Source organism: Primulina tabacum, chromosome 8 (genome assembly GCF_025594145.1).
Source record: "Primulina tabacum isolate GXHZ01 chromosome 8, ASM2559414v2, whole genome shotgun sequence".
In the NCBI taxonomy this organism is placed as follows: Eukaryota; Viridiplantae; Streptophyta; class Magnoliopsida; order Lamiales; family Gesneriaceae; genus Primulina; species Primulina tabacum.
In genome coordinates, this window is record NC_134557.1 from 6,001,044 (window position 1) to 6,107,595 (window position 106,552).

The 106,552-nt window shown below is 34.2% G+C and overlaps 16 protein-coding genes, 1 long non-coding RNA gene and 1 pseudogene across 32 annotated transcripts in view; 6 read left to right on the plus strand and 12 right to left on the minus strand.

Moving 5' to 3' along the window:
* LOC142553338 (putative glucan endo-1,3-beta-glucosidase A6) overlaps window positions 1-2,302 on the minus strand; it is a 2,486-nt gene extending 184 nt beyond the window's left edge. Inside the window, exons 1-2 of the mRNA XM_075663520.1 lie at window positions 1,866-2,302; window positions 487-1,776 (exon numbers count right to left, since the gene is read on the minus strand). Of these exons, the coding sequence (XP_075519635.1) occupies window positions 487-1,776; window positions 1,866-1,926 (1,351 nt within the window). The 5' untranslated portion in view covers window positions 1,927-2,302. The remainder of the gene's footprint in view (window positions 1-486; window positions 1,777-1,865) is intronic.
* A 3,926-nt stretch (window positions 2,303-6,228) lies between these two features.
* Window positions 6,229-10,005, plus strand: LOC142553339 (peptidyl-prolyl cis-trans isomerase FKBP62-like). Of its 2 annotated transcripts, none has more exons than XM_075663523.1 (13): window positions 6,229-6,555; window positions 6,637-6,723; window positions 7,412-7,672; window positions 7,755-7,829; window positions 7,941-8,021; window positions 8,108-8,302; window positions 8,391-8,486; window positions 8,570-8,745; window positions 8,836-8,958; window positions 9,038-9,184; window positions 9,272-9,399; window positions 9,505-9,628; window positions 9,736-10,005. In XM_075663523.1, exons 1-13 carry the CDS (start codon window positions 6,375-6,377, stop codon window positions 9,787-9,789), a joined length of 1,728 nt encoding a protein of 575 aa, XP_075519638.1. In that variant the 5' UTR covers window positions 6,229-6,374; the 3' UTR covers window positions 9,790-10,005. The 2 variants fall into 2 exon arrangements, with proteins under 2 accessions (XP_075519638.1, XP_075519637.1); XM_075663522.1 differs by having other exon boundaries at window positions 6,232-6,555; window positions 9,739-10,005.
* Window positions 10,006-10,289: 284 nt separating this feature from the next.
* On the minus strand, window positions 10,290-12,530 carry LOC142553341 (pentatricopeptide repeat-containing protein At3g25210, mitochondrial-like). Of its 2 annotated transcripts, none has more exons than XM_075663525.1 (2): window positions 10,933-12,530; window positions 10,290-10,784 (listed from the first exon to the last, which is right to left on the minus strand). In XM_075663525.1, the coding sequence occupies exon 1, from the start codon at window positions 12,365-12,367 to the stop codon at window positions 11,402-11,404; it is 966 nt and encodes a 321-aa protein (XP_075519640.1). In that variant the 5' UTR covers window positions 12,368-12,530; the 3' UTR covers window positions 10,290-10,784; window positions 10,933-11,401. The 2 variants fall into 2 exon arrangements, with proteins under 2 accessions (XP_075519640.1, XP_075519639.1); XM_075663524.1 differs by having other exon boundaries at window positions 10,291-10,784; window positions 10,898-12,530.
* A 3,212-nt stretch (window positions 12,531-15,742) lies between these two features.
* On the minus strand, window positions 15,743-18,012 carry LOC142553340 (transcription factor bHLH62-like; annotated as a pseudogene).
* A 10,506-nt stretch (window positions 18,013-28,518) lies between these two features.
* Window positions 28,519-30,075, minus strand: LOC142553343 (uncharacterized). The gene has a single exon (XM_075663529.1). The coding sequence runs from the start codon at window positions 29,638-29,640 to the stop codon at window positions 28,732-28,734; it is 909 nt and encodes a 302-aa protein (XP_075519644.1). The 5' UTR covers window positions 29,641-30,075; the 3' UTR covers window positions 28,519-28,731.
* Window positions 30,076-33,911: 3,836 nt separating this feature from the next.
* Window positions 33,912-36,056, plus strand: LOC142553342 (U-box domain-containing protein 9-like). Of its 2 annotated transcripts, XM_075663527.1 has the most exons (3): window positions 34,301-34,439; window positions 34,664-34,727; window positions 34,814-36,056. In XM_075663527.1, exon 3 carries the CDS (start codon window positions 34,928-34,930, stop codon window positions 35,897-35,899), a length of 972 nt encoding a protein of 323 aa, XP_075519642.1. In that variant the 5' UTR covers window positions 34,301-34,439; window positions 34,664-34,727; window positions 34,814-34,927; the 3' UTR covers window positions 35,900-36,056. The 2 variants fall into 2 exon arrangements, with proteins under 2 accessions (XP_075519641.1, XP_075519642.1); XM_075663526.1 differs by lacking the exon at window positions 34,664-34,727 and having other exon boundaries at window positions 33,912-34,439.
* A 1,485-nt stretch (window positions 36,057-37,541) lies between these two features.
* Window positions 37,542-44,117, minus strand: LOC142553344 (E3 ubiquitin-protein ligase CHIP). 2 transcript variants are annotated; one of them, XM_075663531.1, is made up of 9 exons: window positions 43,891-44,117; window positions 43,642-43,757; window positions 43,470-43,537; window positions 43,280-43,343; window positions 42,490-42,561; window positions 38,372-38,505; window positions 38,092-38,245; window positions 37,912-38,022; window positions 37,542-37,825 (listed from the first exon to the last, which is right to left on the minus strand). In XM_075663531.1, the coding sequence occupies exons 2-9, from the start codon at window positions 43,741-43,743 to the stop codon at window positions 37,700-37,702; spliced, it is 831 nt and encodes a 276-aa protein (XP_075519646.1). In that variant the 5' UTR covers window positions 43,744-43,757; window positions 43,891-44,117; the 3' UTR covers window positions 37,542-37,699. The 2 variants fall into 2 exon arrangements, with proteins under 2 accessions (XP_075519646.1, XP_075519645.1); XM_075663530.1 differs by having other exon boundaries at window positions 43,642-44,114.
* Window positions 44,118-49,736: 5,619 nt separating this feature from the next.
* On the plus strand, window positions 49,737-51,260 carry LOC142553345 (serine/threonine-protein kinase OXI1-like). The gene is made up of 2 exons (XM_075663532.1): window positions 49,737-50,273; window positions 50,349-51,260. Exons 1-2 carry the CDS (start codon window positions 49,867-49,869, stop codon window positions 51,196-51,198), a joined length of 1,257 nt encoding a protein of 418 aa, XP_075519647.1. The 5' UTR covers window positions 49,737-49,866; the 3' UTR covers window positions 51,199-51,260.
* Window positions 51,261-53,620: 2,360 nt separating this feature from the next.
* On the minus strand, window positions 53,621-55,389 carry LOC142553346 (large ribosomal subunit protein eL32z-like). Of its 3 annotated transcripts, none has more exons than XM_075663533.1 (4): window positions 55,342-55,389; window positions 54,753-54,847; window positions 54,027-54,208; window positions 53,621-53,918 (listed from the first exon to the last, which is right to left on the minus strand). In XM_075663533.1, the coding sequence occupies exons 2-4, from the start codon at window positions 54,840-54,842 to the stop codon at window positions 53,789-53,791; spliced, it is 402 nt and encodes a 133-aa protein (XP_075519648.1). In that variant the 5' UTR covers window positions 54,843-54,847; window positions 55,342-55,389; the 3' UTR covers window positions 53,621-53,788. The 3 variants fall into 3 exon arrangements, with proteins under 3 accessions (XP_075519648.1, XP_075519649.1, XP_075519650.1); XM_075663534.1 differs by having other exon boundaries at window positions 54,753-54,844; window positions 55,342-55,378; XM_075663535.1 differs by lacking the exon at window positions 55,342-55,389 and adding an exon at window positions 55,311-55,331.
* An 812-nt stretch (window positions 55,390-56,201) lies between these two features.
* LOC142554341 (secreted RxLR effector protein 161-like) lies at window positions 56,202-56,642 on the minus strand. Its single transcript, XM_075665016.1, has 2 exons — window positions 56,639-56,642; window positions 56,202-56,518 (listed from the first exon to the last, which is right to left on the minus strand). The coding sequence occupies exons 1-2, from the start codon at window positions 56,640-56,642 to the stop codon at window positions 56,202-56,204; spliced, it is 321 nt and encodes a 106-aa protein (XP_075521131.1).
* Window positions 56,643-60,250: 3,608 nt separating this feature from the next.
* On the minus strand, window positions 60,251-62,576 carry LOC142553347 (cytochrome b561 and DOMON domain-containing protein At3g25290-like). The gene is made up of 3 exons (XM_075663536.1): window positions 61,851-62,576; window positions 61,237-61,491; window positions 60,251-60,742 (listed from the first exon to the last, which is right to left on the minus strand). Exons 1-3 carry the CDS (start codon window positions 62,466-62,468, stop codon window positions 60,428-60,430), a joined length of 1,188 nt encoding a protein of 395 aa, XP_075519651.1. The 5' UTR covers window positions 62,469-62,576; the 3' UTR covers window positions 60,251-60,427.
* A 4,040-nt stretch (window positions 62,577-66,616) lies between these two features.
* On the plus strand, window positions 66,617-68,356 carry LOC142554468 (uncharacterized). Its single transcript, XR_012822195.1, has 3 exons — window positions 66,617-66,673; window positions 67,010-67,220; window positions 67,826-68,356. It is a non-coding gene; the product is annotated as an uncharacterized LOC142554468 (long non-coding RNA).
* Window positions 68,357-71,092: 2,736 nt separating this feature from the next.
* On the plus strand, window positions 71,093-75,656 carry LOC142553348 (FRIGIDA-like protein 3). 6 transcript variants are annotated; one of them, XM_075663540.1, is made up of 5 exons: window positions 71,117-71,333; window positions 72,029-72,057; window positions 72,445-73,507; window positions 74,355-74,524; window positions 75,029-75,656. In XM_075663540.1, the coding sequence occupies exons 3-5, from the start codon at window positions 72,457-72,459 to the stop codon at window positions 75,449-75,451; spliced, it is 1,644 nt and encodes a 547-aa protein (XP_075519655.1). In that variant the 5' UTR covers window positions 71,117-71,333; window positions 72,029-72,057; window positions 72,445-72,456; the 3' UTR covers window positions 75,452-75,656. The 6 variants fall into 6 exon arrangements, with proteins under 6 accessions (XP_075519653.1, XP_075519655.1, XP_075519656.1 ...); XM_075663539.1 differs by having other exon boundaries at window positions 71,118-71,308; XM_075663542.1 differs by lacking the exon at window positions 71,117-71,333 and adding an exon at window positions 71,382-71,506.
* A 1,257-nt stretch (window positions 75,657-76,913) lies between these two features.
* LOC142553350 (uncharacterized) lies at window positions 76,914-80,244 on the minus strand. Of its 4 annotated transcripts, none has more exons than XM_075663550.1 (12): window positions 80,088-80,244; window positions 79,809-79,949; window positions 79,399-79,455; window positions 79,152-79,242; window positions 78,961-79,041; window positions 78,756-78,874; window positions 78,413-78,514; window positions 78,110-78,226; window positions 77,871-77,937; window positions 77,682-77,738; window positions 77,511-77,600; window positions 76,914-77,187 (listed from the first exon to the last, which is right to left on the minus strand). In XM_075663550.1, the coding sequence occupies exons 4-12, from the start codon at window positions 79,182-79,184 to the stop codon at window positions 77,089-77,091; spliced, it is 765 nt and encodes a 254-aa protein (XP_075519665.1). In that variant the 5' UTR covers window positions 79,185-79,242; window positions 79,399-79,455; window positions 79,809-79,949; window positions 80,088-80,244; the 3' UTR covers window positions 76,914-77,088. The 4 variants fall into 4 exon arrangements, with proteins under 4 accessions (XP_075519665.1, XP_075519661.1, XP_075519663.1 ...); XM_075663546.1 differs by having other exon boundaries at window positions 79,152-79,253; XM_075663548.1 differs by having other exon boundaries at window positions 79,152-79,253; window positions 80,081-80,244.
* A 96-nt stretch (window positions 80,245-80,340) lies between these two features.
* Window positions 80,341-83,528, plus strand: LOC142553349 (uncharacterized). Of its 2 annotated transcripts, none has more exons than XM_075663545.1 (2): window positions 80,341-81,677; window positions 82,850-83,528. In XM_075663545.1, the coding sequence occupies exons 1-2, from the start codon at window positions 80,466-80,468 to the stop codon at window positions 82,877-82,879; spliced, it is 1,242 nt and encodes a 413-aa protein (XP_075519660.1). In that variant the 5' UTR covers window positions 80,341-80,465; the 3' UTR covers window positions 82,880-83,528. The 2 variants fall into 2 exon arrangements, with proteins under 2 accessions (XP_075519660.1, XP_075519659.1); XM_075663544.1 differs by having other exon boundaries at window positions 80,343-81,677; window positions 83,077-83,528.
* Window positions 83,529-85,752: 2,224 nt separating this feature from the next.
* Window positions 85,753-86,664, minus strand: LOC142554469 (uncharacterized). Its single transcript, XM_075665137.1, has one exon. It carries the CDS (start codon window positions 86,541-86,543, stop codon window positions 86,247-86,249), a length of 297 nt encoding a protein of 98 aa, XP_075521252.1. The 5' UTR covers window positions 86,544-86,664; the 3' UTR covers window positions 85,753-86,246.
* A 2,460-nt stretch (window positions 86,665-89,124) lies between these two features.
* LOC142553352 (cysteine-rich repeat secretory protein 55-like) lies at window positions 89,125-90,165 on the minus strand. The gene has a single exon (XM_075663552.1). The coding sequence runs from the start codon at window positions 90,067-90,069 to the stop codon at window positions 89,275-89,277; it is 795 nt and encodes a 264-aa protein (XP_075519667.1). The 5' UTR covers window positions 90,070-90,165; the 3' UTR covers window positions 89,125-89,274.
* Window positions 90,166-92,973: 2,808 nt separating this feature from the next.
* Window positions 92,974-96,299, minus strand: LOC142553351 (4-hydroxy-tetrahydrodipicolinate synthase, chloroplastic-like). Its single transcript, XM_075663551.1, has 3 exons — window positions 95,915-96,299; window positions 94,702-94,786; window positions 92,974-94,138 (listed from the first exon to the last, which is right to left on the minus strand). Exons 1-3 carry the CDS (start codon window positions 95,958-95,960, stop codon window positions 93,211-93,213), a joined length of 1,059 nt encoding a protein of 352 aa, XP_075519666.1. The 5' UTR covers window positions 95,961-96,299; the 3' UTR covers window positions 92,974-93,210.
* Between the last annotated feature and the right edge of the window lie 10,253 nt (window positions 96,300-106,552).

The window sequence follows — 106,552 nt, forward strand, 5'->3', positions numbered from 1 at the left end:
TTAGAGGAAGAAATTATATAAAATTCAATTATTAAATAATACAAGACATGCTGGTTATCAAATTAATTGACAACATTCCCCCACCCTTTTCCTAAATTAAATTAAATTATGGGAACGTAAAAAATTTCAAGCGAAAATGAATTAAAAGGTCATAGAAAAGAAGATATGGAGCAGCACACGTCATCATACTTGCATAAATGCTGCCATTTTTTTGGTCAATTGTTGGCATATATTAATGGTTGCACCCAAAATTTTCAATATTGCTACTCGTACTCTATTAATTAACATATTCTTTGGTTGAATTTTTTAAAAGAAGATGGCTTATACTCTTAAAAGATGTTAGTAGTTAATGTTTTTTTTCAAAAAATTAAATTTATTCAAAATATAGTTATTTGTATAATTGATTTGTAAAAAAAGATTTTTTTAATTATTATTTTTAGGTCGATCAATCCCCCAAACAAAAAAAAAAAAAAAAAAATATCTTACTTGGATCTTTGGAGGTGAGCGCTGCTAATCCGTTGAAAGAACAAGTAGCCCCGGCCGACCTCAGTTGAGTCCAGTAAGAGGTAAATGCATAATTGGCATGATTGACCAATGAATTCGGGTTGTAGCATTTCCCACCGGGTTGGATCGGGTCGCAGGTCCCATTACCCTGACTGCAAGCGAATGCCACGGCATCGGCCAACTCCGTCTTATTAGCCGTCACATCCGCCACCACACACCACAGTCTCCCGTTGCTCTCGGGTTTCGGCAGAACCGGGTAGTCGGACAACGGGGTCTTGCCTGATAAATCTATGCGGTACACGTGTGACCCGTTCGGGTACAACAGCCCGAAATTCCGCTCCGTACCCGGACCCGGCTTCATGTTCTCGTTGTACAGTGCGAAGATCATGGTTGGGATCACCTCGCCGGGGCGAGCAGGTGTCCCGACCGGTGGCTTGGCCATGAATTTCTTGACCACGTTGCGGTTGTAAGTGGCGGCGTTGTAGATATTAGCTCCGAGCTGATCCGGGTCTCCTCCACTGGGCCAACCCGTTTCTGCGAGGAATAGCCGAAGATTCGGGTACCCCAGTCGCTTCATAGCGAATATAGTCGCATCCAACATTTGGTCCAACAAATTGGTGTAGACCAAACCCGAAACGGGATCGGTGTAGGTTAGATTCGTGGACTCGAGCAAAGCGTATTCAAGGTTAATCTGGAGTGGTTGGTCTATCCACGCGAAATACGTGTACACATCAACGAAGAAGAAAGATTTGGTCCTATCCAAGAAACGAAGCAATGGTTTAATCACTTTCTCCCTGACATCGGACCTGAAAGTGCCGTTAGAGGGCGGGAATGAAGATTCCAGGGCATCCATAGCTAATGGAGTTCCGACCTTGACTTTTTTCAGCCCAAACTTTTTCACAGAATGTCTGATTTTTCGTATGGCTGGGACGAGTCTAAACCAGGTGGTGTTCGGTGGGTTGCTTAAGATTTCGTTCCCAACGAGAAGGTAGCGGATCTTAGATTTGGGATAGAAAGGAACAACATTTGATTGCACCCATTCATCCGCGAGCGTTTGGTTAGTGGAAATGTCGGGAATGAGGTTGTTCGGTACCATGATTGAGATTTGAATGTCGGTGCTTTGAATGGATTTGAGAATTTTTGGGTTAGTGCCGTAGATTTTGATGCGTTTGGCGTGGAGTTTCTGGATGAGTTTAATGGATTTCCAAGGGGCGGGGAGATTATTGCCCAGTTCCCCGTAGCACACCCCCATTTTCGGCTGCATTACACCACCTGAAATCAAACAACAACAAAACAGTCAAACGTGCGTAGATATACATTTCTCAGTGAGCGCGAACTGGGCACAGTTTCAAGAAACTTACTGGATAAAGAAGCTGAAAAACATAGAACGCAGAAGATAAGTGAAACAGCAATTAAACCCATTGGCGGCGTTGTGTCGATGTATAGATGTGGTTTTAATTGAACCGGAAATGGTGAATATAATCTGAGGATGATAGGCGAGAAAACGTATGGAACACTGAGATGTGGAGGGAGGTTTTGGAAGATATCTACGTAATATGGGACTTGAGTAATTTTCTGGCTTAGAGTTTTAAATATGTTATTATTATTTCTTCGTAGCTACCAATATAAAAGTCTGCACCAGATCCGGCCGAAGGCGACCCATTCAATTCACCCACTACTATTCCCTTTGCCCTCGGTTATTATTATTATAAAAACTTGTAATAAAAATATTCATGATTATAAGATTAAAATCTCCTTAATTCATTCCAAACAAAAAAATTGGGTGATAAATAGCAAAAGATGTTAGTGAATGTGCAACGTCGTTTGCTGAATATGGTGTAAAGTTGTTGCACATATGTTACAGCATACGTAGCTAAGACCCTCTTGACCTTGTAACTATTTTGTTGATGTGAGTGTTACGATGTTCAGATTTTTATTATAAGCTACATTCACGTAAAGTCTCAACTCATGAACATATGGTGTCATCTACGTTTTCGGTGAGTTCTATGAGCTGTATTGATATTTAAAGAAAAACGTGACGTTTTAAAATAAACAATGTGTTGGGTTTTCATGGGAGACTATGTAGTATTTGACTCTGTGTACGACGATTTTGCCACATGATGCAAATCTTGCAAAACATTTAAAAATGTGCTAGGAAACATATAATTTAACATCGATGCTTTTATGAAATTATAAAATTTAAGGATACAAGTATTTAATCATTTATTTGCATCTATGAGTGTTATTGAACTAGGTTGCATCTTATGATTACCATTTTAAGACTTATTAAATGTGAATTTATAATATATATATATATATATATATATATATATCAGTTATAATTTTATATTGCTTTGGTTTTGGCTACTTTATTATTTCACAAATTCAAAACCCAACTATAAATCATCAATTTAATCTTCAACTTTTGTAATTAAAATACTATATTTAAATTAAATACATGAGTCATGGGACCCAATATTTACAGATTTTAGCTACCAATTCCAAGTAGCCGTTGTAGATTGGTCAACTGGCTCTAGTGATTTGATCTCTAACGGCTGAATCCTGCTTGCATCATTTTGTCATTATATTGTTTGGCTTACGAACAAATCAAAGACGATTTTTTTTAGAAATTATTTTAAAAAATTCTACAGAAAAACTATTTTGGTGAAAAATAGGCCACCACCACGATTTTAATTATCTATAATTATTAAAAGAATATATCCCTTGTAAGACAGTTTCAGACGTTTATATACATAAGACGGATGGACTCGTCACATACATATCACGAAAAGTATACATTTGTTATAAAATGTAATAACTTTATCATTAGTCGGATTATACAGGAGATCCATGTGACAAAATTGATTCGTTAGACGGTCTCATAATAGTTTGTATCTTATTTAACTAGCTGTTAAACCTAATGATATGTCTTAAAACTCGGAACAAAGATTTAATGATATAATTGAATTTACTAATTACTATCTTCATGTGCATTTAAAGAAGGAACTTCACATGAAATTTTGCATGGGAAAATAATAGCCTTGATTATATTCTCATTGACTTTACTCTCTTTATTCCCCTCCCACCAAATAACCTTTTTACTGCCTTAATTTCTATCTTTTCAGAACCATGCACATTGCCTTTTCAAGTCCATCGACTTTTATCCACTTTTCACTACTTTTAAGTTTTAACACCACATTCATAGCATTCGTTGCTTGGAAAAATTTGAAAATCAATTGATTTTTTTTGGCCTCTTTTTTAGATCAAGATGGAAGCACATTCTAATATATTTGAAGTTTATTTTTCAATAATATATATTTAACTTACATTATGTTGTTATGTATAAAAGTTAGCTTATAATTTGGAGACTTTATTATTTCACATCAGTTTACACTTCCTATAATGTGGGTTTGGTCAAGGATTTTTTGCCCTATTGGGATGAGACCCCAAAATCATAAGATTTTGAGTACAAATCTTTTCGACTTCGTGAGATGTTTAGATAGTTAAATTATGTTTAGATAAATTACAAAACGACCATGATATATATGTTATTATGTGTCTCAAAGCTTGGTCCTACTAGATGGAAGGGATTTTCTTCTTTGAGTTTGTGGGGCAACGATACACAAATGGACCGGAAGAAAGTTGGCTTGATCTGTTTGTGAAACGTATGAATATGTGAAGGATACAAGGGCCACATAATATGATCTAAGAAACACACCATAAAACAAGAAAGGAAGAAAACAAGATACAACAGAAAAGGCACGAGAACTCTCTGGAGAATCAAGGAACAAAGCCTGACAAAAGAGTTTTTATTTTCTGATTAATTATTCGCTTGTATTGAACTCTCTCTTTCTTGGATATTGAATATACAAGGTGACGATTTTTCTCCGTGGACGTAGGCTGTGAAACGGCCGAACCACGTTATCTTCTTGAGCACTTACAATACAAGAACTGAGAAATCGAAGTAATACCAAAACACCATTGAATCACAAAACTAACAATATATATATATATGTTGAAAACAATTTGATTGAACAAGTTATTTGAAATGTTATCACTATTTGTATGATAAATTGATTTTGTTTTAACTTTTCACACGCGATTATGCTATTTATGTTATAGTGCACATTCTTTAAAAATTTAAGGATATAAAATATGACAACTTAATCGAACAACGTACCCGTTACCAGATTAATTTGCTCGTTAAGAAATCTCGGACCATCACAAATTATTTAGCATGTAATTTTTCTTTTAAACAACGATTCCTTATAGGATTTGAATGTAAATACACAGTCAAACTAAAAATATTAACTTCGACAAATTATAATTTAATTTAATTCTATAAATGGTTGTCGTATTGTCATCATACTAAATCCAAGTCGAGTGCTTGAGTTGGGTTCGATTGAGAAAGAGACTGGATCATAAAGATCCGTCGAGTAGCTTGGATAGAGGCTTACAATAATTTTTAATTAAACTACATGGTATGAGATGGAGCGACATAGATTTTGAGAATTCAAGAGAATGTGACATCGTGACAAGATAACGTAAAATCAATACAAAAACTTATATTTACGCCGCCTCCCACTAATGAGGTTAAATTCAACAAGAAACTCATAAGCTAATTGCTTTGAAATCGCATCACGATGTGCGAAATTTAAAAGCTATAAATCCTACTAAATTCAAACGGACTCTAAATATAACACAAGATTTAGTAAAATGATTTATTTTTTACAAAGCATACTTTACAAAATAAATATATAGTTTTTTTTTTTTTGAAGCTAATAAATATATAATTTATTACAGCTAAATGTGTGAAAGGAAAATTTTGAAATTAAGAAAAAAAAAAGTAAACAAAGGTTGTTACACTTCAATCCTCTTGTTTTATTAATAGTATATATAATTATAATATGTAAATGTATAATATCGCAAATGATTTCTCAAAAGAAAAATAAGTCCAATTTTTAATACATGAAGACAATTTGCATAATAACGACGAAGTTGATTGAATTTTCAACAATTATAATATTTAATTATAAATAAATAAATAAATAAATATATATATATATATATATATATATATATATATATATATATATATATAACACACACTCAGCCCAAATTCTAGCCCATCCCGGGCGTCATATATATATATAAACACACACACTCAGCCCAATTCTAGCCCATCCCAACTGGACGCCCAAACCAGAAGCTGACTTTCAGACGAGAAAATGCAGCAGCCTCCAGCCAATGTCCACCTCGACCGGAGGAAATATACCGCATTCGTACATGCTATTGTTTGCACCAAAACAAAAATAGTCCGATATTTGGAAATCTCGAACTCAATAAGAAATTTGTGACAGTTCCGAATTATTTTGAATTGTAAGAAGCCGGCAAACAGTTTGAAATGAAGTCATGCTTGAAGACCGTTAATCGTGAGAATCATGGAAAAACCGTCTAGTAATCTAAAAAAAAAAATATTCACCGAAAACAGTTTTTCTAAACATAGAATATTATAATAATTTCAGTATTAGTTGGAGAAAATTTTTAAATTTGACGGGGGAAGTGAATTATATAATGAGATCATGTAAACTGAAGTTATAAAATGATAACCTATTAATCTTCTAAATTAAATCGATGGAATATTTAGTTACAAATTGTACGAGGATTAAATTAAATCGGATTAGTTTCTCGAATAATCCTGACCATTCATCACAGTCGGGCCACGAAACCCTAAGGCAGAGAACTCTCTAGAACTCCCAGCCTTCTTAAATGCTTTCTTCCATCCAACGATTCCGAAACTAGCTACACTCTACCAAGTTATCCAATCAAATTTTTGCCGTATCGTTCTTTGCCTGCCTGTACGACTGGAAATGGAGGACGATTTCGATATGCAGCCGCCTGAAGGGATGGATGAGGACATGGATCTGCCGGAGGAGAGCTCCTACATGAAAGTCGGTGACGAGAAGGAGATCGGGAATCAAGGTTTGAAAAAGAAGCTTGTTAAAGAGGGTCAAGATTGGGAGACTCCGGACAATGGCGATGAAGTTGAAGGTAATTGGTTTCTCCTAATTCTGTCGAGGGGATGTTTTTCTTTACTGATTGATTGTTGACAGTTTATTGCGATTTATACAGTTCATTATACTGGAACGCTGTTGGATGGAACCAAATTTGATTCGAGTCGCGATAGGGGAGATCCTTTCAGGTTCACTCTTGGTCAAGGTTAGTAAATCAGCATCGATACTTCTGATTTAAGCTTTTCATACTATTCGCTGTCTAATCCCATGCGTCTGAGGATTATTTTTGTTGATTATTGATAACCAGTTTCGTCAATGCATTCGTACTTTTGTAGATGTGCGGGTACATGTCGTCAAATCACATTGATGGTGACTTACGCATGTTCTATTCCCGTCGGACGTTAGGGTAACTTCGGTTGCATATGTGCCTATTATGTTACTATACGTGGTAATGCTTTGATAGAAGGCAATCAATTGGTGCTAAGTGCAAACCGCACTTCTTTGTAGTTGGGGCTGCCGTGAACAATTTGAGTACTGATCGAAAAAGCACAACAATCTTTGTATTATGTTGTAATTTATAAGGATAGAGTGTGTTGAACTGGGAGTGTAAGTTTTTTGAGATATCACTAAATTAGAGAAATCTTCTGCTTATCTGTCGTGATGATGCATTATTATCAGAACATGCGCACGCCAATATAAAGTCACAAGATGGACAACAACCTATTTTACGATTCTGCAACCTTAATTTGTATTCTGCCCTGCGCTTGCTTTCAGGATTTGTAGAAATGATTTTCGTCTTTCATTTTTGTCAGTGCGCTCTTGATATTTTCGTGTTCATTTTCCTGGCACTACCAATTTTTAAAAAGAAAGTAACTGGCTCCATTTTGCGACAGGACAAGTTATAAAGGGATGGGACCTAGGTATTAAAACAATGAAGAAGGGCGAAAATGCTGTTTTCACAATACCACCTGAATTGGCTTATGGTGAATCTGGCTCACCTCCAACTATTCCACCTAACGCGACTTTGCAATTCGATGTTGAATTGCTTTCCTGGGTTAGTGTCAAGGATATCTGCAAAGATGGCGGGCTTTTTAAAAAAATCATCAGCCAAGGAGAGAAATGGGAAAATCCCAAGGATCTAGATGAAGTGCTTGGTATGGGAACAATAATCCAGATCTCTCATCTTAGTTGATAAAAGATCAATTAAGTCCTGACATACTGATTTCTTTAATCTAGTTAAATACGAAGCCAAGCTGGAGAATGGAACTGTTATTGCAAAGTCAGATGGAGTTGAGTTCACTGTCGAAGAAGGTACTCTCTTTTGAGGAATCATGCAGTTTACAATCTTCCATGAGAGAGCTCTTTGGTCTTTTTTTATTTATTAATAACTTACATAATAAAGATGGGTAACTCCGTCATTAGGCCATTTTTGCCCTGCTCTTTCCAAGGCCGTGAAGACAATGAAGAAAGCAGAAAAGGCCATCCTAACAGTCAAACCTCAATGTAAGATGATATGGTTGCAAGTTATCAAGGCACTGCAAATTGGTTGATTCCAACAGCATAAACATCCTTGTATATATTTAATGCAGATGGGTTTGGCGAAAAGGGCAAACCAGCTTCTGGTGACGAGGGAGCTGTTCCTCCCAATGCCATATTGAACATTGCTTTGGAACTAGTGTCATGGAAGACAGTTTCCAATATAACGGATGACAAGAAGGTTGTCAAGAAAATAATAAAAGAAGGGGAAGGATACGAGCGTCCAAATGAAGGGTCCGTCGTTAAATGTAAGAACATGAAATTCCCTCGGTGGTTTTTGTTCCTGTCAATTATTGAACTTGTGAATTTGACTGTCTCATTTGTTTATTGGTCCAGTGAAATTGATAGGAATGCTACCGGATGGTATTGTTTTTATGAAGAAAGGTCACGGGGAAAGTGAGGATGATCTTTTTGAATTTAAAACAGATGAAGGTATCTGTCTGTATGTCATTTCTCTTTGCTGTATGTGTGTGATAAATGAGTTGGTTCTTACCATTCCTTCTTTTAATTTACAGAGCAAGTAATTGATGGGTTGGATAGGGCTGTGATCACAATGAAGAAGGGTGAGGTAGCACATTTGGAAATTGCCCCTGAGTATGCATTTGGTTCATTAGAGTCGCAGCAAGAGCTTTATACAGTTCCTCCAAACTCAACTGTGTACTATGATGTGGAGCTCGTCTCTTTTGTCAAGGTTAAATATTAATGCTGGGTTCTTTTTTAGTGTGTGAGTGCATTGGTCCTAGTGACAAATTGGAGGCTTTATATGTAACCTGGTGTTCAGGAGAAGGAATCTTGGGACCTGAAGACGGAAGAAAAAATCGAGGCAGCTGGCAAGAAGAAGGAAGAAGGAAATGCACTTTTTAAGGCGGGCAAATATGAGAGAGCCTCCAAGAGATACGAGAAGGTGAAACAGCTGTGTTTTGATTTTGGAAGACTAGTGTCTACATTTTGTCATGTTGACTCGTGTAAAAATTCATGACCAGGCTGCAAAGTATATTGAATACGACACATCTTTTAGTGAGGAGGAAAAGAAGCAGTCCAAAGCATTGAAGGTTTCTTGCAACTTGAACAACGCTGCTTGCATGTTAAAACTGAAAGATTATAAGCAGACAGAAAAGCTTTGTACCAAGGTTTGATTTTGTTTTTTCAGCTGTTCCATGTGTTTCCCTTTTCTAATACCGTGATCTAGAAGGGCTAATAATGAGCACCATGTGAAGGTGTTGGAACTCGAGAGTACGAACGTGAAGGCTCTGTATAGGAGAGCTCAAGCTTACACGAATGTAGGAGATCTCGATTTGGCTGAACGTGATATTAAGAAAGCTCTTGAAATTGATCCTGACAACAGGTAATTTTGTCGTTCTGGCCCAACAATCACAAAGCGATTCTGTTTCATTCCGAAGATTATATGCATATATATGTTTTTAATTTTTTTTTGTGCTGATGGAAACAGGGAGGTGAAGCTTGGGTACAAAGCTCTTAAAGAGAAGGCAAAGGAATACAACAAGAAGGATGCCAAGTTTTATGGCAATATGTTTGCCAAATTACATAAGATGCAGCCTGTTGAAGCTAATATCGTGAGTTGCATCATTCTAGTTTGAAATCCTTCGTTTTCTTCTGACAAAAAATAATTGAACCAAACCAGCTCGTTTGTTTGACTGTGATTTCTTTCTTAATATTGAAGCAGAACGCAGCTCCTAAGGAGGCAGAGGCAACGAGCATTGACAGTAAGGCATAATTCAGCGGGGCTCTGATTTTCGTTTTGTTTTAGAAACCTACTTAGTTGGTTACTGGCGAAGGAACCCGTCTGTTCGGTTATTTGGTTTTGATGCATATTCGAGTTCGTGAACTTGAATTGTATCTGCATAATCTGATCCGAGATGTTGTCTTTTTCGAATTTAGAGGGAAACGATAGTTTCTTCCATTATTGCCGAAATATTATGGTTTTGTTTCATCTTTGAGACGTTAATTCCTTCTATCATAAAAGCTCAGTAAGTAACATAAACATAGTTGGTAAGGCTTTCGGGTGTACGGTTTAATGTACGAATTTTACTGACAGGTATACGAAAGCAAACAAGAAAAGGAAAATTCTTCAAATACCTAGCTCCGGTAGAGTTCATTTAGTTCATAGTTTCTCATCTAGGTCTCAAAGACTTTCCATAATCTTATTTTTCTACGTAATTACAAATTTAAATACACCAGTCGCAAAAAATCCACAAAATCTATTAAAAAATTTTATCACTTCAAAAGTACGAAAAATGTTCTTGATGAAATACATTTCCATTAGATTGTTACATAGTCGGTAGCTTGAATTGTTCTTATTCTCTCGGTTCCTCCCTTCACACGTAAATTCCACCTGTATTCATATCGCGGATCTTTTTCTTTTTGTTCAAAACCTCACATGTCGTATCATAATTTGTTCAAGTTCGCAAAGAAAGAACTTACAACAAACAAGCAGCCGTTGCCTTAACTCACAGCTAATTGATTTTGCTCTCGTATCATAATTCGCAAGGTTATGCTTGAAACCAACCTTTGGATTTGCTTCACTTCATAAATAGTATTAGTAACTGGAAGCGCCAGGTAAAACGCAAGTCCGTATGTTAGATGGACACTTCACAGCTCGAGAATCCTCTCAAGGACGGGAGATGAGCCACACCATGTTAGTCACCTTTGGTAGAGCTGTAATGAGGATGAGAACTTCATGGACGACTTTGACGTCGGCCATTTGCATGTCTTGCAGAAAGGGGAAAAATTAATGTACAAGATTAGATAACTCAATTACACCATATTTAGCATCACACCACCATAAAATATGAACATTTGTTAAACGGGATACAAAGGCATACCCGATATCTGATGTTTAAACATGTGAACTGCCTACCACACGCACATCATTATCAATGACTAGCAGGAGACTGCCATCTTGTTGCATTGCCTGAACCAGAGGATCTTGCTTTACATTGCTCTCATAAACAAGATGATATACGGTTATAGGTATGGGCTTCATCAAAGGGCTTCAGTCCCATAATCTCAAAGTCGTGAATCATGCTAGTGTTGATTGTCTAACTAGGAGACTTCAAAATTCTTGCATAGATGAAATAATAAAATTTTGTATAGACTGCTTGCTTGGTCACCGTAAGGGGCAACGATTAGCATACCATTCTGCTTTTCCCGATTTCAGCTCTGCGCCAGCATTATTTTCATTTAATATTTGGCAACTTCCTAAACACAAAGTCGTGTATTTAACCTGACCACGCCAGAATTAGTGTCTCAAAGATCTCGAGTCAGATTGTAAGTTCCAAACCTGCTGGTGTTTAGAAGACCGATTGGAGAAAGCAAAGCATCGACATTTAACGGCTTAGGTAGTGCAATCCGTTCAACAAAGTACAGTAGATCTTCTCATTCATAAAACCGTCCCTCTTACGAAATTTTTCAACAAGTTCAAAAGCATCATTTACCCTGCCATCCCTACACATTTCGTCCAACAAGGTCTTATAGGTTAGCAAATCAGGTGACATAGAATTACCCAACATATCGAACAAAGCCTCGGTCGAATCCTCAAACCTCCTTTTCAAGGCCAGACTACAAATCAAGATCAAGTAAGTACTCCCCTTGGGAACCAACCCTTTTTCTCTCATCTCCTTGTAGAACCCCAATCCTTGATTCACCCTCCCCTTCTCACATAACCCTTTGGCTATATAACTATATGTATAAGCATTTGGCTCGCAACCATACAACCCCATCTCTCGAAAAACACGAATCGCCTCGTCCATTTCAAGACACTTTGAGTACGCCTTGATAATCATGTTCAGCACAAATGAGTCTGGTATGACCCCATAGGCCTTCATTTGCTTAGCTAACGACCTAACAGCATGCAGATACACATAACATACATTCAACCGATCGAATTTCTTCAAAAGAGAGTTCAGTAGCAAAGTGTACGTTTCCAAATTAGGCTTAGCATCCTCGGATTTGGTCATTTTCTTATATATATCGAAAGCGCGATTAAACAAGTGTTTACGCCCGCAGCAGAACTTAATCATGGCATTAAACAAGGGGAGATTTGAGGGGCAAGCACCGGCGATAACTTCTTCAATCAAAGTCTCCGCCAACCCATAACGTTTACCTGAAACTGCAATCCCAATCATCGTGAGATACGTGAGATCGTCGTGCTTGTAGTATCGCTGCTGAGCCGTCCACCGGAAAATATCGAGTGCCATATCCGGGTCAGGTTGGGATCGTAGGACTAGATCCACGTCGGATTGAGTGAACCCAGGTTTGAGGTTCTGGATCCCTGTCTCGAATTGTTTCACCATTGGTGTTCGGGTGCGCGGATTTACAGAACGGTAGTGGTCTATACCGGCGGAGTTTGTGGTGGAGAAGCGGCGGATAGCAACGCGGGACGAGGATTGTTGAACGGGAAAGGAACCTCATCGGTAGTGGTGGGTGCGGTACTAGGCAGCCGCTGCTATCTGTAAAGCTTCTAATAATCTGGCGAAGACTTGGGCCTGGGCTGGATCGGGTCAACTATTTGGGCCTTTAGACCCATGCATCGAAATTACATGTTTTAAATTTCTGAAAATAATATCGTAATATCAATTACCTTTGTAGTTTTCTAAAATTTTCTTTCATTTCTTCTCTTTTTTGAAAATAATTGCTTATACCTAACAATTCCTCTTCAAATAATTCGTCCAACTGACAGTTTACCATCAAAGACATGGTTTTGGTTATGTTGCCAATTATATAATCGAAGAACCGATCAATAACAGTACAAATCAAATATTTTAATACGATTGAAAAAATATTTGTATGATTCTCTTTCCAACATCTAACTAAAGATAAAAAGAAGATTTTCTGATATCAAACTTGAAAATAATTTGATTGTTTGCATTTCATTTCAATCTTGTCTTCACGCAATTTACGAATGAGTATATCTTTTGTGAGACGGTCTCACGATCGAAATTCACAATAAAAAGTAATACTTTTAGCATAAAAATTAATACTTCTTCATGAATGACCCAAATAAAATATATGTCTCACAAAATACGACCCATGAGACTGTCTTACACAAATTTTTGCTTTTACGAATATTCCTATTAATAAAGTTGAATGAATGTTTTCGAAATAGATACATTTTATTTAAACAATGGTTAAAAAAATGTACAAGCATACCACACGTGTACATGAACGCAGTACATATAAAAAAATAGAGATATTTAAAAATATAACCTCCATTCGATTCTCACTTAGATATATGACCTTAATTTTTTAATTAGATGATTGTTATTTCTTTACCCTTTCCACATAAATCCAATAAAAGATATATGACTTTATTTTTTTAATTAAATTATTGTTACTTCTTTACCATTTTCACATAAATGTAATAAGAAAATCATTTTGACATAAATCTAATAAGAAACGAATGCTTCTGTTTAAAATTTGAAAAAGATTACAAATGTCAGTAATATTTCTTGAAAATAAACGGACTAGAAATTAAAAATGTTCAGGAAGTTATTTGGAAATTCTGAAGCAATAAGATATCAAAAGTTGACTTTCTTAGTTTTTTTTTTCTTCCTCTTTTTGTCTTATTCTTAAATCAATAGAATATTAAAATTCAAGAACCTTCATCACTATAAAATCACTACTTTTCTTATTCTTTAAAAAAATAAATAAATGTAAAAGCAATTCACATTCTTCTACTATTTTTTTTCGCTTTTTCACATAGTTTGCAGACAAATGAACAGAAATAACATAAATGATCAAAAGTAAACAAATAACAGAAATTATACATATAATCGTTACCTGGGATAAGCAAATGATATCGGACTAGTTTTTTTTTCTTTATGAAAGATATGTAGAAGAAAGCATAAGAAAGAAAATAATCTAGAATATGAGAAAAGAGATAATGATAGAGAATAGGAGGAAAGGTGCCTAAAAAAAGATATGTAGAGGAGGGAAAATCAATATTTTAGATTAGAGTAAATGAGTAATTAGGTTAGAATAATTATGCTTGAGCATCTAAAGGTAATTTTGACCAAATTCATATAAAAATTTTAAATGAAGGTTAGTTTACAAATTAAAATGGTTAGAAGGTCAAAAATCTAAAAAATTATCCCTAAAAAAATATATCTTCACTTATCTAAAATTTTAATCATTATCTATAAGTATTGGCAAATTATAGTTTCGCAAGGTTTAAAAATTCAATATTGAATTATTTCCTAGAAAAATCACACCTAAAGATAGTCTATGCTTTCTTAAATTTTCCATCAATGCACATTTTATTTATCACAAAAACTTTTACGAGACATGTGTCAATTCTGTGGGACATATCTTCAATCCAACCCAATTAATAAAAAATATTAGTTTTATATCAAATATATATATATTTTTTTATAAATATGAATCGAATGAACTCATCTTACGAATATAAATCAATCAGGCCATAAACCAGACTGAGTGACTTTCTATCAATTTGCTTTATTAGGTTGCTTAGACGGTAAGGGAAGTCCAGGGACAAATTTGCCATCACAAACAAACTAATTGAAAAAGCTACAAACTAAATCCAACTTGCGACGTACATTTTTATAGCAAGATTATAGTTTTTCTTTAATATTTTGTATATTGTTTAAACTTTACACGCCAAAAAAAATCATTTTCAGAGAATCTTTCAGATTGTAACGGCAATTTAATATTGATACTAATAATTGCATACCTAATTAAAATAACTAAAAGGCTGAAAATTGCAGAAATCTTTTGTTAATCCCCAGAAAGTTTGTATTTTTATTAACCATTTTGTCGTCAAAAGATTAATATATAGATAGCTAAGGGCATCTTTTCATACCCCCATTGAACCCCACTACTTAACATTTTTCTTGTTATTATCGATAGACAAAATCTTATGTGAGATGATTTTACGAGTTGTATTTTGTGAGTTATTTGGGTCATCCATGAAAAAATATTACTTTTTATGCTAAGAGTATTACTTTTTATTGTGAATATCGGTAGGGTTAACCCGTCTAACAGATAAAGATTCGTGAGCACCGTCTCACGAGAAACTTACTCTGTGAATAATTTTAAAAATATATATTGGCAATTCATATATTTTTCTTCTCAGAATCTTATCATTGCCAACATGAGATTCTTCGTATTTCCATTTTTCAAATTATGGGTCGCTTTGTAAATTTGTCGTCCAATCAAATACAATTTCTTAGAAAAATAAATTTAAAATACTCCCGAATTGCAATTACTATTATTTTTTTTAGGAACAAATATCACTATTATGACCTCTCACCTCAGAAAAAGTTTGCCTCAAATAGAAATGGAAAGAGGACAGACGCTTCTGTTTAGAAATAATCAGTGAAAATCACACAGTCTCCCCTTAATATGTGCCATAGATTGTGATATATCCTTGTCATTTGTTTGAAGACTTGAAATGATAATGATGTCGCACTCATACAGCATAAGTAGCCGCTGTGTAATTGACCTAACCATATTCAAAAATCTTGAAAAAGATACCAATTAAACTTGTAGAATTCGTACACCAAGAACAATAAAGTCACCAACTCACCGCCACAATCTTGTTTAGTTTATTTCGAGTTGAATTTTGATATATATCTCGTAAAATTGACTCATCAGACGATCACACAGGGATTTTTGTGTTATTTCGTATTTGAACTAGTTAAAATACTATCTTACATTACAATGGTCTTGAATATTCTAATATTACAATGGGTACTCAAAAAACATCCCAAAAGAGTAGGAAATACGAAATCAATTAAAGTACAATGAATAATACAGGAAGAATATATATATTAGCAACTTCTTCTGGCCAGATGAACCATAATTCTCAAATCTTTACACCATATAGCTTTTTTTACTTGTTTCCGGGGAGCTCTGAATCTTCCATTAAAGAGTAGTTTTCACCGCTCAACTTTCACATCACTCGCTTGATCCATCTGGAAAATGCTAAGCAGACCACCTTCCCCGAATTCCGGGAACTGAACGATACCGAGGAAAACGACTTATTAACGATGTTCTTCGACATTTTAAGGTCATATATGAAACAGGAAGGAAATATTTCAAATTTAACTTACACCAAATCCGAGTGGGCTTAAATTTTGACTCGGTTGCGTGTTTGGAGTCGGATTATGCTGGTGATGTACATTCAAGAAAGCTGGTGGAGAGGAATCCAAAGGGTACATTGGTTTTGGTCCGTTTTCCATGCTACAATCCAGCCCTGGATTTACCGAGGCTAGTTTCATCGATAGGTACTGTAAAAACAACAAAAAATCACTGTAAGATCTGTAATATCAGCCAAGAAAGTCAAGACATCGATTGATTTATCATGAATTTACCTCGACCTGACGTTGCAATGATTGTACATAATTTATGATTTCGTCAAGCATCAGTGCTTTTCCAGTCACCTGAGTCAGAAGAAATGCACAATATCAAGTTTCTTGATGGATATTTTTCTTAAAGAAATTCAAGAAAAGTTGAGCGAACCTAAGTTTTTGTATACCTTGTTACAACCTGGTACAAGATCCTGCAAAAGTTTCATTCTGTCGCTGATTTTCTCTCGTCGGACCTAATCAAAAAGCACAAAGATTCAGTGTAATTACACACGAGGATCGAAAGATGAAATTTTGTAAGAAAAAAATATGTCAGAAAAATTTTGGCTTACTCTTTCTGCTAAGCTGTGGCTGTCAGTAGCTTGCCCCCTTCTTGCTCTGACATGAATGTAGTCCTTTGGAGGTTCAGGTGGCTTTTGATTAGTCTTTTGTTTCTCATTTTCAACAACGGTTTCCTTCTCTGGTTTAGCACTGCCATTTTCGATTTTGCCTCTTTCTGCGGATTTCGAACGCTTGATATTTGCATCATCGTCGCCATCGAACCACTGATAACACTAGTGTTTCTGTTTGTTTAACTAAATGTGTCCAAACTTCGTTCAACGTGAAGGCAAATTTGCATACATTGTACTGAATATAGTTACCTTAGCTAAAATGGATCCATCTTCTTTAGATTTGCCTCTGGTTACTGGTTTCCTTTTTCTTGAATTCAGCTCGTTCGAGATTTTTGAACCTGTTTCTACAACTGGGATTTGATCAGAAACGGTAGATTTTTCGTTAGAATCCGAGACCAATTCGTTAATAGGCGCTCTGGTTTCACTCATGGATTGGCACAATTTCTGGCTTTTGAGCTGCGACTCGTCTTGCTTGATAGATGGGCTGCTAGAAACTCGGGATAGCTTTCCATTCTCCGTCGACGGAGTACTGGCTCTCGGTAACAATCCAGCATTGTTTATTCCCCGCAAGTGGAGGTGTCGTCCCATTGAAACTCCATCTGCCGAAGCAAGAAAACTTGGCAGCTCTTTCCGCAAACCCCGGATCAGTGGAAAATGAAGGAATAGGATTCAGAGGCACCGAATATCCCGACTTGGGGGCGTGTATTTGATCAAGAATCGGGAAATTTTTCTTCGAAAGAGAACTTAAAGCAGTACTGTAACAAGAATCATTAGTGTTATTGTTAATATCATGACAATAACCACCCCCCGCCATGCCAGTGGTTACAGACGGTGGGAAAACGCCGGAGTTCCGAGTGCCACCACCCAGTTTCCCGATCAATTCTTGGAGGAAGAAAGCGTCGGTTGACAGTCCAGAGATGCACGCCGATGGGGAAGACAACATTGAGCTGAAAGCCAACTCAAAATGCGAATATTGGTCGACAGAGGAACTGTGAGTCAACAAAGATTGCTCCGCCTCGGAATTCAGCGCATTCCACGCCATTGGTGTCATGGTTTCGAATTCCAGCGGCTGCGGAGATGTGATCCCAGCATTTATGAAGTACTCCGTATCCATCATCAATAGTTTGTGGAAGGAAAATGAAAGGGTACACCAGAGTGGACAGAAAGTGGCAAACAAAGGAGAAGGGGAGGAAGAAAGTTGGGTGCTCATCAAGTTTTATAATGGCGGAAAGGAAAAGGAAAAAGAGTTTCCTTCCCTTTTTTATTTCATAAATGAAATTTTTTTAAAAGTATAACAATTAAATACATATTTAAGAACCATAAATACATGACAAGTTTTACAAATCATTAGAATTATAATATTACATCAATATATTATACATAATTTATCATCACACCTCGTATACACGAGATTCAAATAGTAAAAAAAATTATAGAGCTCGGACCCAAATCAAGAAATTAAGTTAAAAGTAAGTCTATTGAGAGATGGTCTCACGAATTTTTTCTGTGAGACGGGTCAATCCTAACGATATTCACAATAAAAAGTAATATTCTTAGCTTAAAAAGTAGATTAGGTCTGTTGTGAGACGGTCTCACGAATCTTTATCTGTGAGACGGGTCAACTCTATCGATATTCATAATAAAAATTAATATTCTTAGCATAAAGAGTAATACTTTTTCATGGATGACTCAAATAAGAGACATGTCTCACAAAATATTACCTGTGAGAGCGTCTCACACAAGTTTTTACCTAAAAAGTAATATTTTTTTATGGAATACCCAAATAAGATATTCGACCCACGAAATTAATCCGTGAGATCGTCTAGTATGAGTTTTTGTGTTAAGTTAATTAGAAACTTACAAAGGTTGATCGAGGATGTACTAATTAGTTTAAGGTAGCCGGGAAAAGCGGAGGTAGAAAGGGTTAAATGCCGGGCCTTAAACGTCAAACCACCAAATTGTCCACCCTCTCTTGATATTGCCAACTATGTTAAAATATAATTTTAAAATCAAATTTTTTTCAACAACAAAACTTAGAATATGAGAGAAAAATCCAATGTGGATTTTGGTTTGGGAAAACAATTTTACTAAATTTCGTTATTTCTTGTTTAAACTAAAAGACAGAATGAAGTGTAATTGGTAATGGTTGGAGTTTTAAGTAATAATATTTCCTCACATTTAATATGTATAATAGATAAGGATTCGTCATTTAATGGAGGTTGTTATTTTTTATTTTGATTTTATGTCTTATTTAATTAGATTTGTACACTTGAAAATGGATGCTTCGTTCTACTTTTGGAGACATAATTTCGAAGGGTCGCTTTAACAAATATTGCTCATATGTCACCATATTTTCCATGGTATATTTTACCCAACGTACCGAATGTCGATGATTTATTTTGTTTTTCTTTATTTAAAAAAACCCTTATTAAAAAATTTTGACTATAGTAACGAGTAATATAATTAATTACAAGAATAGAAAAAATTGTAATTTTGTTTCTAATTATTTGTATTTTCAGGATTTTGGTAATCTATTTTGTAAAAATTAGATCTTAGTCATTTATCTGTCATTTTTTAACAAATTCATTCTCATTCATGGGATCACTAATACAACACCTCACACATCATCACAACATCAACAATATGTCCGTCAAAAAAAAAAAGATAACGCGCTAAGATTCCATTATGACAACATAAATAGCAAAAATCGCGAAAAGACAAATATATTTTTCTTAAATTTTAATTTTTTAAAAAACTTAAAAATTAATATTTAAAGATAGAAAGAAATTACTTAGAAATAGATTATATGAATTTTTTTAGGAATTTGAGTAGTTTGGAGGAATTTATTAATATATATTTTATCTCAAATTTTGCAAAAAATAATAATTATAATAGGATACTCTTATCTACACACTTAAGCATATAATTAAGTTAGTATAATAGATCTTTCCTGAATAATATACAAATTAATAGAAGGTTGATACATTAGATTTTGATTCATTTAACATCATTACAGTAATTAATATTTTTGTTATTTTATAAATTTTAATTAATTTTTCATTATAAAATTATGATTTTTTAATATAAAAATGCATCAGAATTAAATTACTAGTTTTATAATAATTTGAAATCTTATATCATTATTATATAAACTTTTACGTATCGAACGATAAAAAAAGATACATATCATAAAAATAGACAAACCAGAACGTTAATGTACTAATCTAGTAAGGGGTAAATATTTTTAGTAAAAAAAAAAAGCAAATACCAAATTGATCAAAAATACTTATTTTAAAATTGTTTATTTTATCATGAATCTCGACATTAATGGCCATTTGTAAAAAACTTTAAAATTTTTGATTAAGATTGTATGATGTCACAAATATTTGACATCAAATATTAAAATAAATAAAGTGTAGTTTATAAAGTCATGACAGTATACCATATTAGGCAAAAAATTTGGGATGATAACTCTATTAGATTTATAACTCAAAATTGATATATTATCTGCAGTGGAAAAGACGACATATAAAAGTTTACAATCAAATCAGTGTCAACCAAAAAATTATAATTATAGGTTGAGTACTTAAGATATATGGATGAAAAATGAAAGGTCGAGTGAAAATCGTATAGAGTGAGTCGACACATATATGTTACAAATGTTTCACGTCAAATATTAAAACTAATAAGTATATATTATAAACTCATAATGATATATCTGTTACCCATTAAACAAATATTTTGGAAATAATAACTCTCTCGAGTTTATAACCTCATGATCTCATGAATGATGCGTGCTTAAGTCATTCATCGAGTATTTTCCAAAATAATAATAAAAATCTAATGTAAAGCATACGTAAAAGCATATTATTACGATATATAAATAATAATAATAATAATAAGTAGCTATAGTTTTATTGCATCGAGAGTAAAAGTTTGTTTTGGTCAAACGTATTTTATTTTTATCCTAAAAAAATGAAGCCATTGGTTGTTCTGAAATTTGGCCTCGAACTTCACATTCCCATTTTAGATTTCGCAATGATTGGGTCAATAGATGTTGCCAATTAATTTTAATAGAAATCCCACGATTATAAATAAATAAAAACTCAAAGGTAAATAAATTATCGTTTCTCTTGAAAAACTTATCATATCGATATATTAAAACCAACTTATTAAGTGAAACATTTTTTTTTTCAAAATATCTTTAACCAGTAATTAGTTGGTAATTAAAAGGGTTCGTTTTTATAAAATAAGAAAAGAAAAAACGCATGGTGCAACAATTGTTTATGTTGAATAGAATATGTATCTTATGAGACGGTCTCACAAATTTTTGTATGTGAGATGAGTCAGTCTTACCGATATTCACAAAAATAAATAGTATTTTTACCATAAAAAGTAATATTTTGTCATGGATGACCTAAACAAGATATTCGTCTTACAAAATACGACCCATGAGACCGTCTCACACAAGTTTCTGCCATGTTGAATATTGCAATCGAAACGTAGTGCTTGAATTATTGTACATTTTAATAGATTTGAATTGTATCATTGCCGCTATTTATAGTTTTTGGTAAAGCGTATCAAAAGCTAAGTCTTACAAAAAGGTTGACATATAGATACAAGTTTTTTAAAATAATATTATTCTTTTTATAATGTATATTTGTATTAATTTAGAGCTTTTTTTACCTACAAATTAAGTTAGTAGTTTTTACAAAAATAAAATTTCCTGGTGAATTAAGGTTAGGGAGATGGGGTTCATTTCATATTACATATAGAGTCACTATCCCATTATAGAATTAAGGGTCCAAATTTAGCCACACATACATAGGGTCCGTATTTTTTTTTAAATCACATATTTGTGAAATTTGTCCATCTAAATCATGTGGGGACAGTACCCCACATGTAGCATCGAAGATACCCGATGATGGATAGGTGGATGATTGCAATAAATTCCAAACCTCGGCGATGAAATTGGGTTTGGTCGGATTCCCATCGCGAAGAAAACGACGAATTTTTCTCATCTACAGATGTATATTTCAAGAATCCATTCCATAATATTCCAGACATCGATCCTCATTTCCTGTGGAAATTTTAACTATTTGATTTCTGACAAAACATTAATGTTCCATCTAAAAATGAGTAGAATACAACAAATTAATACAAAGAATATAAAATTCATCACAGATTAAACAAATAGTTTCAGTTTCATAATATTTTTTTTATACGGGTTTTGTATAATTTTTCATAAATTGATGATATTTATACTCTAATTTATGAGTAGTTTTTGATATACTCAAAATGGAGCATGACCAGCATAAATTGAAGTATAAATAATCTTAGCCTTTTTAATTTCCATGTACCCACTTTGGAATAATAACATAAATATATGATAATTTCACCTGCTGTGTTCAAGTTCCAACTTGTAACTTTGTAATTAGACAAAAAATATAATGCATCATTAGATGATACTGACACAAAATTTTCATTTTAAATGATATTTAATTTCATTAGATGTCAAATGAATGACACTTCATAAAAAATTAATGCGAACACTCTCAGTGCTTGAACATAGATAGGGCCGGACTTTTTATAAGGCCGCCATAGAGGCCATCACCTCAAGACCCAGTTCTTGAGAGGGTCAAATATATATATATTTTGAGTTGATTATCTATTGAAATAAATTTTTTTGTCCAATATTAAATAAAGAGAAGAGTAGTCTGAATATTTTTTGTTTATAATTGATCAAACTCGATCTTTTTTCCAAGTTCGATTTGAACAATTCAAATCAAAATATTTTTTAAAGTCTATGGGTTTATAAATCTCCAACGTGAATGTGAAAGATCAATATATTCATATATTTTACAAAAACAATATCAAAAGACTTTTTCAAGTCTATGGACCGAAATTTTCCTTCTTTTTTTTTTTTTAACAACATAATCGGTTGGCCAAAGAAATGAAAAGGCGGGAAGTATATTGAGATGGATTGGAAAAAGTTGATCAAATTGAAGTCCAAGGCTCCAAGCGTGCACTTATTACTTATTTTTTAATTTCAAAAAAAAATAAAATTTTACATTATTTTATTTCAACGATTATTTAATGTGTTATAAATAGCTATATTAGAATAAGAACATAAAATTGTAGATTCAGTCCTTAAATTATCAAGAATCTATTTTTTTTGTCTAATTTGTAAGCAACTATTATCTAATTCGACAATGGTCCTTAAAATAATCTCGTATTTTTCTCTTGTTTTCCCTTTGTTTTACGGTTGAGACAACTCTGAAAAGCTAACTGGCTCAGCAAGAAGACAATAAAATTTTAATGAAATTTACATTTTTAAAAAAAAGTTATATTGTTTGAAGCCTTGTCTGTACTGAATAATACCTTTTTTTGTACTAATTTGAGTTAAATCGAAAAATAAAATTTTCACTAATTTAGTAAGATAATACTTAATTTCACGGTACCATTCATATCTTAAATTATATTAATCGGAAAATTTATAATAAAATTATATTTTATCAAAATAAAATATATTTTTATTTTTTATAAATGAATTATAATTGAACACGAATTCGGAATTTCTGGAATTTGACTATCAAATTATTGCGAAAATTTATTATTGACTTTCGAATGAAATTTTTTATACAGTCACTTTTGCTAGCTATATCCTCTCCGAATGACAGGTGAATGTTCATTGTATCCAATACATATTTATCGAGTAGTCGGTGTGTTTTGTCCTATCAATGGCCCCTGGTTTTGTGAGACGCCTTACGCATTAATTAATTAATTAATTATCACATAACATCTCGGATTGGTTTAGTAATAAACAATTTTTGTTTTTGTTTTTCTGTTAAGAAATAGCTAATTTAACATTTATAAAATATTAATTAATAATTAAATTATGAATTTAAATAAAATTAATTAATATAATTTAACTAATCTACATCTTCACCGAAAAATGAATACATTTGAATAACAACTTCGGGGGTCAAAGTCATGGCCTCACATAAATTTAGGGTGTTTCCAAGTGAAAACCGGAATATAATATAATTTTTAAAAAATATATTTAAATGATTTTTTTAAGATAATATAAACATTTTTATATGAAAATAAATGTTATTGTCGTCGTTGCTAAGAAAATATAAAATATAAAATCGTTAGCATACGGTATCTTATTATCGTCGTCGTTTTCGTCGAACACACTTCAAAACCTTGTTCTCCTGGTAGTGAGAAACAAACTAAAAAAAAACTTTGTTTAAGGTAGTTTAAGAGAGATACACACATTAATCGCCAGTTTGTAAAAGTTTTATTGCAAAAATATTTAAGCTATTTAAAACAAATAAAGGATAAATTCTTACGGAAAAAACCTTTATCGTATATAAGAAACTATCGGAACATAAAATATAATTTTTAACGTCGTATGGACTAATATGGGCTGGACTACGATGAAATTATTAATGTGGGCTTTGACAAAGGTATTGAAAAACAAGATCGAGATTTGGCCCAATGGGCCATATCCATCTTACACCGTGTGTCCACGACAAATTCAGCTCAATTCAACCTAGATATTAGATCAGATAAAGTCATCAAAATAAATTTATTTAGATATTCATATATTAAACTCAAGTTTAAGTATTTCATTTAAATTCTTATATTTACTTATGTAATATTTATTTTAATTTAGCAACTTATTAACTTAATTTAAGTTTATTGAACTTTAAAGTAAATCAAGTATTATACGTAAAATGAAGTTTAATATACATATATAATTGACTTTAGTTAATTATCACAACAGAGATGCCAATTAATTATTTGTTGGGTCAACAACCCCTCGTCGAAGTTAATTATTAAAGACAAATTTTACCTTATCTCCATTCATTAAATATTGTACATTATCCAAATGTATGTTTGGCCCCCACTTTCTTTTTCTTTATCGAATTATTTTACCTTATGTAAGATAAAATAATTCTAATATAATATGATTGTTATTCTCAATATATATGTATAAATAAATGATTATTGTTAAATTGCACATAAAAGATTTAAAGCACATATGTTCATTTACAAAAACTAACGTGAGCATGTCTCATATAAAAAGTTTGTGAGATTGATCTTGAACGCGATCCATAAAAAATATTATACAAAAATTCACGTGAGACTATATAGTAAAACAACTTTATGAAACAAAACTTCAACACATAACCTAATACATGAAACATTAATTTTGATAACCATAATATTATTTTAACTGCAAAAGTGCCATTTGTTTTAATTTATGTTATGTGGAAACATGTCAGCGAAAAATATTTGACTCGTGAAAAATATTATTATTTAGGTTTAAAATATCTTTTTTTAGCTATATTATGAACAAATATAATGTTATATTAGTTGATTTGACAAAAACATTGTTTTTTTGTCAAACATATTATTTTTCAATGTATGTGTAAATATAGTCAACCCGTCTAACAATTATAAAAATACGAGAATGTTGCAATTGAGACCCGACGGTGCTTTAAAATTATGCCGACTGCTGCCAAGGCGCAAACCGACAGCACCAAAAATGTTCCAGTCGACCAATCTAACAGGCAAGGGATCCTTAATGCTGATTAATCGCCATATGCATCCTAGATGCTACAAACGATTAGGGGAGCCACCTTTGAAAGTAGAAGTTGAAAGAAAAAACGATAGTTTAAGAAACGCGAAGAAGAATAGGCAAAAAATGGGTGCTCGATTATGACACATTCACATAGTGATATAAAAAGAATAATCATATTAAATTTGCATGTTAATTGCAAGGAGAATATTATATTTTTAGAGTCTAAGAAGTCTTCAGATATTTAGACGAGACACATACAACTAGACTTTATTTTGAATATGTTGACAATTATGTTAAACAATAAAAAAATTGTTCAGATTGTAACTAACAATCAAAATTGATTATAGAAAAAAACATCACGGGGTCTTTTGGAGTTCACGTGAAACTCACACCGCCAATCTCAAACTTTAAAGTATTAGCAAGCTTCCAAGATTTAAAATAGTTATTTGGGAAAGCATTCAAAACAAATGCATGTAAAAAAAAATGATAATATATTTGAACCATGTACATAATGGAATACCTATGGTGCTCGCAAACCCAAATTGGAGAGAGTGGCATTGATGAAGTTCAACCGATTCGGGGTCTCACTTGGAAGATAGTTGATGAAACAAGTGGAACATATGAAAATCTACAACCTCGAAAAATCTATAGAGTGAGAGACTTCACGAAAATGATTTTTTTTTTTGTATCACCAAGAAGAAGATAACAATCACAATGATGATATTGAGTTTGTATCCGATAAAAAATAAGTTTTAAAATTATAAAGAAGAAGTGATATAAATCAGTGGTATTCGATTAATTGTTTAATTTTGAATGTATTTTTTAATTTAATGTTATTGTGTTCAAGATATATTATATGATCGATTATGTTGATATCACGGACGTCTAATATCTGTCTAGACGACCTAGACATTGATCTGGCTCGATTAACGTTAAACAAATTTTAGTCACTTGATACCCACTCAAGTTCATTAACCATTTTCTTAGGCTCGATCGGGCTCAATGGCAAAATCCAAACTAAGATTGATTATTCAACTAGTACAGTTATCACATTAAGTTCTTGATCGAATAGCTTCCCGGACTACGTATCTCATAATTCGCGTGTATAGGTTTATACATGATTTTTATTAATATTTTCCAACTTAGTTTATCTTATTATTTTAGTAACTTTTAGAATTTGAAAAATTAGAATACGAGATTCGGTAGTTAATAAGTACAGTAAGTAGGTGAGTAATAAACATTTAATAAAGTAGGTGAGTAATAAACATTTAATAAAGTATAATTTATGATATTTTATGTTTGACAAAAACTTGTGTAAGAAGATCTCACGGTTCGTATTTTGTGATACATATATCTTATTTGGATCATCCATGTAAAATATTATTTTTTATGCTAAGAGAATGACTTTTTATTGTGAATATCGATAGTGTTAACTCGTCTCATAAATAAAGAATCGTGAAACCATCTCAAACGGTATTTATATATATTTTTTCATGAATTGTACAATAGAAAGGGTCCCGGGAACCAAAAAAATAAAAAATAAAAAATAGGTGGCATTTGTACAAACCTACACATTGATAAAATTAATGATGAATAGAGTAGCAGCCAGTTGGCCAATCCTTATGCCAGAGACTTCAAGATTTCTTATCCAACCACCAAGTCCATTCAAATTATTTCATTAAAATAAAATAAAAAAATCTGCCACGTCGACACCCCATCGATGCAATGGATGGGCATTCGACCTACTAAATATTAATTCTACGTCTACACGTTTTTTATTATCTGATATTATCTATGATTTTTAACACCTAATCCATATCCATGATAATCTATTATTTATGATATCCATTTATATAATATTTTTATAGATATTTATTCATAAGACGGGTCGGTTACCTATATAACAAAATCGAATAGCGAAATCGTTTCACAAATTTTTTGTGATATAATAATATTTTTTAATTTTTATTATAACACAAATCTATTAAATTATATATATATTAGTTCAATTGTTATGTTTTGAATTTAATAATAGTTAATAGTATAGATCTCTTATGAGACGATCTCACGAATTTTTATATGTGAGAGGAGTCAACCCTACCGATACTCACAATAAAAATTAATACTCTTACCATAAAAAGTAATATTTTTTCATGAATGACCCAAATAAGAGATCTGTATCACAAAATACGACCTGTGAGACCGTCTCATACAAGTTTTTTCCTAATTAGTAACAGTTGGAATTTTGTAGATAGCTGAAAGCATAACGTCTCCTTACGACTTGAGCTTTTCGATAAACTTTGCATACATTATTTTCAAACGAAACAAAAAGGCTGGCTAGTGATGAATGGTGATGCACGTTAAAATAATGCAACAATTAATTGAGTAAGAATAACTATAAATTTCTGCTCGTCAATTATTAGTTTTTGTTTTTATATGTTGTTGTTTTTTTTAATTTTTATAAGATCAATGATTATAAATAAAAATAGTAAATTTTAAACTTAAAAATGCAAATATGAAGCAATTTGTGAAAATTCATTATACAAACAATATATTTTTATGGAACTCGATATCAAATTATTGTTTTGTTATTGTAATAAGTAATATTATATTATTAAGTTTGAGACCATTAAATAACTATTTTTAAAAAAAAACATCAAAATATTTAATTATATAATGATGGTTTTTACCTTACTAAAATCTTTTCAATTTAATTCAAATTTAAAATAATAAAAACCAAAATAAAATTTTAATTCGAACAACTATTTTAAATTGAAAATAATGTTATTAATTATTTAGTATTATTTGATCATATGAATAATAATAATAATAATACGGCAAAAACTTATTTGAGACGATCTCACGAGTCGTATTTTATAAGACAGATATCTTATTTTAATCATCCATGAAAAAATATTACTTTTTATCGTGAATATCGGTAAAATTGACCCGTCTCAGTGATAAAAATTTGTGAAATCGTCTCACAAAAAACCTATTTTAATAATAACACATATGACACATATGCATCTTTTATTAATTAATTATAAATTATGACCGTTGTTATAAGATTTTAATGCCATTGATTCGTGAAATAAATTAGTTTATAAAAAGTCATTATTAATAATAATACGTAATAGCCATGGAACCGTTGGATTTATTTGACAAAATCTTTTTCTAAGGATCTTACACGGTTTTTCCCGATTTACACGTGACGCGAGGCTAACCTGCGCCGACATGTATACAAAGTGCAGTTGCCGCGTACAATGGATAATACCGAGAATAAAAGAAACATATATGCACACAAAATGACAAAATTTACTCATAAACTAATCGGAGTTCGAAATTAATCAACGGGTACGGGCGGCCGTAGCGGGCAACAGCACACCTCCGCCGTTGACACCGGCGTCAAAGCCGACGGCGCGGCATTTGACCGAGTAGCATTGATTCACTGGAGAAGTAGAAGAAAACGACGCCGGAAAGATATTTGTTGTCCGGCGGTAGGTACCCAACCATTTGTTCTGCATGAAGCGGTGTTTCCTCCACGGTGGAAGGAGCAGGCCCTTGCGCTTCAGAGATCGTTTGGCAGCGTCGCTCATGACCTTCAAAATTTGCTTTAAAGTATCGCTGGTTCCCACAAAAACCGCCGGCAAGCATTTCTGGAGACACTCGTAAGACTCCGTAGGTCTCGCGATCTCGAATTCCGAAGCGAACTCCAAGTCGATGAAGTATCTCATGTTCTGTTCCGGCCGGATAACGTCGATGAACTCATGGTTACCGGAAGTGAGTCCGCCAGAGCTGTCCCACTTGGTCTTGCAAATCGCCACGTTATAACCAAAATTTCTCAAAAACGCCATCACATTTCTCCGCACGGTCTGTTTACTAGATTTCGCGCACGAAAACACCTGCAGACCTCTCATGACATGAGCCAAAAGCACTTTCTGAAACAAATCTCTCTGATCCCGCAGGATCGGCTCAATCAAATCCACATTCACCTCATTCGAATCAGAGATCGACGGATCACGCTCGCCAATAATATACTCAGCGCATTCAGCATCTTCCGGAACAGAATCTCCGGCGTCACCGTTGAAGCCAAAGAAGATATTGGAGAGACTGGGCGAGATGACGCCATCCCCGTCCTGACCGCTGTGCTCACTTCCGCTGCTTACGTAACCCGGGTCAAAGCCATCACGGCCGACGATTCTGGCCTTCACCCTCTCATCCAACGGGTCAGTTACTCCCTTCATTCTAGTGTACATTTCTCAGCTTTCTTGAAATTTTTTATCTCGAGTTTCTTTTATCACGATATAAAAACAATTAAGGGGATGATAAATGGCATAATGGAGAGGAATTTACAAAAGAATATTCGAAATTAATAAAAAATTTATGGATAAAGCTGAGACTGGTTGGAAAGTATATACTGAAGGTGTATTCGAGTGGGTGGGTTTTAAAATAGAGCGACCAGCATCAGGCATATCCGTTGGATTCTTCTATCCGTACTCTTACGTAGACGGCTCTGATAGGGCCACGCGTACGCATTCTAGACCTCCAAGCACGTGTCATGCACTTGTGGGCACCTGGTTAACGTGGGGTTTATCCAGGCACACTCAAAATTTTTTTTAATGTAATTTTATCATCTTAAGTAACTTTTATCTAAAAATAGAAATACCATTTGAAACGAAAATCAAATATATTTATATAAAAATTGTGCATTGTTATTATCAAAACTATTTTCACATAAATTTATAAGTTGTATGTTGAATATATCAAAATTCTCGTGAGATCGTTTCACATATTAATTTTGTGAGATAGATATCTGATCTGATTAACTTAAGAAAGGCAAAAATGAGACGGTATTATATGTCGTATTTTGTGAGACAGATCTTTTATTTGGGTCATCCATGAAAAAGTATTACTTTTTATGCTAAAAATATTATTACTTTTTATTGTGAATATCGGTAGAGTTAAATGTCTCACAAATAAATATTCGTGATCTCGTCTCACAAGAAACCTAATCCTTAAGAAAAAAAATACTATTTTTATGCCAAATTTTTATGATAATCATGGATCCAGTCAACTGATTTCAGTATTTCACAGACAAAAAAATGTGAAATCATCCCAGCCATATTATAAAGACCTTCTAGAATTAAATTTTTCCTTTCTTTTAGATATTTGAATAAATCATTATATTTTAATTTATTTTATGATCACAACTCGTCTCTCAAAAATCACTTTCTTTTTAAATATTAACAGTCAAATTAAATCCAATTAGCTATGTTATCAAATTTTAAAAATAAGTTATAATCCATTAAATCGTTATATACTAGTACGACTTAATAAAAATATATTCGATCAAAAGTTTTACCACATCAATCTATGATTTTAGCTTCAGTTTTCCTTCGTTTGGCTCGTGTTCTCCGTCAACCATTGCTTCTTTTGATGCATTTCTCAATTTTATAATGTATATTTTCAAAGAACTGATAGGTGTGATACAAATCTTTATTTCACGAATTAAATTTTACAGCCAATTATAATTGTAAATTATTATATTATTCGAAATATTGATTTATCATTTTTATATCTCACATCGTATAATTTCACGAATCGAAGAAAAATATTAAAATTTTAACATGAGTCCCAAACGGTAAAAATAGAAGTAATATAATGGATTATCCAATAGCAATAAATGGGTGTGTGGATTTGGAGATTGGGGTCGTCTCGGCTTCTGGGTAGACGATGGAGCTGAGGCATGAAATTAAGGGGGATGGAGTGTGGCTCTTGGCGATTGGAAGAGTTGAAAGATAAGAGAGACAAAATGGAGGTGAATGATTACTTGGGATTTATTCCACAATCAACAGTTTTATGCAAAACCTAATTAATAACATATAGCTTGTGGTACAAATTATAAAAGATTATGTAATTTCTTTTTGTATATTAAAATTTCACAAAAAATCTTGTAAAATCTATTCATCAGTTAATTTTGTGAGACAAATCTCCGACACCGATCTATCTCTTGAAAAAATATTATTTTTTATACAAAAAATATTATGTGGATCAAGTTGACTCGTCTCACGTACTTTTAAATTTATATAATCCCATTGTTTTGAAAACATGTTAGTTGACGTTTAGAAGGATATACATGGTGTCTTAGATTACAAGAAATTGAGTATTTTATTTGAAATATGTGAGACGACTGCTACGTTTTATCACTCTCTTTGATTTTTCGGATGCCAAAAATATAAAAAATAAAGAAAGCTGGGATACTCATATCCTATAAATGACTACGTACATAAATTCAAGAGTAGGTCTTTTGTGAGACGGTCTCACGAATCTTTATCTGTGAGACGGGTCAACCCTACCAATATTCACATTAAAAAGTAATACTTTTTAGAACAAAAAGTATTACTTTTTCATATATGACCCAAATAAGAGATCTGTATCATAAATTACGACCCATGAAATCGTTTCACACAAATTTTTGTCCGTATGAATTTTTAGAAATTAAATTAAACTAGAACTACATGGCACATTAATTTGCCTTACACCTTTTTACTTCCATATCCACGTCTTTATTGAAAAAATTATTACACCAACTTACAATTCATGTAATGATATTGGTTGTCATATCAGTTATAAGATAAGATAATAATGGTGAGGTTTTTCCATGTTTTTCAAACACACATATCCTATCGTGACTGGGAAAATGTTGCCTGCCCCATCTAGAATTTAACGTTGTTTCTCCGGTCAACAGTTGTAAGGAATGATGGGATATTATAATACCACATTGATTTCTTCATGTTACACGTGTTAACATTGTGCGTCTGTTGTGAGTAATGCAAGTTAATGAATATGTGCAATTTTAATGGAGCTCGAGCTCTATCCGATAAAAAAAAATATATATACATCTGATGAGAAAAATTACAAGAGAGAGTCGAAAGATATAGGAGATTGACTTTTTATAAGATAGGATGGCGATTTTATCGTATCACAATACAAAACAGGATCCGTACGACTCGTGATGGAAAAACACATTGAGCAATGTACGTGCGAAGTTGAAACACGCGATCTTTTTTTGTTTAAGAAAATATTTGTTCAATCTTATTCTTGCAAAGGACTCAAAATGTTAGAAGTTTTAAATGCCTCCTTCCAAATGGATATCAGACACCAAGTTTTTTAAGTAATAAACATGTAATGAGATTGGATCAGATTACTTGTAGTTTTTTCTTTAAATTCATTGATATGGAAGTACAAAACCACAGAACATTTAATGGGCCAAAGTAAATAAGGTTGGGCTTTATCCATTCAATTTTTAATGAGCCTAAACATGCATGAGCCCAAAATGGGTAACGATGTTATTTGAAAATGTAGAATGATCCTTTACATATATTAAAAGCTATAATAATAATAATTTTTTTAAAAAACATAACCAATATATACATTAGACAAATTATGACGAGCTATATCTATCAACAAAAATGGGTAAATAATACCTTCACCCCAAGTAAACGAGGAAAGATAAGACATAGCAAAATACGCTAATCAATGAGTAATTGTATTCGAACCTCTACAAACGTTACGAATTCTCATAAAACAAATTAAAATTATTCCTCTTTCCTTCAGAACATTTGAAAATAAGTCGGAAAAAACAAGGTGCGCAAATTTGTAAGTTCGCTAGAGGGCTAATTAGCACAACCTCGTATCGCACGCACCAGTGTTTGTTTTTTGAGTAGGTCTTTTGTAAGACGGTCTCATAAATCTTTATATATGAGATATGTCAATCCTACCTATATTAACAATAAAAAGTAATACTATTAGCATAAAAAGTAATATTTTTTCTTAGAATACCCAAGTAAGAGATTCGTCTCACAAAATACGACCTGTGAGATCGTTTCACATAAATTTTTATGTTTAATAAGAGTAAAAACCTACTCACGACTTAATGCCACGAGTACAAATGTACAGCAATCAATAATATTTATATAACAAATTCAAAACCAATTTATGATTTCAATTATTTGTAATGAAAACACAATCAATCATATGTATAATCCAATCCGATCCACATCTCACATGCAAAGTTGCAGGGGGCGACTGACCCCAATATGCCCAACATTTATATTTGTTAAAATTAAATAAAATTAATTTTTTTAAAAAACAAAACATATTCTAATATTTTTTTTTTAATTTTTCAAATAAGATTCAATAAATTAAAGAGTAGGTTTCTTGTGAGACAGTCTCACATATCTTTATCTGTGAGACGGGTCAATCCTACTGATATTCACAATAAAAAAATAATATTTTTTCATGAATAACCCAAATAAGAGATCCGTCTCACAAATACGACTCGTAAGACTGTCTCACACAAATTTTTGCCTAAATTAAATCGATGATCCATCTTATTATAGAACTTTTTCGAAATAAAATTTAAAGCTAGCGTGACATTAAATAAACAAATAATTATGATTGGAAATTAGAAATAATTTTGTTAAAAAATAGGGAGTGAAAAGGCCTTTGATCTTTCTCTTACGCGTAGCTTGCCAGCTCTCTCGCCATGGATCTCAGCCTGCGTAGCTATGCGGGCCCATTCCCAATGTTACATTTACACGCACCACACACACTACACGTAATTCTCAACTCCAACCTTTTCCCTTGATTCTTGTTCATTACTTCACTGGGACAAGACACACACCGTGTCTGAAATCTAAATCAAATTATATTTGGGATAATTGGATTTCAAACCCATTCCTCGGAGTATAATTGGGAGATGGCGAAAAGTGGTGTGTTTGAGAGAGATCCGACGACGGTGGCGAAGGCAATGGAATTAAAGAAAGAGTTGCAGAAATTGGTGAAGGCGATTGTGGATGAGGATGATGTTAATTTAGAGGCGATTGATAGAGCCCATCAAATGCTCTGTGATTTGAAGGAGCTGAAATTGAAGAAATCCGTTTTTTTGAAGCTTCACTATCAACGATTCGATCATGGGGCGGTGCCGGAGGAGTTTAAGTGCCGGCTTTCGAAAGAACTCATGAGAGATCCTGTGATTATTGCCACTGGACAGGTTTTTACTCTTACTTTAAGAGTGAGTTTACTTTTAACGCGACGGTTTTTTTATGATTGCAAATGTGGAAGTGCGGAATTCTGTTGAACATATTCATTTTGATGACTGTTTGTGCCTGAGCTCGTGCTTTAATTTTTTGCTTGCTCAAGTTTACCCCTTTTTGTTAATCTTCCTATATGTACCGCTGGTTTTTTTCTTTGTGCGCTGATATTTTGTTTGATCAGTCCTCCTTTTTCCAGTTTTCTGAAGATCCTTTTCTTAATCTTCTCCTTTTTGGGGGATCCATAGGTGATAATTCTTGGAGCTTATTGATACACTTTCTTCCCAGTTATTCTTTACTTTTATCATTGACATATTCCGAATGAATTTTGCAGACTTATGATAGGCCCTTTATTCAAAAATGGTTGAAATCTGGGAATCGGACATGTCCTGTTACTCAACAAGTACTCTCACACACTATACTTACGCCCAATCATTTGATCCGAGAAATGACTGCACAATGGTGCAAGGATCATGGGTTCAGATTGCCAGACTCTGTTCAGTATACTAATGAGGAGGTGTTGACTGAAGCTGATCGAATCCATTTCATTTCTTTGCTGGGGAAAATGTCTTCTACAGTACCCAAACAAAAAGAAGCCGCAAAAGAGTTGCGATTGTTGACGAGACAAATGCCTTCCTTCAGGGCCCTTTTCGGTGAATCTGTTGATTTCATACCTCAGTTGCTATCTCCACTTTCCAAAAGCAAGTTCCAAACCGATTTTCACTTGGAACTCCAAGAAGATTTGATCACCACGCTTTTGAATCTCTCAATTCATGACAACAACAAGAAGCTCGTTGCCGAAACGCCAGTGGTGATTCCTCTCCTTATGGATGCATTGAGGTCTGGAACAATCGAGACAAGGAGCAATGCAGCTGCAGCCCTTTTCACATTGTCCGCCCTTGACTCGAACAAGGAGCTGATCGGTAAATCGGGTGCCTTGAAACCTCTCATCGATCTATTAAATGAAGGGTGTTCCTTAGCTATGAGAGACACCGCTTCAGCCATTTTTAATCTATGCATCATTCATGAGAATAAGTTGAGAGCCGTGAGAGATGGTGCGGTACGAGCAATCTTGGAAAAGATCAAGAGTAGAACGCACGTTGATGAGTTGCTCTCCATCCTCGCTATGCTATCGACCAATCAAAAAGCGATAGAGGATATGGGAAAACTCGGGGCCGTCCCATGCTTGCTCAGCGTACTTAGGGAGACATCTTGCGGTAGAAATAAGGAGAATTCCATCGCCATCCTACATACTATATGTTTTAGTGATCGTTCCAAGTGGAAAGAAATAAGGGATGAGGAGAATGTGTTCGGTACAATATCTCAGCTTGCTCAAAATGGAACTTCGAGGGCGAAAAGAAAAGCTGGTGGCATACTCGAGAAACTTAATAGGGCCGTCCATCTTACCCATACGGCATGATTGATCAAGTTTTCGAGGATGTATCCTGTAAATTATTCTCCATCATAAAAGTTAAGGTATCTTTTGGTCGTTTTTCAAGCTTCAAAACTTCCTTGTATATGTATATTCTTTATCCGAACAAGGGTTTGATCTTAATTTTACGGCTCGCTTGCGGTTATTGTGAATAATACGGTGGGATGCTTTATCTATAAATTTTGCTGATGCATAGGTGTATTGGTTTGTTTCTAGTTGAAGTGATATTGTTTTGGTTTCAGTGATAGGTTGTTTCTTTGGTTTAATAATTCAGCAAATTGCTTTTCAATAAGTTTTATTAAATCATCAAATATAAAAAGCGTTAAATAGTTGGTTTGGATTTATCAGAAAGCGATCAGATCCCACTTTATCGGAACTTTGCGACTATTTTATTCCTTCTTGATAGTGGTGTAGTCCATTAAAACCTTGTCAATACGCTGGAATGTGTCTAGAATCGAAGTGCTCAATTATAAAGAAAAGTTTCAACTTGGTTCTTTATTTTAATGGACTCTCATTTTCTCTCCTCTTTTTTTTATTGGAAATTTTGCATTATTGATGGTTGGAGTTGTTTTGATGTTGAATGATGAGATTTGTATTCGAGGGATGAATCCAAATCCAAAACAAACACGTAGCATAACGAAGTTGCGATTAATAATTGGAGGAGTGACTCCAGATTGGTTTTTGGAAAGTTTATAAGAAGAAAGAATTTGGCCATATTCTCATGTTTTGTGGTCCATCCCACGGGCTGCCAGACTTATCAAATTTTATCTTGCAGTAAGTATATATTTTAAAACGACACTTGAAACGATAATGTCCTGTTTATGTTATTGCGGGAGAACATTCAACTCTAAGTAAATGTTATTTCTAATATGAAAATATGAGTCGAAAGCTATGAAAAACTCCAAATTTTGCCATTGTGCCTTTTCTTTTATTTGTCAACTCTATGGACCCAATTTTTGTTACTTGTTTCTTATTATCATTACCCTGGCAAGGAATCTTGGTTTTATGTCCAACATAAACAAAGGTTTACCGATTTGGATATCTTTAATTCTTTTACACACACACACTATGTTTTTAACAATACATCTGTTTGTGATCAGAGTATTTTATTTGATTGCCGACAACTCCAAATATTCTAACTAGAAACTCCAAAACGAGATAGCGGGACGGGAAGGTCTGCAACCCCATGGCAGCCTGCTATGCACACCCCGTCATTTGGACGGATTGAGAAATTATCAACTCAACGCAACTCACTTATTTAACTGGAAGAACACATCAAACCAATTTTTATTTATATTAGCAGGACGGAGTCAACCAATTTTGACATCTATATTTCTAACACTTAAAAGCATGTTTCTCAACGAGCCCTACGAAAACATGGATGGGTGTCATCAATTTCAAAAGCAAGTAAGATGCAAAGACTAAAGTTCACAACAAAAATAACAACAAAAATTTATTATCGAATTCCACTTGTTTGAATCCTTCTATCGAGTATCTGCAATTTGACTATACATTTTCAAGTGTCAACAACTGTCATAGACTTTCAAACAGCTTAGGTAAACACAATACTTTCGAACAACAAAACATTACAAGTCCAACAACAATTTAAATCGAACAAACGGAACACACAAAAATAATGCAGCATAACTCAAAAGGATGATGTTATAAGGGATGCAAGTCTTCTACAACACTGTACAAGATTTGATTTTAAATAATGTACATTTCCAAAGAAGGGTTATCTGCTGGCTCTAATGTGCTTTTTCAAAACTCGAACAAATAATAAAATCGTTAATCCGTCTTATAAGCCCACCCATGCTTCTCCAGATATGCTCTTACAGCTTCTTTTATGGCCAAATTTGGAACAAGCTGAGAAGCATAAAGTGGTTCCCGGGTGATGGGGTCGAATTTTCCCACCTAAGAGGGGATGGAGTTGGAAGCTAATTCGATGAATTTATATGGCAATCGACGCTATTAACTAAGAAAAGAAATGAGAAATGTACCTTCAGCAGATGTTCAAGGATCACCGCTCTCTCATATGTGATCCCGCACGGAGTAATCACAGGATCACGGAATATGTCCAAAGTAATTTTACAACAAAGATAATCTGGCACCTGAAATAATAGAACTGTTTCAGAAGAGTTGGGCGAGGAGCATGCCAGACATGGGGAACATTGGGTTACCTCAGCTGGAGTGTCGTCTTCAGCAGCTTTGTCAAATATGCTGCTTAGAGCTTCGAGTTGATCTAGATTAGACTTGGCATTTTCATCCACAAAACCTTCCGTATCAGAAGCATCAAGGAACTGTTTCTGCTTCAGAGCTGCCACACATGCTTCTCTGAGTCAAAGAAATTCAACAGTGTAGCACAAGGAAAGCAATTCAAAACACCGAAGGCAAAAGGGAACAATATGAATGTGAAACGAGTTTTAAAAAGAAGACATACAGACAAGAGAGCAATACTACCTTAAGTTTCGAAGTTTCCAAGAACGCTCGGTGGATTCATGTTCCCATGTCAGGTACTTTGCTGTTGCAAGCTCCTGCCATATCTCCTCTACCATGTATCCATTCGGGTTTGCACCCCTACCAAGGTCCAACGCCTATGTTACATCAAACAAAACATAAAATTCAAAAAAAATATCCTCTACCACAAACTTCAGGTGTTATTTTAATAAAAAAGCATTACAATATGAAGATGCCACAATCACATCCAGATACTGATATCCCAAACATTTATCAGGACCAATTGCATGAATAAGATGAGATCATGAGACAACTGCTGATTAATATCCGTACAACTAAACCAGAGCATTGAAACTATCCATATAGCACGCAAAAAGGAAAATAGCTTTTGGCATCCAATTACTATGAACCACATAAAAAGGTATGTAACGTAAAGAATATCAAACATATCAAATCGGTTTACAATTACTTTGTAAAAGGTAGTAACGGCAGCAAGCACACAAGGAGTTTAGTTTGCCTAGAAAAATCCGAGGAACCGATCACGAGATCATGCACCACCATACAGGAATCTATCACAAGGATTGTTCGTCCTGGGCACACTTTAAAAGACAATCCCCCTTCCCTCCTGTGCATTTGGAAAATTTCGAAGAAATTGTGGTTCTAAACGCTTTAATCAACCTACCTCTTGGTGTAATTTCTAATTTTAGTTCCTGATCAATATATCCTCAAACACTACCAAAACTACCGCTGGACATCATATGCCAACTGCATATGACTGCCACTTAAATGCTAAAACATGCTAAAATATTTAGCGCTGACACAGCTAACCACCAAAGTCATTACATTCACCAACTTTCACCAGCACCGCCCTTACATCCTTCGAAGTGGATAGGGTAAAAATCACTTATTACCTTATATATACACAATCACAATCAACGATCTCTGGATGTATCCATCAACGCCACAGCCCAAAACCAAAAAATTGCACCATGGCACAAACTACACAATTATTGCCTATCTGTCATGAAGAAACTCATTTTAAATAGAAAATCATTTAAAATCCTTTTTCAATAAGACATGTGATCTCCATCAACTGCAAGATAGATGCATACTTTCCATATTTCACACCTTCATACTCGCACATGACACAAACACTTGATATTATTTTGGATATGTGATACTCTTAAAAAATGGTGATGCGTTGAGATACCGAAGAAGAAAATTTTTTAAGGTACATCGTGAGCGAAGTTTTAGAGGCCGAAAAGGAGGAGATTTCGAATAGGTGGGGATTAGAATCGGTTCCTATATGATTTTGATATTAGTAGCCAACAAATACAACAAAAAATAAGTGCAAAATAAATAAATATCACAACCACAAGCCTCTCACAGGAGATTTCTGGTAGTGAGCTGCATGCAAATGAGCAGCACGCTGGCAGCTGAAAGATTTTCAAAGCCATGTTCTTGATTAAAAAAAATTGTAATAATAATAATAATTAGCATTTAATGAAATTAATTTGCTCAATAGCAAACCTCGATAAAGACTGTAGATAACCAAGGACATAGATAACCAACAAAAATTGGATAGATTTGGTTTATTCAACAAGTGCCTTCTTCACGACACACTATATATTCGAATAATAACAAAACAAACAATTCAGGAGGTTATTAATATAGGTCATTCCACATCGAATAAAATACGAACGCAACAATAATGCTATTTTGTTGCCAAATCCATTTATTGGTCCAGCATGTTGGCAGAGGAGCTATTATGTTATGATCTACTTCGATGTTGCCAGGACTATTATATGGTGAACGAACATGATTCAGATGTGATACCATGTATACGAAAACTTTGGTCTCAACCAGTGTTCTAACTTTCAGCCTAGACGGCCAGGCGCAGGGAGACCACACCGAAAAGTGCTAGCCAGTCAGCCTAGGCGACCCTAGGTGCCCGTAAAATTACGCAAAATTTTTTGGCTTTTTTATGGATTTTTCAAAAAGGTTTTTGGGCTTTTAATTTATTTTAAAAAAAGAAAATAAAATTTTTTATTGGCCATAAACCAAAGTCCAACAAGAAATGTGATTTGATGGCTTGCCCTCACACCAAACTTCATCTTATTATGATAATACCGTGGAATCCGTCTAGCAGCTCCTAGGCTAGGAGCTGGCGTGGTGCTCGACTAACGCTTAGTGAATTTTAGAACTTCGGTCTCAACCACCAGTCATATGCATCAAACATGGGGTCCAAGTACATATCTGAGCATAGATAGTTTACAGGATGATCGAGCAAGTTTAAATTAATACTACAGATGTATGGAAACAGAGAAGGTATCAAAAGTCAAAACCGTGTGATAATGGTAAAAAAATAACTTAATAAACACAAACATGGAAAGGAAAGCATCGATGCCTATATTGGTTTCAAGACATTTATAACAAAAAAGCATCGCAAGAAACATACTTCAATTGCTTGCAGACAGCTGTTCCAATGGAAAAATTTATACAGAAATTATGTATTGGTCTCAAGAACCTTCTCCGTGAATGTGATCAAATAAATAGTTTTGGCAATGGGAAATTAAATACGATGACTGGGTAATTGGTTTCTAATGTGAGTGAGTTCTACCCAAATTCAGACATTTATTACGCAGTCCATGGAAAGAGACTAAAAAGTATAAGTCAAAACCTCAATAGATGCAGATGAAAGTAGGGTTACAAAATTATATCATTTTAACTTGTCATTAAAGTCAAGAAATTAGTTCATGTTCCAGTGTGTATCATAATTTTAAAAAAGGTTTCATAGCCTCACTCTAGCCGGTTGGAGGTTTAGACGCAAATGTTGCTTTTCTTGAATTTTAAGAAGTGAAAATAGTCACAAAAGAGTTGTGTGGTTCTGCCATAAAGATTTATATATTATTACGCTTACTAGAACTTAATTAATGTCTCTTAATTTAGAACACGATCAAAATCAAATCACATAAAAAAATCTGGATCTAAATTATATCAAATCTGTTCCCAAAATACATTATTTCATTTGACAGTGTCCCTCAAGTTACACATGAGAATCAGAATCGAAGTGTTCAGCTTGAAGCAGAAAAATGTTTTATTGTGGGATGTTGTATTTGATATCAGAGAGACAGATACCAGAGAAGCACAGACAAGATGTTTCATCTTCAATCGAACAATAACAAAAAGTTTTTACGATCGTGTCCCTTAAATAGTAAAAAAAAAAAAAAGACGTGGACAGTTAAATCACTCATGGTTCAACCAAAAAGTCCTACATCTACGAGAAAATGCTATCGTTGTGCTAAAACTCTATTCATCTCTAATCTGTGATTCAGTTACCATCCCTTTATAGGGGTGGAAATAACTTGTCATAAATATGAAGGGAAATCTTTCATATAACTAATCACAATCAAATCATACAAATGAACATTCTTAACATAAATGATATGAATCAGATTCCATATTACACTCCTTCATTTCTCATAACATGCAAGAAGAAAAATGGGAAGCACGGAAGATATAACACACTCTTAAGGAGTCTAGATAAAAATAACCTTTACCAATTACATCATGCAACTTCCATAAATTGGATACATCCCCAGATACAAATCCTAGTGAAAAGTTCAAGTGTGTGATGTGCTGGTAAATGTTGTAATGTCAGGTGGAAAATGGTAGATATCATGATGGGCAATGGACAAAATCCTCTTTTGCGGTCAGGGAAAAAGGCATCAACTGCCTTAATGTCTTCAAATATGACGTTTTTCAGAAGATTGAGGTTTGAGAAATTAGTTTGATATTCACTTAGGACCAGTATTAAGCATTAAAATCTACATTTATTTTACAAAATTGAAAGATAATGAAAACCAAGCTGCCAGCAAATGCATATATCTCACTGGCTATGATAGTGGTCGAACCATCCCACCTATCATCTCCAACTAGACCTAACAACAAAGATCAAAATCCAAGTAAATATTTTATTTGAATTCTATCGGACTTGGCAAAAGATGATGGTACCACCAAGAAGAATGTGATACTCTTGACGTATGCACATGCGTCCATTCATTTACAAAAATAAACTTTTCACATGTGCGTACTTTTCTGAAAAAGTAAAAATCAAGTACCTTCTCCAATTCCTTGACACCTTCTGCATATTCTTTCTTTTGTAGCAATGCAAGACCGAGCATATAGTGACCCTGTTATTAAAAATACAGGTGTCAGTAGAACATGAGACCGTTATCCCAAAGTTCATATTTAAATGCTCAGAAAACAAAAATGCACGTAAAATCCACAACACGATCACAAATCTTGAACGGTTTCATGAATAGAATACTTCATGATATGATGTCCACAGCGGCAGCATTAATTTAGGTAATCAAAACAAGCAGTTATGCATGTTAATTCAATTATATTCAACAAGTTGATTTAGAATTGGGGAGAAGAGAATAGGGAAAGAAGCCGCAGGAGAAGAAGAGAGAGAGAGGAGGGAGAGAACAAATTCAATAATATTGTTATTCAAGTTTGCCCACGATATCACAACCGATATACAGAAACTAATAAACGAAAATAACTACTAGATAAATCAAATAAAGATTATCGATGATCATTAAACAACTTTAAATCAATTTTTTTTATATCTGCCCCTAAAATACAGCTGGAATCTTTTAAACTATTGCTCCAAACAACAAAAGTACATAGTTGAGCACTTTTGGCAATTGACTTGCACCCTTAGCAATGCCTTGATAATGAGAATATGAGATAGGGAACCTCAGGGAATGTCTGGACTAGCAATCTTGGTATAAACTGTAAACCTAGTAATGAATACAAGACATCCCAATGTAGCAGATAACATACGACTCAATAAACACAAACAGAACTGGAACGTGATTTGACAAATTATTTAGTAAACCAGACCTTAACAGAATGATGATCAAGCTGAATTGCTTGCCTACAATCCTCCTCCACTCTCGTCCAGTTGCTATACCCAAAATGCGCACAAAATCCCACATAAGGGCAATAAATTTAACAGATAAAATCGTTTAAAAATACCAAGAAATAAACAACAGTTGGAAAGCTTTTCAGTAAATGCACTGATCGCGCATACTTTCTCTTGAGATGGCACAGAGCCCGGTTTGTCCAATATACCGGAACGTAAGGACACAACGTTATAGCCTAAAATCCAAAAGAGACAGAAAAAAATCAACCTTTTTCAGAAATCTTTAATATCTGTCGATCCACAACATCTGATGAACCCGTAAAAATAAAAATTAAAGAACCTCAGTATACGCATCAATGGCAGCGGCGAATCTATCTTTTTTGAAGCACGCGTTGCCGTCTTTCCGGAGTATCTCCGCCTGTTTCGCCGCCAACGATGACATTTTCGTCTTCACCCCTTGACCAAGTTTTTAGATATATGAACAGAACTTAAAACGCTACACACACACCCACGCGCAAAAGCACACGCAGACGTACAAAGCGGTTCCTGTCTGAATTACAAGTAATTGAATAATCAAAGAAGAACAGACCGTAAAGGAGAAAGACGAATGGATTTATCCAGAAGTTTATTGATTTTACTATTACCAGGGAAAATTGTGTTCGAAAATTCGGAGAAGGTACGCTTGCGATGGTGGAAGACCGGAAGAGCACGTCAAAGCTGTATTTGGATTGGAAGAACTTTAAGCTAATGAAAATCCATTTTTGCTATGGCCAGGCCATCTACATCCATGTCTGAGGCAGTGCCATTAGCCAATTATGATTTCGTTATGGCTTTTCAATTCTTCACTGTTCACTGTATTTAATTGTTTAACGTAAGCGGAATACGACATTGATGGTCGGATTTCTTGTTTCTTTTCTGTTGTCCATACATGTTTTAGTCTTATTTATTCATTTTAATCACACTTTTGCAATCGTTTCTTTCTATCTTTTTATTTCATTATTTCAGATTACAGTTTGATTCCTCGTTAATATTTAAATATAATAATTTCAATTTGTAGTATGATCTTTCGTTAAATCGGACTAATTATAAAAAAGACTGAAGTATCACAAAACACGTACGTCGATACATTAAAATAAAATAAAATATTTAACACCGACTCTAAATTTAACATTCAGCACAAGAATTGGTATAAGTGGGGAGAATTACGCGTTTAAGGAAGCAATGTCGTCCCACTTTCCGTGTACATCAAATAAAGCACGATATTTCCAATAGTGCCACAAGCCAATTAAAAGCTTCAAGGTCAATAATTTACTTCGTTTTTTTTATATGATAATTAAATTAAAATATTCGCCATCTGATTTTATAAATAATTTCCTCCATTTTACAAAATTGCCCTTTGGTTGACTTGTATCTGATAAAACTGGTCAACCTCGGATCTCATTTACAGTCCATAATAATATCACCATCAAATACAAGAAAAACTATATGTTATTGCAAACCGAATTGCACCATTGTAGGAAATGAAGGAGCAAAAAGTTCGTTTGGTAGGTCTTCGTCATTTCAAAGCTAGAATTCATAATATCCTATATTCATCGAGGAAACAGAAATCAGATACATGATGGGATTTATGTGAGAGTTCAAACCTCTGTCATTTTAAAGACCAACTCTGAGGGGGGCTGTCACGGAAAATCTTGGGCGTTACAAGTAAAGCTTGACGACGTGATTAAAAACTAAAGAACCACAAATGTAGAATTAGCGGGCTCAGTGTTAGCAACCAGAAGGGTGTGGAAACAAATATTAAAGTAAAGCTAATAAACTTTGGAACTTGCTTGCAAATTCCAGTGGCTCAGGTTATTTCGGGTTGTGAATGACTAGAAATCACACTCAAAAGTTTAATTTACTCATTTTCACACATTTATAACAGCAGAATATGATAGTGTTGGCAGCTGGAACTGCGATTTTTTTTCTTTCAAATTTTCGCTACTTTTTGTAATTCGTAGAATGTAATGGGCACAAACAAGTGTGTATCATGCATATAAAACATGATCGCTGGTATGGAGCCACTCTAGTTGCCAGGACTAGAACAATTTAGAACCTCTGAAATTGTAGATAGCAGCACATTCCAGATAATGCTTTTGCTGGTAACTATGGAGAGACTGAAAAGTTAATCTCCACCACCAAAAACTTCCTAAATCAAGAAGTCAACTCATCATAACCATCAAGTAGATCTTCAAGCTCTCAAGCGTAAGACAAAGCTTTCTTTGAATTCTCTTCATGTTTTTTCTTAAACTCTCACTCTTCATTCTCATTGGATGCTACTCTATGGTTTGTAAGGAAAAGACAAAAGGGCTAAAGGCAACAAGTGCTTAAAAGGGTTGAGCAGAGGTGGAACCTACTCTACAGTTTATTCTCAAGTTCAGAACAAAGTATCCCAGCAAACTCTCGGCAAAGTACACTTCTTGCAACAAACATAGTAACTACAGTGAAGGCTGTCCACCAGCAAAAATACTCAAAAATACACATGCAAAAGTCACTACATAAAATGAACCTCAGATCCATGAATAAATGGCATTGAATAGGAAGAAAAACATTAGTAACGTCAAGATGAATTCGTTCAACCATTATCCAGTATCTTTAGAAGTAAATGTCATGCCTCAGAAATTGTAAATTATGATGACATTGCTTCATGTAAATCCAAACTTATAATTGAATAAATAATCATCCTTGCACATAAGAATAAGACTGCAATGATATTATGTAGGACCAAGGGAAATTTAAACTGTTTTAACAGAAAATACCTTACCCAAGACTCAAAGGATGAGTATCCAAAATGCACAGGCATGCATCATCTCCATAAACCTACAGGATAACAAAGTTTGAGATATAAAAGATATCAGAAAATTAATCATATAAAGTAACAATCTCTGGTCTACTTATACTTGACCAAAGAACCAGTTACTCCAAGGAAGCTAACTTTCACTAGAGGATTTCTCCAAATATATATAAGTTAGAGGTACGTGCCAAATCTGAAACATCAACTGCTCAATTCTCAAATAAAAGCAACATGAGAGTTCAATCAGCTGCAATAAATCAAAAGCTAAAAAGCATTGTACTTGTACAATTATTGTTTAAATCAAGCATGTTCCTTTCATAAAGGTCCATGAGACGGGTAAACAAGCAACAGCATTCCTCAAGAACATAACACCTCCAACTCGATCTATTAAAGAAAAAAATATGGAGTTAAACTCAATCAGGTCATACTTTCAGAGGTTCCAATTCGGCTGTAGTTTGTTCTACCTTATGAACTGATAAGGTGATTGGGAAACACTCGCAGCTTTTTTTATGTCCCTCCGAAGTCCCAAAGAATGAACATGATGGGAACCCCACAAACACTTGCAAATTAAGTCAACCCAGCAAACATAACTCGACAAGAAATTGTGACACTCTATCACTAAGTATTGGTACGAGAAATTGAACTCATATTTGGGGAATCCCCTTATCAAGAGCCCAGTTATACAAGGTAACTTACTCAATATTTGCTATAAATTTCTATGTATTTTCTCCTGTTAATGCATTCACAATACAATATCTTTTTTTATCACTTGTATTTTGTTTCTCACATCTCCTGAACATTAACTGACTTAAGCATCGGATATACTACATCGAAAAACAAATCAAACTTCCTCTAATTTATCTTCATTTTTGTAGGCTCATACAACTCCAGCATCCAGAGCCGAGCCGAGCCGAGCCGAACCGAACCGAACCGAAGCCAATCAAATCAAAGACTTGTTAAAGACAATATTTGGTAAAAAATTAAAGTTGGATCTGAGTGAGTAAATTATCTTTTCTGCAAATTAAGAGATGCATTTATCATGTTCTACATCTATGATCATTGAATGTGAAAACTTGGCAGGTTGGTTACGAGCTTTCAAGTGGGGCTAAATCAATGGCTTTCAGTTTTGGAAGCCCAATTCTGTTTCAATTCTGGAGTTTAGCCCCATCACTCAATCTTAAGAGCTTAAATATTTTTTTTTTCTCAATTATTGTGTAATTTAAAATTTATGTATTCTTAATTTTTTTTTTAAAATTTTGTCTCAATCTTAAATTGTTTATGAAACTAAACGAGGCATTGCGACGGTTTTACCAAACACCGTCGCTAATTCCCAAAAATTTAAAAAAAATTTAAGAAATGTTCTTTCCTAAACAATAATAAAATAACTTTATTTCCCAAACAATATTTCATACTATTGAATCAAAAAATTTATTATTGTTTGGAAATCTTAATTGTTTTGGGATTTAGAAGTTGCGGTAACTTTTTTTAACCATTGCTATTTGCGACGGTTTAACCAAAAACCGTCGTTAATTCCCAAAATTTAAAAAAAAAATTAAGAAATGTTCTTTCCTAAACAATAATAAAATAACGTTATTTCCTAAACAATATTTCATACTATTGAATCAAAGAATTTATTATTGTTTGAGAATCTTAATTAATTCATAAAAAATATTATTTTTTATGTCAAACGTATTATTTTAATGATAGATATGAGTCAGATTGATCGATCTCATAGATATAGGTTCGTGGGACGTTCGTACGACAGACTTCCTCGTAATATATAGATGACTAAATCTCAGGAATTTCCCTAGTGACTTTTCTTTTGGAATAATTTCAATAACATCAATATTTATTCTGATCAATTAAATAATGAAGTGGCAAATTACGTGCTTTTCGATATTACAGTAATAGGTCATAAGTTCAAATCATATAACTTATATCCCTTTTAAAAAAAGTCATACAACTCGTAGCTTGTATTATCATCAAAATTTTATTAATGAGTTATGATGATATCCGAGCGAGTACATATATAATAATAATGAGTATGTTTATTGTTAGACGATTAATTTGTGAGACATGTCATCTCTTGCCATATTTACAATAAATGTAATATTTTCAACTTAAAAAACATCTTTTCACAAATATATTCGTATCACAAAACTGACACATGAGATCTTTTCACACAAATTTTTACGATAATAATATTAAACACAAACTTACATACTATACACGAAAGTCGAGAATTACAGTTCGCATAAAAAGTCAAAAGCACCTTTCCTAGTATTGGAACGCGGATATGACTAACACTGATTTTTATAATATTTTATATTTATTGAAAATATAGTACTTTTATATTTCTATATCTATATATTTGTATATATATAGATATAGAAATATAGATTTTGTCGAGCTAAAAAAATCTACACACTTTATTAGGAAACAAATAAACTAAATTCACATCGTTTTATAAACACGATTGAATCACGTTAATAAATATATTAAAAAAATTTAAAGAAAAAAATCTCCACGTATTCAGAAATTGACACGTAGTTCAAAAATAAATAATAATAATATGTTTTTATATAACAGTCAATTTTGCGAGGATTTCTAGAAGGTACCCCAAAATCAAATCAGTTTTCTAAAATAATAAATTTATCGAGGCTTTGACATTTTAATATTAAGTCAGATTATGTTTCAAATAATTAAAAATTGACGTACTCAAACATCTCATTTTTCTTGTCGTGTGATGTGAAATTGTTTACAATTACGAATTTGTTTACTATAATTAATTAGTATTGAAGCTATTTTAATAATTTTGAAAATTATAATGAAAAACAAATTAATTTTTTTTAATAATCCACTGGGTTGGCAATAAATTATGAATGGACAAAAGGAATTTAATCTTCAATGTCAGGTTAAAACAAATGTTACCTAGTGAGTTCACGTAAATAAATTTTTATCAGATTTTTTCTGACACAAAAATTCCATGAGAGTCTCGGTTTATGAGATCCTACCTATATGAACACTATCCTTACTTCATTTCAATGGGTAAGATCTTGCCACACATACAATTTCAAAAAAAAAAGTGGGTCCTATATATGCATGGACAAATCTTGGTCATTCATCCTATCATGGAGGCAATGCCCACATGGATAGGATGAAATAAACCGACAGTCTCAATGTCAATTTTGTGACTATGTATGAAAAAATATTATTGTTTATGTTTAAATTATTATTATTTTTGAAAAAATATTTTACAATATATGATAATTTGAATGAAAATTATTATTATTATTGTCAAAAATATATTGTATATATATGAGTAAAATATATTATTTTTATGTTAATATTATTATTCATTGTATATATGAATCAGATATACTCATATCACAAATATGAATCCATAGACGATTGTAAAAGATACCTGCTCTTTTTCATAAACACATTAGTTTGAAATTTTTTTACACGAAAATTATTAAAAAGAAAAATCAAATATAAAGTTTAGACTTTGTCATTTTTTTTTTTTGAAAATTACTATTATTTTTTTCATTTGAATAATGATATAATAAAATATATTTTGGGTGTGAAATTAAAAGGCTGACCGGGGCCGCTAACTATAAATTTAAGGGTTAGAACGTAGAGCACAACTATTAAAAATAGTACCTCTACTTTCTTCGCCGCATTAATATTCCTGTTTGCACAGGATCCTTATTTCCGCCAGCTTACTCCGCCATGCACGGCGGCGATCACCACGACGGTACGACATTCTCTCTGAATTTAAACAGCCTGAATATTATTTCTGCCCTCGGCCGCGGTGCCAAAGGTGTGGTTTTCCTCGTTCAAACACCAGGGGACGGGAAATTGCTTGCCCTCAAAGCAATCTCCAGATCTTCAATCGAGAAAAAGAAACATCACAAAACCACCGCCGGAAGTAGCAGTGGTCGTGGCGATGATTACAGAAGAATTTGGTTTGAGAGAGATGTGTTAGGATCTTTCAATCATCCACTCTTGCCCAAGCTTCATGGCGTTTTGGCAACTGATAAGATCGTCGGATATGCCGTTGATTACTGTCCCGGCCGTGATCTCAATTATTTAAGGAAAAAGCAAACTGAAAGAATGTTCTCCGATGATATCATCAGGTAACTGATCACTTCTATTTTCCAGCTTCATTTCAGCATTTTCCAACGATTGTTTGTAATTTGTTCGATTTTCAGGTTTTACGCAGCAGAGTTGGTGTTGGGATTGGAGTATCTCCACGGACTAGGCATTGTTTACAGAGATTTGAAACCAGAAAACGTGATGATTCAGGAAAACGGACATCTAATGCTCGTGGATTTCGATCTCTCGACAAAACTCCCATCAAAGTCTGCACAAACCAGTCCAATCATCACCAAACCAGAGCCCCATATTAAGCCGTCCAGGAAGAAAAAAAGATTCTGTCTTCCCTTTAACCGTCGCGATCCCGAAATCTCCCCGAAACATTCCGCCACCCTCGGAGCTAACTCAACCAGCTCCGAATCCGATTCAACGGAGAAATCCAATTCCTTCGTCGGCACGGAGGAGTACGTGGCACCGGAGATCATACGTGGCGACGGCCACGATTTCTCCGTCGACTGGTGGTGCTTAGGTGTCGTGCTCTACGAGATGCTCTACGGTACCACGCCGTTTCGAGGACTTAATCGGAAGGAAACATTTTACCGAATTATAACCAAGCAACCGGACTTAACGGGGGGATTGACTCCGTTAAGGGACTTGATTGGAAAACTGCTAGAGAAAGACCCGAGGAAGAGGATCTCCGTCGGTGAAATCAAGGGCCACGATTTCTTCAAGGCCGTCGATTGGGACTCAATCGTTGATATTCCCAGACCGCCGTTTATACCTGAATCAACGGAGGTAGACGGCAGCAGTGAAGGACATGAGAAACTTGACGTGGAGTCCTACGTCCAAAGAGTGTTCGCATCAAAGGAGAATGACCAAAAATCCGATGAAGAAAATCAGAACAGAGATATGTGGGTCAACAATCATCCCACCCAAATCCAACATGACAATTTTCTTGTTTTTTAATTTTTACAAAAAGGGTTAACTTATTATTAGCATGTATAAAAATAAGTAATTCAATCAAACTATCCACGTTATACATTCGCGAATTCGATATCTCGTATCAAACTCTAATATCAAATAAGTTAATCAACATTTCCACCCAAATCACTTAATGTTGAATGTTGTTGCCTGAGATAACTTCTTCCAAGGTGTAGCATTGCCACGCGAATAGGATTTTCTAGGCTCACATGGTGGTGGTTGCGAATCTACAAAGATTAGAAACGGTAAGCCAAAATTTGTGTGAGACGGTCTCACGAGTCGTATTTTGTGAGACATATCTCTTATTTGAGTCATCCATGAAAAAACATTACTTTTATATGGTAACTTTTTATTGTGATATCGGTAGGGTTGATTCGTCTCACAGATAAAGATTCGTGAGACCGTCTCACAAGAAACTTACTCAAATGACAATGGTTAGCATCACATTTAAGTAGGATGAGGTTAGAGTCTAACCACTTTTCATCAATTTAGAACAACTCACTGATTAAAATTTTAAATTAATTGACCTATAAATTTTTTTTTTTACCAAATCTTGCGGTTAGAGTATCAAAACTATTGCAACCCAAGCACATGTATTTCACATCAGAGGACCAGTTATCAATTAATCTATAGGTTCCTAGCTACATTATAGTGCTGTTGTTAATTATATAGAATACACAGAATTAAACAAAATAATAAGCTAAGTACGAAACACTCGATAAATAAAACTACATTTCTTTGTATATTTAAGTATCATTCACAAACTGGTTCAGTTTACTTGTTAACTAGGATCTCTTCAATCACGTGTCTTTTTTCGTTTCGAACGTATTACTACGTATGCCTTTGGGTTAACTTGAAAGTTCTCTGTTTCTGTTTTTGTTTTTCCCCCTAAAGATGGGATGCAAATCGAGACTATAAACCAAAATGCTATCCTTTTTTCTTTATACCATTTGACGCAAAAGGATAATAATGCTAGTTATTCTTTCGTCTCGGGTTTGGCTCAAATTTGGAAATAGTTCTGTTATTAATATCGTCAACTCATTTTCATATCATCAACATTGATCTAGTTAATTAGAATTTGAGTAGGTCTCTTGTGAGACAACTCACGAATCTTTATCTCTAAAACGAGTCAACTCAACCGATATTCACAATAAAAAGTAATATTCTTAGATAAAACGAGTCAACTCAACCGATATTCACAATAAAAAGTAATATTCTTAGATAAAAAGTAATATTTTTTCATGGATGACCCAAAAAAGAGATCCGTCTCACAAAATACGACCCGTGAAACCGTCTCGCACAAATTTGTCTTAAAATTTTTATATTTATTATTTCCGGTTTTTCCAACTCCCCCAACCAAATATTATATAAACTCTTATGTTCTCCGTGTCTCTTTAATTCAACTTTCGAATTCATCTCATGAGTGGACTTGCTCTGTTCATCAAGATTTTTTTTACCGTACGTTTTAAGAAAAACTACGATATCAAATATAAACTCGACCGCAATTTGATAATTATTTCGTTCATAAAACGTGTTTTCGTTTATGGCTAAGAATTTGTTACAACAATTGATTGTTTCTTCTTGCATTGGAATTAATGAATTTTAAATAAATTGTAAAAAATTTTTGAAATGTAAAATCATAAAATTTCATATCTCCTCGTTAGATATTTATATAATATTAATTTGAAATCAATTATATTTGTATAAATAGAATATGAATTTAAAATTTAAACTATCATATCATTACCAACAATAAAACTATAATTAAGATCCACAAATTTCAAATCCATCACCTTAAACAATGTAAATCTCATTAGGTTTGAAATAATTTTCTCTTTGAATTATGTTTTGAATAGCATCCAAAACTTTTGGAATGTTAACTAAAAAAATATATACATATGTTGGACTGTAAAATATGTATCGTTAAAAATACCAACAAATTTGAGAATTTTAAAATATGTATCGTTAAAAATACTAACAAATTTGAGAATTTTAACAGGATAACATGAAGAAAAAGTTTATTTATACCATTTACTACTTAAAAGCGTCATCTTTCTCCAAGAAAACTGATTGCGACGGCAGGGGTTAGGCAAGAAACTTTGTCTCAGAAAGTAGAAACCATCAAGATTGTTGATGTTCACCAACACGAAGGATGACATGAAAAACCAAACAAATTCAGCTGACCCCTTAAAGGTTTGATTGAAATTTCAAATTTTGAAGGTGCTGAAGACGAGGGAGTTCAAGAATCTAGAAACGAAACTTCGTTGGTAATGCACAGATTTGGGTCAGACCACTTTAAGTGCTAGGGTGATTGGTGGCATTCAGATGGTGAAACCATGTTAACCCATTAAAAATAGAAACTAGCTAATATGAGGTAAAAACAAAGTAAATGTAGCACGACAAAACGTAAGAGAAAATATCATCGCAAGTCTACATGAGATAAGAATGTCATACATGAAAATGCAGAACTATTAATTCCAAACAAAAATTTCCCAATGAAAATTGCAACTCTATATATGTTGATTGCTACTTGGTAATGACAGCATAAGAAAAGATAAACAACAATACTGACTTCTTACTCATCCTCCTGGCTGCGCAACCTAGCCAATTTGTTGGTCACAACAATGTCCAACTGAGCCGCCCGTTCCACGATTTCTTTTCTTTTCTTTGTAGAAATATTGTGAGCAATCTCAGCACAATATGTCCTGATAAAACAACATTGAGTAAAGAGTCGATAAGCACAAAATTTGGAGCAAGTAATGAAGATGGTTCAGCGAAAAAGGAAGTACAAAGGCCTGTGAAATATTACAAACCTGTTGTGCATCATCAGAACTTCCAGTTCTTTGACATTGTGCACAAGAAACTTCTTAAATCCATTTGGAAGATAGTGGCGAGTCTTCTTGTCTGAGCCATAACCAATATTTGGCATCAGGGTGCATCCTTTAAACTTTCTTCTAACACGGGAATCGATACCCTTGGGCCTGCGCCAGTTTGTCTGTCCCCAAACAAAAATCATAACTCAGAACAAGATAAATACAGAAGCCACAAACATGTTTGATTTAAAAAAAATCGAAGATGAAAACTCTAAAATATTGATCAACAAATCCAAAATTCAAGTGACCCTAAAACATAACTGAAACAACTATCGAATGTCAATGCCAACAATCATGATTGATTTAGAAGAAAAATTCATCTAGAATCTGGAGTAGGAGAATTCAGCCACAGCACCCCAGATGCTTGGCACAAGTAAACACAGATTGAGAAAAACAAAGACATTTAATGGTAAAAATGGAGAAGGCATTATGAAACGAGAAATCAGGCAGTTTCAAAACATGAAAAAGTCGCTAAACCTTTTCATCAGTTAACTAACCAGCATTGCCACAACACATCAAAGTAAGTGGCCACAAGTAAAGCTACAAAAGAAGTTCGCAAATTCCAATCGCATATTAATCTCAAATTTTCATGAGAGATTCAAGTATAGATTCATTATATTGAGAAAATAAGAAAAACAGTATGAGCGGATTAGAGCAAAAAATGACCTTCACAGACACAAATCGGTCACTCTGGTGCCTCTTGAACTTCTTGACACGCTTCTTAATAATCTTCTTGCTCAGCAACGGGACAGCCATATCTTCTAAAAGGTAACATTTAGTTTTAAACCACAAATTTGAATACAGAACCCTATTCCACAATCCTCGAAAATTATCGGAATGAACATACTGGCACAAGATAATACAAGACACAACACTGAACAAATTGACCGTAAAAAATGCATTTCCAGGTAGAAAGATGCTAAATCGCAGCTTGAGTTTGAATAAAATCAATCCATATCCAAAAACAAGCCGCTTGCATAAATCTAGTTTATGTAAAACACACACGGGGAATTCATTTTCACAAAAATATAAACTAAATTTTTTCTCCACCATATAAATGAACAAAACCAGCTACCAAAGTGTACACACTTGACTCGTCATAGTCCCTCGTTATTACAAACGAAAAGATTTCACTTCCAAGAACGGAAAGCGAACAAATCGACAAAGAACAGAATCAGGACAGGTAATTACAGTAAAAATAAATGAAGAAGTTCAAATGCGTACTTGTTAACGAAAGGAAGGATTCGATTCGAACCTGGTGGCAACGCAGCGGCTGGGACTCTGCAAGGTATGAAAAATTCAACATAGGGTTGGAAGGTTTTATACTGGATGGATTCATTATAAAATTTTCACAATTGGGCTAAAATATTCAGTCAGCCCATAAAACCACGAAAGATGTTCGAATTCTTCACATCTTAGCCCAATCCATAAGATGAAACATTGAAACCCACATCTCGGCCCATGACACAATAATAATTAGTTCTCATGAAAAAAAATAAAAGGCATGATATTAGTAGCCCAGGCTGACGATTGAGTGATGGAGTTACGACGTCACCTTCACGATACGTAAGGTCCACTTTCGATTTGGTCACGCGTCCATCAGTCATTACATGCAAATGGCGACAAATTTCACGTTGTTGCTGATTTTTTTTTTCGACAATTAATTAATAGTTGTTGCGCAATAATAGGATCCACCACAAAAATCTCGAATAAAATAAAATAAAATAAATTTGTTTCGACGTCCGAAAGAAAGCTTACGACAAAAGCTGTCTTTAATAAATTTGTGCTTCTAATTGAAGCCCGAGTGAGTAGTCAATTTCTGTGATCCATTCCTTCCTAGTTGTGTTCGTTTAGATAAGTAATATTGTGTTCGTTAAAATATTCGAGTATGATTTAAGATAATACGAAAATTTTTTTAAAATAAATCAATCAAAATACAAAAGGTAATATTATAATTTTGTATCTAATAATTTGACCGATCCAAATTCAAAGTAATAACATACTATATCACCAGCTATTACTTCATCAAATTTCTGGTCAAGTGCAAAGCACTTTGGCTTTCACTGAACAGAGCTACATCCGTTTTATCACTTAGTAACTCTCCAATCAATGCTTTCAACCATACCTTTGCAGCTTCAGTGATAGCAATATACTCAGATTTCCATACAAAATGAATGTATAACCAGAAAATGATCTCCTCTTGTCAAGGTCTCCTGCATAGTCAGCATCTACGTATCCCATCAACTCATTTCCAGTGGTGGTTTGTCCTTCACCATACACTAAGAATTGATTTACTGAACCTTTAAGATATCTCATCACCCATTTCACAGTCTCCCAATGCATTTTTCCAGGTTTTGACATAAATCTGCTAACAATGCTTGAAGCATGATCAAGGTCAGGTCTTGTGCAGACCATTGCGTACATGAGACTCCCTGCTGCATTAAACTATGAAATTCTCATAATAAGTTCACGCTCATCTGGTGTTTTTGGACATTGATCACTGGAAAACCTGAAATGAGTTGCCAAAGGAGTTGTGACTCCCCTTGACTTACCCATTCGAAACCTTTCCAACACTTTCTGTATATATTCACTTTGTGACAGGTACATCTTCTTGTTGTGCCTATCCCTTTTAATTTGAATGCCTAAAATTTTCTTTCCAGGTCATAAGTCCTTCATTTCGAACTCATTACTTAGCTGCTTCTTTAGTTTCAGAATTTCCTTCATGTCTTTACAAGCCATTAACATATCATCGAGGCAAGGTAGTAAGAACAACTTGCATCCACTCGGTGTCCTCTTAAAATAAACACAACTATCATACTTGCTTCTAGCAAAAGAATTTTCAATCATGAAGTTGTCAAAAGGTTTATACCATTGTCGAGGGGATTGCTTTAATCCATAGAAGGATCTCTTGAGTAAACATACTATTTCTTCCATTCTTGATATCACATGACCTTGAGGTTGCTTCATGTAGATAGTTTCATCAAGATTACCATGTAGGAAGGTTGTCCTCACATCCATTTGTTTTATAATTCCAAGTCTTGTGATGTTACTAGGGACCACACGATTCTTATAGAGGTGTGTTTAACAACCGGAGAGAAGATTTCAGGAAAATCCACTCCTTCTTTTTGCGTGAACCCCCTTGCAACCAGCCAAGCTTTGAATCTTGGTTTCTCAACACCAGGGATTCCCTCTTTTTTCTTGAAAATCCAACTACAGCCGACTAACTTTTGTCCCTTTGGCAAATCCACCAATTTCCAAGTTTGGTTTTTGTGCAAAGAAGTTAATTTTTCCTCCATAGCAGATTTCCAGTGTGCCCTATCTTGACACCTTATGGCTTCTTCATAGGTCCTTTGTTCATCTCCACAGACATCCTCAGCCACATTCAAGGCATATGCTATTAAATCAGCATAACCAAACCTTGCTGGACGTCTTATATCTCTTCTTTCTCGATCCCTTGACAGTACATAATCATCAAGATTGTTTTCATTATGTTTTACCTCAATTTTTTGTTCATTTGGTTAATCTTGGTTTGTCTGTTCAAATTCCAATGATGATTCAGTAGGCTCCACCTTAGGATGAATGTCATTCTTATTATTCCTTTGCAATGCAGTGAGCTCATTAGAGCTGGAATGGTCTTTATGATATCATTTTCATTGAATGTGATGTCCCTACTTATCACATATTTTCTCGAAACTCTATCTCGAAGCCAAATTCTATAACCTTTTACCCCATCAGGGTAACTTAAGAAAATTACCTTTTTTGCCATTGGTTTTAACTTTCCTTCATTCACATGTATATATGCAGTCGAGAATTTTGAGGTGTTAATAGGTTGCTTGTCTTCCAGACCAGACTTCCGTAGGTGTTTTAAGATCTAAGGCAGTAGAGGAATACCTATTGATTAGATAGGTTGTAGTATTAACAGCTTCTCCACAGAAACTCATTGGCAACTTGGCACTAGAAAGCATGCATCTCACTCTCTCCAATAGAGTCCTATTCATGTGCTTGGCCAATCCATTCTGTTGGGGAGTATGCCCCACTGTAAGTTGTCTAGCAATTCCATGCTTCTTACATAATTCGGTGAATTCCTTTTCCACAAACTCTAATCCATTATTGGTCCTCAATCTTTTAATCATTTTCCCTGTCTGATTTTCCACCAATGTTTTCCATTCAATGAACTTCTGTCTTGCCTCATTTTTATGCTTAGTGTAGAGCCATACTTTCCTTGAGAAGTCATCAATAAACGTGATGAAGTCCTGGCATCCACATGTGTAAGTGTTTTGGATGGCCCCCAAACATCAAAAGTATGTAATATAAAGTAGCAACAGAGCTTGATCTTCAACATCGATCTTGATATCGATATTTTCCAGGTCCAGTGTGATCTTGTTAAACTCATTCACACGATCTTCAATCGATCTCGAATTATGCATCTTGAAGGTATACAACTTCTGTTTCAAGAAGACCATATTTGCTAGTGACTTGGTCATGTAGAGTTGCTCTAATTTGGCCCAAATGACAGCCGCAGTCCTCTCGTTAGAGACTTCACGCAGGACACTATCGTTGAGGCTCAGAATCAATGCACTATGGGCTTTAGCCAACAGATTTTTCTTCTCTGAATCTCTGAGCGTTGAAGGCAATTTTTCTTCCCCAAGAAGTGCATATTCAAATCCTTGTTGAACGAGCAGAGCTCTCATCTTCAAACGCCATAACCCGAAATCATTCTTGCTAGTGAATTTTTCGATATCAAATCTTATTGAATCCATTGTCTTCTCGCAAGCCTGGCTCTGATACCAGTTTGTTATAGCGGATCACACACGACAAATATGGATTGAGAAGACAACAAAGCAGTAGAGAAAAGACAAAGAATAATTATAGTGGTTCGGACTATAATCGAGTCATACATCCACTTGATCAAAGATCAATCCACTATGAAAACCAAGATGAAGAGTTTACAATGAATCACTCTTGCGCCTCCTTATCGCTCTCTGTTTGGATTACAAGAAAATGCCAGAAAACAAGAGCACTCAATTCAGAGAAAATCGCTCAACTCACACCTGGTTCTGAAACACACCAGAACTCTTAACTAATCCAGCAACTACTCCAGTTAGTTATTGAAGAAGACGAGATCTCCTCAGTTTTCAGTTGGGCTCTTCTATTTTTCCCGGTCCATCCATTCGACCCAGTTTAGAGTAACAAGTTCCCATCAGCAATTTGGGCTGGCCCATTGGGCTTCCAAGAGAGTAAAGCATAAACCACACCATCACACTATAAATACAAGCAATATCATCGCCCACTTGAAGTACGGCTCGAAGTCTTGAACAGTTGCTGAGAGTTTTTATTTATTATTTTTTGGAAAAAAAAACAAAAACAAAAAATCAATGCATAAAGTTGCAACCAATCGTTTGGTAAAGAACTTTTCTGGTTTGTTTCATCATACCCGTGCAGGCAGTGCCCGCAGGGATAGGGTCGACCGAACCAACTTTTCTTTAACATTTCGACCAAATAATTGATGATTGTCTTTCCCAATAAAAGTATACGGTAAAAACAATCCGCAAATAATATTCCTGAAAATCTTTTCTTTTTTCTTGCTCCGAAAGCTACTAACATTATCAGATTGAGAAGACCAGCGTAGTCTGAAAATATTATAATTTGGTACGCATGAGAATCCACAAAAAAGCAGCAAAAAGCTACGAGCATAATCAAAAGTGAAAGAAAAAAGGAAACATGAATTATTGGGGTTGGCCTCGCTTGACCAGGCGACATAATCAGTTAGGCACAAGCACATGATGTTATTCTAGCCTATCACAAAATTCACGAGAAAGAATATAATGTTTTATAATATACACATCAAACTCGATCTAATTCATATATTAAAATATTACTTTTCACTTTAAGTATGAATCATGTTCATCCGTCAAACGACAAAAAAATCTTGTGACACCGTGTCTCCCAAGATATAGACTAATAACATATCATTTCTTGAAATGCACAAATTTTCATTTACTTATGTAATATCTCTATGCGTATAATATGGAAAATCCCATTTGAATGACGGCTTAATTTCATGCGCGTGATTCGCTTATGCATGTGAGTAAATTTTATTGCGACATGCAGCATTTGACTTGCAGGCCATCATGAAACATAATTGGCCTATGGACGACGGCAAATAATAGAAAAAAATATTTCATCCACCTATAAATATATGTATCTTGTGCCGAAACTAATTACAACATCAGTGAACATGGATTCGAAAAGAAGTAAGCAAAACAACACGGAGAAGTTGAGGAAACTGGATGAATATTTAAGTATCAGAAACTTTCATCTAGTACAACACCAATTGATCATCATATGTCCATATGTTCATGCCTGCCATTTCCATTACCATAGCCATCGTATGGATTGGTTGACTTACTCGATTTTTTCCTCTTAAGAACGACGATCCATGTGATTACTTCCAATAACACAGCTAAACCTCCGAGTACAGTAATCACGCCGATGTATGCATTTCTCCACATCGGTTCTGGTTTTAATATGTTAAAACCTTTGAACACGTTGATGATGCCAAGGATGACAATCGCGTATCCAATGCTGTGATGGTAGATATTCCAGTAAAACCGATATTTGTGGTCCTTTTTGGGTCTCAATAACAACGCAAAAATCTACATATAATGTCGATATATAAGCCAGATGACAAAACTTATATCTGTGATCTTTCCGAGAGACAGATAACAAAACATATATTTGTGATCTTTTTGAGATCTCGAGGACAATCGAGAGAAGGTACATGCAAAGCCAAACACATTAACTAAAATCGGTGATGCGAGTTAGAGGTACTACAGAGCAAAACAGTAGTGTTTCCAAGCCAGATGTCTAAATAATCCATATGCACCATGTCATAAATCTTTTGTGATTTGCAAGTTAAAACAGTTAATTGACAAACGCACACTTCACAATAGATTCAAGGTCAGCATCTTGCTTTTAAAATCAGAGTATACGTTAAAACTATGTATTTCAAAATTTAAAACTGATTGTGTTTTCCGCAGCCCTCTATCTAATTCATCCCTCCTTGCTTTGAAACAGTGAAATCTGAATGAATGAATTGCAATCGAACAAACAAAACATGAATTCAAGAAAGTTGATCGGACAGTGATACCTGCAGAGTTGCAAAGGCAAAGAGCGCAATCCCGATATTGCCATGATTAGCATACCTAACACCTTTTGATTCACTTCCGAGCTTAAGCCCTGTACTCCAACCAGAAACTCCAATGGCATAGGCCGATACCTGGCAAGAAATGTGAAGATAAAACCAAGCTGGATCGGCGGATGGAAACACCCTCATGTACCTCGCGATGATGATCCCAATGGGAAACATAATCCCCCAGCTCACAGCATTCAGTATCCCATGAATCTGTACTAATTAAAACAAATATTACTATCGTTCCAAGTAAAAACAGTTAAATCATAATACATATCAGGCAAGAAACAATTATAAAGTATTTCCACTCAACTTAGCTCCAACAGTTTTTACTCGAGTCTTAAATCAATGAAAACGTAGGTGACAGAGGAATTAAGAACGCAGAAAAATATTTTACTAATGAAGTAGGAACATATTTTTATCGAAAATTCGAGTATTTTCTTTCATACTTCTATCAACCATGGTTTTAAAAAATAATTATCTCGTATTAAAATCCATAGAAAAAATGGAGCATATAAATATTCCTGATTAATATATTATAACTTTTTACTGATAGAAAGAAAGAAACTCACATTCCTCTTCGTGGTTCTAGAGTTGCCGACCGGGATAATAGTGCTCTCTCCTCTCAACAAATCAAGACGAGTTTTGGAGTTCAGATTTGCTGGCTGAAACGCATGCTTAGTCGGCGCCCCACCGGTGACCGAGGGCCCCACCTGCCAGACCTGGTTCACCGTCGTCGCAGCCCCCTCCGGCAAAACCAAGGTGGCAAAAAGCCTCATGACCCCGCCGGAAAATTCCGCCGTCGCCTCCTTCACCTCGTACCAGACCTTGGACTCCTTTAACACGTAAGATGAGATGTTGTAAGTCTTCACCGTCATCTTACCATCTGCATCCCTGAACGCGACGAGGGCCTGCGAGCCCACCATTCCGGTGTCCGTAGGGTTGATGGCCCATGAGACCCACCCGTCGGGCCGGTCCGGAGGTGCAATGAAAGCGATGGAAAGGGTACGCGGCGCCGGATCGTAGGCCCAATGGATGTAGGAGCTGAGAAAGGGAAGGTCGTTACAGAAAGCGTAGAGCTTGTTGTTGGTGAAGGTCTGTGAGGTGCACGTGGCGGAGTGCGTGGGTGAAATTAGAGAAACCCAAGTTGTCAAAGCGACGATGGCTAGGGTTAAGGAAGAAGACGCCATTAACGGACAAAGAGAGAGCTTCCGCACCTGTGTTGTCTTTGCGCCGAAGAGAGAAAATCTTGGGCAGTTTCAAAAAAGAGAGATCAATTTTTATTTCAAAATCTAATTGTCCGTTTGTTTTAAGTCCATAAAAAAGATTTTTAATATTTTATAATAAAAAATAATTAAAATAAATGTTTGAACAAGATTCTTTGTAAAACGTTTTTTGATATTTATTATACAAACGAAACATTTGTGCGGTGCACCGCATTTATTATTTGGTTTTCAGCGTCAGATTCAGAATCCAAATTGAATGGAAAATTCGATCAGCCATCGTCTTTATGCCAAATCCCACCGCCCATGATTAATCGTTTACCTATCTATGCATATAAATTTCACGGTACCATCGCTAAAAAAAATCGACAGTTTATAGTGTTTGAGAATTTTAAGTGAAGATAATGGCTATGATACAACTGCAAACAATGAAAAGAACTCGTAAATGAGCGCCGGTGAGGTGTCCGACGTGGCCACTCCGATGCTAAATTCAGCAGGTTTTCAGATGAACACGAGCAATATTTGAGAGAAAATATGTAAGTGTTTTAGAGTTCAAAAATTTCAGAATCTATATACGACATTAATACCTACTATTTATAGTAGAAAATGGAGTAGTTACCTCGATTCCAAAGTCACCTACTAAATATGTCAAGTCGGCTACCCATACTCGTAGCTTCTGATGACTTCTAGGACACTCCAAGCCCAATTGGTTCTGATGGATTAGACGGCCTGTATTAATCACACTCGAGTGGTGCGATTCTCAAGGCGACCCGGGTAGTCGGGGACCCGGGTAATTATTCGAGGGCTCGGGCTATGACGATTGCCCGGGAATAGGAGATCTGTCCGTGTCCTCGGGAAAGTGACCAGCATATTGGCTCTGACCTGGGCTATCCAAGTAAAAAACGGGTTAATGATGACCCGGATCCTTATGAGGGTATCACCACTTATTATTGTAAATATGAACATGATTAGACCGTCTCACAAGAAACCTACTGAAAAATTGGCCAAATATGAACAGTTGATATGCATTTAGAGCCAAATCATACTGTTAAACTCGCATAAATTAAAATAAAATAGTGCAAAGAAAGTCTTCACGATATTCTATTAGATTTATAAAAAAATTACGGGCGACGAAAAATTGAGTGTGACTACGGGGAGTTACTTATTTTTTTATAAAAAAAAACCACCAAGCTATTGAATATTGTGATGTGAGATTGCTTTACAAATTTTAAAATTTATTAACATGATAGTGGAATTAGTGGGAAGTCGTGTGAAAATAAATGGAAGTACTGAATTGGACATTTTATCTTAATTTTTTTCTTTATTTGCATTCGGACAGAGATGTTTGAAACGCATAGATTTCTATTATAATTTTAATATTAACAATAAACAATATACAATATCTTAAATACATATTTTACTCCTTTATACATTAGTTACACAAATTAAAACGACTTTTAAATATATCGTTTAATGAGTGAACTTAAAAATCATAACAATTAACATAAAATATTATATAATTAATATGTGAGATATAAATTTAAAGTTTATAATTTTGTTTCTCGAAAACTAAAAAATATATTTGAAACTCATGATTTTAAAATCTACAGATCTATTTGCAACGTTAAACATATTAAAAATAGTTATTATAATATTCTCTTACTTGGTTAAATAGTACCACGTGTACACGATGATTTGTGTGTGTATATTTTAATATAGTTATTCGAGTAGGTCTATTGTGAGGTGTTATCACGAATTTTTATTAGTGAGATGGGTCAACCCAACCGATATTCACAATAAAAAATAACACTGTAATATCCAAGCTTAGTGAACGGTACTGTTTAAGATTTCTTATGTTTATGGACTATTCGGTTAAGTTTAAATATAGTTTTGATGTTAAGAGTTGTGATCTATGATTTATGATGTTGTGACTATAGATGATGTGTGGTGATATTGTAGCGTCGTTGCGATTAAATTCATGATAATTTGTATGTCGAGCCAATTGGTATGATGCCAATTGGAGTGGTTAGATAAGACATAGAGGTGCAACTTTCATGTTGAGAGCGTTGCCGAAATATGAGGAGAAGCGACGTTGCGATTCGATTTTTAGTTGCAAAGTTTATTGTGGACTACAGAGGAGAGTGCACCCGCACTCCTTTATGCAGTGCACCCGCGGTGACTGGACAGAAGAGTCAGTGCACCTGCACTGAAAAAGAGACCGCACCCGCGGTGTTTGGGCAGAGATCAGAGCGCACCCGCGGTAAAAAGCTAGCGCACCCGCGGTCGATGAACAGTAAAGTCGTGTTTTCGGTTTTAAGTGATTAAATACAAGGTTTATTCCCATTTCTCTCCTCCACTTCTCGAAAATTCAGCTCAAGGTAGAGCTAGGATTCTTATCCCCTTCTTTGATTTCTTTCATTTTAGCTTCTTGTTGGATTATTGAAGTGAGGACAAGTTTATTTTGGGGTTTAAGAGCTAAGGTAAGTGGTTTTTCTTCTTGTTCTTGAGTTATTGAAGATGGTGGAGTTTAGGGTTGATAGTTGTGATAGATGTATTGGGTTAAATGATCATCTAATATTATTATTTGGGTGTTGATGGTTAGTTATTGGTTTATTGTTGTAGGATTTGTACCGAGAGTTTTGAATCAAGTGCTCCAAGTGTTGTAAGTGGAATACATTTTCTTGTGCTCACATGATAATATATGTATGATGTTTCAATGGTTTTAACCGGCTATTCCCTTCCATTTGATTCATATTATGTATAAATACACTTTGTTGTATATTAGAGGCTTTTATATGTCTCAATTGTGAAAAAGGGAATACAAAAGAAAAGAGCATGCAAAGTGTTTGATTTAATGCCCAAAAGAGAGTTCAAATGATTTATTGGATTGATAGATACATAGTCAGAGATTGCATGCAATTAGTTGATCAACGACCATAGGCTTATATCCCAACAGAGTAATCGATTTATATCGATGGGATATAGGTACAGAGACAGAAATACTATTGAAATATCAATCCACCAGAGAAAAGAGAAATAACATCGTTATGTTCAGGTTCTACTATATTATTCATGTTTAAAGAGTTAGATGGTATTTAATGATTTCAAAGTCATGTCTTACAGAGCATGATGTGTATCCATTGTTATGTAAGAGTTCCACTTGCTGAGTTTTATACTCATTTCAGTTATTTCATGTGATGCAGATAAGAGTGACGGGCCAGGACGTTGATTGGAGCCGAGGTCATATGCATAGAAGATGGAAGGAAGAAGGCTACTTTGTTAGCATTTTGGACATGATCAAAAATGATATTTTGTATTTTGATGCAACATTTGATGAATCATGTATATATTTTTGATTGAAAATGTGTTTATGTCAAGAAAGTTAGTAAATTTTAAATTTTCCGCTGTGTTATTTTATAAAATCGGTAAGAGGTGTTACAAACACTATTAGCATAAAAAGTAATAATTTTTCATAGATGACCTAAATAAGAGATCTGTCTCACAAAATACGACTCGTGAGATCATCTCATATAAGATTTTGTTTAGTTATTAATAAATCATTTATTTATTTTAGAATTTATCAAAATTGGTTTTCATAATGACTTTCATTGGACGAAAGTAGGAATATTTTTGTTCTTAAATTAAAGAAGTTGACTTAAGGCACCATGTTTCCCTTGTTAATCAGCACAGGCTGCCTAGCTGTCTTAGCATCCTTTCCATGCACAATCGACGGGCCGTCGAGACCCTTACCATGTTGATGTTGTTCACCATCAACCATCCATTGCTGTTTACCTTGGTCATTGACATTAGCATTATTTTTAGAAGATAGAGGTACTAAATCATTGTGCCCATGCTCTGAACTAGCGCGATCTGCTGTTTTCACAGTGAAGGAGGCCATCAACAGACACTCGGAGTGCACAAACTGCCCAGAAACTCGGAGGAACCAACTGCAACTAATCCACACTCACAACAACAACAAAAAATGTCCTCCATTATAGTTTGCAGGCATGGATTACTCGAGTGCATGGCTCATTTTTAATGATAAATTTCTTGGTATATTTTATTCAAGGACACTATCCGTGCATGCAAAACACTTAGATATGAGGGCAGAAGGATCTTGATGTCTATGATGCTCTTATGATCCATCAGAGGAGTCATAGTTATGGCTAAAGGTGGCAGAAGTAAATGACGTTGATCGGACCCCTTTTTAAATGAGTTTAAGTTGGTTGGTGTTAACAGTTAACCTAACTAACATCTTAGTAAACAAAATATACATCTTGTGATTTACTTCCTATTTCCTTCAATTGATTCAACTCGTGTTGATCTAAAGTTGAATCAGAATATGTCTGCAGAAATGGAGGATAAGTTCATCCATCCAGACGGTCTTAGTGATTTTGTTGTATTTTGTACTACTGATTTTTCGACTGTTACACCAAAGGGGTTTGTGTTCGAAACCGCAGGGTGTGACTGACATGGGCTTGAGGTATAATGCACTATTATTCTCTAAGGCTGACAGAATCTTTAATATTCATTCATGGTTAACACAGAAGCTTGTGCATCATGTAGGGTTCAGGTAAGACCTCTCTTCTTAACTCAATCTTGGATCAGGGCAGAACTACAAACAATTCAAGTCTAGACAGGTTTAATACAGACGCGGATGTTCGAGAAGGTGTTGCTGGTGGTTTGTTGTATACAGATTCTGCAGGACTAAATTTACAGGTTTGTTCTGGTGATCTAGTACCAGCACTCTTAAAATGTGTTTCCATCCATTTATGTTTGTGCGACTATTTTACTTCTTGTTAACATTTCATAAATCGGCAGTCCAAATTTATGTTGATTGTTTCCAGAATTGTACGTGTGACAAGTAGTTTCTGTTCAATCTGTCTTTCAAAAACAAGAGGAAAGTAATTTAGAAATTTTTCCCTCTTAACCCTTTGATACGTATCCTGGTAAATTACCATGTCTGCAAATGTAAGAAAATGACTTTGTCCAAATATTCAATGGGGGTGTTCGAATTCAGTTCTTCTTATGCCAATTTTTGGTAATGGGTGGTCTGAAATCCTGAATGTCTTCTCTCATCCTTGCTAGAATGGGAAATTTGTGCTATCATTTTATTTATGCGATGAACGATTGACAAAAAATGGACCCTCTCAGAACCCATGTACTTCATCCACTTTGGCTATCTCAGCCTGTCATTGGTAACTTGTTTGACCTATGCAGTATTATCACGTGCTTCATTTACTTGTTTTGTATACATTTGTTTAGCTTGTTAATGGTAAATTGGAGGTGCGTGTATCACTTATTCCCCCCTGTTCAAATTTCAGAATTTGAATATGGAGGCCTCCCGTTTCGGGGATGAATGGTGGAAGGGAATTCGTGATCTGAGTAAGAAAACAGATTTGGTTGTTCTTGTACATAACTTGTCCCACCGAATGCCTCGATATGGCTCGAGTGCATCACAACCACCAGCTCTGTCTGTATTCCTAGATGAGGCAAAATCTCTTGGTGTTCCTTGGGTCCTTGCTATAACAAACGAATTTTCTGTCAGTGCACACCAGCAAAAGGAAGCTATTTAATACTATTGTTCAGGCATATCGAGTGTCTCCTAGCACAACCGTGGTGATCAATTAATGTCCATATGTTATGCCCAGTGCTGTTGGTGCTTCCCTCTCATGGAATGCTGTGAACAGCGATGCCACAGATAGGAAATCAGGTAACGAAAAACTCATTTTTGCTCCGTTAAATCTTGTCCGGATGCCTTTCCAAAAGAAACTGGCAGTTCTCCCTATAGAAGGTGTTGCGGGTCTCTGTCAAATTGTTTACCAAGTGCTCCACAGTCCACACTAAGGAGGAACCAGATTTTCAGGTATTTCTCGATCACTTTTTTTCTCAAAAAGAAATTCCATGTAAAATTGGGTCTGGGTTTTGTCTTCGTGTTGTATTTTGCCACCTTTGGATTAAATTTTTAAAGTGACATTGATTATTTCTTTTCTATACGTGAAGGAGCTAGCTAGATCGGATTTAGTGGAGTTTCTTGATCTGCAGATCGAGATGCCCGGGCTAAATCCAATTATTTGTCAGCAAGCTGCATTTGGTGCCTCTGTTGGGGCGGGTGTGGGGATCATATTGGCAGTTGTAACGTGAGCAGCCTCTGCCTTGAGGAAACCCTGAGTCCAGGACATATTTTCAAGTTAGAACGTGTTATTTTTTGCTCGGGTGAAGTTTTTTCCTCTGGTATATAGAGCGTAACGAGATAGAGTAATATCTGTAAATATCCCGAGTTCACGATTATTTTTAAACTAATAGTTGCCTTTGATGGTCGACTCTAACCAGACTAGAAAATATAATTTATATAATTTCTATTCTCTCTCACAAACACTGCTGTACCAATTTTACAGAGATATATTTGCACGAATACCACATTTTCGGTTTATCTATTTAGGTGTCTGAACAAAGAAACGTTGTAATGTTGGAAGTATCGGTATGTCAATCTGCACAACCATTTACTTCGATTTATTCCACGTTAAATCTGATTAAACAAAATCACATTAATTACTCGATAAATAATCAATTTGTTGTCCTTCATTTCGATCAAACACAACCATTACTTTTTAATTTCTATATACTCTAAACTGATGTCATGTTATTTGACACCCAATTTATATTTAAAAACATGCATGTGCCTTCGTATCTTTGGGCAAATGGGTGATGTGTGTGTGTGTGTATCCTTGATAAATATTCTCAAATGGAGCAAGTGGTGTGTATTTATTGCGGGCAGTAGGCTCCCACCAAGTGAAATGATTGGTGCTCTGTACTATTCACCTTGTGATTGCTTCAACACCAACCTACAAATGTATAAAATAGGCCAGTATCTTGTAAATCTCAGTTATAAATATTTTACCAGCGTCAAAATTAAAGCCACGTTAGTGTTTCAGAGAGTTTATAGGAAGATCATCTTCCTGATTTTAGCAGGATGAAAGTGTTTTCGATTGTTTTTAAGTGTCAACTTAAAGACACAATGTCCCCTATAACAACTATTTCGTATTCGTCTCCGCTTTACGAAAATGATTAACTCAAATTGCTATAAAAGTCCATTATAAGCCATTATAAACTTATTTTAAATCTTTCATTTTTAAGATGTGGGACAATGGTATCACAATCACCCTTTCTTAAGAACGCGACGTCCTCGTCGCGACCTGATCCTTCGATCCACCAGCGTCGACAATATAGAGGTGGCTCCCGTCATGTAGCACTTAGCCCCGCATAGCACTTATTTCTTGGTGTTCCATGCTGGTGACCGGCTCTGATATCATTCTATCACGTCCCCGAGACCAGGCCCGCGGCTGCGTGACTGCACAATGGTCCCTATAACAACTATTTCGTATTCGTCCTCGCTTTACGAAAATGATTAACCCAAATTGCTATAGAAGTCCATTATAAATCATTATAAACTCATTTTAAATCTTTTATTTTTAAGATGTAGGACAAATGTATCACATTTTAGCTGCATGAAAGTTAGAAGCAAGAATGTGATGTTTTTTTACTTCTGTTTTTTATTGTTTTTAAAATTACAAGTTGACATTTATATTTTTAAAATATTTGTCATATTACATTTATTTTTTAAGTAATGTTTTGCATTTTGATATAATTTGTATTTCCAGAATTTTATTTATACATATTTTGTGTACTTATACAAATTTTTTCATTTTTTATGTTTTATTTTTATTAAGCTTATATGTTTTTTCCAGGATTCATGTTATAAAAAATAAATTAATTTTGATACAACATTCATAACGTAATAATAAGTATGCAAACACGTAGTTGATGATATGAGTATCGAATTTTAGATAATTAAAATAGATCAATTTTATAAGATTTAATGATATGATTGTGATTTAACTAAAAATTAAGTTTAAAAACAATTATTTTTCAAACACTATCTACTTTAACTTCTGACGAACTTCAAAATAATTTCTAGAATAATCACTTTAAAATGTAAAATTCAAATTCGAGAAACTTAGAAAGATCGATATTATATTTTTATACATAATTGGACATAAACATTAATATAGAAAAAAGAATCAGGAAAATGGGGGAACTATCCCCTCCGACCTTTTGTTTTATGAGTTGGATAAAATAGTAAAAATTACTTCTTCTTTTTTTTCAAGTTTTGAATGCGAAGCAGAAACAGAAAAAAACCAGATTCTTTTGGAGGATGGCTCCTTATTTTCAAGTTTTTGTCGAAAAAAGTATATATATATTATAATATAATATGTAAATTTATAAAAATAAAACACACACACACACATATATATATTATAATATAATATGTAAATTTATAAAAATAATGTGTTATTTAGCCTCACAGTTGGCACTAGTCAGATTGGTCCAGGCAAGGGGAAGCGGGAGGGTTTGTTTCAACCTATCCGTACAGACACTGCCTGCACGGGCCAATGAACGGCCCGGATCACTCCACATAAGTGATCCGGGCCCACCTCCCTGTAAAAAAAAAAAAAAATTGACTCGAAAAAATCCGAGCCGTTGTATCGACCCCTGCAGACAGTGCCCGCAGGGATAGGATCGACCGAACCGAAGTGGGAGTGCATGTGATGTCAGCATACGAGCTGTCAGACTCACTTCTCTTAATAAAAACATCCCATCCCTTCTACTTCACTTTCCTCTTCCCCGAACACTCCCTTTAGGGAATCGCTGCACGCAAAAACCCTCCTACCCAACTGCCAAAATGGTCTGATTACCCGAATTAGCCGCCGCCAAATCACTTTCCGCCACCTCTTACGGCCGATCCGGTGAACACTTCTATCCATTTCTCTTGTGTGTTCCTTTATTTCTTCCCTTGAGTTTTCAGATCGAGCTGCCGTTCATCTTTTGCTTTGCTGACTCCAATTATATCAACTAAGTTTAGCTAGTCCCCGAGCTGCTGGTCTTCTGTTGTGTTTCAAGTTACTGGATTATTTTTCTTTGTTTGTTGGTTCTTCAATCTGAGTGTATGTTCTTGATTAACCTTGTTTTGTGGTGTACTTCACGTAGGAAAGTTTTAATTTTACTTTTACTTTTTTGATGATGTTTTTTCTGTTTATTCTTGTGAAGCATATTTGATCTAAGTTATGAAGATTTAACTTTATTTATTTTTAAGTCGTTGAATTGATGGAGCGGGTTTCTTTTTTCTAGTTGCTATTTGCTTGTCTGTATCCGATGTAAGTTAATGTTGGTAGCGTACTTGTGTCAGAGCTCATTATCGTTGCAACCTCTTGATTGGATAATCCAGCAAGAGCCAACAGCTGAAAGGCGCATTAATAATAAAATTATAATTATAAAAGAAAAAAAAATGCTAAAATTAGAAAATCGCTGTTTTTTTTATCCAGATATTTTGGAAAACCAAATCAAATTCAGCAACATGGTTTCTTTTTTCCAGTCAAAATCAGTTCTTGCACAAGAAATGACCATGGGTTTTTATTTATTTATTTTCTGGTGCATCGTTTTTTTATTCTAATGGTTTATTTCTGCAGGGTGTGCTGATTGAAGTATCTCTAACTTGGTATGCTTTTTTTTTTTTTTTTTTGTGACATTATCCCTATGTATACCCGCTTAATTATTTCTCGCTCCTGTGGGGGCTATCATTATTACTTTCGTTCGCTAGATGTCACTTTTTCCTCGTCAATTTTCTCCGTGTTCTTTCAATACACACGGCGTTTTGTATGGATTGTCTTCTTTCTCGCACCTTTGGCTCCACACATTCATGACTTAACGGAAAAGGATTTCCATTTCTGAATCTCCTGTGTTCCTTATACCGACATATCTTATATGTTATATGCTCTTTACACCAACATATTCCCATAAAAAACAATCATCTTCTGAGAAATTTGAGGTTGCTTTCTTTTTCTGTTTTTGTGGTGACCTGATGATTGACTTTATTTTATTCCAGGATTTCTATGTCATGGAAGACAACATATCAGTTGCCACACTAGTGGACTCCACCGCCTCTAAGATACAACAACTTCAGAAAGCATTTGCTGAACTTGAAAGCCACCGTGCCATCACTCTCAACTTGAAATGGAAACAGCTTGAAGAGCATTTTAGTGGGCTTCAGAAGTCCTTGAAAAGACGATTCAATGAACTAGAAGAACAAGAAAAGGACTTTGAAACCAAAATAGTTGAATCAAGAGAGATGTTGGAGACGCGTAAAGCAGCTATTGTGGCTAAGGAGCAAGATTCTCTTGAAAGGCTTCAAGAAAAGCGAGATGCCGCTGTCTTGGCTATTTTGACTGCAATGGAGAATCCGGGAAAGCCATTTTCTTTGGATTCAGGTACCACATGTAGACAGAACCTAGCCGAAGAACCTGTCATGGAGAAAAGAATGCCTGATCGCATTGTTGTAGATAGTGAATATACTAGGGTGAAAAAGCCTTTTGAAAATATGCCTGTAGAGGTGAAGTCTTATCCAGAGTTGGTGAGTTTTTGCCAACAGATGAACTCAGAAGGACTACACAAATTTATATCGGACAACCGCAAAAATCTTGCTACGTTAAGGGAGGAAATTCCTATGGCATTGAGGGCTGCAGCTGACCCTGCTTCCCTGGTTCTGGACTCGCTGAAAGGTTTCTATGGCATGGAAACTCCAAAGTCAGATGCTCGGAAAGATTCAAATCTCTTAGGACTTCGCAGGACCTGTATCATGCTGATGGAATGCCTTAGCAGTTTATTTGTAAATCTTGATGTTCACTCTGTATCTGGCATTCTCTCAGAAAATGTGAAGGAACGAGCAAGAGTGATTGCTGAAGATTGGAAACCCAAGTTAGATAATCTCGATGTTGATGCCAACAATGGAAATTCATTAGAGGCGCATGCATTTCTGCAGCTTCTGGCTACTTTTGGTATTAATTCAGATTTTGATGATGAAATCTTGACCAAACTAATTCCCATGGTTTCTCGTCGTCGACAGACAGCTGAATTATGCCGTTTCCTTGGGTTGTCAGATAAAATGCCAGGTTGGTAACTGCAAACACTTGAAATTTTAAACATTTTCTTATGTCTAAATTGTCCAAACCCCATACTATGTGTGCAGTATTTGATTCGTAAGAGGGGTTGGTAAACAGTGCCTTATTTTTTCATTCTTTACCACTATTCTTTTCAGGTGCAATGCATACTTAGTTGCTTAATAAACCAATAACTTTTATCAGTCATTTTGACCTAAGGATGATGAAATTTAGCGCCAGATTTTTTTGAATTTACCATAGTAAAAGATAGAATTTTATGTAGTTATTTTGCAAGCATTTCAGTTGCTTTTCTGACCAAGCGTGGTGTGACAAAGATTTAGCTCTCCTTTGATCATTTTTAAATTTTCATGCTACATTTTTAACTTTTGGTCCCATGTTTAATTTGTAAAATAAAATAAGCTCATTCTAGGGAAGACCTTATCATTTATTCCGATCCAAAACAGAACAAAATGACCCCAGACTTACAAATTGGCCATCTAGAAATCAAACTAGGTTTTTTGTCAGCTTCACTTCTTTCTGTTTTCAATGCTCTCTATCACCGATTGCTTTGCACACAATTCATTTGAGAAGGTCAGCTGTCAAACTTGCAATTTGGTGGATAGGAGGAGAGTGCTAATCTTTTGCCATGCCTTTTCTTGATTAAGGTTTAGGTTAAATTAAATATGAAAAGAAGATTTTCTTATTCCAATATCCACTAGAAGTGAGATGGTCCATTCATCCATTCACGGATCTAAATTGCGTGTTTATTTTTTTTTCTTTTTTAAAGTTTTGCTTAGTACTGTATCTTTTACAAATTATGAAGATTTTATGGACTTCACTTTTTGTTGCATGTTATCAGGCGTGATTAATGTGCTGATGAAGAATGGAAGGCAGATCGATGCTGTCAATTTAGCTTTTGCTTTTGAGCTTACCAATCAGTTTTCACCAATTTCATTACTGAAATCCTACTTGTCTGATGTGAAGAAAGTGTCAGCAGCTGCCAAACCTGGAAATATGTCTTCTACACAGGTCTGTTTCCTCTGGTCGTGTCAATTGTGATTTCGTTAATTGATATGATCTTTGGTTAAAGAACAGAGATGAGCCAGAAAAATGAATTTGGTGGGGGGCGAAAATGAATTTTTTTTTAAATTAATCATAAAAAATATAAATGTAAATAAAGTAATTGACATGCACACACAAGATGATAACCATTATTATATTTGCAATTTTTTTAATGAAAAATATCATGAAATCAATCTAAGTTGAATAAAAAATCATCGAATTGTGAAATAAAAAGCAACTTATAATTATTTGGAAAGTAAAATCAAGAAGTTATCAACCACATGGATTCCATTTTATTGTTCATTGAATGGATTTTATTAGATAAATTTGTCCTATAGATGAGGAAAGGTTTTGGAGTTGATGGGGTCAATTGAACACCCATAAACACGGTGGTAGCTCCACCCCAGGTAAAGAGTTCTATAACTTTCTACTGCAAGTATCCTGGTGAATCTAAAAATTGTTTTATTGCAGACTGATGCAAACGAGAAAGAGCTTGCTGCACTTGAAGCTGTGATCAAGTGCATTGAAGATCACAAGCTTGAGGAGCAATTCCCTGTGGGTCCACTTCAGAAACAAGTTCTTGAAATCGAGAAAGCAAAGGCTGACAAGAAAAGAGCTACAGAAGTTGCGAAACCACAACCCAAAAGACCTCGTGCCAATGCTGGTGGATATGCACCACGAGTCGCTAATGGTGCTGCTGACAACAAGAACTTCTATGGGAGAATGACTGATAGGTATGGACCCCCATACATCTATGAAAGGCCATATGCTTACCCTGGACCAAACGATCACCATGTTCCGACATTTCTTGGTACGGCCAGTTATAACTTCTCTCATAACCATGTAAACTTCTTTGGCAACACGTACCAGTATCAACCTGCTTATCTGCACTAATTAACAGAGATGCTGACAGTCTGATAATGATCTGTTAACTTTTAGTGTTGTCCCGGTTTACATTCCGTTCGAATTCAGTTATCCTAAAAAAACGAAACTTTATCCTCCTTAATTTCTAGTCTGTTTGTAGAAGCTGATATTACGATCCTCTAATTAGATATGCTCTGTTCTAGTGTTCACAATGCTGCGCTATTATTTTGTTTTATTTTCTGTCGTTTTTTTGACTTAGATGTGAAGAGATATGTCCATGCATTGTTCTTAATGTTTCTTTTTGTGCTTTCATTAGCTCGTGCAACCGGCTTAGGACCCAAGAAATTTCTCGATGGTAAGTTAGATTGGGCAGTAAAATTTTCTACCTATTTTGAATGTTTTAGAAAAAAACGAACAGTTTTTGCAAAATTTCAAGGCGTGTTTGAATATCTTCTGAATAGAAGTCTAATCTTTTTGCTCGTTCTTGTACAAGATGGAAATTTGTTTATAATTATCCGTTTGTTTGTGGCAACCTATATTTTAAACTTTGGACGATTCCACCTTTAAATTTCTGAATGTTTGGCATTTTGAACCATCCGTAAGATTTTTAACATGGTACTTAAAAGCTTGCAATGTGCGAAAACGCCTTACTTAAATGCCACAAACTGTCAAACATTCTCAAATTCGCACTATCAAATTATAATATTTTTCACTGTTTTTTATTTTATTCTCTTTAGTTTTCTGTTCAATATATTTATTATTTAACATTGTTAATTACTTGTTGAACTATTCTATATATATATTTAAAAATAATCCAGTCCAAAATCAATCAGCCATGGCATTGTACCAGCTGAGTCCATGTCAATCAAGTTCATTTAAAAAATTCAGCCAAGTAAAAATGACTTTTGCCTATTGGTTTTTTGCGCTCATCACCCTCCACTAGGGATGTAAGTCGAGTCGAGCGAGCCGAACTCTTGAATGTTTGAGTTTGACTCGTTTATAATCGAGTCGAGCTTCGAGCTTTATTTAACGAATATATGCATGACTCACGAGCTTATTCAAGCCTTTATCGAGCTTAAACAAGCTTAATAAATATGAATTATACATTTAAATTTTCATTAAATTAATTAAAAATAAATTATATATTTAAAGAAAAATATATTATTCTTGTTAAAATTTGTAAATTTATTATAATAAATAAATTTAATACTGTAAATTTATTATCATAAATAATATGCAAAATCAATAAATCAAATATCAAAACTATTATTTTTTCATCTAAAAGATTACTCATAAACTTAGCAACGAACATGTTCACAAGCTAACGAGCCGAATACTGTAAAGCTTGAGTTTGATTTGTTTATCTTAACGAGCCTCAGTTAAACAAGCTCAAACGAGCTTTTATCGAATCGAGCTTCGAATAACTCACAAACGGTTTGGTTCATTTACATCCCTATTCTCCACTAGGCTCATCCTCATTTCTTTGTCCCGAAAGAAAAAACGAGGAGTATTTATTTAATCCTTTAATTTATATCAAATCTATGGTTAAAGTTGTGGAACCATCAACCACTGTAGAAGACCCACAGATTTGAAAATAAATAAAAATAAAAATGGCAAGGATGGCCCAGTAAGTTTAAAGATTTTAGGGAGTATTGCCCAGTGATCAATCACTTGTGGTCTAATGGCTGCTGGAATGGATCTACCCAACATTCATCTTCCCCAACAGCTTTCTTCCACCTATTCTTGAACTTATTTAATTCTTGAACCTGCAAATATCAATTTTGCATACTCTTCAGCCCGAAAAATGATTCTTCAAACATTCCATAAAATAATCAAAATCCACATATAGAGCGGAGATAGAACTCGATTTCGTTATTTTTCTAAGCTGGGATTTGCGAAGCAGTAACTCTCTACTTGTTTTAAGTCCTTCATACGATGCTAATTGCAAAGTCTTTCATCACTTCAACTGGCATTAGCATATTCATTCAAAATATACTCTGCTAGTTAAGGTGGCTCATTGAGGATCACAACTGATGCGTGAGTTCCGATCGTCTGTATCCTAAATATTGCTTATGAATTCTTAGGGTACCTGCTTGACTGCTGAACCTCTGAGGGCAGGAAGCCCTCGGTGAACCACGTATTCAGCATCAACGATTCCAATATTTGTTGTCTTGTTTCCCTGTAAGGAAAATATGTTGTACCGAAATTTCAAGAACTATGTATGGTGCGGAAAATTGCTGCGTTTTGCTGAAATAGGAACCTGTGCACAGTGTCCAAGCTGAGAGTTCAACCCCAGTGCAAGAGTCATATCATTCTGCTGACAATAATGTGAACAAAAAGGATTGAACCTATGTTACAGTGTGTGAAAAAATTTCAATGGGAGATTAACCAGACGTTAATAAATCGACGTCCAACAATTTAAAAGCGTAGTTCGACTGCTGCACCGCACCTGAATCATGTACCATGCACAACGCCATGATGTTCTTGAGAAAACCAGAGCCATCTTCTCCATAAACCTGCATCATGTTCGAAATTTATCATGTCAGCTAAATGATAACTCGAAACTAAGGATTCTTGATGTAGCATGACGTTGTTCCCTTTCTTAGTTCATGAACTCTGGTTCCTCTACCTTACTCAACAATATAAAAAACTTGAGTAAATTTTCTGAAGAACACGTTAAGCAAGTACCCGTGAACTTCAGAATTAACTTTCTCAGCTGTTAGTTTGTAATGCACGTGAGACTTGGCAGGAATTATTGCCGGTTGCGAAATATGAAGCCCTTCTTCTTTAATAATTAATAGATATCTGCGTCGCCACCAAGAAAGTACATTTTTAATATTAATCGACATGAGTTAGATTTTTTCCAATGTTCCACACCAAATATAATCTCTTAAAATCTTAAACAGATGACCAAAAAATCATATATCGTAGTGCAGCATGAACAGGCAACGAGCCAATAAATACATGTAACCACACATATTAAATATTCACCTCTGAGCGTCAAAATTTTCAACCCCAAGATCCTCATCCCAGAGGAAAATGTAGTCGTAGTGTGCAACAACATCCGGATGTAGGAACCTCTTGGCAAACCACCTAACCCGAAAAATAAAAATAAAAAAGGGGAAAAAACAACACATGAGTGCCATGCAGATGGTATTTTACATCTACATGCCGGCCACTTATCTAAAATACTAGCCAGATTTTCAGAAACAATTTGTGTAGGAGAGGATATAGTACTTCATATTGTTTAACTTTTCGCTGATGCACACGGGACATGACAAAAAAACAACGATTGCATAACAAATAGTATGAACTGGTAGTGAAGAAATGGTACCACTTGGTTTGATTGATGGCTGAAACATGTATGGCACCCTTGCTCCATTCTAAATCTTTCCAACCATCCAAATTCCCATCGTAATGAAAGAGCATCAACGCAAAGTCAGTTAACTCAAACTGCAAATTGCAGATCCGATAAACTAATTGTTGAAGCCACGGCAAGAAACACGCACAAATACTCCATGATATGTAGTGTTTCTTACCTTTTTAACAATTTCATTTACATTTTTCTTCTGCTTTATTCCAACGGTAACAGCAAGCAAATTCGTGGGGGATTTGGACTTCTATATCACACATACGTTAGGAAAAGATTTCTGAATACTATCAAATCCTTGTTATTTTGTTCAATGTGCATCTCTAAAACAGATTAGCCGTATTACAATAATACCAATACCTTCTTCTTCGGAGGTCCCCTAAGTGGTAGCATCTCCAGATCAGTTGTTTTTGAAATTATGCCTCTAGGCAACGTTCCGGTCCCATCAGGCCTGCATCGATTCTACACCGAGTAAAACAATGTAAACGATACCAGAGTAGAACTTATACATGCTGATAGGTAGTGATTTTGCAAAGATCCCCTATTAAGACCGATACATTCTTGTGGTAACATGACTGATAACTTTCGATTTTGTTTTTGCACAAACCTCACATATATTGAATCTTGTGGCCTTTACAGCATAAATATGACATCCCAAGAACTTCTGCAAAGAAAATATCCCGGTCACTTTCCAATACATAAATGACAATTCCACTCGGCTCATTCTAAAGATAATCAACCACCAACCATAACAGAGTTACTGATTTTTCTGCCAGATTGGAAAACAAACAAACACTAATACATGCAGGACAGACGTAATGCCACTCAAAAAACAGTCTGCATAATACACTCAAATTTCATACCAGTTTTCATTAAAAAAAATGTAATTTATATTGATGAATAACTCGTATTCCCAGGACATATTTTAAGTCGAGGCAGGCCCCAGCAGCTCCACCATAATCCCCAGGTGGATTCGCCAACAAACGGATTTATTCCAGATTAAAGAATGGAAAGTACCTGTTTATAATCCATGACCATAAATGCGCTCCCTATAAAAAAAGCTGCAGAAAGAAGAATTGCAAATGGAAACCAACTCCAAACTGATAAAGATCGCTGCCTTTTGGTTTCCATCATCTGTGCCGACAAACTATCCGAATTCTGCAAAGTAATCGGTCAAACACATGATCATAAAATAAAAGCTATTCCAAATAATTCATCAGATTACAATCAAAGATGTGATGATATTAGTTCAACCCCACAATTAAGGCTAACTTGATCGATATATACACCTCTTACATAAAATCAGTGCATTGGAGAGATTGATTTTTGAAGGGATGCAAAGAAAACTTGCAAAAGATTAAGGAGAATTCTGAATATTAAGAATAAAGTAAGGTGAAACGCATATGGACGTGTATGAGGTCAACGGGGTGGGAAAGAGTAGTGGAATATTTTTGCTTAATAAAGAAAATTAAAAAGTAGAATAAAAATCATGTTATTTTTTAAAACAATTTTATTTTTTTTTTAAAAAAAAAAATCAAAATTTAGCAAATATTGGGCATTAGCCAATTCAGGATTTCCGAACTGCTTTCTGCCCTTCTCCATACTCGCCTCTAGAAACCCAATTCCTCTTTTTTTCTTCCAAGTTAGGGTTTTTTTCCTCCTATCAAAATTTGTATGGATTCTTTGTTGGCGAATTACGCCTCCTCTGATGAAGAAGAACGTGAAGAACATAAGCAGCACTCGAAACCACCATCGGAACCACTTGTATCGAAGTCCGAAGCTGAAGATCAAGATTTCCCCTCAAAGTCTACTTCGAGACCTGGTGGGATTTTCAGTTATCTCCCACCCACCAAATCATCTCTTTTCAATTCATTGCCCCCTCCCAAATCCCAATCATTCCCTAACTCCAAGCCCGAAACGAATTACGTGCAGCAAAATGAACAAATTGATGATCAGGTTCTCGAAAATTCAAAGCCGAAGGTATCGTCTTTATCGCTGTTCTCGTCTCTGCCTCTTCCCAAGTCATCGACTTCCGCTTCTTCTTCTACTACCTCCAAAAAGGTTGTTCAATTTAGGCCTCCACCAATGATAAACCCGTTGTCTTCTGGCCTTAATGATGAGGATGAGGATGAGGATGAAGAGGATAGACAAAGGAAAAGGTCGAGAGAATCATTATCTACCTCCTCTGCAATGTCATTTTTATCTAATATGCCCGCACCTAAGAACTCGGCCACTTTGGGCGCTTTGCCTTCTGCTTTGGGTTCTGGCAGGAGATGCATAATTGAATCTGAAGCTCGAGATTCTACTGAGAGTGTGACTGGAAGTGGTAAGGTTGTAGGTTCAAATGTCGGCCTTGTCAATGGTCAGTCGGATGAGATAAATCATGATAATTCTAGTTGGGGTTTAGGAAGTAAAAGCACAGCAAATTATAGTGGAATCGAACCTTTCCATGGTGAAAATGTTGCTTCAGCCGGCCTTTTGAATTCCAACTTGGGATCCTCTGAGGTTGAATCTGACGAGTTGAATTATGGTTATTCTGGGATTTCAGGAAGTGAGAGCTATTATACTCATCATATTGGTGGACAATTTGTTAGTGTTGGTCCTGAGGCTGTTGATTATTCGTGCTGGAACGAGGATCATACGGATTACCCGAATTATGCTGCGGACAATCCACAGGATGAGAATCATGGGGCTGATGCTTCAATTATGACTGCATTTCCTGAGGCATCTGGAGGGATGGAGAATGCACTTAATGTTTCTAGAAGGAGGGGTAGGAGAGATGCTCCACAAGATATATTTGAGGTGAAGCAGGACGAGTTGATGAAAAATCGGCCAAGGGAAGACCAAACCAAAATGACTGGGATTGCATTTGGCCCTTCATACCAGGTACTTTTCTCATCAAGACTTGAAATTTATCATTTCTGATTTAATCTCATAGAAACTTTGGTGAGACATTTAGCACACCATAGGTAAGTTATTATTAAGATTTAGGAGGGGAAATAGACTAGACTTAAGATACGATGTTGTGAATAAACAGACTTTTCAACTGATATGTCAATATTAATAATATCAAATGTTTTTTGAATATTAATCACCAGATTTGGAATAGAATTGTTTGGAATTCCCTGCGAACTCCTGATATTAGAAAGCAATAGATTGCACCATATATTTAATTTTAATTGTGTTGGGCTATGTATTTAATTTTATTTTGGTACAACTTAAATGAAATTATCTTTGTTAGAATATTTTCATGACTTTTTGCAATGTTAATCCACGATTTGGTATGGAATTGCTTAGTCTTCCCTACAAAGTCCTGATGCTAGGAAAACATTAAATTGCACCTTGAATTTAAATTTATTTTCGTGCAACTTCCAGTGAATCAAAATGAAATTATTTTAGTGTAAAAAAATGAATTTGTTCTTGCAACAATCTTCATTTAGTGTTTCGGTAAAATAGAATAAAATAAATAAAGAACATACATAAAATCTCCATGAAAATCTGTACAAGGAGATAGGAATTACCCTATTTAACTAGTTTTAGGAATATTAATCTATTGAAGGCTATATTGTAGAATGTTTAACAAACAAGGCTATTTTAAAAATAGCTTTTGAGATGGGTTAGAATGATTAATTTCTCGAAAACTTATGGGCCACACTCATCATCCCCAGTATATAGAGATTAGGGAATAATGTTTTCTAATTATGATGCAATCTGTCAAGATATTAATCTTGAAAATATCTTACAAGCCGTTGAAACATTAAGGAAACCCCAATTGTTCACTATATCTGTACAGTATTCTGATAAAAACCATGAGACAGAATGATTCCTGAAAAACTAGTGTTACTGCAGCATACTGACTATTGTTGGCCTTGGTTCCTTCCATTTGCAATCAACCAATGTGTTTTATCCCATATATTGTCTTGGCTTGTAAGCATGAAACATCATTTTGCTCTGTAATTTCCCCTAATTTGTTCGTTCTCGTTTACTTCATCTCCAATAAAACATCTTTGTACTTGAATAAACTGTTTTGGGCAAATATGGTGCTTTATCCTATGCAGGCAACTACCACGACTTCTGTTACTGAATAATTTCGCATGTTATTTGTATTTGAATGGCGATGTTATGCATCATTCAAAACTTGTATGAAACAGTCGCTGAAGGAAATTTCGAGTTCATTTTATAGGGCCGTATCATAACATTCAGCTATCAGTTGACTTTCTTTAAGTGATGTAAATCATAATCGTTCCGTTAGCATCTTATGTATCTACCATATGCCTTCTTGAAGCCCACATCAACCAAGGGAAAGCCTTCAAAGTTGCAGAAGAGGAAGCACCAGATTGGGTCATTGCTTTTTGACATGAAACAAAAAGAGATGGAGTTGGCCGAACGACGCTCTAAAGGATATGCTACTAAAGCTCAAACACAAGCGAAATACGGTTGGTGAGATGCTGGTTTGTTCGTTTTTATGTTGTGATGATAACATAACACCGTAAGCCACTTTTCTCTTGCAAGATTCTCTCCTTCACATTGTATTAGATTCAACCCAATAGCAGTGTTGGAACACTGTTGTATTGTATGATCATGTCCTACATTTCCAGTTTCCACAACGGGAACAGGTACAAATGGTTGGCAATTTATACGTAGATAACGGTATAAAAGTTTTAGGCCATTTTTGGATTCACTTCCAGGAGGTATTTTCCTTCTCAGGAAACAAAATTAATGATTACAATTTGCATCTGTTCTTCTTTTCTATCCAACAATATATATATCCGACAATTATTACTTTTAATTCAAATTTTTTCTTTTCCAACGAAATACTATGTTGCATATATATATATTATATTTATTTATAACATGATCTCATCTCAGACTTTAAAAATGTCATATATATCATTACAAAATTTAGATGTGTAGATGATATTATATATTATCTAAAAAAGTGGATAAATGAAACTGTTTGTAGATAAAATAATAAATACAAAAAATGCCGTTAAGCGGCAGCACATGTTAATGCTTTGCTGGGCTACGTTGCAAATAAATCATGAGTAGGTCTCTTGTGAGATAGTTTCACGAATTTTTATCTATGAGACTGGGTTAATTTTACTCATATTCACAATAAAAAGTAATATTTTTAGTATAAAAAGTAATATATTTTCATTGATGAACCAAATACGATATCTGTCTCACAAAATAAAACCCATGAAATCGTCTTCACATAAATTTTTGTCATAAATCAATAATGGAATACTTGAGTCTGGTTTGATATTGTGTTGAAAAGAAAATCTTATTCGTAGAACCCATAAAAAAACAAAATACGATATTTTGTTTTTTTAGTATATGATGATTAACTATAAAGTATATAATATTAAGAAAATGTAACGTAATAAAGCACGATAAATGAAGTATACGGTATATAATAAACTTTTCTTTTTTTATCGATAAAGTATATAACATTAAGAAAACTAAAATGCAATATATCTCAATATGATTCAAAAAGGAAATATTTGATAAGGTCTGTAAATGATTTCTTTTATCATTAGTTATTATTTTCAGAAATAAAAAAGCAAAAAGTCAATTTTAGTGTGATAGGTATTGATGAGTGATATTTTAGTCTTATATTTTTTTATTGAATCAATTATGATTATGTAATTATGTTTAGTATGTTTTTCAAAATTATATAATTAGATGACTAATATCATTGTCAAATCTTTATAATTATATTGCTAAAAATATGCACACTTCATTTATAAAAATTTAACAATGATGTCGGACCATAATTGATTCAACAAAAAATATATAACACCAAAAATATCAAAACCTATCCCAAGGGAGTGTCTCAGTTGGTGAGTAAGTGAACGATTGGTCAATAATCTTGAGTTTGATTCCTTTTATTGTCATTTTATTGGACGAGTTTGTTTATTCTATTATGTTATTTCTTGCAAGTTATTGTGTTATACGAGGGTTTGCACTTCATACATCAAAAAATAATAACTACGAATTTTATATCATAAAAAAATTTCACAACTTAGAAGAATTGATATTTTTCAATAAAAAAAATATATAGCCAATGATCTGGAATTTTTTATACTTTTGAACAATGATCTGGATGTTGTTTCTTTTTTGTTTTTTTTTTTCTAAAAAAAAAGATGATCTGGATGTTTCGGATAACTAAAAAAAAAAAAGAGAATTTGAAAGTGTGACAGGATAAGAGAAAATAGTAAATCTTGGATTTACACGTGTAACATTATGAAATTGCATGTACCGAAACTGGGGAGTTTTGCTTCCGAACTTCTCTGGTCAACTTAGATAGAGAGAGTCGCACGAAATCCCACAAAAATATACGGATTTGTTAAAAGTGCTCACTTTCAGATTTTGATCTTTTATTTATTTATATATATACAGCAATATATGTGTTTTTTGATTGATTATACATCCATCGTATTTCTTGATTTCTCTGCAAAAAAAAATGGGTCTACTCTTTGAGATACACGATCGACACTCCAAATCCGGCCACGTTAATCGGTACGGCCTACCTATCTACCATGCATGTTCGTCTTTTTATTTTGTTTCACCTCCCACAATATATTGTGATTTTAGCTATAAACTTGTGGGATTATATATATATGGTTTTTGTTTGTGGGATAAAAGTAATCGATTTGACCGAAGTTTTAGTGATTTTCTTTTTCTTTCTTTCAAGAGGAACAACAATTACATTAGCCAGCCCTTTTTGGAAGTATAATTTCTTTTATTGTTCGACTTGAAACTTCTTTAAAAAAAACTATAAATTGTTCATCTCATCTGGAATAAGTAGTACTTCAGAATAGCTAGAATAATCAAATCTAAAATTAATTGAATCTTTTGGGAATTCTTGAATTCGTATGGTTCAAATATATATATATCACACTTTGATTGTGATGAGGGAGGGTCGGAGCTGTGTTGCGAATATTTTTGATAAAAAGTGTCTATTTCCACACGCAGTTCGAACAAGGCGGTGGAATCTGTGCTGTACGAGAAAGAAAAACTGGACAAGAAACCAATATCAAAGAGGCTATGCATATGCTCCGACACTAGTCATGCCGGCTCATTCAAGTGCCGCCTGCATCGAATATCCCAACGGCCAGCCACCACTGTTAACTGAGACCATGTTTCCGAGTTGTAAATACATTTAATTAATTTGCGAATCCTGTTAATATCTTTAAAGAAACCTTGGATTCAAGTCCATAAAATTTCTGAGAACTTGTTCATGAAATCAATATGATGTATGTATATATCGCGGCTGTTTCTGCCGATTCTCCTTGCTATGAATTGATTCCACAGCTCAATGTGATTTTATGTTCAAAAGTGCTTAATCTAATTTATAAAAATCATGTTATTAAACCGACAAGGTACAAGGTACAAAACACAAGCAAGATATACAAAGAGTTTGCTTCCAAATCAAGTGGCTCATTCGTCAAGTCAACATAGAGGAAACAAGTGAGGCCGCATCATTGGCAAATACCAACGGTAGACCTCCATCAACTGCCCATTTCTCATGATTTGAGTCAATATCTTCTTCAACATTCGAAAAGGCAGAGTAGCCATGATCACACCTCGTCTCAACATTGAACGTGACCCTACAGAGAACCATCGCCGCCTGCTCCCTAGACGAATTATCCCGTCTTTCCGCCGCCTCTTCCGTCTACTGCTGCGGCACCACCCTATCACCACGGCGGAGTTGGGCAGTAGGGAGATGCTAAATGCTCTCGCAAACATGATTATCACCTGGTTAGACTTCAATCCAGAGGGGAATTTTTTTCTTTAATTTGTTTCTAAGTGGTTGTAGTATATAAATAGTGTATGAGAGATGGTGGAGCATGTTAATAATGAAGGTAATTATGAAGATAATTAGAGCAATAATTATGTTTTATTAATATAATTGTGACACGATCTCACATATATTTCTTCGTGAGAAGACAAGTCAACTCTGACCATATTTACAATAAAAATTAATACTTTTGACATAAAAATAATATTTTTATCATTTTTTACTCAAATAAAATATCAGTCTCACAAAATTAACACATACGACAGTCTCACAAATTTTTTTGTGCATAATTTTTTAAATTATAAGATTATTCTCTCTTTTTTATCTTTAGAAGTGTTAATGTCATGATTAGAGCATGTAGGCTAGCCTAATTTTTATATTATTACTACCATTACTTATCCCTCCACTTTTCGGCTCTTCGATATTGGGCCACTCTCCTTGATTATTCTCCTCATGCTGCATCGAATCTTCTATATTTTTACAGTAAATTTGTTGATTTAAAGAATTTTAAAATACAGTTTTATTAAAAAAATTATATATTTTTGAAAAGTTGGTATCGTAAAGGTTTAAAATAATCCATATTGATGCTGTTAAAGTAAATTTTTTTTTATTGAAAATTGAAATGATATTATATAGTAAGTTGGAATAGTAATTATATATTTTGAGAAATATATATTGTTAGGTTTATAAATTAATTATTGGAGAGAACCCCTAATTAACTCCGAAGAGCCTACTTTTATACACTCTTTTATGGAACCAAAAGGCCGAAGTAGGTGTTAAAATTTAATAGGCAAAAACTTAAGTGAGACGGTCTCACGGGTCGTATTTTGTGAGACGGATCTCTTATTTTGGTCATCCATGAAAAAATATTATTTTTATTGTGAATATCGGTAGAGTTGACTTGTCTCACAGATAAAGATTCATGAGACCGTCTCACAAGAGACAAATCTATTTTAATATTAAACACATAAATATTTTTTCATACCCGATTAGGATGAAAGTATAACCTTATAATTTTTCCCTTTTTTATATGAAAATAATCGAGTATCTTACATTCTTGAATAGGAAAAAGAAATGCACACTTTGTTCGAATCAAGAATTAACCGGATTTAATTAATCTTGTACTTCTTTTTGGATGAAGTATAAACATATTGAAAATTTTGGCATTGTAGGATTTTGAATAAATACTCGAGATTTTAAGAACGCCTAAATCCTCAATGAATTTTTTATGACGTGAGAACATGTCGTCACTACTTTTCGGTGCAAACTGGGCAAAACCCGGACAAACACAATATCTTGTAAATCACGTTGGACAATGTCCGTATGATGAGTTCGCTTGAGGAAGTGTCGGTAGAGATAATCGAACTTGACAATTGGTTAAATGTTCATCTACTTTATCAACTTGGATATCTTTTAAATTTTTGCATGCATGAGAAGTATCTTTGTTTACGCCTTGCACATAACCAGGCTGTAAAGAGCACCCATCAGAACTTGGGCTCGACCCGGAATATTCTATTCCAAGGATGGAATGACGAGAAATGGTTCTTCCAAAAGGAGCAAACCCGACTAAAATTATGTACCAAAACATACCAAAAGACATGCGAATGAAATGCAATTTAAATTTTAACGGGAGCCACGAATCCACTTTGGACCAAGAATCCATTATGCTGAATCCACTATGTTGGGTGCAATAATTGTCCCTGCTTGGTAGAGCGATCGAATCCTTGTGCTTGAGCTGGCTGTGCGGTTTAAAAGATTTGAGTTGCACCATTACTAATAGCTATAGCTTTTGGTAAAGCGGTAAGCACTCGATCCTACAATTGGTATCAGAGCCAAGATCACGGGTTCAATTCTCATTGATCGCAAGGAGTGCAATTATTGGGAGGGAGATTGCTGGGTGTAATAATTGTGCCTACTTGGTTAGAGCGATCGAATCGTGGTGCTTGAGCTGCTGTGCGGTTTAAAAGATTTGAGTTGCATCATTACCACTAGCTATAACTTTTGGTAAAACAGGTAGACACTCGGTCCTATACACGAATTTCGTTTATTTGATCGATTAAGAGTGTAGCACATGAAACAATAATATTACAAGCACAAACAACATTATTATACTAAAAAGTGAAATCTTTAGTAAAACATCATTCGTTCTTCCATCGCTACCACTTGCAAAAAATTTCTTAGTTTCAAGATACACTAAATCGATTACGCTATTATTGCAATTGAATTTTTTTATACATAAAGATTTCATTTTTGCACAAATATTTATAATATATAAATACTTGAAATATCATGTATTGAAAACTAAGCCAACCTAATAACTGAATAAATATGGAGCATAGCTGAACTTCGATTAGTCCACTGACAAAATATTTAATTTTTCGAGTTTTGAGCTAAAAAGTTTGACTTTGAAAAATGATAAGACGTTGAACTTGATCTAATCCATTTGGATAGAAAAATGAATAATATTAATAATTTAGACATATTATTATTTTTAGACTTCTAATGACTGCTCAGTTCAGGGCATAGACATGAGAAAAGTAAAGATAGATTATGCATGGCGGAGAATTCGAAAACCTTGTACACTTAAAGTAACGTCGTTACATTTTATTCAAAAAGCAGCACTAAAACGAGTACGAAAAGATACCAAAAAGGCATAAAGATCGAGTAGATAATCAATGATCAAGGCTTATAAACCTTGAAAGATTCATACTTGGCAGCGTTACCGACCAAGGATCCCTGTGAATCGAGTGGAAAGAAAAACGGGTAGAGTTCGTATCGGACGTAGCAGCTCCCATACAAAACTCGGCATCCTTTCTTGTCCTTGCAGTAAGTGGTGAAGCCGTTCCCGATCGCGATAGCAAGGCACTGAGCGCAGTTTATGGGCGACAGATCTCTTGTGCATTGAACCAATGCGTAAAGCGTCTCGAAATTAGAGATTGCCGTCTCCGCTTTCCCGAGTCCTTTGCTTCCAGGCAGCTTCACTGCTTTTGACTCGATCTGATCCACCAAAGCTCCGAGTTTCTTGTTGAAAACATCGGGATCCGTCACATTTGCCACGTTCCAAAAGAAGACGCCGTAGGAAGTGTCGACTTGTCCGAAGAATTCGACCGTGTTGTACTTCAAGAAACAATAGTCATACCAAATCCTCACGTCCGCCTGGTTCGGACACAGTTTCCGGCTTTGTTTCCCGGCGTCTTGGATGCAAGCCGAGCAATCGGAGCCGCTCACGTCGCTTCTGCATTGCGCCAGGCCGTAGATTTGATTATCCCCGTGCCCATAAGAAGTCGCCAAGAATCCGTTTTTGATCGCGCCTTGTACTAATCTAGGTAGCAAGGAGTCGATGTTTCTTGACAATTGGGTGTTGTTATCTGTTTTGGTATCATCATTGCAGAAATAAGATAAAGGGTCTGCAGATTCAGCAGTGGAAATATAGAGGAAGAGTATTGTAAGAAGAAAATTGAGAATTTGATTCATTATTATGATGAGAATAAGACAATAAACTTCATTGGTGGGTTGCTTTTTTAATGGCCAAATTATTGCATCAAGTGGGGGAGGGTTCAGTAGCGGTGTTTTTTGACTTAGTGGTTTGCACTTAGACTTTTCTTTTTGGGTTGAAAATACAGACACTGTTCTGGATATTTTTGAATAAATGAATATCGGAGAGTTATTGAACAGAAAAGGGCGTGAGAGTTGTAGAAAATAGTTAAATGAAATCTTTCTTATAAACTCCAAGTTTGAATAGAGGTTTGGGCTCCAAGGGGATACCAGAAGTTTTTAGAAGGGGGAAGACGCTAATAGGCTGTGTCTCGGTGAAACACACACGCGCTCGTCTCGTCTCGGGTCGGTGCGGTGCGGTCTTTGACAAGTATTAATCTTTTTGGATCAAATTTATTTGGTAAATAAATTTTTTCAGTCACTAGAGCCGCAAATTGATGCACTTGGACAGAGGTACGCGCACGGGTGCGCCACGTCCCGCGCGGATGCGTGCATGTTGCTGACTTTCGAAGCCCTCGGCTAGAACAGGACGCACGGCCGCGCGCGCCTTGCTGTGCGCGCAGCGCACTGAGACAGTGCCTTGCGCGCGGCCGCGCGTGTTGTCGCGTGGCTGCGCACGCAGCGCTGGTTCAGAAAAACATGCGCGTCCCTTGGCAATCTTGCATCTGTTCTTGGCTGCTTTTGCCCCAAACAATGTATCCATTGACTAAAGATGTGACTCTTCAACACATCCGGTCTGGAAAGACGTGACTCTTCATCGCATCCGGTGATCATTTATAAATAGTCCCCCCATCCATCATTCAAGGGTTCGAAAATTTCATGCCATATTGCTGCATTTTCTTTCTTTCTCTCATTTACATACTTGAAAGTTCAAACATATTGTTGTTCGCTGCGTTCAAGAGTTTGTAGTGCTGCATTCTCTTGATTGAAGTCGTTGTATCTTGGAGACGATTGTTTGCAACGTATAGCACTTTGATACGGGCAATTTCATCTTGCGGACGAAGGAAATTCCTTGCCTCGACTTGCTCTTTTTGCTGCTATTTTGTTCGTGATTCAAGACCCGAATTTCAGAACAGAAGAAGAACTTGAAATAACAGATATAACAGTTAACACTATCACATATTAAAACTTTTGATAAAACGACTAGTGTTTGATGATTTTTAGGCTAACATTTTAAGATGTTTTGATTGTCATAATTAATAAAAATACTCTTTATTAAGGACATGATTCAAATTTATCTAATTATTTATTGAATTTAGAAGCTTCGTGGTTGAGTTAATTTTAATAAACATAAGCTGGTTTTGTTCATGTTCCAATATGTTCTTAAACGTGTTTCGAGCTCAAAATATATGTCCTAATTGATTTATCAGTTTATGTTTGTAGGATTTTTTTTTTTTCCGGAACTCGTGCTTGTGTAGGTATGTCGCTCTTTTGCATTTCAAAATATCAAATAGCGTCGTTTTTTCTCTTTATTTGTTTTTTTTTTTAAGAACAATTGTTATTTTTTATATCTTTCTAATATGGGATGGATTCACAATTAATTAATTTATTAATAAATTGTAAAGAAATTATTATTTGATCAAATATGCACGAGTTGAATCATTTAATGTATAGACATCAGGCGACAATTGAGAGGAGCCGAGATAGTACCTCCTTTGATTATATATTTTTTAAAAAAATAAAGTTAATATATAATAGTTCTGATACCATGATGTAATTACCACAGAAATCTCTTCGCCAACCTTAAGTGTGGGTTCGTAAATACCCACGTAAAAACAAAAAATTCTATTTTTCCAACATATATATATATAATTTTGATAGGTCATTAACTCATTGTGTTCACATCCGTGGACACCAATAAGTTATCACTCATCTATTAAATTAAATGTATAATTTGGTGACAACACTGTGTCAACCAATAAAGTGACACTTACCTATTAATTATACAATTTTGATATATTTAATAACATCCGATGGATAAGTAAGACTTCAATGATAAACACAAATATGAACACGATTGATGGACATAAAAAAAACTATATATATATATATGTGTGTATATATATATATATGACCTCTTTAACTAAGATTCTGAATTTTCTTTCACCCTTAAATTTCATGAATACAGTGGTGCACACCCTCTACAATGTTCTCGAAGACAAAGTCCATGAATCAACCACTCGTGGATTTGTCAAAGCTCTTTCTCTTAGGCACCTATACACAATAAAAGAGAGATTCAAACGTAGGCATCTCATCCTAATTTAATGATGCTGAGCATGTCGTTGAACTTTGAATACTTCGTCTGTGATATAATCTCGAGTTTCAAACCAGAGATGTAAACAATTTGGTAGTTTCGCGAGCTTTTCGAACCATCTCAAAAAATATTTGATTTATTTTGCTTGATAATTTAAGATCCGTTCGCGAACTTTAATATTTTACTGATAATATAATTATATTAATTAAATAAATTTCAAGTGTTTCGAATATTTATTTTCGATTAATAGTTCACTAATATGTTCGATTCTTTCGAATCGAATTCGACCCAAGAAGTTTAAAATTTTTGAGCTTCGAATCGAGGTCGAATAGAACTATTTTGAACAATTCGAATAGAACTAATTTGAACCGAATTCGACCGATTCAGTTCGTTTATATTTCAACAGTACCCCCACAACCGTAGATTAGCATGAAAATTTCACGAAACCAGTGAAAAGTCATAAAATGAGTTATTACAAGGTATTAAATAATGATATCGGCAGCTATCTGTTATAACAAAAACATAAATAAATAATGGAAATTTAAACATGCAATCCGAATTTTCTAAATCCAGAAGGTAAAGCGAATGCCGAACTGTGTTTCATACCTAGTCCTTTGGACACGTGTACGAATTGAGCAGATGGACCACAAAAGGTTAAAGTCTACGAGAAAATCTCATGCATACAATGGAACCACGCTTGGTTAATTTGTCCACTAAGAAGAGATAACTCAAAAGTGGTGGTTTTCGACGAAACCAACCCACTACATAAAAAGTTCTGATTCGAATTCATACCTCAAAAAAGTGTCCTTTATATGAGAAATCATATCTAAATATTATAACAAAACAAATCAGAGTTTTCATGGTACCTAATAACGGCCAATCAAAATGAAGTCGTCGTCATCGAGGATCTGAACATCTTTCTCTCCTATAAAATTCTCCCTCCCAAGTTCCTTTACTATGTTTACAAACTCGGCCCTCTTTTCAAACTGGAGGGGTACATAAGGTAAGCGAAAAACAGGCCTCACGACCCCAAGCTGAGCAAGAGCCGTGTTTAAGCCAATAGGATTTGGCTCGTGAAAAAGCCACTCAATTAGAGGGAGAAGTTTGGAATTCAAAGTTGGATTCTTTCCTTCAAAGATGAGTTCTTTCATTAGGCCAGGAATTAAGTTACTGGTGACAGAAATTACTCCAGCAGCTCCATGATCCCACCTCGAATCATGGCATTGATCATCATTCCCACTCCACACGACAATGCCAGTATTTGTATACAACTCAATCCTATCGTTTCCGACGCATTCCTTGACACCAGCTAAGTTGGGGTTCTGTGCCATTGAATGGATTACGTGTGGTGGAATATCTTGGCCGGTTCGTGATGGCACATTGTATATAATTGTTGGGCCCATGTGAAGCACGCCATTGAAATGAGAAATCATACCTTCTATGGAGGTTTTACCATAATAAGGATTAATATGAAGGGCGGCATGCATTCCAACAGCAAAGCCTTGTTCAGTGGCATGAATTGCCTCTCGTGTTGAGTTGCTTCCAGTGTTGCCAATAATTTTGATGGATCCACCAAAACAGTTCACTGTGTGACCAATGAGCATAATATGTTCGTCCCAGCTCATCAACTGGCCTTCTCCGGTGGTGCCCCCAACAATTACCCCTTCAACTCCATCCTCCATTTGCATGTTTACTAATGTATCATAGGCCTCTAGATCGAATCTGCCATCGGGAAGATAGGGGGTTTTGATGGCCGTTATCAATCTAAGCGATTTTATATCATCAACATTAGTCCTGCCAGAAAAAGGAATTCACATTTCAGGCTTACGACTTTGTTTTGACATGATAATAACAGTTATTTTATTTTAATGTAATGTGAGCTACATATTCAATCAATGTATATTCCCGCCATCCAACTAATGATGCAAATAAATATTGCACATTGCGAACTATCCTTTGAAATGAAGGTGGAAAGGGTCTAAATTTACAAATTTTCTTCAATCAATAACTCGCCTTTAATTCTAAGGAATCATTAACAGCAATATATAAAAATGACAATACAGGAGAGAACCTTGTATTACATTTCCAAGAACTCACAAGATTATTCTAGCTATTAACAGTACAGAGTCAGATTTTATCTTGAAAACTATGGGAGAGACTGCATCCTGCTACAAAAAAATAAAATCAGTTTGTATCCGTTGGAGACCATTCTAGCTATTAACAGCCTAGCATCCGATTTTATCTTGAAGACCATGGAAGAGATTGCACACTGCTACGAGAAAATAAAATCAGCTTGTGTTCTATTCTGTTGGATATAAAATGGACACTAAAGATCGCTTGTAAGAAGAAATAATTACCTATTTTTAACTTCATAACTGCGCATTGGCAGATGAACATTTGGAATTAGCTCTGCTATGGGAGACCTCCATTTTGGCATCTGTCCTGCATGATTTCATTAATAGTACAAATTGGCTTCATCATTATGTAGGAGGCACAGGTTATAGAAAGAAGTAAAATCAACCATAAACACTCAATTGATACAACCAAGTTGAGTCTGAGGCGATAGATTCACATCAATCATATCAGCATAAATATTTCTGTGTCAAAGAGATCAAGAGAAAAAAGGGTAAAGGAAGAGTGGAGGATAACCTTTTATATATCTTTTCATTCAAATAACAAAATCAAAATTATAGTGCAGAATGTACGACGATTGCCCGATAATACAAACCAGATTTGAGACAGTCGAATTCGATCTAACCCTTACTTTCATAGTATGCAATTCATCAATCAAGGAGAAAGACTCATTTTCCTGTCGCTAGCAAGTTATTGATAAACAATCACCAAGGTATGAAAGTTTGTTCCTTCAAATATCATTAGGTATAAAGACTCAAAGTTGTAGGAAACATGTCTCATCTATTTTCATCTTAGGTGATTCAAGAGGGAACCAAATTTTTGAATATTGGCTGAGTCAGAAATAACAACAATGCAAAGGCAGCGTTGAAGGAGCCAAATAGTAGTAGGGAAAAGAATAAAACATTACAGCCAGATGTTAGAAGCTGATTCCCAAAAGTATTTCTCGTCTCGACTTTATATTTGTGTAGTGTACTCATTCTTAGCACAAATTTTCGCATTCAATATAGAATCATTAGTGTAAGGAATTCGAAGCAACAAAAACAGAGAACAAAAAATGTGAAAATTTATGCACTTTTCAAACGCTTAAAGATATTTTTTTTAATAATGTAGTCATTTCACCACATACATAAAAAAGAAGCCAGATAAAATGCGTCCAATTTGGGGAAAATAGATTATAAATATATCACACACATGTGAAGACAAGCCAAAAATATGAATGAACACAAGAAACAGACGGATCCCAACAGCAACCGACATCGAAATAACGCTAGGATTACTTGAATTTCATATTTTAATAGACACAAACATCAAATGAACATAACCACCATTTTTTCTTGGCGTAAATCAATGATCTAGCGAACCAAAATTATAACAGATAACAAAACTACTGTTGAGCATCTCTCAAAGTGTGCTTTAATAGAGGCATAAAGACAATACCTGGATGAGTAGCTTTCAGAGACCAGCATCCAATAGCCGATGTCATTGGCAGAAACAAGTAATCAATTGAGAAAGGTAGGTAGGGAAATTGGCAAGAATACGATCCACTAAACTTGATTTTTCAGCAATGTCGGTACTACGTAGGCCTGACGTTGGATTGCCACTACAATTTCTGAATTCCAAGATAGACGACTCTTGTTTCTCTCTCAGATCACCACGCCTGGAATTGAAGACTTGGAGAAGATGGTGATGAAATGTGGGGGTTGGTGGCGGTGACCGTGGCGGAGGCGGAATCGGGCGGAGGTGGAGATGCGGCGTGTGAGTCTTAGGGTGTTCAGTGGAATAAAGGAAAGCCGCTCACATGAGTCGCACGTCGAGAATGCTCGAGGGTATATGGCTAAATGACACTCCTGCCCTTTACTACCATGTCGTTTCGACAAAATTTTAAAATATATCTTTATCATTATCCATAAAAATAATGACAATAATAAATTATATATTTAATGCTAATCATTAATTATAATATTTCAGAAAATTAATTAGTTTGAAAAATATACACACAGAAACAATCACGTGCGTGAAATATTTATAATAAGGATAAAATTCATTTTTGTATATTAAATATTAATAAATTGATAAATTAATATATTAACTATTGATAATAGGCTTTAATTAATATAAAAACTATTTATAAATTCATAAATGTGTATATTAGATATTGTAAATAGCTTAGCTGGTACATGATTAAGCTAAAAAGTTAATTTTATTATTAATTTAAATTGTTTTTAAGTTCAATTACTACTAATAAATTCAATTAGGTACACGCTTTTATTTTCAGGGTCATTTAATTTATTTATATTTATTTAAAAATTATATTATGATAAATAATTATCGAGTAAAATATACAACTATATTTTGTTTCATATCGATAAAAATATAATAAATAAATATTTGTCACTTGAACATGGAGAAGGTATATGTTTTTGGAAGAATAAATAAAAAAATTTATCGTTCTAGTTTTTCAAAATCTGATATTAATTTGTTAGAATTAGAAAAAATGTTCGGCATTAAAAAATTATAGGTCATTAAAAGATAAATCTTTTTGAAAATCTATAATTTGTTTACTGATCTAAATTTTAGTTGCATATAATTACAGTATTGTAATATAGATAGAGATTAAAATATCATTTGTCATATATTTATAAATATTTTGAAAATTGTGAAATATATTATATTTGGGTATATGATTTATCAATGATACTATTTGTGTTAATTAATATTTTTTCCATTTTTATACGAATAATAGGATAATTATTTATTATAATATAATTTTTAAATAAACGTAAATTTATTTTTACAATTTTAATCAATAAAATAACATTTTGAAAATATAATTTGTATTTTTTTGAATTTAATAACAATAATTTTACTTGAAATAAATTTAATTCAAATGTAAAATTGACATTTTAGTTAGATCATATATTAATAAAATCATTTAAAATAGTTCATATATCAATTTGTCAATTTATTAATAATTCATGTATTAAGTTATTTACGATAATTATGCATCAATTTACTAAGAGTTAGTGTAAAAAACGATTTTATTCTTTATAATATTCCTTATCATGTCTAATATAATCGCCTTATCAAATTTTTAAAATTTTAAAAATATTTCTCTTTCATTAATTGTTTCCAGGAAATCAATTATTAGATTGAAAAGTTTAGGTACATAGACACATGGGTTCGAGTGATGTATTATTGAGGTTTAATATTCGGATTTTAAGCTAACTCAACCTCAAAAACTAACTTATGAGGATGATTGATAAAATCTATATATACAACTCACGTGAACTCTATTCAACTTATGTAAAACATCTTAACACACCCTATTATGCCCAGAAATGAACAACTGAATGGTGAAAATATTAATGGGTGACTCAACTATGTACAGTTCAACACATAACGGTGGGTTTCGGTTCTAATATAATGTTAATATTAGGATTTGGACCTAACCCGACCTAAAAAATTAGCTTAAAAGAAGAAAGATTGTCCAATTCCATATATATATAACTTGTTATAAACGTAGATTCTATCATAGATAAATCTTATGTTTCGAAATCTCGTATGACACAACATTGTTGTACTATATAATATATTTTTTTAATAATAATATAACTTATTATCAGTCTTATAATAAATGGTAGGGCACAACTTTGTTGACACAAAAAATGTTATACATATATAAAATATATATGCACATAACACGTATGTATTATAAATCGCATGGCTATATCAGTTTAATATATTCATATATGCATGCGATTAGAATACAACTCTAGCTATAGACTTTGAAAATAATACGCTAAATAAAAAAAATGTTTAAGGGATAATTTTGAAAACTATTATATTTATTAACAAATTTGTTATTTAGTATAAATTACCTTTTAGCCATATATATATACGTTCTCGTTTTCTTCATGAAATAGAATCCGATTTGTATCTTTATCCAGATTTCTTGATCAATATATTGTGTAAAATCAATCTCGAGTCCGATTATAATCAAAGAAAAAATTTGTGTGAGACGGTCTCACGGATCGTATTTTGTAAGACGGGATCTCTTAGTTGGGTCATACATGAAAAAAGTATTGTTTTTTATGCTAAGAGTATTACTTTTTATTGTGAATATCGATAGAGTTGACTCGTCTCACTGATGAAAATTCGTGAGACCATCTCACAAGAGACATAATATTATATCAAACATGTTATTAGCTAGAAAAACTTTCTTGATAACACTATCTATTTAGAAGTCGATATCTTAGATAAATTTACATGGGTTTCCTCTTGGCAAACCAAAAAGTAACTATGTGATAAAAGTCAAAAGAAAAAAAACTACATTCACTTGAAATGTTAAAATCAAGTATTATTTCAATTCCAATCATATAGATATGTTTCATTTTTTATCCGTTCTAAATATATAATTCACTTTCCACATTTAATGAACTTTTTACTAATTGTTATACCCAAATTTAAACAAAAGCTCATGTAAATAACAAAATTCTATTATAAATTCAGTCTATATGAAAACATGTCCGCACACGCGATGGATTAAGTTTGACTCACGATCTACGACCAGTGATAGTAGAATATGAGCCAAAATTCTTGGAGGATGCGAACAAAAAATGAAGGAATAGTAAAAAAGAAGCTCTCGACGATCTCATCAACAAAAAAAAAACTCTACAACAATGTTTCTCCATATCTCAATTTCCAATTTGTTATGAAAAGTAAAAATTTATGGTAAAAAGTAAAAATCTCAAACTCTCAAAATTTACCAAACTACACACTTTATAATATTTTTCTCTCTACTCAATTGTGAATTTCTTCACAAATGGTGAGGTTATTTATAGAATTTCTTTACAAATAATCCAAAAATAAAATACATCATTACCTATATCATCACACACTAATTTTCAATGTTTACAACTCTTATTTTCAACATTCAAATATTCAACATTCAAATATTCAATACACACATTTTAAATATTATTTTTCAACATTTAAATATATTATTTTCAACACTCCCCCTTGTGATGATGATCATGATACGAGGATGTCTTCATTACGTGTTTTTGTACTGCCTCGTTAAAAATCTTACTAGAAAAAACTCATTGGGATAAAAACCATAGTAAGGGAAAAAGAGTGCAGTCACGTAAACTCCCCCCCCCCCCCATATTGACACGAACAATTCTTCACAAATTTCGTAGATTGCGCATCCCAATATTATATATGTGCTTTCTGAATATTGATGTAGGAAGTGGCCTTGTGAAGAGATCTGGTGAGTTTTCACTTGATTGAATGTGACGAACATCAATACATTTATTCTTCTCTAGCTCTTTGGTGAATGCGAAGAACTTAGGAGGAATATGTTTAGTTCTGTCACTTTTTATGTATCCCTCTTTCATTTGAGCAACACATGCAGCATTATCTTCATATAGTATCACAGGCTTCTCGTCGAATGATAATCCGCATGAGATTTGGATATGTTGGGTCATTGATTTTAACCACACACATTCACGGCTTGCTTCATGTAGTGCAATAATCTCGGCATGGTTTGATGAAGTTGTTACGAGTGTTTGTTTCTGTGAACGCCAAGAAATTGTAGTGCCTCCACGAGTAAATACATATCCAGTTTGAGAACGTGCCTTGTGTGGATCAGATAAGTATCCAGCATCAGCATAACCAATTATACTTGGATTAGCATCTTTTGAATATAAAAGTCCCAAGTCTGTCGTTCATCGTAGATAACGGAATATATGTTTAATTCCGTTCCAGTGTCTCTTTGTTGGATATGTGCTAAATCTTGTCAACAAATTTACGGCAAAAGATATATCAGGCCTTGTACAATTTGTAAGATACATAAGAGCACCGATAGCACTTAGATATGGTACTTCTGGACCAAGAATATCTTCATCATCTTCACATGGACGGAATGGATCATTTTCTATGTTTAATGATCTAACAATCATTGGAGTACTTAAAGGATTTGATTTATCCATATTAAAACGTTTAAGGATCTTTTCTGTATAATTTGTCTGGTGAACAAACATTCCACATTCTTTTTGTTCAATTTGTAAACCCAGACAATATTTGATTTTTCCAAGATCCTTCATTTCAAATTCTTCCTTCAAGTATGACACAACTTCTTGAATTTTCTTATTCGTTCCAATGATGTTTAAATCATCAACATATACAGCAATAATTATGCATCCGGATGTTGTTTTCTTAATGAAAACACAAGGGCATATTGAATTATTTACATATCCCTTTTTCATTAAGTGATCACTTAGTCGATTATACAACATTCGACCGGATTGCTTTAACCCATATAATGATCTTTGTAATTTCATAGAATAACATTCTCTAGGTTTTGAACTTTGTGCTTCAAGCATCTTAAATCCTTCAGGGATTTTCATATATATATTACTATCAAGTGATCCATATAAGTAAGCTGTAACAACATCCATAAGACGCATTTCTAAATTTTTAGATATCGCCAAGCTAATCAAATACCGAAACGTAATTGCATCCATCACGGAAGAATACGTTTCTTCATAATCAATTCCAGGCCTTTGAGAAAAACCTTGTGCAACAAGTCGAGCTTTATATCTTACTATTTCATTTTTCTCATTTCGCTTTCTAATAAAAACCCATTTGTATCCAACAGGTTTTACACCTTCAGGTGTAAGGACTATAGGTCCAAAAACATTACGTTTATTTAGCAAATCCAATTCAACCTGGATGGCTTCTTTTCATTTTATCCAATCCTGCCGATTTTTACATTCACCAAAAGATTTTGGTTCATGATCTTCATTATCATTTATGATGTCGATTGCCACATTATAAGAAAATATATCATCAATTTCTTCTATATCTTTTCGGTTCCATATTTTTCCAGTATTAATATAATTGATAGAGATTTCATGATTCTCGTCAGTTTGTGGTTCTGACAGAACATTTTCATCATCATGTGTTTCTTCAGGAACACCATTCTCTATTTTGTGATCATCATGTGTTTTTTCAGGACATCATTCTTTATTTTGTGATCATCGTGTTTCTCTATGAATTTTCTTTTTCGAGGATTTTTATCCTTGGAACCGACTGGCCTTCCACGCTTCAGGCGTTTAATGACACCATGAGTATTTTCAATTTGTTTCTTCGGAATTTCAATTCGAGCAGGGGCATTTGCAGCATGTATATATGATTTAGTTACCCCTTTTGTGTCTGCAAATGCATCTGGTATTTGATTTGCTATTCTTTGCAAATGCACAATTTGCTGTACATCTTTTTCACATTGTTTTGTTCTTGGATCCAGATGTAACAATGATGATACATACCAAGTAATTTCCTTTTCGGTATGTTTTTGTTCTCCCCCTAACATTGGGAAGATTTCCTCATTAAAATGACAATCAGCAAAACGTGCTGTGAACACGTCGCCTGTCTGAGGTTCAAGATATCGAATGATTGATGGACTATCATAACCGATATAAATTCCAACTTTTCTTTGAGGTCCCATTTTATTTCGTTGCGGTGGTGCAATAGGCACATACACCATACATCCAAAAATTCTCAGATGAGAAATGTCTGGTTCTTTACCAAATGCAAGCTGCAATGGGGAGTATTTATGATATGCAATTGGTCTGATGCGAATTAATGAAGCAGCATGTAAAATTGCATATCCCCATATAGAAATAGGGAGCTTTGTTTTCATAATCATTGGTCTAACAATCATTTGCAGACGTTTAATCAATGATTCAGCCAATCCATTCTGTGTATGTACATGAGCAACATGATGCTCAACAATGATTCCCGTAGACATACAATAATCATTGAAAGTTTGGGAAGTAAATTCACCAGTATTATCAAGTCTAATTTTCTTGATTGTATAATCGGAAAATTGATTCTTCAATTTTATTATTTGAGTAAGTAATCTTGCAAATGCAACATTTCGAGTTGACAATAAACATACATGTGACCATCTGCTGGAGGCATCAATTAATACCATAAAGTATCTGAATGGTCCACATGGTGGATGGATTGGTCCACAAAAATCACCCTGAATACGTTCAAGAAACATTGGTGATCCAGTTTGGATTTTGGCTGGTGATGGTCTTATAATAAGTTTTCCAAGAGAACATGCTTTACATTGAAACTTATTATTCTGAAAGATCTTCTGGTCTTTCAGTGGATGACCATGTGTATTTTCTATAATTCTTCGCATCATTGTTGAACCCAGGATGTCCTAATCGATCGTGTCAATTGGTTAATATTGAAGAATTATCTACTACCATGTTTGATTCAATGAGACTTATATGTGTATAATGCAATCCAGTAGGGAGCATTGGTAGTTTTTCAATCACATATTTCTTTCCTGATTTATATGTGATAAAACACATATATTTCTCATTCCCTTCATTCATTGTTTGAGTATCATACTCATGGGAATATATATCATTAAAACTCAACAAATTTCTTTTCGATTGTGGTGAATATAAAGCATCATTGATCAAAAATTTTGTACCATTAGATAACAAAAATTGTGCTTTACCACATCCTTCAATCAAGTCTACAGGACCTGATATTGTATTCACTGTTGTTTTTGTTGGTTTTAGCTCCAAGAAATATCTTTTATCTCGGAGGATAGTGTGCGTTGTACCACTATCGGGTATGCAAACTTCAGATTTGCTCATAGCATTTTTCATATTTGAACTTCAAAAAAATATGCAATGAAATAAGATTACTGACAATACATATGTAAATATAACACATATTATAATAAAACATTATTATATGAATACATGAAAAATAAATTATTGTACATTTATATTCTACCATTATATTATTCATTCTCAGAGAAATCATTGAGAAAATCAGTAGCATCAATATTGTTCATTTCTATCCCACCAACATATTGATCATTTCCAGAGAAATCATTCATAAAATCATCAGCATCAAAATGAGTTGAATCACTCAAACGGTCACTGCGTTCGGTGAAGTTGGTCTCTTTTTCTTTCCCCTTTATCGATTCTTTATAGAGCTTGCAAAGGTGCTCAGGGGCTCGACAAATACGAGACCAATGTCCTGGAGTGCCGCATCTGAAACAAGAACTTTCAAATCTTTTCGAGTGATTTTCATTAACACTCAGGTTCTCATGATGTCTTTTCTGTGGGTGGTTCGTGACGCCCTTTTGAAATGAGTTATAAAAATAACTATCTCTATTGTTTTCAAAACCACGACCTCGACCACGACCACGATCAATTTCACGTCCACGACCTCGACCTCGACCAAAACCTTGTCTTTGAATTTGATTTTGGTTTCCAGGTTTAAATTCATTTTTACTTATAGCATTTACTTCTGGAAATGTTGTTGATCCAGTGGGTCGGGACTGATGATTTCTCATTAGCAGCTCGTTGTTCTTTTCCGCCACAAGTAGACAGGCGATGAGTTCAGAATATCTCGCAAATCCACACACTCTATATTGTTACTGTAAAGTTATATTTGATGCGTGAAACGTGGAAAATGTTTTCTCAAGCATTTCCGATTCTGTAACCTCATGTCCACAAAATTTTAGCTGCGAGATTATTCGATACATCGCTGAATTATAATCACTGACTTTCTTAAAATCTTGGAATCTTAACATATTCCATTCATCACGGGCGGTCGGAAGTATAACTTCCTTATATGTTCAAATCTTTCTTTCAATCCTTTCCACAGAGCCATGAGATCTTTTTCGATGAGATATTAACGTTTTAAACTTTCATCGAGATGTCGACGAAAAAATATTATAGCTTTTGCTTTTTCTTGTGATGAAGATATACCATATTCTTTAATGGTCTCGCTTAGACCCAATGACTCGAGATGCATTTCTACATCGAGAGTCCATGGCATATAATTTTTTTCCCGTGATGTCGAGCGCAACAAATTCGAGCTTTGTCAAATTTGACATGGTGGTACTAAAAAAAATTACGATGCATTTTATTAGTTAATGAATATTGCAATAGAAAGTAATGGATAAACAACAAGTACAAGCATTTGTAAAAATAAAGAAAACACACGAGGAAGATATTCTCCGATAAATAAAAGACTCGTGAGTATGATAACCAAAATAATTAAAAATAACCTTGAGAAAGTCATCTTCTTTTTTCTTCGAAAAATTTGATGAAGAATAATTTTTAGAGAATAGGAGAAAGTTGGAGTGATTGAAAGAGTTTGTGAGATCATATTTATAGGGCAAAAACTAGCCGTTTTGTTACCGTTTATGACCGTTGGTGTACAAAAAAATAAATGTATGTATTTGTATAATTTTATGGTAATAATATGGTGTATATAATATTAGTCATGTTTAAATAATTATGTATATCATATCACATTATTATAATGATATGTCATAAATTATTTTGTTTAAAAATCTTATAGGCTTTTATACTTGTCGTATCCCTTACCGGGAGTGTAGGATGTCGTCTTAACATCCTCCCAGGATTTATAACAAGTTTTTGAAAAATTTATTTTTATTATTTCTAATAATAACATTATATTATATATTAAATATATACACAATAAATAAATAACAGTAAAATAAATACTATTACTTTTGTTACATTTTTCTTCTGTTTGGAGCTTGGAAAAGTATGGAGGACTTTTAGAGCTTCGTGCTGATAACGTGTTATGAAAAGTAAAAATTTATGGTAAAAAGTAAAAATCTCAAACTCTCAAAATTTATCAAACTACACACTTTATAATATTTTTCTCTCTACTCAATTGTGAATTTCTTCACAAATGGTGAGGCTATTTATAGAATTTCTTTACAAATAATCCAAAAATAAAATACATCATCACACACTAATTTTCAATATTTACAACTCTTATTTCAACATTCAAATATTCAATACACACATTTTAAATATTATTTTTCTAACATTTAAATATATTATTTTCAACACAATTCACCCACTTTTAGTTTATTGCAATTTTCTTAGCAATTTCTTTCAGATTTTCTGATCTTAGTTGTAAAAATTGTTATTTAAATTCATAATAACATAATTAAATCAGTTGTTGCTCATTAATTTGTTTTGCAAATTTTATCAGATTCCTAATTTAAATTATCGGGTTTTTGGCTTACCAATAATGTTAACTAACAATCGAATCGAGATCAACGTCGTTTAATTGTAAAAGTTGGATTATTCACAAATTTATCAAGATTCCATGTCCAACATATCATCACGATTTTTCTATGCAAAACACTAATATAGTCATATTAAATGTGTATAATTGTATTCAATTTTATTTTCAGAATTATCTTTAAATAAAAGCGTATTAGAAAATTTGAATGTGTAATTTGTTTTCTTAATAATATTTTTTTAATACACGCGGAAAGACAAAGCAGTGTATCATATAATGGACACGAACAAATAATTTCTTCATTGGAACTATATAATTGTGGTGAAAGTTATTCCAAGTTGCACGCTAGCCCACGTGACTACGATGCACACGAACGAATACAACTCCAATCTTTCCTTTAATGGAAACTCAACAAATTTTAATTGCATCCCGTTTTAATAATGTCCATCATACTATATTATATATATAGTTTTTAGAGTACAAGTATGTTATTGTTTCGTAATACAAATATACAATGTAGCTGTCTGTATTACTGACGGGACTTGAACGTGGACCCGAGACTTGTTTATCTCGGATAAAGAAAAATACAAAAAAACAACTAAATGTACCTAAATAAATTTAAAAAACTACACACAATAAGCGAGACTCGAACTTGAAACTAATAAAAATCAGAATCTCATACTTATCTATTGAGTTAAAGCCTACTTTTATATACATGCAAGAGCAACATCAATTTCCAATGCCTTGCTTATTATTGACCCTTTCGTACATCAAAGGTCAATTTGCTCGTTTTTGAAATAAAAAAAAAACCATAGGGGTTTTAATTTATAAGAGAGATGACTTTATTCAATAAAAAATTATATACTTTATGTTTGTTGTTATTATAATAAAATCTAACTACTCTACAAAAATAAATTACACAATACTTTATAAACATTTTAAAAAAAAATCTCTTGTGAATCAAAT

Bases quoted from the DNA above. Each gene is read 5' to 3' on its own strand.
- LOC142553341 (XM_075663525.1), bottom strand. From the start codon at position 12,367: ATGGTGAAACAATTCGAGACAGGGATCCAGAACCTCAAACCTGGGTTC.
- LOC142553347 (XM_075663536.1), bottom strand. From the start codon at position 62,468: ATGGCGTCTTCTTCCTTAACCCTAGCCATCGTCGCTTTGACAACTTGG. The intron at 61,492-61,850 runs GTGAGTTTCTTT...TAATTAGTACAG, and splicing joins CTAGAACCACGAAGAGGAAT to ATTCATGGGATACTGAATGC. The intron at 60,743-61,236 runs GTATCACTGTCC...CATTATATGTAG, and splicing joins TTGCCTTTGCAACTCTGCAG to ATTTTTGCGTTGTTATTGAG.
- LOC142553352 (XM_075663552.1), bottom strand. From the start codon at position 90,069: ATGAATCAAATTCTCAATTTTCTTCTTACAATACTCTTCCTCTATATT.
- LOC142553344 (XM_075663531.1), bottom strand. From the start codon at position 43,743: ATGTCATCGTTGGCGGCGAAACAGGCGGAGATACTCCGGAAAGACGGC. The intron at 42,562-43,279 runs GTCTGGTTTACT...TTTTAATAACAG, and splicing joins TTGATCATCATTCTGTTAAG to GGTCACTATATGCTCGGTCT. The intron at 37,826-37,911 runs GTACATTTCTCA...ATCCCCTCTTAG, and splicing joins TCCTTGAACATCTGCTGAAG to GTGGGAAAATTCGACCCCAT.
- LOC142553351 (XM_075663551.1), bottom strand. From the start codon at position 95,960: ATGACATCGGCTATTGGATGCTGGTCTCTGAAAGCTACTCATCCAG. The intron at 94,787-95,914 runs GTATTGTCTTTA...GAAATCATGCAG, and splicing joins TCTGAAAGCTACTCATCCAG to GACAGATGCCAAAATGGAGG. The intron at 94,139-94,701 runs GTAATTATTTCT...TTTTTCTGGCAG, and splicing joins AGTTATGAAGTTAAAAATAG to GACTAATGTTGATGATATAA.
- LOC142553346 (XM_075663533.1), bottom strand. From the start codon at position 54,842: ATGGCTGTCCCGTTGCTGAGCAAGAAGATTATTAAGAAGCGTGTCAAG. The intron at 54,209-54,752 runs GTCATTTTTTGC...GTTTGGGGACAG, and splicing joins ACCGATTTGTGTCTGTGAAG to ACAAACTGGCGCAGGCCCAA. The intron at 53,919-54,026 runs GTTTGTAATATT...TTGTTTTATCAG, and splicing joins GTTCTGATGATGCACAACAG to GACATATTGTGCTGAGATTG.
- LOC142554469 (XM_075665137.1), bottom strand. From the start codon at position 86,543: ATGTTTGCGAGAGCATTTAGCATCTCCCTACTGCCCAACTCCGCCGTG.
- LOC142553350 (XM_075663546.1), bottom strand. From the start codon at position 79,925: ATGATGGAAACCAAAAGGCAGCGATCTTTATCAGTTTGGAGTTGGTTT. The intron at 79,254-79,398 runs GTTTGTGCAAAA...TACTCGGTGTAG, and splicing joins CAAGATTCAATATATGTGAG to AATCGATGCAGGCCTGATGG. The intron at 77,188-77,510 runs GTACCCTAAGAA...TGATATTTGCAG, and splicing joins GAGGTTCAGCAGTCAAGCAG to GTTCAAGAATTAAATAAGTT.
- LOC142553343 (XM_075663529.1), bottom strand. From the start codon at position 29,640: ATGTACACTAGAATGAAGGGAGTAACTGACCCGTTGGATGAGAGGGTG.
- LOC142553348 (XM_075663538.1), top strand. From the start codon at position 72,457: ATGGAAGACAACATATCAGTTGCCACACTAGTGGACTCCACCGCCTCT. The intron at 73,508-74,354 runs GTTGGTAACTGC...GCATGTTATCAG, and splicing joins GTTGTCAGATAAAATGCCAG to GCGTGATTAATGTGCTGATG. The intron at 74,525-75,028 runs GTCTGTTTCCTC...GTTTTATTGCAG, and splicing joins GAAATATGTCTTCTACACAG to ACTGATGCAAACGAGAAAGA.
- LOC142553342 (XM_075663526.1), top strand. From the start codon at position 34,146: ATGGCGAAAAGTGGTGTGTTTGAGAGAGATCCGACGACGGTGGCGAAG. The intron at 34,440-34,813 runs GTTTTTACTCTT...TGAATTTTGCAG, and splicing joins TGATTATTGCCACTGGACAG to ACTTATGATAGGCCCTTTAT.
- LOC142553339 (XM_075663523.1), top strand. From the start codon at position 6,375: ATGGAGGACGATTTCGATATGCAGCCGCCTGAAGGGATGGATGAGGAC. The intron at 7,830-7,940 runs GTACTCTCTTTT...CTCCGTCATTAG, and splicing joins TGAGTTCACTGTCGAAGAAG to GCCATTTTTGCCCTGCTCTT. The intron at 9,185-9,271 runs GTTTGATTTTGT...CACCATGTGAAG, and splicing joins CAGAAAAGCTTTGTACCAAG to GTGTTGGAACTCGAGAGTAC.
- LOC142553345 (XM_075663532.1), top strand. From the start codon at position 49,867: ATGCACGGCGGCGATCACCACGACGGTACGACATTCTCTCTGAATTTA. The intron at 50,274-50,348 runs GTAACTGATCAC...TTCGATTTTCAG, and splicing joins TTCTCCGATGATATCATCAG to GTTTTACGCAGCAGAGTTGG.
- LOC142553349 (XM_075663544.1), top strand. From the start codon at position 80,466: ATGGATTCTTTGTTGGCGAATTACGCCTCCTCTGATGAAGAAGAACGT. The intron at 81,678-83,076 runs GTACTTTTCTCA...GCCTTCTTGAAG, and splicing joins CATTTGGCCCTTCATACCAG to CCCACATCAACCAAGGGAAA.